Raw genomic sequence first — 134,857 nt, 5'->3', positions numbered from 1 at the left:
TGGTGATGGCGTCGGTAAAATTTACGAAGGGATGATTTCAACTTCACCATTTGGGACTCTTGTTTTAAAAGCTTCCATGTGATCAGCAATTCTCTATCAAGTAAATCATGATAGGAAACACAAGCCCGGTGATATCGTATTTATTGGGAGATATATACTCCGTATAGAGACGCTGCTGGAATGTTGCTGCATAGAAATGGAAAGTTTACAATTGGGAAGATGAAATCGTCTCTTTCGTTGTAAAGTTTTGTTTTCAACCGACCCTCATTGTCAATTTCTAGATGTAAGTCAAAATATGAGGCAGACTTAACTGTAGTATCCTTTATCTCTGGTTCGATGGAATAGATTCGTCCAACATTGTCACCAAATTTTGTATTATTTAGTGAATGAACATCATCTATATAGCGGTACGTAGAAATAAAGAACATTGCTAACTTGTTATCATTTTTCCTGTATAAAGTTAGCCTCATAATAATAAAGAAACAAGTCGGCAACAATTGGTTCCCATTGGAATTTCGACAGTCTGGCCTCCAAACGTAACAAATATGTTGTCAATCCAGAAACCAATCATCTTGAGTATGTCAGTTTCAGAGAATTTTTTGTTTGCATCAGAGTGATTCTTTACAAATTAGGATTTATCATTCCCCAAGACAAGATAGTCTCATTTTTCCTCATTAAATATTTCCTTTACAAAAGGCTTGCTCTAATTTTTTACTCCTTCAAAATACACAGCCGCTGTGACTAAAAATATGACATAATGGTCACACATTATTATTTTTTTTATAATAACTCGAAAACCATTACATTTATCCCGAATCTGTCGAGATTTCATCATGACAAAATGGACATATGTGCCGAAAATTAAAGAAATATCAGTTTGACCCATATTTGAGTTGTGTCCTCTTAAACATTTCTTTTTATAGCTACATGTAATGTCACCCCTTGGCGTCCGTCGATTATGACTGGCAACCAACAACATTGACACTGTTACTAAATAAATGCAACAATGTATATTGGTGGTCAAAGGTCATTAATCGATTGAGAGAAAAACAAATCTGGGTTACAAACTAAAACTGAGGGAAACACATCATGAAGTGAACAAAAATAAACCCTTAACATGCATAGAACGAACTATTTGATAACAACTGTTAAGACAAAATAGTGGGTTGAACCTTGTTAAATGGCTAGCCGGCCAAATATCCCGCTTTATGACAATGTTAAAAAAATATTACTGAAATGACAGCACTTCGTGACAGTTATACAGCATAAACAAATGCAAGAACATTCATCACACAGAAACGCACAAACAAATAATATAATAGACGACCCAACATGTAAACTGCAGAACAACAACGAACATATTTCACCAACGACAAACACCACATGATATAAAATGACAGTAACGCTCTTACAAAACTATTATGTAATCTCAAACTTTGTTTAATTATTTTCACAATACTAGTACTCTACAAATAGGCCACATGGGCGAATTGGCAGATTGTTGTCTCGCCTGCGACGAAAGTCATAAATAGCGAAACACTGGAATTTATTTTTTCGGCGACGGCACCTAAACTCTTAACAACTTTTTGTGATTTTTGTAATCTTTAATAAAAGTTTAACGGTAACTACAATCTACGACGAATGATAAGCGATTACAATAGCATACATAACACTTCAGGTATAAAATACAGCCTCTTGAGGTGATCTACATACATGCCAAATATAAATACAGGCTACAAGGAGCCTGAATCGCTCACCATTTCAACTGGGTCTTATTAAACCTGATAATGAAATAAAGTTCTATCATGTGCAGCCATAGCAAATAACTTTAATATTAATAACTAGTAATCTAGATTAAAGTCAAGTTTTATTATTCTTAAAAAGAAAATGAATAAGTTTACGATAGGGTTTTGATATAAACTTTGCCCTCACTGGCGGCTATTTTAAATTTTGGATCAGCTCAAAAAGTAACAACTCTTTTTGAGGACCTGGTTACGAGGTACATTTATCCTAAGTTTAAACTCAGTCATTTCAGCGCTCTTGCGAAGAAGATTTTTAACATCGAATCTCCAAAGCCCCTAGGCGGTCATGTGGATTAACAAATTGGTAACTAAGTAACAACATTTGCGAAGGACTCTATAGTGCACACATATAGCAAGTTAGATTGGTTCTGAAAATAAAGATTAAATGTTATTTCCCATAGTATTTCAATGCAAAGTTTGACCTTCGCTGACGGCCATTTTGAATGTTCGATCCGTTCAAGAAGCAACGACGCTATAGCAATGTCGTTTTAACGACATAAGGACATAGTGATGTCGTTATTTCAACATAATATGCCGTTATTACGACAAAGCGATGTCGTTATTACGATATAAATATTTTTTTTCGAATAACCCTTATCGGCTTCCGCACTGTGGCACCGTTAAAGTCCACAATTCCTCTAAAGTCCACAACACCGCTAAAGTCCACAACAATTTTCCGCTAAAGTCCACAACGCCGCTAAAGTCCACAAAATTTCCGCTAAAGTCCACAAAATGACCTCCGCTAAAGTCCACAAGAAAACACCGTTAAAGTCCACAACAAGTTCCGCTATAGTCCACAAAAAAGCACCGTTAAAGTCCAAACATTTTTTTTTCATTATCAAAAGCAAATTTTCTGTTTTTTACACCCGATATTATAGATCTAATTAAAAGCACGGACTTTTGTTCTTAGAAAGTATTTCTTGTCAGCATAAATTCTATTTTGATGAATGAAAAAATTATAGTATTTGCTTTATCGATTTTTATGCGATTTTCTATCAATCAAACAGACAACATTTCTGAAAAGTTATCTAACTATTATACTCTTTTTATTCTTTAGTAAATATTTGTTCATCCACAAGAAACTCCAACATAGCGTTCTCTTTATGTATATGCTGGAGACATAATTTGGTGCCTATATTTGATATTTAAATTTCCTTTGCAAATATCTATAAAACATAAGTAAGATTTCCATTCAGTGTCTGTTAGGTTCCACAGCAGTCAAAACGGTCCGTAAATCTCAAAAATAGACTTTTTTGAAATCAAAATAAAGATAAAGAATACCACACATTCATGCATTTTGTGGTGCTCAGCAGATTTCCATCACTCTTTGGTTTGCATATAAAAAAGAAGATATGGTATGATTGCCAATGAGACAACTGTCCACAAGAGACCAAAATGACACAGACATTATAAACAACTGTTTGTTTTGTTTTCAAAAAGAAAAATGAATTTGTTTCAGAATGAAAGATGAATTGAATAAATTATACGCGGATGTGGTTCTGTATTGTGTATTATCCATGATGAGTACAAGTATAAGGTTTTTTTTTCTACAATGCTACATGTATATATATATATATGTTCCAGACAATATGAGTGTATCTGATTTGAACCCTTACGCGTACAATGTGGACCATATACGTATACCTAAACGTATACTCGTACCGTATGAGTATACTCGTATGGTTTAGTGTGAGGTCGACCATACATGTGCATTTGTCAAATTTATCAAGAGTCAGAAAATGAAATAAAAACTTTAACCAAATAAACTAGAGTCTCTAAAGAGCCTGTGTCGCTCACCTGTATTTACTGATCCTTTGGAAATCATGTAAAATAAGGTTAAAATCATAATTTATAGTATAAGATATCATTTATATTTAGATACTATAATAATATCTAAGATAATAGCAAAGAACTCAGGGACAGCAACCCAACAATTGGTTGTCTGAAAATTTCAGGGCAGATATATCTAAATCTAATGAACATTTTTGCCACCGTCAGATTTGCTCTAAATGCTTCAGTTTCAGAGATATAAACCAAAAACTGATTTTACCCTATGTACTATTTTTAGCCATGTCTGCCATCTTCGTTCGCGGGCAGGGTCATCGGACACATTTTTAAAACTATATACTCTTATGATGATTATGGATAAGTTTAGTTACACTGTTTAAGTAATTTCAGAGGAGAAGATTTTTGTAAAAGTTAACGACGACGACGACGACGCCGGACGACGCCGAACGACGCCGAACGCAAAGTGATGAGAAAAGCTCACTTGGCCCTTCGGGCCAGGTGAGCTAAAAAGTGACGCTACAATTTTTAGTATGAAATTAAGTTCAAATGCTCAAATTGCAATTGAAGTTATGGAAGTACATACATGTATATTTTGGAAGATAAGTTTTTAGAACATGTATGAACGTTGTACTTCAAATACCGATAAGCCAGTAAAGTAAAATGGTCAGAAGTATTTGTCACCTATAATTAATTGTTATATATATCATGAAATCTACGGATATTTTTCATAACAAATATTTAGGAACTATTTCATGTAAGATTTTAATCAAAAACTAGTACCAATAGAAGCAGACCTCTCATAGGTTTATTTGTTTATTTGGTAATTTATCTATTTTGAAGCGTTTATTCTCAATTTCTGATGATATAACACAAAGTTTATATCTTATCCAAAAATTTGATAAAACAAAACTAACCGAAGAAAAGTATGACCAAATAAAAAAAAACTTCCCGACGTATTTGTGTGTTGAGAAATCCAGAACTAATAAAAATAAGTGTCTATGAGCATTGGAGGGTGTGAATATAGGATAAAGACAGGATGTGGATATAGAACAAGGGCGATAGGAACGTTCATCTCGCATTGAGCCCGCGAACACCAACAATTGTTGAACTATCCTATAGTCATATTGATTGATAAAATGTACGTCACATCAAAGTTCACGGTATCGCTTTCAGAGTTAATTTCGTTTCTTTATTCTCTTTTAAAGATACTTTTTTTAGTATTTTGAAAAGGCTAAATGGAAGACTAGTATGCAGTTTTAAGCTGAATCTTTTACGAATTCTATAATATCAAAGAATGTTTCTGTTCTTTTCAATACAATTTTATTGGTTTGATACTGTAGAACAGATTGAGCGTTTTGTGAGTTTATAGAAATTAATCTTGTGAGTAATTTTACATGTGATTAAAACACTTTACCAAGATAAACAACTAGTGTATGTATATTTTCTTAAGCCCCATTTATGGGCATTGGTTTTTCCTTTTGAATGGTTTTACACTTGTAATTGTTGGGGACTTTGATAGCTGGCTGTTCCGTGTGAGCCAAGGTTCCGTGTTGAAGGTCGTACCTTGACCTATAATAGTCTTTTATAAATTTTAACTTGGATAGAGAGTTGTCTTATTGGCACTGTGACTCATACCACATCTTCCTATATCGATCAAATTAGGTTTTGTTGTGACATTTTGGTAGAAACCCATTCAACGCATCGGTATCTGATACTAATCGATAAAAATATAACTTAAATCATAGAATATTTTCTTTTTTATTTGGAATTTATCATACTGGCTTCATTTTTCCGTTCTGAAAATCATAACAGAAATTAATAACGTTAAACGTTGGTTAAAAGTTTTGCGACAGGAGACCTTTGGGAATTCATAAACTTAGTATTTTTTTTGTTTAATGATATAATCAAGATTGTTGCATGCCGTTCAAATGTTAAAGATTATGAGGCACATTTGCTTTGTACATTAATTATGTCAAAAAGTGATTATATGCAAAGAATAAGAGAAAACAATTACTTGTTGAATGCAGTAATAATAAATAACGAATTTACAAACTTTTTAGAAATGATGTCCAAATTGGCCATCAAGATCAAAATTGATAAAATAATATCATATACCGATACTGTACTTTTTTCATGTATCAAACTGATAAAAAAAATACTACCGAGAAGAAAGGCCAATGCTTTGTATTGTACTAACGGGATAAAAATAACGAATAATATGTTTTTAACCATAAAAAATTGGTGTGGACTTTAACGGTGCTTTTTTGTGGACTTTAGCGGAACTTGTTATTGTGGACTTTAACGGCGTTTTCTTGTGGACTTTAGCGGAGGTAATTTTGTGGACTTTAGCGGAAAGTTTGTGGACTTTAGCGTCGTTGTGGACTTTAGCGGAAATTTGTTGTGGACTTTAGCGGTGTTGTGGACTTTAGAGGAATTGTGGACTTTAACGGTGCCACACCGCACCTTTCTTTCTAAACATGAGTGACCAAGAATATCGCCCCTCTAACTGAATCTGGCGGCGTTCTAGCGAGTCCTGCATTGGCTGTTAATGCCAATAATGGGTTTGTCGAGCAAAACATGCTGCGGAAAGTAATATTTATAATTAATTTGACACATGACATGTATAGATACAAAAACCTGTGTGCATGGCAAAAACGCCATCAATGAAGAAACGCCCCTAGTATACACATTGAAAAAAAAACATAGCTAGTCCCCCTAAGTCCAGATACATGTAATCATGACGTTCTCTGATTCTATAAAAAAAATTATCCTCAGAGACATTGCAGGAAGGCAAACATAAAAAGAAAAAGCCTTCCAAGACGTTTTAATTATTTGGACTAAGCCAAGCTTTTTTCTAGAAAAAATCACTTAATTACGACAGCAGCAGAACCAGAGACCTACAAGAAAAGACCTGAGCTGTGATACTCCGGAACTAATTTTTTAATAAAGACAATCGAGATAAATTGGAACCAGCTACAAACCCATGTTATAACAATAGTCCTATGACATAGAACCTTTGAAGTTAAAAACGTACATTGCACGTATAAGGCGTGAATTTCATATGTTGGACTATCTTTAATATATATATATGTGATCCCAGGTCTAATGTCTCTAATCATTTTACATTTAGGATTCGTTGCTTAGCTTTTTTTGTTCCCATCTCCGAATCCCTTAAATAGATTTTTTTGCAATCCCCCACAGTAGTTCAATAATTACTATATGTCTTTGCATAAATAAGTATGCAGGGCATATTTCAAAACATATGTTTTCTTCTGGACTTTTAAATTACTCACCTTTCAACAGTGCATTTGGGGGAGCAGTTCTGATGATTGCTTACTTAATTGTTTAATTTTTTTATGCAAGTTTATTTTGTGATACAGTATATAATATAATAAGATGCAACTCTCTAAAGGTTTGTATCCAATAAATTATAGGACTGTACGTTTAGCTATTACCTAGACCCGTATAAAATGTATATAATAAGTATAATAAGATACATTGAACACTGATTGGCGGTTCCAGAACCTACCTCGGTGTCTTTGGCCGGAGGATCATCGATCGTTACTATAATTCTATATCTTTCAGTTTTTACCATTTCACTCTATTAGATCTTTATCCTTTGATCTCTATCATATTTGTCATAAACATGCGTGCAATATTTGCCACTGGACATAACGCAACCAAAAAATTTATCAATGAATTTTTTATATTTCATCATTTCTTTATTATGTTATTTCATATAACCTTATTGGTTTAATCATCAAAATGCTAAAATTATAATAAGTAAATACACAAATTACAATATAAGCCACTGGACGTTGAGTGACAACTTGGCATCTATCTTCCAAACATGTGTACTGTTAAATCGTAATTTTAAATCCATAATGTATATGATGCAGCAATTTGCTTCAAGAGGATTATGTTTTGATTCCCAATTTGACCAAAAAAATATTGTGGTCAAGCAGATTACAAACAAAAAATTCTGAAACCAGATTTTCCCTTTACCTTATAGTGTTAACATTTTGAAAAAAGAATAAATTGATTGATAGCGTCCAAAAACTAAGAAAAGATAAAAGTCCTCTCCTTTTGAAGTTCAATGTTTGCTCCCATAACTTTTTTGTTTTTAATGTTTTTCCCCCATGTTATACTTGTTTAACAGTGTGAACTTTGTAACGTTCACATTAAAGTGAATTTGCAATAAAAGTTATAGTTTCACATTTGTCGCTGCGATCACAAGAGTTACATTTCCTTTTTTTTTAACATTTAACATAGCATTAATAGAAAATAACTTGATCATAAAATCTGTTTATTCTAGATTTATTTTACATTTACTTTTTCAAAACATTGTAGCATCATTGTTTTGCAATTTGCTGATAGTGTACTATGAAAAATAAAAATAAACGTGAATCTTGTTTTAAATTTAGACTAAAGTACTTCAATAATGCCATCAAAATTTTAATCGTGAAACTCGTGCTTAAACAAAACCCGCGGAAATGTGCGTACTCGTGGTTTACGTAAGTAACGTATTGGACGTAAATGTATTTTATTTTTCAGATATTAAAAGCGTTTATTATTTGCGATATGCTTTTTGAAAGATTAATTTGATTTAGGTAAGAATGCTGTTTTACTGGATAAAAAAGACTCTAAATTGTTGTTGTGTAAATGTAATACGTGCCCCTTTACGTTCGTTCGTACCTTTTGTCAAAATGTAAGAAAGCTTTATATATACTATTAGTAAATTTGCAATTACCATGAACAACATGACGGGTGCCAATTAACTATGGCCCGCCTGAACCACTTTTATAGATAAACCAGGATTTTCTCAGATAAACTAGGATTATCTCACTTTTTTTTACATTAAGCTTAGATAAACCGGGATTATCTCGATTTTTTCCAGATAATGCCGGTTTATCTCAGAATTTTCAGATAAACCGGGATTTTCTCCAGATAATGAATTTTCTATATTTTCTCAGATAAACTAGAATTTTCTCGAATTTGAATTAAGCTGAGATAATCCTAGTTTATCTGAGATAAACCGGGATTATCTGAGACAATCCGGGATTATCTGAAAATTCTGAGAAAATTGATTATCTGAAAAAAAGGAGCCAATAGAAAGTCGCCACACATTGGAAGAAAATTCCATGGTCATAAGGGATAAGATATAGAGACCATGGTGCATCTATACAGACAGAATAATGAAAGATAAGGCTCTTACGGGAAACGTTTTAGAACGTTTAATTTTTCTAAATTTTATAAAAAATAACAATTGATTTATTCAGGATGTACATGTATTACAAGTATATAAATATTAATGAAGATCAGAGGGAAGTTGTCTTGAGAGTTTCTTTTAAGAGAATTTGAATGTAATATCCGTATTTTTCCTTATGAAGATAGTGAAATATGTTACATAAATCTGACATCCGCACAATTAACTAGGACAAATAACTTTAATGTTGAAATAAGTTTAGCACAGTTGAAATACACCATTTAGAAGTCCTAAAGAGTTTCCTTTTAGAAAGTTATAATCTTAATTAAAAAAGTTATCACGCTCCATTTTTCTTTCCGTAATTTTCTATTAAAACAGTGAAATATGGTAACATACATTTTATTGCTTAATGTATAATAATTGTTTTATATGTTTCATGTCGTGACCTTTAATTGCTCAATGATTCCTTGTTGAAGGACGTACAGTTCCCTATAGATATAAGAAAATGTGGTTCGAGTGCCAATGAAACAATTCTCCATCCAAGTCACAGTTTATAAAAGAAACCCATCATAGGTAAAAATACGGTCTTAAATACAGAGCCTTGGCTCACACCGAACAGCAAGCTTTAAAGGGCTACATAACAGCTTACATCCACTTTATTTGAACTCTGGTGTATAGTTGTCCGATTAGCAATCTCTACACGTTTCATTGTTTTTAATAAGCTTTTAAATTACATAAAAATTGATATTGCAACCTGTAAACATCGGTAATACATTAAAAGAGAAAAAATAATATATTTTATTTGTCACATATACTATGTTTAGGTTGTAAAAATATTGACCTAGAACTGTCTTTACTACTTTTTTTTTATCTTTATTCTTCTCGGACAATCCAAGTTTCAGTTCTGTTATAAACTTTTTGGTCCCAATTTCCACAGTTTTGTTCATTTTTTTAAGATATATTTTTGTATAATACGGCATGTTTGCAAAAAATGTCTCGGCGTTTGGATCTTTCCATTGGTCCATTAAAACGGACAACGAGTAGAGAAGCTAAAAATTGGACGTCGATTAGACGAGCCAAAAATTGGACCTCAATTAGAGGGTGGTAGAATTTGCCGCCGATTTGAAATCTTATTTTATTGTGACGTCAGCTTTGAACATCGATTTGCGGAACGGACGTCGATTAGAGACCGGTGGTAGATATACAGAGTCGTGATATGTGTACAGAGTGGTGAAAGATATACAAAGTGGTGGTAGACACACAGAGAGGTGGTAGATATACAGAGTGGTGGTTGTTAGACAGAGTGGTGATAAATATACAGTGTGATGATAGATATTCAGGCTGGTGATAGATATACAGATGGGGATAACTATACAGATTGGTTAAGAAATAATTCATGGGGGCTTGAATATATCTAAATTTTACCACGGGTTGGCCCTTTATGACAAATATTTTACCCTGAGCGATAGCGAGGGGTAAAATATCGGCATAAAGGGACAACCCGTGGTAAAATTTAGATATATTCAAGCCCCCATGAATTATTTCGATTCTGATAAGACAAATATAGCAATTGTTTTGGTTCAAAGCACACTAGATGGAGGCAAATATTTGCCGTTCCCATAAATTAACCCACTTTAAGATTGGCGGTAAAGAACGGAGCAAACAGATTTAGTGACATGCTCAAACTATTTACAATAATATATTTAGATAGATTTGGATGAATTTTAATGATAATTTACTTATATATCTTCTATGTATATAAAAAAGGGCTTATACCACATTTTAGTATTGTTTGTTTACGTTTCATTCTGGTGATGATTTTCGGTATCAGAAGCGTGTATTTTCCCGAAAAATGCTTAAACTATTACGTTATCATTCTATGACGTCGTGTACTCCATCCATAAACAATCATATGACGTGGGAGTACAACCAGAACAGCCCAACCAATATATTCATATTTTACCACGGGTGTGTACTCAAAGCGTTTGAAGGACGTCATGTTAGAATGATAGATATATATACAGAGTGGTAATAGATATACAGATTGGTGATAGCTATACAGAGTTGTGATAGATGTACAGGGTTGTGATAGATGTACAGAGGGGTGATAGATATACAAAGGGGTGATAGATATACAGAGGGGTGATAGATATACAGAGTGGTGATAGATGTACAGAGGGGTGATAAATATACAGAGTTGTGATAGATGTACAGAGGGGTGATAGATATACAGAGGGGTGATAGATATACAGAGTGGTGATATATATACAGAGCGGTGATAGATATACAGAGTGATGGTAGATATACAAAGTGGTTGATGATAGACAAAGTTGTGATAGATATACAGAGTAGAGGTATATATAAAGTGGTGATATTAATACAAATTTGTGGTAGATATGCAGAGTGGTGGTAGATTACAGAGTGATGTTTGATAGGCAGAGTGGTGGTTGTTAAACAGATGGTGATTAATATACAGTGTGATGATAGATATTCAGGGTGGTGATAGATATATCGATTGGAATAACTATACAGATTGGTGATATATATAAACAGAGTGGTTATCGATATATAATACAGAGTGGTGATAGATATAAAGAGTTGTGATAGATATATAGAGGGGTGATAGATATACAGAGTGGAGATAGATATACAGAGTGGTGATATATATATACAGAGTGGTGATAGATATACAGAGTGATGATTAATATACTACAAAGTGGTGATAGATATACAGAGTGGTGGTATATATATAGAGTGACGATGATACATATACAGGATTGTGGTAGATATACAGAGTGGGAATAGATATACAAAGTGTTGGTAGACATACAGTGGTGATCGATGTACAGAGTAGTGAAAAATATACAAATTGGTGATAGAAATAAAGTGTAGTTAGATATTCAGATATATGTAGAGTGGTGGAAGATATACAGAGTGGTGATAGATATACAGAGTGGTGATAGACTTACATAGAGGTAATAAATATACAAGTATATGATATATGTGATATATATACATTTAAGGATATATATACAGAGTGAAAATAGATATACAAAGTGGTGAAAGATATCAAGGTAGTGGTAGATATACAGAGCAGTGATAGATTTACAGATTGGAGATAGATATACAGAGTGGTGATAGATGTACAGATTTGTGATAGATAAACAGATTGGTGAAAGATATACAGAGTGGTGAAAGATATACAAATTGGTGATAGAAATAAAGTGTAGTTAGATATTCAGAGTGGTGGTAGAAATACAGGGTGGTTGATGATAAACAAAATTGTGATAGATAAACAGAGTAGAGGTAAATATACAGAGTGGTGGTAGATATACAGAGTGGTGATAGATATACAGTGGTGATATATATATATAGAGAAAGGTGATAAATATACAGAGTGGTGGAAGATATACAAAGTGGTGATATATATACAGAAAGGTGATATATACACATATTGGTGATAGATTTACAGTGGTGAAAGATAAACAGAGTCTACGTAAATATATAGAGTGGTGGATGATAGACAAAGTGGTGATAGATATACAGAGTGGTGAAAGATATACAGAGTGATGATATAGATATAGAGTGGTGATAGATGTATAGATAATGATAGATACAAAGAGTGTTGAAAGATTTACAGAGTGTCGGTAGATTTACAAAATGGTGATATTAATACAAATTGGTGATAAATATACATGGGGGTTAAAGATATACAGAGTGGTGATATAGATACAGAGTGGTTATAGATTTACAGACTGGTGAAAGATATACAGAGTTTTGGTAAATATATAGAGTGCTGATAGATATACAGAGTGGTGATAGATATACAAAGCGATGATAGATAAACAGGTTGGTGATAGATATACAGATGGAGATATATATACAGAATGGTGATAGATATACAAACGGGTGATAGATATACAGATTGATTTAAGTTATATACAGAGTGGTGATAGGTATACAGAGAGGTAATAGATATACAAATATGTGATATATGTACAGATAAGGATAGATATACATAGTGGTGATAGATAAACAGAGTGGAGATAGATATATGTAGAGTGGTGGAAGATATACAGAGTTGTGATAGATATACAGAGTGGTGATAGACTTACATAGAGGTAATAAATATACAAGTATATGATATATGTGATATATATACATTTAAGGATATATATACAGAGTGATGATAGATATACAGATTGGAGATAGATGTGGAGTGCTGATAGATGTATAGAGGAGGATAGATACAGAGTGGTGGTAGGTAACGGAGTGGTGGTTGATATACAGAATGGTGATAGATATACAGAGTGGTGGAAGATATACAGAGTGGTGATAAATATACAGAATGGTGATAGATATACATGAGGGTTATAGATATACAGAGTTGTAATAGATATACATAGTGGTAGTAAATATACATATTGATGACAGATATAAAAACGTAGTGGTAGATATACAAAGTGGTTTTAGATAAACAGTGTGGTGATAGATATACAGATTGGTGTTAGATATACAGATTGGTGTTAGATATACAGATTGGTGTTAGATATACAGATTGGTGATAGATGTACAGATTGGTGATATATATATAGATAGATTGGTGATTTATATACAGAGTGGTGATAGATATACAGTGGAATGATAGATATACAGAGTGGTGATAGATATATAGAATTTGGATATATATAAAGAGGGGTGATAGATATACAGAGAGATGATAGATATACAGATTGTTGGTTGATAAGCATAGTAGTGGTTGTTAGACAGATTGGTGATTATATACAGTGTGATGATAGATATATAAATGGAGATAACTAAACAGATTTGTGATAGAGCCCAGGTGGTCGTGTGGTCTAGCGGGACGGCTGCAGTGCAGGCGATTTGGTGTCGCAAATTTTGGTTTCGCAAATTTTTTGTTCTTCCCTCGCCGGGATTCGAACCCATGCTACTGAGATATCGTGACACCAAATCGCCTGCACTGCAGCCGTCCTGCTAGACCACACGACCACCTGGGCTTCGCCGATATACAGAGTGGTGATAGATATACAAAGTGATAATATATATACAGATTGATGATAGATATACAGAGGGATGATAGATATACAGAATGGTGATAGATATACAGAGTGGTGATAGATATACAGAGTAATGAAAGATATACAAATTGGTAATATATATACAGAGTGGTGATAGATATACAGAGGTGTGATAGATAAAAGAGGGGTGATAGATATACAGAGTGATTATAGATATACAGAGTGGTGATAGATATACAGGAATGATAGATATACAGTGATTATAGATATACAGAGTGGTGGTAGATATACAAAGTGGTGAAACTACCACTCTTTATTTCTATAATATTTTTTGATTCATCACCAAACTGTATATTTTTCATTACCTTGTATATATACTACCAGTTTGTATATCTACCACTACGTTTTATATCTACTATCACTCTGTATATCTAAAACCACTTTTTACATCCACCACAACGATTTTATATCCATCAACAATCTAACCACAACTCTGTATATCTATTACCACTCTGAATATCTTTAAGTATATCTATCATCACACTGTATATCTTTAAGTATATCTATCATCACACTGTATATCTATTACCACTCTGAATATCTTTAAGTATATCTACCATCACTCTGTATATCTATCACCATTCAACACTGTTGAATTTCAAATTGGTATAGTAGGATATTGTTGAATATCCTATATACATATATATATATATATATATATATATATATTTATTACAGGTACGTGTTGAATTTCTATTGTTATACTAAGAACCTGTTGAATGTCTTATTGATAAAGCAGATACGTGCTGAATTTCCTAGTGTTATAGTAGGAACATGTTTATAGTCTTATAGTTATAGCAAGTTCTTTTGGAATGTCCAATATCTTCAGCAGGTACTTGTCCTTTTGGTATAGTAGGTACTTGTTGAATATCCTTTTGGTATAGTAGGTACTTGTTGAATATCCTTTTGGTATAGTAGGTACTTGTTGAATATCCTTTTGGTATAGTAGGTACTTGTTGAATATCCTTTTGGTATAGTGATACTAGTTGAATGATCTATAGTTGTAGCAGGAGTTTGGTGAATGTCCTCTAAATATAGCAGGTTTTTGTTGAATATTTTATAGCGATAGTAGGTAAATGTTGATTATCTCATTGATATAGTAGGTTCCTGTTGAATGTCCTATACCGTATCTATATCAAGTTCGTGGCAAAACCCTGTTATTATAGTAGGAACTTGTTGAATGTCTTATAGTTATAGTAGGAACTTATTGAATTTCTATAGTTATAGCAGGTACGTATTGAATTTCGTATTGCTATAGCAGGTACTTGTTGAATGTCTTGTAGTCATATCAGGTACTTGTTAAATGTCATAGAAATATACAGGTACTTATTGAATGTCCTATAGTCATGGATGGTACTCGATGAATATCATATAGTCATAGCAGGTACTTGTTAAATTCCTGCAGTCATACCAGGTACTTGTTGAATGTCCTAGGATTAAAGTAGGAACTTGATGTATATCCTCTACATATAGCAGGTACTTGTCAATGTCACATAGCTATAGCAGGTACTTGTTGAATATCCTATTGGTATAGTTCGTACTTGTTGGATGTCATATAGATATAACAGGTACGTGTTGAATGTGCTATTGGTACACTAGGAACTTGTTGAATGTCTTATGAATAAAGCAGGTAAGTTTTGAATTTCCTACTATCATAGTAGGAACTTGTTTAATGTCTTATAGTTATAGCAAGTACTTGTTGAATGTCCTATATCTAAAGCAGGTACTTCTTGAATATCCTAGCTATTGGTATAGTAGGTACTTGTTGGATATTCTATATGTATAACAGGTACGTGTTGAAATCCTATTATACTAGGAACTTGTTGAATGTCCTATTGATTTTTCCGTGTGAGCCATGGTTACCGGTAGTAGAGGTATGCATGGTTACCAAAATTACCCATAGCACTAAACCAGTAAAAGTTTTAAAGCATTAGGTAGAAGTGTCTGGTTGTAACAACGACCACCTGAACTATTCATGCTATTACCAGCTGTGGGCCATGTAATAGAGGTAGAGCTGGAGTTAGACATTGACCTCTAAAATTGACCAAATCATTTATACATTTATAAATATTATAATCCAAATTCATGAAAAAATCCCACCCAAAGATTTTTTCTGAGACTTAATTTTCTACATTCCAAACATATGACAACATATCATGTTCTTTTGGTCTCGTAATCACCATAAAGGACCTCCTTTGAGCACAAAAAAAAAGCACAATATAGCAGAAAGGACCATAAAGGAGTTCATAAGAGCACAAAGGGCTTTATAATCACTGTTTTATAAGGAAAACAAAGAATCAACAGAAATGTTCTTTATGAATCGTAATTTGCTATGAGGAACAAAAAGAGCACATGGTGCAACAAAAAAGGACTGCACAGCTGTATTTGGGGTATATGTTTCGTTGGGCTGATTGATGAAACAGAAAATATACCTGTTGTAGTCTAGATAACCTCGATCCGTAGTTGTAATAAAGGTGTAAATGTATGGCCTTGAAGAATGTATTTATGAAAAAATGTCAAAACTTTGTACCTTGTAATAAAAAAATGATAACATGGTGTCAAAAAAACATTGAACGATGTCTTTTTTCGTTGCTTGTGTAAACATTTATTAAATATATATTATTGTATTTGTATTTGATAAAGTTTACTTGTTTTAAAAGACTGGATATTTTTAACACCGAAACTTTGAAGATGTCATTTTCAAATGATAAACGGACAGAGTCACAGGACAAAAAGTCATAGGACATAAACTTGTCACAAATGTGATAGGGCAAAAATCACAGGACAAAGAGTCACAATTAATTTGTTGACAATTATTTGAATATATAAGAGTAAGATCTTGAAATATTTTCTTTTCGTTACATATTTTCATTTCTAAGCTTTGGATATTTGTTCATAATAGATATAGAAGATGTGGTGTGAGTGCCAATGAGACAACTCTCCATAAGCCTTGATAAATGAAAATTTATTAAATTTTGATCATGCAAATGATATATTCCTTGGCACATAACAACTATTTTATCATTATTTATATTTATCCAATACATTTAAATAACAAAGTTGTTCATATAGAATACTTCAAGTAAGACAAAAAAAAATGTTTTTAAAATTAGTTTTTTTCTTATTCCAAGATTTTTTTTCTCAAAAACTGTATTGTGACTTTTTGTCCGCGACTCATGATCTTTCTTATAAGTAGAAATAGTGGAAATGACCATAATTGCTGAAATATAAGCAGATAGTTATGGTTTTTGCTTATTAACAATATTAGTATGTATTATTATAGAAAAAACTTTTAACACATGACACAAAATAAATGAAAATGATAAAAAATTAACGGGTGCCAGGAATTCTAAATAGAAGCTCATTTGAAAGTTTCAAAAAACGAGTTTGACCTTGCTTTATGCTACAATGGGTGTTTTCACGGGTCTTTTTCCGCTTATTGTAGATTAATAATCACATTAACGATCTAATTAAAAAGTAAAATATCAAAAATATCGAACTTCAAGTAAAATCAAAATTTAAAAGTCCTTTATCGAATTGCATTATGAAATTAAAGCTCAAACACATCAACCGAATGGAAAACAACTGTCAGCTACTGAACCTCTCACTTGCATGAAAGTTGCATAAAATTTCAATGTATAAACAACAAATTGTGAACAAAACCGACAGATATAATAGGTAAAAACGTAAAAAGAAAATAGGGATACAGCAGTCAACATTGTGTAACTAGTATAATCTAATCACTAATATATACAAACAAACAAATATGAAAACAAAGAAAAACAAAATGACATTTGTCAAAGCAAACAAGCAAAAATAAAATACAAAAATACAAAAATTTAAGATAGCACAATAACACAATGACAGGATATATAAGTACCGAGCCCCGCCAAAAGGATATTACCAAAAAAATGGAATAAACTGTAAAGGTTGATTATATGAGAGTCGCATAATATCATTGTAATAACAACAATGTGTGAACAAAGAAGACAGACATAATAGGTAAAAACGTCATAAATAGGGGTACATTAGTCAACATTGTGTTAAAATCCTAATCACTATAAAAACAAACAAATATGAAAACAAAGAAAAACAAAAAGGCATAAAGACAAAGCACGTAAGCAAAAATGAAACACAAGAATACATAAAATGAAAAGCACAATAACACAATGACGGGATGTATAAGTATCGAGCCATGCCAAAAGGGTATTTCCAAAAATGGATTAAACAGTTAATAATTTACAAAGACAAATAAAAACACTTATATATCACGTAATTAAGATGATAAACAACGTCAGTACCTAGAATATATACTTCAAGACCATCATGTATTATTAAGAAAGTTGATAACGAACATTTATCAAAAAGGTGTTGTACCTTCCGATGTATTTAAAAAAAAAAAGGACAAGACTTTCTTTTTAATCCCAGATTCTTCTACTTTTTACTAAGACACAGTGACTGGTGACGTTTTATAAAGTCTGAGTAGCAGCTGCACGCTCTTGATTGCCGAATGAGTTAGGAAGTGTATACCCCATATGCATTTTTGTGAAGTTGATGTATTGCTATTAAGATGGGGGAAATTGAAAATTTTTAAATTTAAATCGTCTCTTTTGTCATAGATTTTGGTACTGAGATGACCGTGTATGTCAAATTCCATGTATAAGTCGGAGGAAGCCGTGTTTGTTGTTTCTTTACTTTCTAGTTCTTGAGGATATATTATTGGAACCCGATTACTAAAATTTAGACTCGTAATTCTAATAGTCAGGAGCCTCTGGCCTTTGTAAGTCTTGTATGATTTTTAATTTTAGTTTCTTGTGTGTAATTTGAGTTTAGTATGAAGTCCATTATCACTGAACTAGTATATATATTTATTTAGGGGCCAGCTGAAGGACACCTCCGAGTGCGGGAGTTTGTCGCTGCATTGAAGACCTATTGGTGACCTTCTGCTGTTGTCTGTTCTATGGTCGGGTTGTTTTCTCTTAGCCACATTCCCCATTTCCACTCTCAATTTTAAGGAAAAAAAGCACTTTTAAAATATTTATCCTTTTTCGTCCCCACCAAAACCTATCTTAGTGCTACTTCATTCCATCTTTTGAAATGACCACCTAAGATGATTTGCATTTCTTTTATCAACACTTTAAACTGAATTCATTTCAAGGTTTAAAAAATAGCAATTGGAAAAGATACATTTGTAATATCACTCAAAGGTGTTAATATGTTCTAAAATTTATCAGACAATATTTTTATTGTATTTTATGAACATTGAAATCCATCGAATTTTAAATGTTCAGAAAGTATTGCCTAATCTATATTTTTATCATGATTCTCTAGTGTTTTTACAACGTCGGTATTTCCATGCAAACGGCCTTTACTTGTCGCATTCCATTCCTTTTTGTTTTCATGCCAAATATTAGCACCGTTTTTTATTAACATTTTAACTATATCAATGTGTCCATGTTTACTTGCTTCTATTAAAGCAGTATTACCCATCGCATTGGAATCATTAATGTTCGCTTTGTATTTTACCAACAAATTTACGATATCCAAATTGCCTGTCCTTGAAACTTCAATTAGTGGCGTATTGTTGTGATAACCCGGTTTGTTAACGTCAGCTCCTTCACACAGTAGGGTACATGCAGTTGACAAATGTCCGTATTTTACAGCTTCTATCAAGGGAGTACGGCCAGCATTGTCCAAGGAATTAATATCTATTCTATTTTGAATAAAGGACATTACTAAATCGTTGTGACCCCCGGCACATGCCCACATAAAATGTAATTGTTCTTTGGAATAATCATCTATTTCAACAGCACAATGATGATTCAATATGTCTATTATTATCGAATGTTTGAGACGTTTAGCCCAATTCAAGGCTGTCCATCCATCAGTGTCCATTTGGTTAATATCCGCCTTGTTTTCAATCAACAATTCAACAATACGTGAATGTCCGTAGCAGCATGCTATGATAAACGGCGTTCTGCCCTTACAATCGCCTTTATTTATTTCCACACTTTCCTCAATTAATGTTTCTGCGATACTTCTATTTCCTTTTCTTGTTGCCCACATCAGGTGCGCCCAGGAATTCATATTGTCAGAATTAGTTTTACTAATTAACAGGTCAACAATTTGATTCTCACCTTCTTCACACGCCCAAAGAAGTGGAGATGTGTTGTCATTGGAAGTAAGGTTGGCATCAGCTCCATATTTGAGAAGAAGTTTAATAACAGTACCTCTTTTCCCCCTGCAGGACCACATTAACGGCGACCATTTTAGTCCGTCCCTCGCGTTAATACATGCACCGTTATCAAGGAGAATTTGAACTGCATCCACATTGCCGACAAAAGAAGCAACCATTAAAGGAGTACATCCATTTTCATCAGTTTTTTTTAAATCACAACCCTTTGCTATTAGCATTTGAGTTATATCTGCATTCTTTGCTACACAGGAAAACATTAGGGCATTCCATTTACTATTATCAATGTCTCTAATGTCGAGTTTGTTGTCAATCAAAATCTCAACTGTGTAAACATTTCCAACGATACAAGCATGCATTAATGCGCTTCTTCCACTAAGATCTTTTTGGTTTATAGACGCACCTTTCTCAATTAATGTCGACACCAAACGCTGAGAAATTCTACTTGCTACGATAATTGGGGAATGTCCATACATATTACCCTTGTTTATATCAGCATTATTTTTAATTAACACATCAACTGATTTGAATTGTCCAAAAAAACTTGCAATTATTAATGCAGTGTTTCCCAATAAATCAGCAGAATTAATATCTAATCCTTTGTCTAAGAGAAAAGATATTACTTTATCGTTTCCATATTTAGAAGCACACATCAAAGAACACCACTGTTTTCTAGAACGATGTGAAATATTTTCCCCTTTTTCAATTAGAAACTTGATCATATCGACGTGACTACCCATACAAGCAGCCATCAAGTTGGTATAATTATTTTTCCCTTCTCTCTTGAGTGTGCTTTTATTATGGTTTAGGAAATCAACGACTGGTATATGACCGTTTAAACTAGCTTCCATTGTTGCAGTGAAACCATTGTTGGCAGCATAATTTGCATCAGCATTGTGTTGCAACAATAAATCTACAATTTGTACATGGCCGCGGGCGGCAGCAGACATGAGTGGCGTTGTTCCATCTATGTATGAAGCGTCATTTACTTGTTCATCTGCACCGTTTGATAAAAGGATATTTATTAAGTTAATGGATCCACTAGCGCACGCTAGATTGAGTAAAGTAAATCCATTTAAATCAGTATACTTTGCGTTGGCGCCTTTGCTGATTAAAAAAGAAGCAATGCCACTGAAACCTTTTATGCAGGCGGCTAATAAAGGGTAAACTCTTCCAAAGTCTTCTGTAATATTTGCCCCGTTTGTAACAAGTAATTCAGCTGATAAATAGTGGCCATTAAAACACGCAAAGAAAAGAGCGGTATTTTCGTCTCTATTTCTAGTATTGATTTTGGCGCCACTCTGAAGTAATTGTTTTACGGTTTCTGTATAACCACCATTTGATGCTATCATGAGTGGAGTAGACCCATTTTTCAAACCGGTATTAATAGATGATCCTTTATCGAGAAGTATCTTGACAATCCGAGTTTGTCCTGTTTCACATGCTGCATGTAGACAATTCCTCCCATCTGAATTAGAACACGCAATGTCAAAACCTTCAGCAATAAATGTGTTTACTACTTCTACGTTTCCTGTAGAACATGCAACACTGAGTGGCAAATCTTCTTCAAAACAATTGTTGACATCAGTATGTTGCAGAATAAAACGAATAAAGTCCGTGTATCCAAAATGTGTAGCTATATACAAAGGTAAAAGAGTCACTCTTGATGCTTCCTTTTTGTTTAAAAGCTCTTTTGTTTTACTTTCTCCGAGACTTTTTATACGCTGAATAAGGTTGCATCTGTATTTTTCAAATTTCATTTGAATGTTGCGAAATACGTCTAAAACTTTACCATTTGTTAAGTCATGCAATACCCTAGCAAAATACACGTCTTCATTCTCCTTGTTTACAATAATAGCATACTCCTCATGTTTTTCATTTAACGATTCTAGATGGAATCGTTCACGTATGATCTCGCTATCAGCATATTTAATAACCGTTTTTTGCATCTTCTTTCCAAAGTAAAAACATAGGAATTCAAATATAGTACCATGAATAGTGGCGTACTGTCCACCAATTTTCTTCAGATAAATGTCAACAAAGGCATCCAAATGTTTTTCTAGTAAGCATAACGGTGTACCACGACTAACTCCACAACTTTCGAATACAGCATTAATTGTTTTCTGAGAGTTTTCATGTATTTCTTCTTCAAAAAATGATTTGCAAATGCTGCCATTATAAACAACCAATAGAAATAAAGCACACAGTTTTGTTTTATCCGCCTGTTTATGCAGCTCGTCCAATTCTTGGCAAAATGACTCAAATGGATTCTTAAAAAAATCTATGATGTTTAATTTTGGATGGTACAGATAACATAATAACGGAAAAATATCGACAACTTTAAATAAAATGGCATTTGCTGTCTCGTCGCTAATTTTGGGTATGTATTTTAACAATATCTCATATTTTGTTTCCGGCGATAAACCGTATTTTCCAGCAGATAAATCAATAGTGTTGTTAGTGAAGAGCTTAATATACTGGAACTGATGTTCTCTATACACCTGCAATCGACTTGCAGCAATGATTTTAATGTTTCCATTCGTAAGTAAATTCAAAATTTTCCCTTCGTTTTTTAACCATAGTTCAACGTCATTAGAAACTGATGTTACTTTCCCACAAACATCATCTAAAATAAATACTTGATATTTATTTCTCTTAAAGTGGGAAAATATTTGTATCGGACTCTCGCAAGGTATTATATCGTATTTCTTTTGTAGAAAGGTTAATGCAATGTGGTGCATTGTAATTGATTTACCAACGCCAGATCTACCTGTGATGGTGATGATATTCTTGTCTTTTAGAATGTTCATAATGACATCTGTAGCAGGTGTCTTTACAAACCTCTTATTTTCTTCCTCCCAACTCTCGATTTCCAATTCATGAGAATCTACATAAAAGAATAAATAAATCAATTTAATTACATAAGTTTGTTCTTGAGATACTGAAAAAAAACTTGTATGCAAAACAGGATGTGAGCGTAAGTGAAAATATGGTTTAACATAACTCACACATTATACATCATGTATAGAAAAGGCAAATACAGTAGATAAATATAAGGGCTCGAAGGCAAACCTTTTGTATGTGTTGATTTACTAAAATTTGTGACCATTGGACCTCCGCGAATATATAGGTTGCACTTTGTAAATACAGCTGTTTCTCAAAACACGCCTCTTTTGGGGAGATCTAGGATATTCATAGAAAATTAACTTCGTTTACATACTGGTTCCCAGTTATGCTCTCTGTGTTCCATCTCATAGAGACATAACTGGGGAATGTTACCAGTAAATATGCATTTACATATTGTTTACATTGAAATATGTGGTAATCCTTCATTCGAGGTAGGGGTAGTTAAGAAAATTAGTGTTAGTTTAAACTCTGAAAAGTTCAGGGCATAAACGTTGAAAATATGCCGCACAGCCCTATATTTTAACCTTTGAAAAACATTGTAGTGCATATGAACTTTCAATTCTAGGATAAACAAATTTCAAAACTTCATAGTAAAAGTGGTACAGTTTTAGCCGTAAAAGGAGTTCCTATGGGAAATTGTATTGTCAATATTTATAGAAATGCAACCTTCAGTGGTTGAGAGGAATACACATTTTAAGTTGCTGATTCCTTGCCTGTGTCATAATATACATTCATTCTATATGTCTGATCTTTCTGAAGCAATCGTTTCTGAATATTTAGTCAAAATGACAATCTTTAATATTTTCATATTTCCATAAACAAAATATATAATTGAATCATATAGGTGGTTTGTTAGTAATTCTTACAACAGATTTGTGTACTTTTGCTAGGCGCTTTTCCTAATTTGCCTTCATCTAGAACGATCAAAGCAAAATATTTGAAAGCCAAAGATTCATAAGAACTGAAACAGTGTTTACAATAGCCTTGAATCCCTTGATGTATTATTCTGAGTTGATAAGAAATCTGAATGTGGTTTTTTTTTCTTCATTTGACTAACATACATTTCTCAGTAAAGGTTAGTCACCGGAAAGGCGCCTGATCTCTAAATTTCAATTTATATACCTTTCTATATAATATCCATTTTGCACATATTCATCACTTCAGTAATCTCATAATCGGTCTATTGATATAAATATAAGATGAAGGGTTATGAAGGATAAATAATGATTTTGAAGGCGCTCGACTGTAGAATGAAAAAAGAAAGTAGATGACAGAAGCAAGATACCAAAGGGACATTAAAACTTATAAGTCAAAAATAAATTAATGTTTAACAAAAATATGCCAGTAATCATTAACTGTAAAAAAAACACCGATCAATCAATTAATAATGAAAGGGGTCAAGTTCTTTAAGAAAGTTCGAATAAAAAAACATTTTTTGCCTTAAGTATATTTACAACTGCCCGTCCAGACAAATGAATATAATTTTATACGTAACTGCATAGATGACCACAATTATATTAGATTGCGCTGTACTGGTTCAAGATATATAGAAGACTTCTTTTAATTGATATTTAATGACAGTATCTTGTCTTAATAAAGTATAAAGCAAGCCTTTTTTCATAGGTCATAAACAAATCTTTGTAAAGACTAATTACACATGATCAAATTTAAGAATTTTTTTTATCCAACGTTCTTAATATCGTTATTACAATACCCGGAAAAAGTATGTACCATGAAACAAAGATGGCAAATTCTAGCACATTAATTGGCCGCCGAGAAATTATAAATATGTGCTAATAAATATTTGCCAACATTCACCTGTCATAGAGTCTATCAACTGCGCAATACAAAAAAAATGTGACTGATATGAACTGACCATAACATTCACAACGGTGCAGTCTAAGGTGTAAATGACTGAAGTTTGAAGTTAAATAATCGTCAAAATGTCCTAATTTGTCATCAGTGGCAGTTGAAGTATGCTTCGTTTCAGGTTTTTGGAATTTTTTTCTCACATCTTCGCACATAGATTTGTACTGTGTGCCACCAATGTTTTCTATAGCCTGTGGAGAAAAAAAGATGTGTACCACCGAGTTAAGTCTTTGGACATTATTCCAAGTTAAATTTTAAGTTTTTATCTTGCGTAAGATATTTGCCTAATTTTATCAGGCATTGTTGCAAAGAAAGCACTTATAGTTTCTTATTAAATCCATACTATGGACATGCAATATAATGTGTAAGGTTTCATAATACATTATCATCTTTTTTGTGAACCATTTCAAGATTAACGCGTATTTTAAAATTGTAAGTAAACATATGTTTGGTGTACGAAATATTTCTTTAAATTTCGTGACGGCTGTAAATAAAATATATTGTGTCTTTGTAAAATATGAGTTGTATTCTAAATGGATAAATGATTCGAGCGTCACGGATGAGTCTTTTGTAGACGAAACGCGCGTCTGGCGTATATACAAAAATTAGTCCTGATATCTATGACGAGTTTATTTACAACCACTGGATCGATGCCACTGCTGGTGGAGATTTATTTCCCCGAGGGTATCACAAGCCCAGTAGTCAGCACTTTTTGTGCTGACATGAATTATCATTGATATGGTTATATTTATGAATTAACTGTTTACAAAATTTAGAATTTTTGAAATACTAAATTAAGGCTTTTCTACCTCAGACAATAGATTACCTCAGCTGTATTTGGCAAAACATTTAGGAATTTTGGTCCTCAATGCTCTTCATCTTCGTACTTTATTTGGCCATTTTATTTTTTTGGATTCGAGCGTCACTGATGAGTCTTTTGTAGACGAAACGTGCGTCTGGCGTATATACAAAATTTAGTCCTGGTATCTATGACGAGTTTATCTATATACATCAAATTCTAAATTGTATCATGTGAGACAAGACAATGAATATTGTTTGAAATATTTTTGTTTTGGATCTAAGTTATCAATAACCCGCATACAAAACTTGACAACAATAATGTACTCATATTACAACATACAATGCAAGTTATTCAGATGAACTAGTATTTTGTCTATTTGAATAATAGTTCATTTAATGATAATGTTTAAAGATAAAATAAGTTAAAGTTACTTACCTCTGTTAACGTCTTCCAGGCAACTTTAAAAGCTGCCGTGTTCATTACGTGGTCCTCCGGATGAGCAAACATGTTTCTATAATACTTTATTCGAGCTAAATCGGCTCCATCACCTTTTTCAGCGGGTGGTGGAAGGCGATCAAAACCTGATGTTGGCGGCATAATAGATGTTAAATTTCTAAGAAGGCAAATCATCAAAGTGGTGTCATATTTTTCAGAGTTAGTTACTCCTGTAAAATAAAGTTCAAATACACCCATATGCTTTCTTTATGTTCTGAAGCATTACCATGATTACCTGATTTTAATAACATTGCCTTATTTCAAACGAAATGATGTTTGATCCAGACAACAGCATAGCTAATGGCAACAAATCTTCAGGCTTCCTAAAAAGAAACTTCAAAACATCATGTCAGAACATTAAAAATATTGGAGAAGACGTTGCTTAGTTGTAAAACGTGTGTCTAATCCGTTTGTCATTTTGAACAATAAAATTAAACTAAAAGACACATCGTGTTTGTGAACCCCTAAACCAATGACCCTGATAATTAAGAACACCCAGATGACGACAATCCATCGGTATCATACACTGTGCGACAATTTTTCAATCGTGGTGAAATTTCGTTTGATACAGTGATGGCTTTTTCTTGCTCTACCATCGTCGGAAATGAACGATGGATGTAAAACGAAAAAGAATACAAAGCAAAACTGAAACTGACAAGTCGGAGACTGATGCTATCGAGGTCTATTTTACATACGAGGATATGTAAAAAAAAAAAGGTTAAAATATTATTTTTTTAATTTGAGGAACAACCAGTTTCTTAATTTTCTATAGCTAATGAATAAGTAGATTTATAACAGCGATCGTGCGAAGTTATAACGTTATTACGTTTTGTATTTATCAGTAAATTTTATAATTTACAATCAGACAGAACTTTTACATGCAATATATCGGACGGCACAAGTCATTAACTTCCGGTCAAATCGGAAACCTTAATAAACCGGCCCACTGTCCAAACCGGCCCTTTTTATAGTCCCGTAGCTGGTCGGTTGATACAGGTTTTACTGTACTACAATTAATACCAAAGTTATCTGCCTTGAACAGGGTACAAAATCTCTTATTGATCGTATGAAACAAGTAGAAATGTGTTTGCAGCTGATCAGTGATAACTATGACAAACAAAAGAGTGATCTAACGGAACTTTAAAAAGAGGTCAATAACGTTTCTAAATCATTGAGAAAAAAAGTAAATTCACAAAAATATTGAACTCCGAGGAAAATTCAAAACGGAAAGTCCCTAATCAAATGGCAAAATCAAAAGCTCAAACACATCAAACGAATGGATAACAACTGTCATATTCCTGACTTGGTACAGACGTTTTCTTATGTAGAGAATGGTGGATTGAACCTAGTTTTGTAGCTAGCTAAACCTCTCACTAACAGAAATGAAGTCAAAAATGTTGGCCTTACATTTCGATCTCCGATATGAAAAAGGAAAACGACAAACTAAAATGAAGAATTCTAGACGTCGAAATGAAATCAATGTCGAACAATTTGATATTTCACACTACTAGTATTTCGGAAATTGAAGTTGAAAATTGTCCAGTTGTTATACTTGACTTTTGTAAAGTTACAATGTAGCTCGAAAACTTGGACAAAATTCAGCGGTCAGATGCCCATTTATTGGTAAAGGGGCGAGAAGATGAGACACATATTAGCCAAATTTACTTCATATGCACAACGAGAACTAGTGCGAAAAAACGAAAAAACGCTAAAACATTGAAAGGTTCTTCGTTCGGAATATCAGAGCAGTTACCAACAGATGTTTAAAGTCGCAGGAAAGAACTATTACCACTCATAAAAGAACTTCATGACAGCAATGTGAAAGCCTACTTTGTCAGTGACAAAACTCAAGTTAACGGTCAATAACATAACCCTTAGTGGTCAACCAGAGAACATGCATACTCTTTAAAATATTTATCATAGAACATTAATGGCTCAGAGTCTTGTTATGATGAAAATGATAAATAAATAATTATGATATGTTGTTTTTATGCTAAATATGGTTAAAAAAGACATTGATTAATATTGAAACGCCACGATAACGATTTAATTGGTTTAACCAAAACTGCGCTTCTGCGTGACAAGATGCTCGAATTTTGTACCAACATCATCAAACTGATGCTAATCTTCGGCATAATATTTTTAAGACTCAGATCGACGTCCGGTCTCTAATCGATGTCCAAATCTGATGTCACGTTCTCAAATCAGTGTCCAATATGTTAACCCTTAATCAACGTTCAATGTGACGTTATCATGGTTATGAAACACAAAACGACGTCAGATCGATGAGAATTTTCTCTCCTCTCGATGTCTATTAATTTCATTGAATCATTTCATCTTTTTTTATATTATCTGTATCGTTTTGTCTTTTTGTGAAGTAGCTTTTGGAAGCTATATTGTTTTCTTCAAATTAAAATGACAAATAGACAATCACCGACATCATATAACTATTACATGTAAATGCAAATTAACATTGTGCTGAAAGACGTTCATATTCTGAACCTACATAGTCGTGTTTTTCTTGTTCATATTTACAAATAACATTTGGGTATACATTGTACGACAATGAAACAACAAACACAAAAACAAAGACAAAATCGAAAGACATCTATAGGGCAGTAGATTGTTCAAATGCATATCTGGTGCAGAACATAATTGATATCGTTTATGTTATAACTACCACTTGGTCGATGCCTCTGCTGATTAACTGATAGTCCCAGAAAGTATCACCAGTCAAGTAGTAATACTTCAGTAATGGCATAAAATACGAATATTAGGTTCCTTAAAAAAAAATTAAAATAATTTTGGAAATTATTTTAGATTAAGGAATATATCAACCTCATAAAAAGTTCTGATTTCTTGCCCGGCTTTGGCTATACGTTTGTCCTTTTATGTTTATAGTCTTCGTCTTTGGATTTTCAAATATTTTACCTCGAGCATTAGTGAAGAGACATAGATTGTCGAAGTGCGCATCCGATGCATTGAGTAATGTTGTTTTGTTTATCAGCTCATAGACATAATTTTATCATGTGACCGTGACGTCATCAACGTTTTTTCGCAGTTTACTCCGATTGAAATGGAATTTAGAATTAAATTATAAGAAATAACTGTAATATTTTTTTCTGTCTATTCGAAATCACATAAACAAATGTTGTGCATTATACAAATATATCATGCTTACAAGGGGTTTTTGCCAAAAATACCAGTTGAGAGGTACAAATTTCCAGAGCCGTTAGGCGAGGGAAATTTGATTACCTCGAAACCGGTATTTTTGGCAAATACCCCTTGTAAGCATGATAAAATTGTTTAATTCCACCGAATGTTCACCTCAGAAAGTTTATTATAATCAGGTATCATATGAAATTTCGACTAGAATGTATAATTTTTGTATACACTGCAGCTGTGCTATTTGTGCAGTCGAATTGTATTGACCGTATACTCATGTCTTATCATTTTTTTTATGTACAGTCACTGACTGTATATATATCTCCCTTTTATGATAATAAGCTGGTTCTCGGCTGACTACTACACTTTGTTCATCAGTTTCAATGAAGCGTAATACAAGTGGATTCCAGTTTTATGTGACCGGTTGACAATTCTTTTCCGTTGAGTTTTATTTATGACGTCATTCCCGGAATTTTTACGTCATTCGGTTCAAATTCAATAATGATGCTTTTTATCCAAAATATTTCATCTGGCACCATATATTTACAATGACCATGAATTTGTCATATTAGAATAGAAATAATTCATTAAGTTATTTTTAGACATGGTATTCCCCATCTGCCATGGTATTTGCTATCAAATACCCCGGCACATGGAAGTCCCTAATGGCAAATACCCCAGCAGAGAAATGAAAATCTCAATATATAGAAATTGGTGAAAAATACCATGTTTCTCATCCAATCAAAATACAGCATTATTACATAAGGTGGAATTAACTTTATAATAAACCGCTACACGGGTTATTCAGTATGCACCACATGTTTTTATGTTATTGCTTCAAAGGCAGAAAAAAATATTATAGTCATTCCTTAAACATTTTTTTTAGTTTTAGGTTCAGCCCACACTTTAATACCAATGTAATTTCACTGCGATAAGACAATTAAACGGACGTCGATTTGAGAGGCTAACAATTAGACGTCGATTTGAAAACAACAAAAGAAGACGTCGATTAGAGGGACATGAAATTGGCCGTCGAATCAAATTGTTATTTTATTGGGACGTCAGATTTAGACGTCGATTTGAGGAATGGACGTCGATTAGAGACTGGGTCTTAAATGTTTAAGCACAAAATGGATACAATCGAACAAAACGGTTGGCGGTAACCAAGTATAAACGAGCTAAAGTTCCTGAGGCCAAATCTGACCCTCAAAAATTTTGGTCTGCATTTAAACCAATGAATAAAAATAAATGTCTTGCTGACAGTGACTTACTTATTAATCATTTCGAACAGGTGCATTGTGGAAATCCTCCTGATATATGTGAAGACGTTATAAATCTGATTGAAACTAACTCATTTTTAAATGACAATGTTATAGATTAGTTGGATACTGAAATCTCCGAAGATGAAATTCTTCAGTCTATCTCTAAACTTAAAACTGGAAAAAGTGCGGGAAATGACAGTATTATTCATGAACTGTTTATTGCCGGGCCGAACTGTTTTGCTCCGATTTTCGAAAATGCTTTTTAATTTTATTTCAATGGGGATAGGGGGATAATTACCGTCCTAAACTTTTAGTGAGTGTGATGTCTTAAATTTTACGTCTATTTTGACAAACAGATTGACCAATTGGGCCGATAACGAAGAAAAGCTTATTGACAATCAGTTCGCATAAAACTTTGCTCAGTGCTCGGAGCACAAAAATCATGCTCGAAACATGAAATCCAGCAATTTGATTGGTTGATTCTCGAGTCTGAGTACAAAAATTGTGCTCGAAAGTTTTATGACCGTGAGGCCTGATAGCAAAGTCTTCCGATGCATAGTAAATTTTATTAGATAATTTTCAGTTACAAATCGTATCGCAGATTAAAATACAAATCGTGCGCCTACGATGTTCCTTTACTAATTTTGTGTTCCGTTGTCTACCAAAAACAAACATTGTCACTACTGTTGAAAAATAGTTAAACATGGAATCATGTTCGAAATTCATACAAGTTTTTTCTTCAAATTTTGAACAAAATAATAAAATATTCATATTGAATGAATAACACGATGCTAGATGTTGAGCTATTGCTACTTATCTGAAATCACAAATGTATCACAGTTTTACATAGAGCCCTAAAAGAAGAAAAAAAGTAGCTCAGCAATCATCTAGTGGGGGCAAAATGTAAGCACAAAATACACTGTCAAACATACTAATACTAATAAAACTAGAGGCTCTAAAGAGCCTGTGTCGCTCACCTTGGTATATGTGAATACTAAACAAAGGACACAGATGGATTCAAGACAAAATTGTGGTTTGGTGATGGTGATGTGTTCGTAGATCTTACTTTACTGAACATTCTTGCTGCTTACAATTATCTCTATCTATAATGAACTTGACCCAGTAGTTACAGTGGAAAATGTTAGTAAAATTTTACAAATTTTGTGAAAATTGTTAAAAAAATGACTATATAAAGGGCAATAACTCCTTAGGGGTCAATTGACCATTTTGGTCATGTTGACTTCTTTTTAGGTCTTACTTTGCTGTACATTATTGCTGTTTACAGTTTATCTCTATAATAATATTCAAGATAATAACCAAAAACAGCAAAATTTCCTTAAAATTACCAATTCAGGGGCAGCAACCCAACAACAGGTTGTCTGATTCATTTGAAAATTTCAGGGCAGATAGATGTTGACCCGATAATTTTTTTTACCCATGTCAGATTTGCTCTAAATGCTTTGGTTTTTGAGTTATAAGCCAAAAACTGCATTTTACCCCTATGTTCTATTTTTAGGCGTGGCGGCCATCTTGGTTAGTTGGCCGGGTCACCGGACACATTTTTTAAACTAGATACCCCAATGATGATTGTGGCCAAGTCTGGATTGATTTGGCCCAGTAGTTTCAGAGAAGAAGATTTTTGTAAAAGATTACTAAGATTTACGAAAAATGGTTAAAAATTGACTATAAAGAGCAATAACTCCTAAAGGGGTCAACTGACCATTTCGATCATGTTGACTTATTTGTAAATCTTACTTTGCTGAACATTATTGCTGTTTACAGTTTATCTCTATCTATAATAATATTCAAGATAATAACCAAAAACAGTAAAATTTCCTTAAAATTACCAATTCAGGGGCAGCAACCCAACAACAGGTTGTCCGATTCATCTGAAAATTTCAGGGCAAATAGATTTTGACCTGATGGACAATTTTACCCCCACGTCAGATTTGCTCTAAATGCTTTGGTTTTTGAGTTATAAGCCAAAAACTGCATTTTACCCCTATGTTCTATTTTTAGCCATGGCGACCATCTTGGTTGGTTGACCGGGTCACTGGACACATTTTTTAAACTAGATACCCCAATGATGATTGTGGCCAAGTTTGGGTAAATTTGGCCCAGTAGTTTCAGAGGAGAAGATTTTTCTAAAAGATGACTAAGATTTACGAAAAATGGTTAAAAATTGACTATAAAGGGCAATAACTCCTAAAGAGGTCAATTGACCATTTCGGTCATGTTGACTTATTTGTGAATCTTACTTTGCTGAACATTATTGCTGTTTACAGTTTATCTCTATCTATAATAATATTCAAGATAATAACCAAAAACAGTAAAATTTCCTTAAAATTACCAATTCAGGGGCAGCAACCCAACAACAGGTTGTCCGATTCATCTGAAAATTTCAGGGCAGATAGATCTTGAGCTTATGAACAATTTTAACCCATGTCAGATTTGCTCTAAATGCTTTGGTTTTTGAGTTATAAGCCAAAAACTGCATTTTACCCCTATGTTCTATTTTTAGCCATGGCGGCCATCTTGGTTGGTTGACCGGGTCACCGGACACATTTTTTAAACTAGATACCCCAATGATGATTGTGGCCAAGTTTGGTTAAATTTGGCCCAGTAGTTTCAGAGGAGAAGATTTTTGTAAAAGTTAACGCAGGACGACGACGGACGACGACGACGACGACGGACGACGACGGACGCCGGACGCCAAGTGATGAGAAAAGCTCACTTGGCCTTTCGGCCAGGTGAGCTAAAAATACTTTTCCCTTGATATGTGTCCACACTTGTTTAATATTCTAAAAGTATTTTGTATTACGAAAATTTAATAAAAGTATGGAGAGGCAAATAGAACCTTTCACATATTTTGTTTCATTGATAAAAATATCAAGTGTTGAGTTTGGTCGGGGGAAATGACAGGTCAAGTTAAACATTTCTTGAAACCTCGACCGAACAATAAACAACCAATTTGCTTGCTGGAATTACAAAAACCGAAACGTCTGGAGTCGGTTTCACAAAACACTTACGACTAATTGGTCGTTAGTCATGAGCTATTCAGTATAAGTATACTTACGATCAATCTTAGTCGTAAGTTTTTTTGTGAAACCGACTCCTGTATTGGTACATTGTTTTTTAATCTCTCTTAGCGCATTTTAAGAAACATAATTTCAAATTCAACTTCTTTACTAATCGAAATCCCTCATTAACGGAAAGACAAACCAAAACCAAAAATTAATCTACATTCACCAAACGCAACAACCGTATATGTGTGGTAATTAGATCTTGAATTAGTGCATAATATTCAAAATAATTGAAGAATATGTCCATGGGACACAGATACCCTTGCTTGTAAATATACGCCAAATTCTCCAATTCTTTAATTTACAAAAGGACATAACCCGGCAACAGGGAAAGTGACGCCATCTTGAAATTTGAAATTGATCTGTGTTAGGTAGTAATAATCATTGTGAATAACTTTCATATCATTTGACTATAAATTAATTTTGGATGATAGACGTCTTCTAAGACGTCGATATATGGTTCATCATATCCACCAGTAACTTATTACGTAGATTTGTTAACCAACTAAGTACATTATTGCCAAAAATGACTGGTTATTAAAAATAACATATTTTCTGTAATGGTCCTGTTTTTCTGTAATGGCCCTGTTTTTTTCTTTAATGGCCCTGTTTTTCTGTAATGGCCCTGTTTTTCTGTAATGGCCCTGTTATTTCTGTAATGTCCGGTTTTTCTGTAATGGCCCTGTATTAATGCCCAGTTAGGGTTTTTAATAAAGTTAATAAAATTAAGCTGTAAAGAGTATAATACCTTTTTGTATTTTATTTAATTTAGTAACCGACAACAAACATTAAAGAACCACATAAAAGGATCACTGTTCATCCTGTTTTTCAACACATAACTTCTTTCAACTTAATATCTTGAATTTTTGGTATGTTTAAAGCTTGATCATGGTGAAGTACACATTATCTTTTTTCAAACTAAACTGTCATGCATTTTAAAGAGTAAGAGAGTATATCAAGTTGGCAGCAACACATACACTTTTTTTCAGTTGGTTAATAAATGTATTCAGAAATGGGTGTTTTTATAATGGCCCTGTTATATGTCCTTGGTCAGTAACAATGGCCTCGGATGTGCCATTACAGACTTCCTAGACTATTATTACAGGCCTTGGACATATAACAGGGCCATTATAAAAATACCCGTTCATTAATACTATAGTATTAATCAAACAACAAAAGGTAATCAACATGTGGTTTTCAATAATTAGCAAAACCAATACCGTATTGCCAGTTATAAATCAACTGAACCAATTTTTCTGCACCAAATGCGCATTTTGACAATAAATGTCTTTAGTGATGGTCGAAACCAAGAAAATAAAAAATATCAAAAACTTATTTAAAAAATGAACAGCTTATAAACATAAAAAGATAAACATAAAGCCAAAGAATCCGGGCATAAGGAAGATATAGCCCTCAATTTAAAATAATAACAGAAAATTTTGATATCCATATTTTCCCTCCTCTGCCTGCTTTTAATTCGTGACGTCCTGTTGGCTTTTCAGAAGATCTTTTTTTAACAGTTCACATCGACAGACGCCAAGTGATTGTTGCAATAATTCACATGGACATCTTTTTTGTTCATAATACCGGTATGAATAATTGTAGCTTTTCAATGATTAATCACCATATATTTTCTTTATAAACTTTCAATAACATTACCTGTATTTGGAAATAAAAGATCCCATTGTTTTTCATTCAATCTTTTTTTCTTTCGAAGATCTTCTAACTTTTTCATATTTTGGTTTTGTTTTAGAGTAGCTTCAATGTTCGCAGGAGGGAAATCCCTGTTAAACCGTTGCTGAACTGCTTTTGTCGGTACAGGAGAACATATCAACTGTAACATGCAGATAAAATTGGTCTCTTCGTCTGTTTTTGTTGCCATTATGTGCAAACTTTACCTAAATAAAGCAGTATACATTATTGTAATGATATTTTGAACAAGTTCTATCAAATAACTTTGTTCTTAAAATTAATAAATAATTCATGAAAGCCAAAGATTTGTTGGAAATTTACACGTGGCCTCTCCGTGATATTTGAATTTTATCCTGAGCGTTAGCGAGGGATGAAATTAACGAATATCACGGCCCAGGCCATGTGTAAATTTACACCAAATGTATGATTTCTATGAATTATTTCGATTCTAATAGGAAAAATAAGTCCATTCAAATACTGAAGCGAGGGTGGGTTAGCCGTGTGTGTAGCTTTTTACTCCTTGTTAGATAAAGCTCAAATATTCTCATAAATCATTAGCTTGCATTATTCACGGGTGTCACTCGGTTTAACGAGAGAAATGGTCGTGAAAGAATATCTAACGTCGGTCAAGTATTGATTGAGAGACGATCGTGAAAGTTCTGGTAACAGATCGTGAAAGACATTTAATCGAGAAGACATATGAAAGGTCAATACATATTCTAATTTAATTAATTACACAGACAAATTTACGACAAAATAAAACTGTCTGTCAAAATGGTTCAACATTATGATCAGTATGTGAGAATATCCAGTTTTAAAAGTACATAGGTATTACAAAACAACAAAAGGCAGATTGCTTCTCGACATTTCAATGACATAAAAAATGTAAACTAACATGATTTTTTCACAAATTCGACTAGAAAAACTACTTGATTACGAATACGGCGATTCAATTTGAATTAATCAAATGATTCTCATAGTTATTTTGTATAAACATAATCTGAAACTTGGTATAAAAAAAACAAACTATTTACACAAAAATTGATTTTTCGGATAGTGAAAGATCACGTACCGCATTTTTGAAGATCGTGAAAAGGATCGTGAAAGATCTGATGCTACGAAGACGTTCAAATTGTTCTTCAATTATATCATAATTAATATTTGTTATTGATATTGAGAAAAGCTATTTAGGTCAACATCCTCAATAACTTTAAGCTTTTCAAAGTATTAATATTTTCAGAAAATGATATGTAAAATAGTTGGATGATTGTAGGATGAAGCTTTTTATTGTCGTGTAAAGTACTCACTTATCATGAGTTATATGATACCCACATTTTGTATATTGGATCCTATAAACTACATGTCCGTCAGACAGGATTCACCTGACCCCAAATTTGCCTTATTTCATGGATGAAGATTCATTTTTGTGGTCAAGTCCGTATCGCGGATTCGTTAAGCTTTAGGGTAACTGTCTGTTGTTATGATTGTGAGTTGTACATTTTCGACTTCTGCAAGGTTTCAAATAACATCGAACGCATTATCATGCATCATTCGGCAATGCTCGTTTTATGTTGTCTAGTCTTTTGGATATATACCTGTATGCTATAGCGCCATGGTATTTCGTGTATGGTGTACATGTCTGTCTGCATGTTTCATATATGACCATGATGACGTCAATTGTATTTGATATATTGAATGATAGTTAGATGTCTATGTCTGGCTGTCGGTCAGGGTTCATATACTATTGACCTTATGTTTAGAATTCATTTGCCAAGCATAACTTTTACATTTGTCAGTTTCTAAGGCACTGTAAGGATCGAAGAAGATGTGGTATGATTGCCAAAGAGACAGCTATACACAAGAGACCAAAATGACACAGACATTAACAACTATAGGTCACCGTACGACCTTCAACAATGAGCTTAGTACCGCATAGTCAGCTATAGTCAGCTATAAAAGGCCCCGATATGACAATGTAAAACAATTCAAACGAGAAAACTAACGGCCTTAAAAAAAATGAACGAAAAACAAATATGTAACACATAAACGAAAACCACTGCATTACAGGCTCCTGACATTGGACAGGCACATACATAAATAATGTGGCGGGGTTAGACATGTTAGCGAGATCCCAACCCTTCCCCTAACCTGAGACAGTGGTATAACAGTACAACATAAGAACGAACTATAAAAATCAATTGAAAAGGCTTAACTCATCAGATGGACAAAAATACATTAAGCGCATTTGAAAACTTCTAGTAAAACCCTTGATATTATAGACGTTCCAAAAATTAACTATCATAAGTAAAGCAGACGAGACATTACAGCATTTGCGCTCTGGTATTCTATAGTCTGTAGTATATAGTTAAATCAATCTACATCTGCGTTGTATATACAGAACTTAAGAAAGTACTGTGCAAATTTGGTTATCGTTTAATCTCAAATTACTCATGAAAGATGCTGTTTTGCTGTAATTTTTTGTTTGATGGATATCATTTTGGTTTAAGGTGGTACCTAACACTACAGGGAGATAACTCTGTAAAGTCAGCTAAACGTTTTAATTACGTTGTGATGAAAAAGGAATATTAAGCTTCTCAATGATCAAAATTGGTGGTTGTCAAATTGCTATATAAGCAGTGTAATTTTTCTGAAAAAACGGTTGGTTCAAAATTTTTTCAAATTTTTATATTTTTGTTAAAGGGTTAAAGTAAATACTTTGACAAAATTTTATGAAAATTAAACGAGCCAAATTAATTTTAGTGAAAGTGTTGGGTACCACCTTAAACGTTGCATATCAATATTATTGGCTAAATAGTGTCGGTCTGCCTGAATTGCACTTGACCTATTCTCAGAGCTGAATCTTTCGAACTTATTTAGAGACGTTTTTAGTTGTTGTTTTTTAACTTTCGAGGTAAAGTGTTGAATAAAAAAACAAATAGCTTTAATGTTCATCCTTATCAAAATAGTTACAGGCTTCAACGAGTTGCAGGTTTATCAAATGGTAAAAGAAATACTGATTTCTGATTACTAGTAATAAGTCTGGTCACGCATTATCCTTCACGATCACAATAATGCGGTGCCTGATCTTTCACGATCAAGTTTGATGAATATTCAACAAATTCAAGTTTTTCATATACAAATTAATGCTTTTAAGAGAAGAACATCCCTTCATTTTACTGTACTATCAGATACACCAAAGATTAAATTTCAAATATATCACGATAAACTTAAATATGAACATTATAGGTACAAAAAGCGTGTTATTTGTAATTAAATTTCATAGACATGCATTGCGCCTTTTGTGTTTTTTTCCATAGGTACTGCATATTTTCTCTCTCTTATTTTACAGTTATGTTGAGGAAGTTGAACCATTTTGACAGACATATTTTTTGTTCGAATTTATTCCGCGTTTTGAAAATTAAGCGATTTTTTCAAAGATTCTGACCTAGAATTTTCATTAAATGTCTTTCACGATCCGTTACCAGAGCTTTCACGATCGTCTCTCAATACTTGACCGCCGTTAGATATTCTTTCACGACCATTTCTCTCGTTAAACCGAATGACACCCGTGTTATTCATTTCGTTAATAACTGGTAGAAAAAATATGTTTAATTCTCAAACCCAATATTTGCGATTTTTAATTTACATGTTTTCTCGTAAGCTACCGTCAAATTCAAATCCGTAAGTAAGGAGCTGCCATGTTGACTCGCTAAAATAAAAATAAAAACTACCTCAGAATTCCATTTTAATACAATAATTAAACAAACTTCGATGTTTACAAAACAGATAATATTTGTGTGACATTGACTAAATATTGTTTTTATACTGCAACTTAAATTAGTATATTGATAACTTTTAAAATCGTAACATATATATCAAGCTTATTTTCATCCCTTAATGAATCCATGGTTGTGGCGAACGTGTTCCGTGATGAAATTGAAATTGCAACAAAATATAGCGGTGTTACTATATTTAGGAAATAAAAACAACTAGTATATTAATTCTTTTTTATTATGCATCCAATTGAAATAAGAATAAAAATTCTTTTGCCTTTTTGTTTTATTAACATTTCTAATACAATAAAATCGACAAAGCGTTTGCAAATAGGTTAAAATAAATTTAGATTTACGTGGAGGTATATTGAAACATCCATTGTTATGTATATCTCTGAGTCTGCGCTAAGTATGTGATTATGCTTTAAATCCGTCGACGAAAGCTTATAGTATCTACCCGGTTGTCAAAATGTATAACGGTGCAGTTACCATTAAATCAAGGTCATAGGAAATTCCTGATGTTTGCAAAAATAAGGCAACTATTTTTTTTCACTCGCTGTTGTGTGATTAAATTATTCCAAAACATACAATATTTACAAACATAAAAATATTTGTTTTTGTAAAGACATGGCTTTTGATTGAGTCAAGCCATGTCAATTGATATTTCATATAGTGTGCTTTTATATGTTGGAATGCCGGTTACACTTTTTTCAGGTTAGGATGAAGGTTGGCGCCTATTAAAACGTTTAAACCAGCTGCATTTGTTTGCATCTGTCCTTAGTCAGGAACCTGATGTTCCGTGGTCATCGTTTGTTAATGTCATTCGTAAGTGTTTCTCGTTTTTCGTTTTTTATATAGATTAGACCGCTGGTTTTCCTGTTTGAATGATTTTACACTATAGTCATTTTTGGGCCCTTTATAGTTTGCTGTTTGGTGTGAACCATGGCTCCGTGTTGAAGATCGTACTTTGACCTATAGTGGTTTGTTTTTACAAATTGTGACTTGAATGGAGAATTGTCTCATGTTGTGATGTATATAATGAAGGTAAAATGAGGTAAAATATTTAAAAAAAAAATAATATTTCATATAAAACTAAGTGAATCTTCTTTGTAATTGTAGAAAATATCTAATTCTTGTATTAAGCTTTTTGTATAAAAAGATATAATTAGAAAGTCTATAATGTTATGTAACTTTTGATATAAGTAATAGATGTGAAATTCTTCTTATTTGACACTTAGAGATATAAATAAGGTTTGACAGCTTAAACTCTTAGAAGTATTTCCTTTAGCAAATATATCAAATTCTTTTCTATTGTTCACCTAGAATTCTATCTAACCAAATAATCGGATTTCCCTAATAGTCGTAAAAACAAAGTATTAACTAATTAAAAATAGTAACCCCAATTTATGCAAAAATGCAAAGAGATATAACCAATAGAAACTGTTCTTATTAAAATATGTATTCTTAAAGTTATTTTGATTGGTGAATAAAACAAGTGCAACCAGCACATGTTCTTAGGGTTTAAAATAGGAAACCCTAAGGAACCAAACATTAATTTACTCATATGGTTGAACTCGAAATAAACATATATAGACATCTTTGTTTTATTCACCAGGTTCGTAAACTTATAATTTTTGTTAAATGAAAAATTAAACGTAACCTTATCAAAGTTTTAATGTAACAGTTTATAACAGAAATCTTTCTTTATTAAAGTTACCATAAATATCATGATAACTTATTTTAATTAATTAATAAAGTATTTTGATAAATGTTAATTCAAGAACATTTTAAGAACCAAACTCTTTTATTTCATATTTATGTATTTGATTAATTTACTCGTATGGTTGGATTCGAAATAAACATATATAGACATCTTAATTTTATTCACCAGGAGGCCTCGAAAGAACGCGAACGACAGTCCCCCAATTTGTCGTACTTAAATTACTGAGAAGAAACATGTAAAACATAAACCAACAACACAAACACCCTTCAACGGGAAAGGGGAGGCAACTGTTTTAGTCTGCGCTTCCCTCCCTCTTCCCCATAACATGTATTTAAGGAATGACTATAATATTTTTCGGTTTATGAATAAATAACATAAAAAATGTGGTGCACACTAAATAATCTGCGTTTTGATGTTATTTCGAATTTTAAATTCCATTTTAAACCGGAGTAAATCATACAAAATAACTTTGATAACTTCACGGTCACATGACAAAATTATGTCTAAGAGCTGATAGACGTAACACTGTCAGCCAGTCAGAAGACGCGTTACATGCAAAATTAAATTATTATGTAATGGTTTATTTTGCCACCATCCTCATTGAGGTATAATATTGCATCATTTTCAATTATATTATATATAAATATACTAAATAAATAAATGATTTGGAAAATACGTTGAAGGTATAAAAAGTCAAGAGAATTCTGAATGCAATTAGGTTCTATCCGGGCACTCTGGTTCTAAACCTTGGTTCCATCTGGGTTTTTTGGTTCTGAACCTTGGTTCTTTGGTTCGAAATCATGGTAACTGGTTCAACATCCGGGTTGTTTGGTTATAGCAACCCAACTTCTTGGTTCCATCTTGGTTCTATTCTAGATCATTCTAATGTTCCCGTTGAACTTGGAGAAGATAACCGCAAGTATCCGAAAAAAAAGATAAAGTACCTACGGCCTTCAACAATGAACAAAGTCCATACCGCATAGTTAGCTATAAAAGGCACAGAAATGACGATGTAAAACAATTCAAACGAGAAAAGAAACAGACAAATTTATGAAAAAAAACAACAAATAAGTAACACATAAACAAACGACAATTCATGAATTACAGTCTCCTGACTTGGGACAGGCACATACAAACAGAATGAGGCGGATTAAACATGCTAGCGGGATCCCCACCTTCCAACTAATGTGGCATGAGTGCCAAAGAAGAACTATCCACAAGAGAACAGATGACACAGAAATTAACAACTATATGTCCCCATACGGCCTTCAATAATGAGCAAATAGATAAAGGAAGATGTGGTATGAGTGCCAATGAGACAACTCTCCATCCAAATAACAATTTATAAAAGTAAACTATTATAGGTCAATGTCCGGCCTTCAACACGGAGTCTTGGCTCACACTGAAGCACAAGCTATAAAGGGACCCAAAATTACAAGTGTAAAACCATTCAAACGGGAAAACCAACGGTTTAATTTATATTAGAAACGAGAAACACGAATAAATTACATAAACAAACGACAAGTAATGTACATCAGATTCCTGACTTAGGACAGGTGAAAACATTTGCAGCGGGATGAAACAATAGTATAAAATCACAACAGAAAAACACACGATAAAACAAAATTCAAACGAGAAAAGATACGGACAAATGTGTAGGCTCCTGACTTGCGACAGGCACATGCATACTGAATAAGGTTGGGTTGAACATATTAGCGGGGTCTCCGCCATCTCCCTAACATGGGACAATGCTTATTTCCACATAAAAAAAATAAATTCGAAATTTTGTAGCGTCACTTTTACAGTCTATGAGTTATCATGTTCCTTTAAAAATATAAAAAAGCTGAATTTTTCGTTTTCGTTCTTTTTAATAAGTTTAACTCGCAAATTAATACGTAATGCTTATTACCCCATAACACAGATATATCAAGTTCGATATTGGGTGGTGTTACTGTTCATGAGTTATTAGATATAAGAAGTTGGTACGAGTACTGATGATACAAATATCAACATGTAGCCTTAAGATAGGAAAAATGCTCAATCTGTTGTTTCTGTATCTTTAACTTTGCTTTGCCACAACCAAATGTTTTGAAACTGATACAAAATGCTTATGGTCACAAAACAGTCAAAATTGCGTGAATCCTGCATCTATATGTGGAAGTTTACTTATGGTTTTTTTCACAATCAGGGGCATCTGTGGCCCATAGACATATTGTACATTTATTTCAGTAAACAGTTTATTTGCTTCCTTTGTATTCTACTTCTATTAGAATTAACGTGCATATTTTTGCGATGCAGTTTGATAACAGACAGTGACCAACATAAAAAAGTGTTTCACTAGATTGAGCTCTATGTCTAAGTGTCCTTTAAAGGTTCTTCGCACTGAGTTCAGTTTATTGATATGCGCATACCTTCTGTGTGATTTTTCAAGATGCTTAAACAGACTATCCATATCTACATGTCCATGAAATGAAATCAAAGGTAAAATGATTGAAACATTTTGAATTATCTATCACAACTGGCAGCACATGGTGCTACTGAAGCAGTAAATGAGAGTGAGAAAATCCCTCGTCCGGAGGCGGACTTCATATCAAGAGGCACACCTAATATGCATAGGTCAAGAGTCAAAAAGTCATAGACTGGTCAAGAGTTCCATGACAAAAAAAAAAAACAACACAAAGCAGATTTTGAGGAAAGGGTCATCGTGATACACAAAACTAACAAATATATCTATATATCTAATATAGATATAAGATGTGGTATGAGCGCAATCAGACAATTCTCCATATAATTCAAACAAAATATACAAGTTGTACAATGAGGGCAAAGGTCAAGCTCATATGAAGTTTCTCGTACCACGAGACTCACCATCTTATGACAATACATCTTCATGCTACATACTGTATTCAGAAGCAAGGTCAATTTAGAATTAATCTTTTATGTCAGCGTAATATACAAAGGAATACACTGTATCATGATGACACACCCAAAGTGCATAGGTCAAGAGTCAAAAAGTCATAGTCTGGTCAAGAGTTCCATGTCAAAAATACACAAAGCAGTCCTGCACGAAAGTTCATCACGGTACATGTAACAATGTTTTATGTCATGATGCACTACACATGCCAAATACAGAAAACATGGGTCAGGGACAGAAACAGAAGACATATAACTAAACTCAATGGAACAGTACTTGTACTTCGATCACTATATACAAGTGCCTTCAACATGGAACATAAACTCTCGCAACACTTCAAAGTTAAAACCGTCTTTCACAAAAGTTTGAGCAGGATTCTTTGCAACGATTATCTTACCACTGTTAATTGAAAATCGGGTCGTGCAGTTATGTCAATAAATGTAAAGGGTAAGATAAGACATTAAAACACTTAAAACTAGGGTTTATCATTAATTTCTAACCTTACCATGTGATAGCACTATGGTAAACTGATAGAAACACATGATGCAGTCATGAAATTGAATATTTGCAATAGTACGACCAGAACAATACAAGACAGAGTTAGAAACAAATGAAAATATTATACAAACGAATTTTTAATCACAATGCACAAATAAGGAACCGTAGTAGTCATTCAATTTATTCATTAAAAATGTACGTTCGTGTTAAATAATGGAAATTAACACTGTATATTTATATAAACGATCAATCTTGTAAATGAATAAATAAATTATTGAAACTTAATAGTTGCCAAAAATTCCGTTATTTGCAAATAAGGATTATTTTGTTTTCATTTGTTGATATATCATCGATTACAAATGATTAAAAAGCTAAAATGGGGAAATATAAGAATATCCAATTGAAACTATAACGGAGCTTATACAGCTCACTACAGATTTATGACAAAAATATGCATATATTAAAAAGTTATGTGATTGGCGGATTGAATCTTATTATCTTTGTGATAATTTATAATTACCACATGCATTTGTCTGAAATTTGTTAGGGCTTAAGGAGTGTTTGTTAAGACACATAAACAATGTGTTTGAAAAAAAATTGAAGAAAATTCATATTTTGCCAATAAACAGCGCTCTCGTGTCCATATCAGAAAATCATTTCGATCTTCCATAAGCTTTCTCGGTGTATGCTGTCAAAGGCCTTTTCAAAGTCTATAAAGTTTATGATCAGTTGTCTTAGCCATTCTGTGCACTGTTTTATAATGTTTCGTAGCAAAAATGTGTGATCGCAACAACTCTTTCTTTCGTAAAGTCTGCCTTTTCTTTTCTGAGTTTGTTGTCAATTGCTGTTTTAATTCGGTCTATTAGTATTTTGGTGAAAATCTTACTTGGGATTGGTAAAACGGTGATTCCTCTCCAGTTATTGCAGTTTGTGAGATCGTCTTTCTTAGCCAGTCTAATGATGTTACCTTCTGACCAGTTTTTAGGTATCTTTATATTTTGCCAAATATTTTTGAATGGTGTGTGCAGAATGTTCGCTGTTAAGACTAGATCTGACTTAAATAGATCTGCTGATAGCTTATCATTTCCGAGGGCTTTGTTGGTTTAAAGGCTCTTTACTGTTCCGATAATCTCTGATTTAGATGGAATTTTTATGTTTATTTCAATGTCATGTTCTGCGATGGGTATGTTTGCTGTTGTTTCTGGTTCTGGCCTATTTCATACTTCTTTGAAATGTTCATTCCATCTACCCTCTTGTTCTTTAACTGGTATGTTGGTGTTGTTTTTTTTTTGTGGCCACAAAGTTTTTTAGTAATTTGATAAAGGTCGCCCATTCTTTGCTCTGAAGCAGCTGTTTCAGCCTCTAGAGCCATTTCTTCGATGAAATCTTTTTGATCTTTCTTGTGATTTTCTTAATTTCCTTATTACAGTTGGAGTATTGACCCATTAATCTTTCTTTTAATCTATCAGAGTGTGTATGGCAGATCTTTTTTTAACACTTTCCTGTTGTCAATCAGATTCCATGTCTCTGGTTTGATCCATTCTTTGTGTTTTTTGCGTTTGAAACCCAAGATTTTTTTTTTTTTTAAAACAGATCTTCCACTTCTTACCATTGATCATCTACTGTTTCACTTTCTTCCATGATGTTACATTTACGTTGTTCTAATAGTCTAAAGCGGTTATTCAGTTCTAATTGGAAGTCATGGTTGGTTTTCATGTGCCTGGGTTTTCCTGTGTCAAATCTCTACCCTGCAATGTTCTGATGCTCTCATAAGTTTGAGTTTGATGTGTGCTGTGACAAGACGATGGTCACTTCCTACGTAAGCGCCTCGCCTTACTCTCACATCTTTTAAGGATTTCCTTAATTTACCCTTCATTGCTATGTGGTCTATCGGATTTTTATCTCTGCCTCCTGGTGATACCCAAGTCAGCTTATAGACATCTTGTGTCGGGACAATGTTCCACCTATTACAAGATTGTTCAGTCTACAGAAGTCTACCAGATGTTCTGTGTTTTCGTTCATGTTTCCACAGCCATGTTTCCCCATTTCTCTCTCAAACCCACTTTAGCATTATAATCTCCCATGATGATTGTTAAGTCTTTTTTCTCTACCTCAGCTTGGAGCATATTATAATTCAATCTTTATTACTTTATCAGCTTGACGGAGAATAGACTTGGATGATTGATGTCTTCATAGGTTTTGTATTAAGTCTTACTGTTATTATTTTTTTCATTGACTTGATTATACTAAATGAGTGATTTAGATTTTTATTTGTTGAAGATGAGGCAACTCCTTCGTGGGGTTTGTCATCTTTTCTATCAGAGTTTATGATTGTATCTCCTGTATTTGTCAAGTGCTTTCCAAACCCTGTCCATCTGTATTCACTTATACCTTGTATGTGCAACTTGTTTTTGTTCATTTCTCTCAACACTTGTGCTTGTTTTCCGTCTCGTACATGGTACAGACTTTTCAAAAACAAATTTAACTTTGGTTCTCGCCTTCAAGATACTTTTCGTGTGATCAGCTTACACTTGGCTTTCACTAATCCCATTCATATGCGCAGAATTCTGCTGGTATTCTGATGGTACGAGACGAGGCAATTTTTTTTAATCCTTGTTTCCGTAATCAGATGTTGTTTTATGAGTAGGGTAGATTACCCCCTAGCTCAACTTCCAATCTGGTGGACCAGGGTTATTTGTTTATGGTTTTCCTTCCAATAGATAGATGTCTTCCTAGGCTTACGAGTTTGATCTACCCGTTGATTTTAATTTTAGAGTTTTTTTCTCTTATGAAAATTGATGTAACCTTGCTACGACCCTCTCCTAGCCGACTATTTCCCCCATAGTTGGGTTAGGGTTAATTAGTGTTAGGGCCCTTGCTGTTCCGAGCTCCTTAAAAGATTCGCCTGATTAATGCAATCAGTTTCCGTGTGCTGCCGCGAGGAGGCTACTACTGATAAAGCAGGGTCTATGAACTGGCAGGAAAGACCTACTCACTTGGCCTTGTTTTCGCAACAACAAAAATATTGATAGCAAGCGGCATAAGACATCCATAGGACAGTCTCATACAATATACGCATAAAATTACCCTGTGATGTACTACCATCACCAACACACGACAAGTTACAAACAAAACCGAATAAAAATATTAAATTTGACACTTGCAATATACCTGATGAGTGGATGACAGATGTCGAAATAATTTAAAAAATTAATCAATTTATACCGAAATTAGAATCATCAGGAATTAACCAGACAGTAAATATAACCAATTGGTCACCATTATTCATGGCGTAGTGAACTCCTGGTTTACTAGACGAAAGGAGGTCTCAATATTTAACGTAGGAAAATTTAAAAAAAATGGTGAACGATAATCTCACTGCGATCTTGAATGAAGTATGCGAAGCCGAACGTATGTAACATTGTAATATTTTATCCAAAGTCTTGTAATTTTTCAGTAAAAAATACTGTTTAAACTAAGCCGAACGTAAATGGAATAGAAACTATTACCAGGATAAGAAGAACTTAAAAAAATCAAACGTAAACTTTTTGATAAGATTGTCAACAGACAAAAAGGCAATATTGGTACCGAAGTCAAGATAAATTTTTGGATATACAAACAAGGGATTCCCGGAAGTTTTGCAAAAACATTGGCAAGATTGTCGTTAGTGAAAGACATAAGACCATACCGGGTCTCATCGAAGTTACACTAGAAGATGGTCCAATTGGCTCTGACACTAACATTATATTAAACAAATGGAAAACAGCTTATATAAATCATTTGAATTGTGATGATGAAACGATTTTATATGATAAAAAGTCAAATAATATTTTAAAAATATTATTTGTATTAACTCAGACTATAAATGACACCGCCAGGGATCGATTTGATACCTGAAGAATTGTTAAAAATAATTTGTTTTGAATAACCTGCTTTAATTCTTTGAGGAGAAGAAATAATTTTTTATATTCTTGATTGATATTTATGTTTTAACAGAGCCTGAGCCTACTATTGTGTTATAGTAGTCTCAGACAGAACTGAAATGCTTTATAGACATGATACAGAAAAAAACATTAACATCCGTTATAGGTATAGTGATGTGATCTTTTTCTGTGACATGTGCTTTTGACCATCCACAAGAACTCGAGGTCATCTGATGGTCAGTACTTCAGTACTTTGATTGATTATGTGATTACTTGGCTGCTTTTTGTAGTTATTATTTGATTACCAGACCAAACATTTCATGATTGTTTGATTATTTGATAAGCTAGGTCTGCATTTTTGATTATTTGATTATCTTGTTTAAAAAAAATAAAGATTATGTAATTATACATGCTGCATTGGCAAAAAAAGTTGTGATTATGTGATTACTTGGACGTCCCCATGAGGGGGTCTCTTAAATATATGTATATATATATATATTTGAAAATATCACGTTTGATAATAAGCAGTCACTGTCAATTACATGAAAATTTAATATTTATTTTAGTCAAATAGGCTTATAAATACGGGTATAACCGTATCAAATAAATATCGTCCAGAATATTTATAATGTATTTGCGACTGGACGTTTAGCAAACAAAAATGAACAATCAATCAAATGAATTAATACATACTGTTTTGATTATTTGCGAACTTACATGCATAAGGAATATGGTATTCCAAATGTTGAAGTAACTTTCGTAAATTATCTATAATATGTCGAAAACCATCACCATGATCACATTACCAGACCCTATAGTGTTCGTGTCTCCAAGTCACAATTATGCATGATAAGTACAACTGTGATTATCTTTTCTTTTGATAAACTTGAAGTCCAAAAATTGTTATCTTTTTAGTCGGCCATTTTTCTTTGTAGAAATATGCGTAAATTTAAACTACACCTACATATCCCGATCAATAATTATATTTATAAACAGACGTTTATATAAATCTAAGTTTTGTATTTAATTCATTGGGGCGTTTAACGGTGTTATTTTCAAAATCACAAGATAAACTGTTGATTTGAATATGCGTCTTACATGTTGGTTGTGCCAAGTTATCAGGAGGGTCGCCCTAAATTTGATGGTTAAAGTCTAATTTAACTTCGAAATTTTTTCTTAACTCTACCCAGTAAAACAGTTTGAAGTAAATTTGAGCTAGCACACAACAAGTGGAATCTTGCATAAAATTTAACTGTATCAGTCGCATGACGGCAGACCTGGTGCTACATTTTTTTCAAGTTTTACGTTTGTGCCAATACCTATAAAGTTATCGCCAACACCTATAACGTTTGCACCAACAGCTATAACGTTAGCGCCAACAACTGAAACGTTAGCGATTTTGCTCGTAGTTTATAAAAGTTTACATTACAGGAGCTGTGGTAGTGCTAACACGTATTTTATTGTACGCAGTCATCTGAACTTTCTCTTTACAAATCATTGATTTTTTTGAAATACTAAGGCTTTTCTACCTCAGGCATAGATTACCTTAGCTGTATTTGGCAAAACTTTTAGATATTTTGGTCTAATGCTCTTCAACTTCGTACTTTGTTTGGCCTTTTTAAACTTTTTTGGATTCGAGCGTCACTGATGAGTATTTTGTAGACGAAACGCGCGTCTGGCGTATATACTAAATTTAGTCCTGGTATCTATGATGAGTTTATTTTCAGTATTTTCACGATTGTGCTATTTAGTTCTCTTAAACGAAACTTTACAATCGCGATCAGTTCTTAAATACTTTTACATATTTTCTCGGGACATCTTTAAGACATGTTTGCATTTCTCTACTCTTTTTCTACACGGACAGTATATCCATCGAATATCAGGTTACTGAATTTGAATGTGTACGTTGAAGGGTCAGTATATATGGCAACAATGGCAACAGGGAAAAGGCAATGGAGAACTAGTCCAACGATGTGAGAGCAACTAAAGTCTGAATTGTCTTAGCACACACGAGATTGTCTGGTAGTCTATTCCAATCGGAAATTGTTCTCACGAAGATTGACTGTTTAAACAAATTTATCTACAATGTTTCTTGTTTTATAGCCACTAAATTGTTTGGATTATATCTGTTGTTTTGGTCTCTTCTTGAATTATACTGAGTCTTGCGGGATAGCTGGTATCAACTTTCCGTCCACCTCATAGATAAAAGTGTGATTCTACTGTGTCGACGTCTGCAGGGATTTTCTATATTATATAGAAAGTCCCTGACGTCAGTTTTCAAGTGTCGGAAGTTTTAGTTCATTCTTAAGTTTCCTTATACTACCTTCCTCTCTGCTTGTATAATTCCCACTGATGAAACGCACTGCTCGTCTCTGTACTCGTTCAAGTGCATTAATGTTCTTGATTATGTAAGGGTGCCAAATAATAGATGCATATTCTAACAACGACCGGATACGTCCTATATATGCTTGTTTTCACTGGCAAATGCCAATTTTTCTGGTTATGATCGTTTCTAAGATATTATAAGCAATAGGTCAACTCGATCGATCTATTCGGTGTCTGAAATGCATGATTCATAAATAATAAAGGCATCAAAATTGTGTGCACCCAAAGCGCGTTTCTGGATTAACCTTCATCAGGAACACTCAAACCCAAACATTTGAAATAAGCAGCTATGTTGGAAACAAATATGCAACGAAAAGACAAGAGTGCACTCGCTGAAATGACCCGCCTTCTTTACTTACCATTTATATTATGTTGATAGTCCTAAACATGTAAAGCTTTACTACAACTATCACATCAACTTAACATGATCCAAGAAAATGATGTCAAGGTCATATAAACCAAAAAAGAAATACATGTACACCTTACTATCTTTTAATTCATTAAATATAGTTTACCTATTGCTTATAGTTTCTAAGAAACAGACTTAACCAAGAAAACTAAACATTGACAAATGAACCATGAAAATGAGCTCAAGGTCAGATGAACCATTCCAGACAGACAAGTACAGCTTACAATCCTTCCAAACAACAAATATAGTTGACCTATTGCTTATAGTTTAAGAAAATAGACAAAAACACAAATATTTAACACTATGCAATGAGCCATGAAAAAGAGATCACGGTCAAATCAAACCTACGAGACTGACATGTACATCTTTAAATATTTCCATACACCAAATTTTGTTGACTTAGCTGTTTCATAAAGTATTAGAAAAAACAGAACAACACTCAAAAACTTAACTTTGACCACTAAACCAAATAAATGAGGTTAAGTTCAGATGACACAGTCACTTGCAAGTTGGACATGTATACGTTTTAATCTTTCCATACCCAAATATACTAGACCTATTGCTTATAGTATCTGAAATATGGACTTGACCACAAAAACTTAATCTTGTTCACTAATCCATGAAATGAGGTTTGATATCAAGTGAAAACTGTCTGATGGGGATGAGAACCTTTGCAAAGTACGCACATACGAAATATAGTTGTAACGTGAAACGGGCGATTAATCGATCCGTAGCTGAATAAATCAGAATTTCAAGTGTTCACCTCAATTTTTCACTACAACTAGTTGTTCTATTTTAAGCAATTAACAACCCCTTAAACGAATTCACAATTTCAAATATATACGCCACACAATGTACATAAATCAAAATGGCAGGTGTGGTACCTCACTCACACTTGCAAGAATTCTTCCATATACAAGGAATATATATATATTGTTGGGTTGATGTTTAGACGAGTTGTATATACATTATGTACTCAGCCATGTATCACCATCATTGATGGCGATCCGATGGATACATCTGTTGTAGAGTTGTCACTGACTCAGGCGTACTTATAAATATAATTATTTTCTGTGACTGTATATTACATTAATTTGTAGGATCCTTTATTATAGATAATTTAGCTGATCTGTAACAATAACATCTTCATGCCTTTTATATCATGTACTGTAGTACGCCGCTAGATTAAAACTGACGAGGAAAGGTAACACACGGCCAGCGAAAGCTCTTTTTTGAGAGCCCAGGTGGTCGTGTGGTCTAGCGGGACGGCTGCAGTGCAGGCGATTTGGTGTCACGATATCACAGTAGAATGGGTTCGAATCCCGGCGAGGGAAGAACCAAAAATTTGCGAAAGCAAATTTACAGATCTAACATTGTTGGGTTGATGTTTAGACGAGTTGTATATATATATATATATATATAAACACAGCTAAACTCACGCACTTACTATCCATATGAGTTCTCATACAATGAATATTCTCCAAACTGGTAAGGTTTAACACAATGCACTTTCACTAATTCACTTCCACAATATTACAACTTGCAACACCAGCAATTATACACCTTGCATTCTCACTAGTACACATCTATGAAGTATTCACACTTCCACAACAATACAACATGCAACACCAGCAAGTATACACCTTTTATTCTCAATTTTACAATAACTTATGTAAGTTTCACTTTATATCACAATCATTATCTACATATAAATCCGAACACTATTTATATATATTCTTTGGATTCACTAAATTCACTCTACTTGTTTTATATACTACCATCTGGATCAGTCCATTAAACTTAAAGGGGTTAAATTCAAGACTATACCAACTTTAGGGGTGTTTTATGTAACAGATGATGCTCCAAGTATGGAGAAACTTATATACATATAGAAACACAATTAATAGGAAAAGACATCTGGTAATTTACATTAAAATAAATGAACTATGACCGATTTCCATTACACAGTTATCCTATTACTCATTATAAGAGAAAATTAACATTATAAAAAACCTTTTTATTTTCTCAAGAAGTTACTGAACCATGAAAATAAGGTCAAGGACAACGTGACCGATGGAAACTTCGTAACACAAGGCATCTATATACAAAGTATGAAGCATCCATATCTTCCACTTTCTAAATATTAAGCATTTAAGAAGTTTATAGTTTACGCCAGATCACTACCCCTAAACTAAGGAATGAGAAGCATGAGACTCACATCCAACATTCATGTATTTATTTTTGATGTTTTTGTCTTGGATTCGGATGGATATTGTGTTAAGTCTTATCGTTTGTAATCCACATAATTATAAAATAGCCTTTCAGTACCGTCATTTTCATGATAATTGTTTGGACTGGTATTGTGAAATTAATTGTATAAAATTCAAGATTGCATATTCCTTAAATAAGTGAATCACTGTTTGTGCTGTCTGTCGTTGATGGGAAGATGTTCATTGTTGTTTTGCAGTTTGCATGTTGTGTGGACTTTTATATTATTTGTTTTTCTTGTATTTCTCTATGATGAGTGTTCTGGCATGTGTTTGTGCTGTATTTCTGTCGTCACAGTGTTTTCATTTAAGCGATATTTTTTAACATTGCCATTTGTTGGAGGTTTGGCTAGCCATAAAAACCAGGTTCAACCCACCATTTTTTTCTTAAAATGTCCTGTACCAAGCCTGGAACATAGCTGTTGTTATCAAATAGTTTGTTTCTATGTATGTTGGTGTTTATTTTTGTTGCACTTAAGTGTTCTTGTTGTTCACTTGTTTTCCTCTTATAGTTGGTGTGTTTCCCTCTTATAGTTGGTGTGTTTTCCTCTTATAGTTGGTGTGTTTCCCTCGGTATATACATATCAATAACCTCGCAGCTTTGCACATTTAGAGAGAGTATGTCTTGTCTTTCATGATAACCATCTACAGAATCTATAAGATTTTTTTTGCTATGTTTCTATCTTTTTCATTTAGCCAACACACTTATTAAGTAAATTTTTGTTGACAATGATAAGGTGACCAGATATCAGATTGTCAAAGAATCTTTTTATGAAGTATAATAAGCTTCTTCTGATTCTGACTTATAATCCTCAACATTGATATTCTGCAATACGTTTGTAGTTAATTTTGGTTTCAAATGACATGGTATAAGAGAGAATAGAATAAGATTAGACTGATCAAGTCATATCTGAATTAAGGTTCATTTCTTAATACATATATAAAATTCCTAAAAATTTCATACTGACCTCATATCGACATTGTACCAATCTATTTCAAACGCAACCATATAAAATATTCATGAAACATAAATGGAAAAACAAAACATTTTTTTTTTCACTTTTATTTATTAAAAATTAAATACTGCTTTGCCTTATTTTCTTTTAACTGAATTTCAAATTCTGGCCTATTGCATTTCATGACTTCTACATGCACATACAGGGAACCATGTTTTAACCAAATTCATTCCATATAAATAACTTTATTAGCAGTCAACCATGTTTTCAATTATATAATCTGTTTTAAATTACTAACAATTATTCATTGTACACACTGATTGATAAGTTATTTATCAAAAGGTTTAGTTTATGGCTTTATGCAGGGTGATATTGGATATGTTACAGTGAATTTTTCTCCAACCAATGTGACAGTATGTCATAATTTTTTTTCTCAATTTGCAATAATGAAATACACAATGCTTTTAATTTCCACTATCATATGCATTCCATAACATTCTCTTTATTACTTTCTTTATTCTTCCTCTGTTGAAACACTGTGTTCAAACACAGTTTCAGATGTATCCTGAAGTGAGCAATATTCTAAAATTGATAACCTTAAATGATTTCAATCAAAAATACATTGAATTGTAAGAACACAATATGCCTATCAGTTAACATTATTAACATTATTTCAATCACAAATTTCCATAACCTACCCAGTTATTCATATCTACTAGAAAGATATGTTACAAAATACATGTTAACAAATTTTATTCAGTTCCTAAAAAAATTATTTATGAGACTTCAATAAGAAGACCTAGGTTCTAGGAGATAACTCCTTCTACCAAAATGTATAATGTGAATCTTGAATTCAAATAAAGATTTTTTTGTCTATGTGTGTTTCTTAAACATTCATCAACGATTCATGCGAAAAAAGTCTATGACACGATAGACTTAACACAAACAATCCAGTACTTTTTAAGAGTCCTTTAAATGAGGTTTATCGAACTTTTTGATAATTTCATCCTTACACTAACACTATACAATATCTTACTGATTATTGAAATAAAAATGTATACTTAGATATAGGAAGATGTGGTGTGAGTGCCAATGAGACAACTCTCCATCCAAATAACAATTTAATTAGTACATATATAATAGTGCAGTTTTTCAAAAATGAAGACACCAACAGTAATGTATGCATACAAGAGATAAAGCAGGAGATAAATCACTGGAACAAGATAAATATCTTTTTTACTTCCTAGTTATGAAATTACATTATTTATAATAATGTCAGACAGTTAATATACTAGCTACTTCATCTAAGAAAAGAATTAAGTATTTCCACCAGAGAATAGAAATGTCAATGCAAAGATTTTGACTCTGTTTTAAAGAATAAAACTGTGAATAGCAATGTATTTATCAATAGTAAAAATACAACAGTACCAGATTTGCAATTTCAAAATCTTGCATTCATATTTTTAGCAGGGATTTTTATTCATAACTATTTTTTCAATCACTTTCATAGGATTTCACATTTTTGCCAGAGGTCAAGGATTAACGTGAATAAATGCTTTGATTAATTTCCAAATTTACAGTAATTGAATAAAAATTATTTTGCACATTTTATATATAAGAATTTTGATGTGGCCAAAAATAGTATATTGTACCTTTGTTATCTATCAATTTTTTAATAATACTATAATGAAAACTAACTTAATGATATAATTGAAACTAACTCAAATATACCAATGATAAAAGCTAACTGTTAGTTGTTCTTCAACCGAACTACTAGCAAATTTCTTCACGAGGTAAATTAGACAAAAAGCACCAAAAATAAAACCTAGAACTTGATATGCAAAAATCACTTCTTCCACTACAGAGATTGATAAATGGCTCTTTTCACATAAACATAAAATGCCATTGTGAAAAGAATAAAATGCATTTATTTTTTCCAGAAGACTCTTTTTTTTTTTTAAAGTTTTGACAAAATTTAAAATGTATTTTCTTTATAAATAAGTTCAAAATATTTTAACATAAAAACATATTCTAACCAAAAGCAGCACCAAATACCATCTAATAATACAAAACACATTTATATTAAAAAAGATAGTCTTCTTTATAATGCCACACTAATTCAAAAGATAAAAATGCACCATTTATTTCATAATCATAAATTTCAAAAGTTTTTTTTATAATACACTTACAAAGGTAATCGTCTGGTTCTCAGATAATAGTTTTTTTTAGTTAAATTCAGAAATTTGAGAACTGATGATTATTGTACAAGTTTTTGTAGACAGATGATTTCTATTTCAAATGAACATGCTCAAGAATATAAGATCAGTTATTTCATCAATCATTATATTCATATATGGAATGTAAAAATCCTACCACGATCTCATACATTGAAGTTGTTCAGGAATAATTTGTGACACTTTTCAATAAGAAGATATCTCCTAGTCCTGCTTACACACAAATGTAAATGACCAATATAATTTATAGTTCAAACCAGGTGCTCTGCAGGGCACAGCTTTATACGACCCCAGTGGTCAAACCCTGAATAGTTGGGGCAAATTTGGTCACAATATTCAAGCTTTATACTGTCTGAATTTGGTTTGTGATCACATTTTTGACATAATAAAGGTTTTTGTCACAAAATTAATGTGGTCAAAAATCTAACAAATCCATTGCACAATACTGATTTCTTCTTGAAACTTTTTAATATTCTAAATTTGAAAATTTTGAAAAAAACAAAGGAATCCTCTTAATAAAATGGTAAACAAAAAATCCCCCCCCCACTTTTTGAAACCCCCTTGGAACAATAACCCTTAAACTCAATCCCATGCTTAACTTTGTCGTATTGAACTTAAACACAAGTTATTGTCATGATTGTTTGGAAAATAGAAACATGCTTTTTTTTGGCCCTTTTTTGGCCCCCAATTCCTACAGATTTTGGGCAATTAACCCAAAACTTAATCCCAGCCTCCCCTTTGTTATAAGATGCATTGTGGTACAATTTCATAGAGATCCATACAATTACACAAAAGTTATTGTCTGGAAACTAGAACCAGTTGCTTCGCAGGGCGCAGCATTATACGACCGCAGAGGTTGAACCCTGAACGGTTGGGGCAAGTATGGACACAACATTCAAGCTGGATTCAGCTCTAAATTTGGATTGTGATTAAATAGTTGACACAGCATAGGTTTCTGACACAGAATGAATGTGGTCTAATGAACTGTTTGAAGAAATTTTCTTTTTTATTTATGAAATTTCAAATGAGAAAAATTGAACCCAATTTTTTTAATCACATCCCCCTTTCCCTTATTCCAAAACTAATCTCAATTAAAATTTCTAATGGAGTTTGCAACAATAACTACTCATTTAAATACATCATAAAATATTAAGATGTAAAAAAACTGCTTGTTATCACTGAATGGTAAAGATTATTTTAATTTATCAGTTGGTAGTAAAAAGTGAATATACATTGTATATTGTATATAACAAAGATTTAAGTTGATTCTGGACAAAGAAAGATAACTCCATTTAAAAAAAAATCTTGCTATTGCACAATATTTTGCAATTAGATATTTCTTGCTTACTATTCTGGACAAAGAAAGATAAATCTAATTAAAAAAAAATTTGCTATTTCACAATATTGTGCAATTAGATATTTCTTGCCATTGCACAATACTGTGCAATTGAAAAGACTTGCTATTGCACAATACTTAATATAATAATTTTAACTTGAAAACTGGGCCCATAATAAAAAATCTAAGTACATTTTTGGATTCAGCATATCAAAGAACCCCAAGATTTCAATTTTTGTTAAAATCAGACTAAGTTTAATTTTGGACCCTTTGGACTTTAGTGTAGACCAATTTCAAAACAGGACCAAAAATGAAGAATCTACATACACAGTTAGATTTGGTATATCAAAGAACCCCATTTATTCAATTTTTGATGAAATCAAACAAAGTTTAATTTTGGACCCCGATTTGGACCAACTTGAAAACTGGGCCAATAATCAAGAATCTAAGTACATTTTTAGATTCAGCATATCAAAGAACCTAACTGATTCATTTTTTGTCAAAATCAAACTAAGTTTAATTTTGGACCCTTTGGACCTTAATGTAGACCAATTTGAAAACGGGACCAAAAGTTAAGAATCTACATACACAGTCATGACAGTTAGATTCGGCATATCAAAGAACCCCAATTATTCAATTTTGATGAAATCAAACAAAGTTTAATTTTGGACCCTTTGGGCCCCTTATTATGTTGGGACCAAAACTCCCAAAATCAATACCAATCTTCCTTTTATGGTCATAAACCTTGTGTTTGAATTTCATAGATTTCTATTTACTTATACTAACGTTATGGTGCGAAAACCAAAAAAAAATGCTTATTTGGGTCCCTTTTTGGCCCCTAATTCCTAAACTGTTGGGACCTAAACTCCCAAAATCAATACCAACCTTCCTTTTGTAGTCATTAACATTGTGTTTAAATTTCATTGATTTCTATTTACTTAAACTAAAGTTATTGTGCGAAAACCAAGAATAATGCTTCTTTGGGCCCTTTTTTGGCCCCTAATTCCTAAACTGTTGAAACCAAAACTCCCAAAATCAATCCCAACCGTTCTTTTGTGGTCATAAACCTTGTGTCAAAATTTCATAGATTTCTATTAACTTAAACTAAAGTTATAGTGCGAAAACCAAGAAAATGCTTATTTGGGCCCTTTTTGGCCCCTAATTCCTAAAATGTTGGGACCAAAACTCCCAAAATCAATACCAACCTTCCTTTTGTGGTCATAAACCTTGTGTTAAAAGTTCAAAGATTTCCATTCACTTTTACTAAAGTTAGAGTGCGAAAACTAAAAGTATTCGGACGACGGACGACGACGCCGACGCCAACGTGATAGCAATATACGACGAAATTTTTTTCAAATTTTGCGGTCGTATAAAAATGGTTGTTTTGGCCCTTAATTCCTAAACTTTGGCCCCATAACCCCTAAAATGAATCCAAACCTTCTACTTGTGGTTTTAAACATTGCAGTATAATTTCAGAGCAATTGAAATACTTGTACACAAGTTATTATCCTGAAACTAGAAAAATGCTTGTTTTGGGCCCCTTTTTGGCCCCTAATTCCTAAACGGTTGGGACCATCATCCCCAAAATCGATCCCAACCTTCCTTTTGTGGTATTGAACCTTCTTAAAAGAATTCATAAAGATCTAGTCACTTAAACTTAAGTTATTATCCGGAGACCAATGTGTCTTCGGACGATGCAGACGACATCATACCATTATACGATCCCAAATTTTTTTCTTCACAATCAAAAAACAGAATATTTAAATATTGTGTTTACATGATTATTTCAATAAAATTATAACAAATATGGAGTGGTTTACTGACAATAATTAGCAGATGTGTGTTTTTGTTAGAACTAGATAGTAAATTCTATAATGTCTTAAATAATAAAATAAAGCAAATCATTATTGTTTTTTATAAATATTTCAGTCATATAATTGACTATATATATCTAAGTTTAAAAAAATCAATAAAAATTGATAAAAAATTAAAATATAGGCGTCGCAGATTTCAGTACAAGAATTGTACTATTTTTTTCATTTAATATACATTTAATTTTATTACATTGATACAAACATAAAAACATATTTACAAATATCACAACTGAATACGAAAACTTAACAAAATATATAACAAACAGTTAACGTAATAGCTGCAAAGTATTCCTTCTGATACAAATCCCTAATCTTACACAATATTGGTTGTTAATCACATTCAGATGTACAATTTTGAATATAGAGGTTAATTAGACAAAACAGTTCAATAAATAAACAATTATCACAAACAGAATATAAGCTGAAAACTTGCTTTTATTATAGTGTGTACTGACCTTTTGGTATATGAAAAGTTTTTTTTTTTTTAAATTGGGATCAAAACTCTAATTTGGAATTAAAATTAGAAAGATCATATCATAGGGAACATGTGTACTAAGTTACAAGTTGATTTGACTTCAACTTCATCAAAAACTACCTTGGCCAAAAACTTTTACCAAAACTTTAACCTGAAGTGGGACAGACAGACTAACAAATGGACAGATGAATGAACGGAGGCACAGATCGAAAAACATAATGCCCCTAAGTGGGGCATATAAAAAAACTTTGCAACTATTACATTTCCATCATAACATCAACAAAATAAAATGTGATAAAACATAGAGGTATATTGGCACATTTTAGCTTTATATCAATAAATAACTGCAAGCAAAATTCACAGCACTTTAAGTAACTTTATGAATATCGATTTTTTAATTAGACTTCAGAAATTATACAAGTTACAATTTGGTTGTTATTCCATATCAATATTATAAATTGAAATTTTCATTTTCTATTATCAAACTGCTAAATCATGATTGTGTGCCATTAAAAGTAACAAACCCTGTCAAAATGAAGTAATCTAAAGCTGCTATGCTTAAATGAACAAAAATGAATTTCTTATTTTTCCATACAAAACACAAGCAAAATGTACAAATCTTTTATCCACTCCATTCATACAAACTGTTTTATGAGTATTTTGATATGCTTGTTGCAAATCTGGTCCCACAATGCATCAGAATGTTTTTATGACAATTGTTGTCATGGGACATATCAACATACATGTACCTTAGTCATTGTCATTGGATAAAACATTCCATGCAGTATATAAGATGCATTAAAATTAGTAAACCAATACCTATATACGCACAACCTGATTTTTCTTACAAAACTACAATTTTAGTACTAATTTAAGAATGCCAGATATAGATTCATGGCTTGAAGTAAGATGGCGACTAAAAATAAAATATTGCCTTATTAGTACAAAAGATATACATGTGGTTTATACTTTTATTTACAGGGAAAGCATGTCAACCTCTTTCCCCTTAATTTAACCCTGAATCAACCTTTTTCTTTTTGAAAAAAAATAAAAAGACAAATAGTATATATGCGTGGTACATCTATAATTTTATCAACAATAAGTATTTTCTATTCTATTGACTATTAGTTGTGTATACGTTTGAGCCTTTTATATACATATATGTACTAATTTACTTTTATAGTAAGTCAAAACGCAACAGATGTGTTTTATAAATATTCAGTTGCAGTTAATACAAAAATAACCTAATATAAAAATAAACAACTTTTAATAGAATTAAACTTTGTTCATGAGTGAAAGAGAGACTGATGACATCATAGGGATATTCAAACTCATTGGTCGATGACAAACTGACATCGCTGAAAGTGTATTCCGGTACAAAACTTAGTAGCCATTTTTAATTCAAATTGTTAATATTTCACAACAATAATCATTCTATCTGTCTGTTAAACAAACATTTTAAAACAAAGGCGCCACCAAAATAAATCTTTATTAGAAAAATTATTTTACCACACTGAAATGCACCATATTTGAATAATTCCTTAAAATTGAGTGTGTTATTCTTCAATAACTTAGGAAACCAGAGATTTTACCTTTATACCCTTATCTTTTCTAAGATCATATAGAAAATATTATCTTCATTAAATACCTCAATCCGGTTTATCAATATGTCAACATGACATTTCTACTTTTATCCCCTCTTAATATTTTTTTCTTAAATCCCGACAATATAACTGAAATTTCAGAATAGGAAACTATTCCAGTTAAAAACAAGTATTGGGGGGAAAAATCCACTTTTTAGTATTTTTTTTTATTAAACAATTGGAACCAGCCAACTTATTATTTTATGTCAACGTTTGTTAAAAAAATTATAAAAACAAACAGTTAAAATAAAATCTGCACGGACAGTATCATACTGCCCATACCATAAATAATTATACCATAGAAACTTATGTATGATTTCATTTATATAGTGGTTGACATAAAGGTCAAACATACATAAAAAAATTGAACCGTGTGACTCTTTGATTGAAAAATTGTCTAATGATAATACATTTTGTAAGAAGTATGTACCATATTTACCATTATACAAGCCCTTGCCCTAACACACCACCTTGCAAATTTTGACCAATCAATCTTCAATCATTAAGCAAAGAATAAAATTGAATAACTAACTATTTCTTTAGGAAAAAAAATGTAAATGGTTACTTTCAACTCTACCAAACAGATGTAAGAAATCTCTTTTCATTTGGTTACTAATAGACTTCTTCGTAATTCTTATTTTGGGCCAAACTATGATTATATTAACTAATTTTAATGAAGCTGTGTTTTTTTTTCTTAGACACAAGTAATTTCTTCAGATGGAATTGTATAAATACATTTAACTTTTAGTTTTCATGAGATAATTCAATAATTCACAAGCATGGTTTCACCAACTCTATATTGCACTTTCCCTTTAAAAATTATTCAGTTCCCTAGAGCTTATAAAATGATACCTATGGTAAACTTGAAATTTTATAGAATTATCTCCCCTGACTGAAACAGATGAAGTAGAATTAAAATCAAAGATCATACAAAATATTTTCTTTGGAGAGTATTTTCTGCAGCAATATCACAGTTAAGAGACTATATGTCCCATGACAACGAGATACCATCTTGGAAATGTGCCCAATCAAAGGCAACGTCGACTTCAAAGTCATAAAAGCATTCATCATTTGCATATTCCCGTCAGTGTTGATGGGTTCGTCTACTTTCTTGAACATGTACAGGAGAGGTTGATGGTGATGTTCCAAACAATGATCTGAAACTATAAAATAACAACGCTGTTGTAAAATACGTTTTCTGTTATCAAGGAAAATAGTTTTTGGTCTTCTGCACTAAAAACAAATGGGATAGCTATTTATAGATTTGAGTTAATTTTCTTCTGCAATATTTCCAAAAGTACAATTGAAACATTCTTAACTGAACATGCTTGAGAAAAAGAACAATATCAAATGTTGAAATTGCCTTAGTTTTTTGCTGGTTTCTTTCAAATATTTCACAATTTGGTATTGACACTTGTTTATTATAGAAATTGCTTTTTCTTTATATACAATATGTTTAAGAGTTTTAGTTTAATAAGAAAATTAAACCTTAAATTTAATTTTATTCATGATTTCTATGGATTTTGGTCAAAATTGTCTCATGCAAAATAAATACTATGACATTTTAGTTGCAGTGGTCATTGATTCATAAATATATATATTTTTTGTACTTATTTAATTTTTTAAACAATGTCCAACTAGTTATCAAAGGTACCAGGATTATAATTTAGTACGCCAGACGCGCGTTTTGTCTACATAAGACTCATCAGTGACCCTCAAATCAAAATACTTATAAAGCCAAACAAGTATAAAGTTGAAGAGCATTGATGATCCAAAATTCCAAACACAGTTATATATTAGAAATTAAGGAATTTAAGTTATATAATCATTTGCATGAAATCAACAACATATACATAAAAGCTTACATTTAAAATTATCAACATTTTTTTTCTCTGGACAATGCACATGCAACTCATAAATGGAACTGGTGGAAAATCTATTTATACATTTACATGTTTACTTGTCTCACAACAGCAAATTAAATTTTATTATGGATATTGAAATCAGAAACAACAAATTACTAAGTTCGTTGCATATAAATCTTTAAAAAAAATTCAAGAATGATAATTCATTTCTCAAAACATTAAATATGAATGGAAGGGTATATGGGAAGTATGTCAATGTATGATTTATCTCTAATAACAAAGTTTCCATGCTTATTTTCAACATATTGCTGAAGATCTTACTGCATCTATGAAACAGCTTAATACTGTGTCTTCTCTTTGTTTATATACATAATTTGTTGACATGCTATACCTAGCATTGTTTTATTTCCAATGCATGACTGTTTATGAACCAGATAGTTTATTTTACATTACATTAAAGCATTCAGAATTCAAACCACTACAGTATTTTGATAAAGGTGCATGAAGGCTACATTAAAAATTCTATTATTATCATCCTGTTGTGAGTGGTTTACAACTTTATAAAAAATAGAATAAAACAAGAATGTGTCCCAAGAACACGGATGCCCCACTCGCACTATCATTTTCTATGTTCAGGTGACCGTGAAATTCGAGTCAAAACTTTAATTTGGAATTAAAATTAGAAAGATCATATCATAGGGAACATGTGTACTAAGTTTCAAGTTGATTAGACTTCAACTTCTTCAAAAACTACCTTGACCAAAAACTTTAAACTGAAGCGAACGGACGCACGGACGGACGAACAGACAGACGCACGAATGGAGGCACAGACCAGAAAACATAATGCCCCTCTACTGTCGTAGGTGGGGCATAAAAATAAGCAACCATTCAATATATATATATTAAAAATACAGAATTTTAGTGAACTTACATAAATATAGAGATAATAAGCAAATAAATTACATCATACATGTATATGCAAAAATAAATAGAGATCATAATTTAAAAAAGTGGGAGAATTTTCTACACATATGACAAGAAACAACACTAATCTTTCTACCTAGAATTCCAAGTCAGGGAGATTTAATTTTTCCACCAGTCCAGTGAAGCTACAAGCAACATAAATGATTACTGTTTGCAACTTGCATTCTAAATAATAAAGCCTCCCTGAAAATCTATTCTATAGAGGCCTTGTCAGGGTTTTATAATTTGTCAAGCTTCATTTTGAATTTACATCACTGCATATTTTTGGTTGGGAAATGTCAATGGTTTCATAGCTACTTCACACTATGATTGTTTTGTATAATGATAGAGCTTTTGAACAAATGTATAACATAATTGGTTGAAGTGGATTCAATATTTCAGATAAAAATGCTTTAATCACTTATTTCTAGAACACTACAACTATTCAAAGTTGTTTACATTTTTATAACCCCTCTGAATATTTAAATCACAACATGTTTTTTTCATTTTCAAATAACAGTACATTTTCATTTAATGGCGCCAGAAAACAATTTTCGATTATTTTTTTAGCTTCAAGAAATGGTGTGCAGACATAATTTTCAGAAAAGAAATCATTATGAGGACTTAAATTTTTGTAATAACAAAATAGTTCCTGTTAAAGAGTTATTGAAATAAAATGCTGAAGGGAGACAGCTTATGTTTTAGATATTATCATTAAAGTTCAATGGATTGGAATATGATTTTTTTTTTAGACATGTAAGTGGTAACTATGGTAAGATGAAAATATCGAACTTGACTAAGATATTCTTCCTTTCCCAAATTCCTAAACATTTACATGTATTTGTATGGGGTTTTATTTCTAGTGAGACTAAGCTTAACAACATTTGATGTTTGATGTACAACCAAAGACCATGTTTAATCTGTTTACTTTCAATTGACAAAAGCATCTGTACAAAGTCAGGAAAGCAACTCTTTATCATCTATTCATTTTCTTTGATACATTTATAGCATTTTCATGTTCTAGCGATCGAAAAGTACTTTTAAAAACTTTTAAATTAACCATGTGATAATTCAATTTACATTTGTTTTATAGCTCTTATGGCACCTATCTTTCAACCCTAAGATAGGTTAAGATAGGTAAATATCAGTAAATATTTTTCTATTGGAATACTTACAATTTTCTAATGCCGGATTCTCTTCGTCTTCCAGGATAAAGTTTTTCGTAAGGTTCTTTGTTGATTGGCCCATATACAGGAAGTTCCTCACCAGTATATGAATCACTAAAATAGGAAGAAAAATCACTTGTGAAATAGGAAGCGACTTCAAAATCCTTAAAAAATCTTTTTGATACCATCACATATCTTAAGTACTTCAAATTCCTTTAAAACTATTTTTGGTACTACATATATCAACAACATCTAATTTGTTTAAGTAGTACTTAATTTTATATTCCATTGATCAAATCATTTTCATTTAATCTTATTTCATTACCTTTGCCTATATAACAGAAAATGTTCTTTCTATACAAATTTGGACTAAACAATTAACTTTTTATAATGTTTGTCTGTATTTTCTCTTCAATCTTCTTTGCTCTGATTTTAAGATTTCAGAAAAGCCATGTTTTGTTTAAATAGGTGCCAAGGTCACCACAGTCAAAATACAAGCATAAGTCATGCAAAGTCTTCAATTGTTATTTTGTGGTTGCACTGAGCATTGATTGAAAGATTAAAGATAGACAAGACCTGAGTCAAGATAATGTCTTCCAGTGACATGACCTCTTGTTATGGTACCTTTTGAACTAAGACCCTAAGAGGTCAAGCCCAATATGTTGTCTAGTAAAAAGCTAGCCTCACTTTCATATCACATACATGTATATAGATGTTCTCTGCAAGATTACACAATGAATGTGAGCCATCTGTTCAACTATCATCATCAGATATCCATAGATATGTGAAGAAATCCGGTTTCATGCATTTTACATGCAATTATCGAGGTCTGACCAGTTGGATAAATTTTTAATGCATTGAATAATTTTGTGTGTGCAAAATAGTTAATTTTATTCATTCTAATTTGTACTCAAGAGTTGTCATTAAATAAAGAGAGAAATTAATTCTACCACACCATCCCATTAATTTTTATACAAATACTTCTTTATCCTTGATGCCACAGTTGATATTTTTTGAATTAAGCGTTTGAAAATTTCAATTTCTCACATGCAAAAACTACTCAATCATGGAGTACGGAGGTATACACAAGTAAAGCCACTTTCTTATTCTTATCTACATGGAGTACCTGTGCATGATATCACAATTGAAATTGAAATATTGTCACAATTGAAATTGAGACGTCAGTTGAAGTTTGAAATCTTTAGATATCTAAGTTGGACATTTCTGCAGGAGTTGGTAATCACCGTAACCATGACGTAAAATAAAATTCTTTATAAAGTTCATGTAAGTCTACGTGTATTTATACATTTGAAGTATTGAAACCCTTGGTAAGTCTACTTGTATTTGTTCATTTCAAATCTTTAAACCCTTGGTTATCTAAGAACTTTTTTGTTTCATCAAATCAGAATGACTGCCTTTTATAGTGTCTGATAAGTTTGATTTAAACAAAAGAGTTGAGATATTCCAAACAGAATCAAATAATCTTTTCATGTCGTGCTCTATGCTTATTTAAACTAGAATATTCAGTACTTTTGTCAATATTGTACAATAATTTCAATGTTTTGTTCAAAGATATCTACAAATATGAATCAGATGATTCCTTTTCATATTGGAATGAGAATAGATCATGACATGAAAGAATTAACTTGTGAATCAATACATTTTGCAGCTACATGATGAAACCCTTATTTCAATCCTCTTTGAAGGTATTTCAACTGTGGTCATTATTTACCTAGTTATCAGTTTTAAACTGAAATTATTTGCCACAATCTTTTCACTTCTGATAGCTGAATACATTTTTTGAAACTTACTTTGACTTTGTGTCATCAGCACTATCCCCTTCTGATGCAAAACTGGTCATTAACTGGTTAGCAGGTCTAATAGAGAGAAAATACAAGCAAAGACTGGTTAGCAAAATCTAATAGAAAGAAGATACAAGCACAACTTTGTACAGAATCTAATGCATGTTTAAGGACACTACAATACTGGACTTTCTTGTAAAAGTAGCATGCTTGATTTTAAAAGCAGAAAAGCATTCTGGGTAAAACTGTCATGCTTTATATCTAAGATTAACATTCATATAATTGTCAGTTCTTACACTTGACATACCCTTTTTTCTTAACTCTTTGTCTCCTGGATGTTCAATTGTAACAATGGCATTTTAAAAAGTTTAGAAGTTTAAAAAAAAAACTTACTTAAATCTTATACAGCATTAAATATATAAATGGTAAATGTATCTGGAATGTTAAAATTCATCCTGATCTTTAGTTTCATAATACATGTATTGAAAATCACTGATTATTTAGTCATAAGCTAAAAATGGTTGTACATGTAAGAAATATAGCAATAGAGATTGGAAAATTATATAAGCTTTCAGCAGATCAAATTTATTCGTTCATTGTTTAATCATACGTTTTTTGATTGAGTTAAGTCTGCCAATTGATATTTTATCGTATGTTTTTCTTTGTTGTGATGTTATGCTATTGTTTCAGAAAAAGGGAGAAGGTTTGGATCCATTAAAACGTTTAATCCCGCTGCAAATGTTTGCACCTGTCCTAAGTCAGGAATCTGATGTACAGTAGTTGTCGTTTGTTTATGTAATATATACGTGTTTCTCGTTTCTCGTTTTGTTTATATAGATTAGACCGTTGGTTTTCCCGTTTGAATGGTTTTACACTAGTAATTTTGGGGCCCTTTATAGCTTGTTGTTCGGTGTGAGCTAAGGCTCCGTGTTGAAGGCCGTACTTTAACCTATAATGGTTTACTTTTTAAATTGTTATTTGTATGGAGAGTTGTCTCATTGGCACTCACACCACATCTTCCTATATCTATTTCCATAGATTTTCATGTGTAGTTCTTATTTCTTCAATGGTTTTAATTTAATATGATACAATATTCACATACTTTATTATATAATTGATCACAATACAATATTGCTACCATAATTGGATAATATTTAGTCATTTCAAGCAAAACAATAATATCTAGCCTAGTCAAGCTAAGTAAACACAACATAAATATATCTTTATGCACACATTTGAATACAAAGTTCTCACAAAGGCAATATTATCAAATCAAAATCTGTCTTAAACTCATCATTTTCAAAACTTGTGAGTCCAAAGATGCATCAAGATTGTAAAATATTGTGGATCAACTGAGCACAAATTATATCATTTTGTGACAAAAGCTTTAAACAGTCAAAAACATTGTCATTGCCTTGCTTTATTTTTTGATAGGGACTGAAATAATAAAGGATATAGCAATAAAATTTCACCTTCTAACTTTTGGACACACCAAAGCCAAAAATGATGAGTCCCAGGCCTGGACTCACCTTCAAAATTCCTAAATGAGAACCCTGTGGAATAGATCTATTTCTATGTAGCTGACCATCATGACCATCATACATGAACATCACAATTTAAGCATATCTGAATCTTCCAAAAGTATTAACAACTAAAGGCTAATCACTTACTTTGGTTTATAATCAGCTAATTCTTCCTCTACGGCTATAAGTTTTGTTTTAAGTTCATTTCTCTCCAATAAAACAGTTCGTAATTCATTTAATGTAAATCGTGGACGGTTTGGATCTTTTAAGTCAATCACCATTTTGCCAACCATACTAAGTTTTTGTTGTAATTTTTCAAAACTTTCGTCAGTAGGTTCATCATTTGGAATGAAATTGTCTACGGAATGTTCAATAATATCTTCATGTAAGTTCTTTTGATGTGGCTCTTCATCTACTTCCTACAGAAATAGTATGAAAAAATACTTTTGAAAAATGCAGAAAATTCTACCTAAATTAAACCCCTTTGAGACATAATACTGCTCTAATTTAGCTCACAAGTATGGAGCCTCTGAACTTTGTTATTCTTGAATATTGATTTTAATTCATTTATATGTTTTGTAGTTTAGTGTGACTGACATACATATTCACTGAATTATAACACATTTTTGTTTGGACGCCAGCTGGAGCCTTCCTCTGGGTGTCAGATTTTCTTCCAGTGGCGTAGCTTGCATGTATGCTCAGATGCTCAAGCATCCACATCAATTTGACAAAAACAATTTCTTTAATAATTATATAATGACAGTTGACAGCATATACACATGATGGTATCCGAATGTATATGAGAATATGAGAATAGCTTCCAATCATTTCCAAAGCCGTATGTGTGGTTTTTCCTTTATGTAATAAGATGGATAAAAAAATCTGAAACATCATATTCTAATATCGTTTTCCCCATTTGATTGAGGACTTTCCTTTTTGAATTTTCCTTGGAGTTCAATATTTTTGTGATATTACTTTTTTCTTTGGCACGAAAGACGACGACTCTATTTGTAATGAAGTGTTTTTATTCCAGGACTCACGAATACCCTTTTCCATCTAGGTACAAATATTAATGTTGTTTTCAATAACAGATTAGAGATCCAATGTGCCCCGCATCCAAGATACATTTTTATTTACAAGAGGGCAAAAACTAAACAAAGCACTTTTTCTTTTTTAAATTTATATCTCGAGAGAAAAATCCTCCAAACAAATACAATGAGATTTGCATTTATAATTTATATTTCCAAGGGGTATATATTGGTTAAAAATATTTGATCAGGATTTTATACTCGCGTGTGAAAGACATTGCTGCATGATGATATAAGTTTCACAAAAATCTGGTAAGAATTGTACAAATGACACCGCTAACAGAACGGATGGACGCCCGGTATTTTCATATCCTCTCGCAGCAATGAGTTAGAACAAATAATCAAAAACCCCATTGGGAGGCTAAAATTCCAGGAAAGCAGAGAGTGTTACTTCGGTTCCTATATTCCGAAGTTCCATATACAGAAGTGCCGCTGTATTAAATAGGTGTGTTTTTAAGATGTCAAATATAAGATTTGGTGTAAAACTTTTACATTAAATATTTCTGAATTTAATGATGGTAGTATTGTTCATAAAATTCTGTTGGAAATGTAATGTATACTGGTGGGTATTTTGAAATTAAACGAAAATCTGACCAGTGTCGAATTCTAGGGGAATACACTGACATGCTTACAGGAAACATTAAATTTTCTGCATAAAAAAGTCCCAAAATTTTTTCGCCTCGTTCCGCTCGGTGACAGTTCGCATCCACATCGTTCCAACCCTGGCTACGCCACTGTCTTCGCTGTGTTGAAGACCGATTGGTGGCCTTTGGCTGTTTTCTGTCCTTTGGCCAGGTTGTTGTCTCTTTGACACATTCCCCATTTCCATTCTCGATTTTATTTTGACAAGTTCAATAATTACAGAGAATTTTCAGATTGTTTTGGAATGTCCATGTATTTCAATGAATTCCTTTAACATATCAAGATTACTGAAGGTTAAAAAAGAACTTTGATTGCTTTTCCTTAAACTGATCTAATAATACACTTTTAACAGATTGGTGATACTGTTGATCCAAAGAAACAACATACCTAATTAAGTAAACACCCTTGTGAAGATGTTCTACATGTATATACTCACGACTTCTCTCAGTGGGTTGGGCTTTTCCTGAGTGGGCGTGTCTACTCGATCTTCTTCCTGAGACTCTTGATCTCTCATTATTTCCTGTATCTGATTAATTTGTTGTTCTTTATCTACAAGCTGAGCCTCTAACTCACTCTTTTCTTCTAACAAAGTTCTAGATTGTTTTTTATGTGTTGTGTTTTTCTTACGAAGTTCTGTGTTTACTTTCACAACTTGTTCTAATTGTGTCTGTAGCTAAAATGTAAAATAATATGTTGGTGAAGTAAACATGCGTCTGATCTTGCTTAAGTGCCAGTCTGCCTAAGAATCAGGCAGTGGTGAAAACATGACCCAAAAAAACCCACCCTATTTGACATTGATTTCAGTTCATAATATGTAGTTATGCACAAAAATGACATTCATTTCCATTTTCTGTTCTGGTAATAGAAGATACAATTTGGTTGAAATGCACTAGAAATTAACGAATAAGGGGAGATAACTCTGTAATTTGCTATCATTCTAACCAATTTTCTAACCAAGCTATTTGATATTACCAGACACACACGTACAAAAGACTAACACTTTTTAACTCAGGATGATGGTTAGTATTAAATAGCATGATTAGCTCGGTGGGTTTTTTCTAATCATGTTTTAATTTTTACCTAAATTGCCTGATTCTTACAAAGACTGGCACTTAATTATTTCACTCTTCATATAAATACAATATTGTATTTTTAGATTCACAGTTAGTGAGTTATGATAATTATCAGTTTTTGATTGAATGGTCACAAAAATCCCTTTACTTGCAACTAATGCAATGCAAGCACTCAATTTGTGACTATCAAATTGACAATTTATGTCTTAGAATCTTAGATACAATTACCCTTTTTTAAAGACTTATATTTTATAAAAAAAGATTTTATTATTGTGTTGTGACTGTGACTTTGTCTACAGTTCTCCGATTAAGCAATATATTGTAAATATTGTTCCCCATATTTTGACGTTGTTAGAAAGGGACGTGAGAGGAGAGAGATGTTGACGAATAAACAGAATAGCTGGAATGGTTAGAACTGTCATAGTGTATGCAGTGTGTTTTGTATTTTAAGTAAACTTTGTGACATCTGTATGATACTTGTAGTGAAATATTAATAAATCGTGTTACTTTCTACAAAGATTGTGTTCATTGATGAATGCTCAGAATTCTACATAATATTTACAACAATATAATCTATCATATTAAGACATCAAGATAAATTGTTACATTTATTTACCATACTCTAGCTATTGACAACAAGAATTTCACAAAAGGAATACAATTTCAAATTATTGAGAGATATTCTTACTGCTTCACAATCTATACTTTTCTGACTTAGGTCTCTTTTCTGTTTCCTTAGATCATCTCTCTGCTTGTCAACAGTGTCTTTTAATTTCATCAGAACTTCAATTTCTTTTTCCTCAGTTTCTGAAAGTACAGCCAGCATTTTTTATTTTTTTCATCATATTTATTCAATATTTTCATGATATCGAATTAAATTTTAATTAACTCTTAATGATCTTTATCTTATTTGTCTGGCTATCTGCAAATTAATAGCAAATAAAAAGTAAACAACATTTCAAACGTCTTCCCAACCTTGTTATTTGATAATTACATTTTAAAGAATAATTGCCTAAATTGACACTTTTTTCCTTTTTAATTTAATAAAATATTTTATAAACAAGAATGTGTCCCCAGTACACGAATGCCCCACTCGCACTATCATTTTCTATGTTCAGTGGACCGTGAAATTGGGGTAAACCCTCTAATTTGGCATTAAAATTTAAAAAATCATATCATAGGGAACATGTATACTAAGTTTGAAGTCGATTGGACTTCAACTTCATCAAAAACTACCTTGACCAAAAACTTTAACCTGAAGCGGGACAGACGGACGAACGAACGAAAGGACGGACGAACAAACGAACAGACGGACGGACGAACAGACGCACAGACCAGAAAACATAATGCCCCTCTACTATCGTAGGTGGGGCATAAAAACCTGCTCGATTTATATGTTGACATTGAACATGTTAAGCCTGTTGTCCAATTTCAAAAAAAAACACCTGATGATTTTTTCCAACATGCATTAAGTAATGATAGAGAAAAATGCTTACAAGAATTGCAAAGATTATACTTGTTACTGTAATGTTTATTCAATATTCTTTTGAAATATATATACTATTTCCCATCTTGAGAACTTTGTAGAAATGATTTAATATTTCTCATGTAGGTTTGGTCATTTCTGAAGGAGAATAATAGGGAAAAATTTTGTCAATGCATTCGTCCTACAAATTCTGTCCCTGGTCGGGCCAAAATAAAAAACATGTTTGTTTCCCCTCGCCCCGACCGGGTCAAAAATTAGCCCCCGAGTCAAAAAATTATTTGTCCCAAAAAAATCGGATTTTTTTTTATTCCCGAAAATAATTCGTTTCCATTCCGACATTGGTTCCGATATTACCGGAAGTCTTCCCGGAATTCTCTGGAGTTATCTATCAATTTAGCGGTATGTATCGAGGGTAAACTGTCTGCTTGAAAGATGGGCGACAAGATCGCATTGTCGTCTTCTGTACGAATTAAGTACAAAGACGCGTCAAAGGTGTTTCCCATCGTGGTAAATAGATTATACAGCTTTTCAAAAAGGTGCACATGGAACGACGTGTTGAACGATTTAACTACAGATGATGGTCACAACATAGATAAATTAGATGAAGTGACAGTTTCTGTGTTAGTCCGAGATTACTCTGACGTCCAACTGCTGTTTTGCCAGACAAGCTGGGGCCGTGGTCCCACGGCCCCAGCTTGTCTGGCTAAACAGCCGTTTGACGTCAGAGTAACCTCAGACTATTTCTGTGTCTGATAAGATGGCTAACGGTGTGACTTTTGAGCCTGATTTTGCTGAAGAAATAAGAGTTGTTCATGATTTTGACAAGAGACTCAAATACGTCCAATTTGACATTAACCACCTTCAAATGACAAAAACAATAATCAGACTAATACATGTAGTAATGCACAAAATGCATTTGACGTCCTAATGAGAAAAGCTAATACTCAGGCAAACTCGAAAGTGCCTTCCAAACATGATGAAACAGCACCAAGATTTACTGGTAAGTATGTTAAAATTATTTAAGGTAAGAATTTTCTTTATTTTCTTGAAGGCTTGAGATGGTGTATGGTTTATGTCATTATAAATTAACCTGCCCCACACCAACTCAATTTCTATCTACATCCCAAACTTTTGGCCTGGAAAATGGTGTGGGAGGGGCTAAAATGGTAACTTCCTAGGCGAAATGCTGCCGAAATTTTTTACAGGTGTGGACTTTGTCATTTTTTATACCTCGCCACACGTAGTGGCGAGGTATTATGTGATACCCTCCGAAAAATTTGTAGGTGTAAAGGGGAAATATTATATACCAAACATGATAGTGATTAATTTATTCACTATATGTCCGTCGTCGTAAACTTTTCAAAGGTAAGTTTACGACGACGACGGACATATAAGTGAATAGCAATAGCCCACATAGATGAGCTAAAAAATTTATGACTATCATGTTTGGTATATAATATTTTCCCTTTACACCTACAAATTTTTCAGAGGGTATCACACGTAGTGGCGAGGTATTAAAAATGACAAAGTCCACACCTGTAAAAAAATTTCGGCAGCATTTCGCCTAGGAAGTTACCATTTTAGCCCCTCCCACACCATTTTCCAGGCCAAAAGTTTGGGATGTAGATAGAAATTGAGTTGGTGTGGGGCAGGTTAATTCATAATGACATGAACCATATACACCATCTCAAGCCTTCAAGAAAATAAAGAAAATTCTTACCTTAAATAATTTTAACATACTTACCAGTAAATCTTGGTGCTGTTTCATCAAGTTTGGAAGGCACTTTCAAGTTTGCCTGAGTATTAGCTTTTCTCATTAGGACGTCAAATGCATTTTATGCATTACTATTACCAAAAGGATTGATAATCTAAATAAATACACTCAAATTGAGCACTAACAACTGATAAGTGGCCTCCAGTGGACAAGTCAAACCATCCATGACATCCAGTTGGAAAAAAAAAAAATTACCTGCCTGCCTGGTCTGTTTACAAAGAGTAGACACGGGGGAGGGGAAACAGACATTCTTTTAAATGTGGCCTCACCATGGTTACATATCAAACATTTACTAACGTTTAGTTACAGCAGCTACTTCCTCCTTTACAGCTACAGTCTGGTTTTGTAGATGTTCTTTTAACCTTCTGTTGTCAATTTCTAATCTATTAATAGAATTATATAGGTCTTTTGTCTCTCTGTGCCAGTTTTCTTCTATCTGTTCAAGCTCCTAATAATAGCAATATCCATGATATTAATAATACAAGTTTTGAGGTAATCATCAGAAAGTCAATAACCGACAATATTATCAAACAACACAGCTGAAGGTCTATAAAATGGTGTCATATTAGGTCATAACACATTACATTTTGAGTCAAGTTAATCACTTAATAATCTTTCTTTTTCAAATTAAGACATGTTTAAAACACTTACATTTGTAGATACAATTTTTAACTAAAAGTGCTTAATTTTTTCACATTTCCATCAAAAGTTCTATTATTCTAATATTACAAAGTACATGTACATACATGTACACATGTATTTTTGTACTGGTGTTTACAACTTTTAGTTAAATTCAGCTTAAAATCTGAAATTAAATATGATGTATTCATGGAACCACACATATGATAGCAGCATTCGTACATTTGACATGATTATGATAGATCAATATCAACGAGAAAGCATCATGGTTCAGGATTATCATTTCTGTGTAAATCTGTTTTTTTTCTAATTTAGTGTCATTTTCCACACATTTATTAAATCTGAATTCTATACTTTTTACCCATTATTCTCTTTTCTGGAGACCAACAGGAATATAATAAAAATCCTATCTTTAACTTATTATAATAAATCTGCTTTATGGCTCTTAATCTTTTACTGTGAATTTTAATTTGTATCTTCCTCAATTGTTTTGGTTTGATTATCATGATTATAATTTTTATGCTTTTGTGACATTTAAAATTAAATAATGTGGTTTTATTTTGATGGTCATGTCCTGAATATAAGCTCTTATTTTTACTTGCTATAATTTTCAATAGCCTCCATGATGATTAGAAGTCTGTTGAAGAAACTTAAGACTTATAACATGTAAAAGCTTCATATTATATATATGTAGCTCATGCTGTTTCGTTAATGTTATTTTATTGTGCTGACATGTACAGATCATTTTTTCACGTTTTTTAGTATTTACACAAAATTAATTAAATTCATCAATAGAATTGCTCTGTTTGCTTTAAAGTTTTGAATTAATCACTGTAAAGATATTGATCAATACACTGCATATTATAATTATTGATTTCTACAATAAACATGATAAATACTGGCATTAGAATTGTACTAAACAGTCTCAAATAAGTGCAATTAACAAAGAACATACTTTCATCTTACTGTCCTAATTTTTTGATTAACAAATAATATGAAAAATAAGAAATATGCAAAAGAAAAGACATAAAACATTGTCATTGTACAAGTTTTAAGAACAAACATTAACCTCTTCATATTTCATTCTTTCTTGTGCCTTTTCGTTTTTTTCAGATTCCAATTTTTGAATTGTTGTCCTGAGTTCCGTTATCTCTGTATTCTCACGTTCATATCTAGCTGCTAATGATTCTAAATTTTCTAATGCTTTGATCACTTTTGGCATCAAATCTGTTACTGCTTCGACACCGAATGTTTCTATCATTCTTTCGAATTCTTTGCCAATTGACGCGGCTTGGTCGTATACGTCAACGACTGAAATGGCATCATCAGCCTCTTCTGCCATTACTTCTCTATCAGATATAAATGTATCCATGGTAGATATTTGATTTTAGTCATGTTTTCCCAAATATACTTTGACCATCTTCCTTATCGAGCACCTGACCCATCCCATTAGCGAGTGTTTTATGACGTTGTTGATTAATTCATTTATTAAAACGCCTTCGTGACCTTACATATTGATAAATAAACATTGATGCGGGATAGAAAAATAAATAAAAATGATACCTTATATTTTTTTATTTATGAATCACTTCGTCTTCCATTGTAAGATTAATAAGTATGCTTATTATTTTTTCAACGAAACAAGGTTTATATATTATTTTCATTGTTAATTTACTGCAGAAAAATATAACTTATAACCAAAATTCTACTATTTAATAACGGATCACAACCCCCTAAAAACCTAAATCGGAAAAGTAGTACACCAACCAAGACTGAGAACATGAATTTACATTGATAACAAAAGTTGAGATGTTAATTTTTCTGACAATAAATCGATAAAAATAGACTGGAAATCAGAAATAAGTTTTTTTTCTTCATTTTATGAGTGTATTTATTACGGCATACACATGATCAAATGCCAAACAAACTGAGTCTCAGTCGAATACGTGACATGCCATGCACTACAAAAGATGTTCATTAAAACAGGATAATCATATCAGTAAACCAAACAAATCATTACTCTTTTTTTTCCCTTGGTATCTTCGACCTCTTTTCTGTTTGTTCAATAAAAACGCTCACGGTAAAGATTTTTTCACAATCTACTATACAACTTGGAGATTACGTCCAAATTCAGACATGGGAAATTATCTATATTCATTTATGAGGATAAAAAAGAAAGCCCTCGCGAAATTTTGCTGTAAGTGTTTATACTGAGATATTCAACAAAATTTCCTGTTAACATAACTTGAACACGACATCATCATGAAGACATTTGTACAGACTTAAAGCTAGGTTCTCTTTTTCCAAGGGAATACTGAGTTATAAATACAAGTTACAAACTACATTTATAAATTAAGGAACCTTTGTGAGCACGCTCACATACCCCACTCTCACATTGTCACTGGACAAACAAAATTCTACCAGATTCTTAAGTTCAAAGACTCATAACTCTACAAAAGTCAACTGATAAGAATTTTCTTGTGGATATGTACATTAACATATTATGTCCTCTATGTATTGGTCAAAATCTTTTTGTGCATACTTAAATGACATACTGATTTAATTTTGTAATTTTGTAAATATTACATGTATTTTACAGTTGATAACTTAATAATAACTTATTCCTAAAGTGGTACAATAAACAATTTTAAACAGGGTAAAAAGTAAAAGATTAAATCCATAATCTCCAATTTATATGTTTTTTTTATTACTCAAGCAGGAATTTGACAGGTCAGTAAAGCTTACCTATCAAGGACCAAACTAATAAACTATACAAAGTTTATATAATTCTGTTGTTGTGGTTTCAGAAGAGTTGCTATGACAAACTATTGAAGTAGTATATTTAAGGCAAATTCAACGTTCAAACGGGCATAACTCCTAGAAAAAAATTAATAGTACTCACGGTCCTGTCGATATACACTTCTAGTATGTCCTTATTATATACATAGTTTCATGAAATTCTGGTGTGTGGTGCAGTAGTCATGATAATTATTCTAAATTTATAAGTTCAAAGGAGCGTATATATCTACTAGAAAAAAAATCCACCTTAATTTCCTGTCAATATGGACATCTACATAGTATGTCCTTATCAACTTCAACGTTTCACGACATTCTGTTGTGTGGTTTCAGAGGAGTTGCGATGACAAATTGTTGTAGCAGTATATTTTAGCCAAATATCTATAAAGTTCATATGGTATAACTCCTAGAAAAAAAAAATAATTGAATCCTAATTTCCTGCCGATATGCACATCTACATAGTATATCCTTGATTATCTACAAAGTTGCATGCATGAAATTTTGTTGTGCGGTTTCAGAGGAGTTGCGATGACAAGAAAAAGGTCTGACGGAATGACGGACGGACGGAGTATAATTATGATGTTTATCTTATTTTTCAGGCTTTCTTTTTTAAATTTTGATATAAAGGAAATTCATATCCTCTTTTATGCTGTCCTATTTAGCTTTTCTATACAGTTTGATTCGCTTATTGTTTGGTTATCATTGAATTGGCGTTCATTTCTGCATACACAATATCATGGTCTGAAATTCTGGGAATGACATCAAGTCTCTTAATTTTACTAGGATAGTTGGTGATAAGTAAGTCCAAAGTGTTTTTATTTCTAGTTGGTTCTTGTGCTATAATTGAATTAATCCATTGTCATCAAGAATATCAGGCTGTAAGCAGGTAATGTTGTTCTTCATGCTGAGTTCCTAAAATTGGCCAGGACTGTTTTGTTTGTCCAATTTCATCCTGGTAGATTAAAGTCACCCCGATCATTTAGCATGCATTGTTCTGTGAAACTTTAGTTAAAAGCTGTTTCAAATTGTTAGAGGCACTCTTTGTTAGCCTGTTTTTAGATTACAATATGAGCATATGAAAACACGGTATAGGTCTTTTGTGCGTTTTTAGTGATATGTTTAGCAGATTCAATCCACCATTTTCTACATAAGAAAATGTCTGTACCACGTCAGGAATATGCCAGTTGTTATCCATTCGGTTGATCTGAGCGAAGTTTTGATTTTTCCATTCAGTGATAAGGGACTTTCCGTTTTGAAATTTCCTCGGAGTTCAGTATTTATCTGATTTTACTTTTTTTTGTATTCGTGCCCATATTATTTCACAGTTATACTTAGTGTTTAGTTCTGTGTATGGCGATAAGGACTGCACCCAAATCTATGTACTTTACGAGAAAAAGTAATTATTGATGTCACATCACTATACATGAATGATGCACCTCTAGAATATGTCTCAGAACATAAACATCTTGGTATAACCTTATCATCTAATGCCAAATATTCTAGTCACATACAGGATATTTATTCAAAAGCTTGTAAACGCCTTAATATTATGAGATATTTAAAACATGATAAGATTGATAGACAGTCTTTGGAAAGACTTTATATTACATTTATAAGGCCTATTTTAGAATATGGGAACATAATTTTGGATAACTGCACACAAGAAGAATCAGATCTAATTGAGTCTGTACAACAAGCTGCTGCCAGAATTGTAACTGGGCTTCGAAATGGAACTCCTAGATGGAAATTATATAAGAAATTAGGTTGGGATTCCCTCCAGAATAGACGTCAGAAAAACACTGAAATTATTGTTTCTTCATAAAACTATTTCTGGAGATATTCCTTATTATATTGCTGCTGATATCTTGTCGTATACAAACACTAATGACCAGTATGGTCTGAGAAAAAAAAGGGAATTTAAAACTCCTCAGTGTCGAACTACAGCCTATAAGAACAGTTTTATTCCACAAACTCTTGAAAAGTGGAATTCACTTGATGGAGAAGTTAAAAATATTTTAAGCTTTACAGGGGTTAAAAGAAAACTGAATGAGAACATAAGTCCTCGTCCTGTTATCTTTTCCACTGGTTCACACAAAGATAATATAATCCACTGCCAATTAAGAAATGAGGCTAGTGATCTAAACGATCATCTCTTCTGTGATCATTTGTCGGACAGCTCTATATGTGCCTGTGGAGATCCAGTAGAAGATAATTTTCATTTCTTTTATGTTTGTCCAATTTACATTTATCAGAGATATGAGCTCTTTCGAAAAATAAGTAACTTTGATAATGTCAATCTTGATGTCCTACTACAGGGTTGCTCAGACTTAAATATTGATGAAAACACAGAGATATTTACATATGTACAACCAGAGACATATAATACATGTATTATATGTCTCTGGTACAACAATATATTCATGAAACTGGAAGATTTTTATAATATTTCATGTGATACTATACTGTTTAGAAATCAGCTTATAACCACAGTGTACCATTAAAGACAACCAAAAAAAACCAACCAATTGTGTTTAGCATCTTTTTGCAAATAAATTTATATATATTTTATCTTATTTTTTGTATTAGTAATTATATTTTCAAAAATCAAGAAATTAATAGTCTTGTAATAAGATGGTACACTAAATTACCGTTATGTATTGCAAAAAAGGGCCAATCAATTCTTGTTATTCATATAAATAGAACAACTTTGTTGCAGTGAGTTTTTGAATTTGAGTAAAAAAATCACAATAATGATCTATTTGATTCCGAACCAACACTTATTAATGTGGTATAAACTTGATTCGACACCACCCTCAGTAGGGTTGCTCTGACTCTGTTAACATAGTTATTTATATATATATATATACACAATAAAATACTTCAAGAAGTGGGGGAATTGCATCCCCTGACTCACTGCAACAACGTATGAACTATTAACATATAAGAAAATTATATACTATCATGCATGTTATTCAATCCATCTTGTATGGGAAAGGATTTGTATAGGCACTGCCTTTTGTCCAATCCCTTTGTTTAAATGTACATTTGATATTTGAACAATAAAATATTTTGAATTGAATTGAAAGGACTCCACTCACAGTTTTATTTTCATTTCTGTCCTTGTGTAGTGGAGACATTTGTTTGTTAGTAATTGGTGAGTCCAATCAAGTTTCTGTCATTAACATTACGTCTGGCTTTGTACTATCATTACGATTTTGGACTTGCTGTTGTTTGTTTCTGATGGACTGACAATTCTTATTTAGAATACTTTATGGTATAAATGATTTATTCCTAGTTTCTTGATTTTCTCTCTTTGGGGTTGATGTGTATTTTGGTTTTACACATTCTTGTTGGATTCTTGTTGGCCCGGGATGCTAATGCAGTATACTCAAGTAATAAGTTAGTACTTTAGTTTGTTGAGCTAGCTGCTGTACCATAACATAAGGAATTTTAGTTTGCATCATTGCAAATGATACAATCCCAAATCACAGAAATATTTTTATCACTCCACAAGCAGCGGAAAGTGATGGTAGCTATGGGTTTTACTGTGAATTTCTTGGCAGTTGATATGAAACCATTGGTCACATGTATCGCATCTTATGGCTCTGTCGTCCCATGCGTCAAAGGCTAATCACATGTTCCACATAGGTATATGGTGCTGTCGTTACTTACTTATAAACTTTAAAAAGTTGTTGTATATCATTTAACAAAATAATTCGCTGGTGTTCAGATAAAGCATTTGAAAAATCTAGTCATGCGCACTACAAAATTTAACGTGGCATCCGGAAAGACTATCGTTGCATATTGAGCTACGTGTTGTTACCGGCACAAACAGATTTATCCATAATGATTGAAATTTTAAAGACAGTTTTGATATTTGTAGTTGCAACGATATTCTTCGAATCAGCTCATTGTTTATTTGTTAACATAGATGCAAATGCTGAGGAATGTTTCTTCGACAAAGTGACATCAGGAACGAAAATGAGCCTGATGTTCGAAGTTGCAGAAGGTGGCTTTCTTGATATTGACATAAAGGTACCAGAGTCTCATCAATTATATAAGGAATTTACTCTCCATTATAAACCCTAGTGTCACTGATTTCGAATATATTTCATTATATAACATGTATGACATATATGAGGCATGTGTTATCTGTCTGTGACAGACAGGTTGGATAATATCCCCATAGCATACTGTGGCATACATGGTACAATCAATGTCAATGTAGTCCGAAGATTGCTATGACTTCCAATGGCTGTTTTACCAGACAAACAATGGGACATTGGCAAGCGAGAGCTCGTCCAATATCAAATAGTGAAATATACAAAAATGTATTATATGAGGCAGGCGTTACCTTAGTCCAAATAATTATGACGTTTGGCAAGGCTATTTTAATTTTTTTCTGGGACGCCTTCCTACAACGTCATAACGCGGAAGCCATTTTTACGTCGAGTTTGAGAGCAAATTTTGGGGGGAACTTTGACACCTAATTTTAACAAGAAATTTTTATTGCCGGTTAGAAATTTTTACGTAGTTACAAAGTCCTACCTTTTTTGTGCCTATTGATGTAAAATATTCCAGAAATATCCAAAAGAAAGGATAAAACAAGATACGATTCCATTTGAAGTGGGGGAATATTTATTTTGTTTGGAAATGATTTCCCTCAATTACCAACGACACGTGACTTCCGGTGAATATAAAATTTAAAATCCGTTAAAATTTGACAGACCCGAATTTCCGGATAATGTAAATCGAACGTTCCGGAAATTCGGATCCATTAAAATTTACCGGATTTTAAATTTTATATTCACCAGAAGTCACGTGTCGTTGGTAATTGTGGGAAATCATTTCCAAACAAAATAAATATTCCCCCACTTCAAATGGAATCGTATCTTGTTTTATCCTTTCTTTTGGATATTTCTGGAAATATTTTACATCAATAAGCACAAAAAAGGTAGGACTTTGTAACTACGTAAAAATTTCTAACCGGCAATAAAAATTTCTTGTTAAAATTAGGTGTCAAAGTTCCCCCCAAAATTTGCTCTCAAACTCCAGACGTAAAAAATGACTTCGGCGTTATGATGTCGTAGGAAGGCGTCCCAGAAAAAAATTAAAATAGCCTTGCCAGACGTCATAATTATTTGGACTAGCGTTACCTGCGAGAGGGGACAAAGTCTGTATACAATTATGTATCATTTCAAGCATATTTGAACCTCACAAGAATCTGTTAAAAAGAAAAAGAAACACAGAAATGTTACCAAAGTTGGTCTTGTTGTCCGACTAGTCATTTAAGTTGCAACTTCATTTTCAATGTAAATAAAGAAACACTGCCATCAGCTAACAGTTGTCATATATCAAAGAATTATCAAAAATTTTAAAAATTGATATCAATATTTGCACACAGACATGACTGATAACCACATGCAATGGAATTACAATATTTGACCAAATAATGTTGAATTAGTTATTATATATATTGGTCATTGAAAGGCCTTCAACAATGAGAAAAACCCATACTGTTAAGCTTAAACAAGCCATGAGATGACAATTGTAAAACTAACAACAAAATATAGGCCTGATTTGTTCAGGAAACAAGAAATGAAAAACAAATATGATCTAAACAGCTGTAGGAAACAACTGCCACTTAATTACATGCTCTTGGTTTGGGACATGCACATCATGTTATTATACTATGATTTAGAAACAATTTTTGAATTTTTTTCCACCATCAAATACCTGAAAATAACATACATGTACTTTTATCACGACCTAAGTGAAATGATATTCTTTCATCTTCATTACATGTAATTATAAGTGAAGTTCTTTCTTTGACTTTTCCAAGCAATTACAGATGCATGACGAAAGGTTTATTTAAAATGTTGAAGAGCAATATTTAGTAACCATGAAAACTACGTGTAGGCCTACGTAATGGAAGTAAGTAATAAAAAACATAGCCAGATTTCAGGTGATTGCAGAAATTTAATAATTTATTTTTGCAGATTTATGGTCCAGATGGCAAAGTCCTTCATCAAGGAGAGCGAGAATCTAATGGCAAATACACCTTCGCAGCCCATATGGATGGAATGTACAAATATTGTTTTAGTAACAAGATGTCCACTATGACACCTAAAACTGTCATGTTTTCCATGGATTTAGGAGATAAACCTAAAGGAGGAGAAAATATGGAATCCGATGGTAAGTACTTAGTCAGATTGTCATCTCTGTTTTAACTAATTCACATTTTTTTATGACATTTTTCATATGTTGTACACTGTATGTGTATATATTGCAACTGTTTTTAAATGTCTTATAAAAGTTGTAATACAATGCAATGTACCACCAAATCATAGCACATGTACATCACAGTTGGTTGCTAACTTGCATACAAAAATAGGTCAAATTATTTATCTATTGAACCGATTATGACAAAACTTGATAATAATGCTTGAAATAACCATTATTTCAAAGGAAAAAAATCATTTTCAGTTTATTCAACAAAACTGTCTTCTTTTATAGTTCATCATGCTATTTTCAGTTTAAAAAAAAAAAAATAATTCTTATTATAATTAAAAACTAGATACATGTATCAAGAATTCAATATAGCAACTTCTGCCATGAAGATAATTTATTATGAGCTGTAAAGTGAACTGTTTTTCTTACAGAATAAAAGCTAATAGAAACGAACAACAGAAAACATATTGCATTAGAATTTGAATTTATAGCATTCAGCCAAAAACTGCTTTAACATCATCCAAACTTATATCTTTTATGTTTATGTTTTAGCTCATCAGAATAAATTAGCAGAAATGATCAATGAATTATCAACAGCTCTGACAGGAGTTAAACATGAACAAGAATATATGGAAGTTCGAGAAAGAATTCATAGATCAAGTAAGTTATTATGAAATTAACATGTCAGGTGAAAGTATAATAAATGCTTTCTCTGGTTATCCACAGCCCGTCACTGGACTATCAATGACCAAATAAAATTTGCATCTCACTTCCAATTACAAATGGTTCTAGTATTTTGTTTTTTTCAATTTCCTGTGTAAATTTCTGTATCTGTAATGCCTGTAACAGTTTGATAAGAAAAAATTTAGTATTTCTTCCATGAAAATTACTTGATATACATTTGTATATATAACATGGCCAGTCACCAGTATACAGAATATAAAATATTACTAAAATATTAATATTAACGTGTTAAACAATAACGAATTCAGAAATAGGATATCAAATTGGTTTTTTTTCTTTTCTTTCATATTAGCACAAATTTTGTTTAAAAAAGAAGTACTTTATAAAGCACATCTTAGTGATCCACACTTTGCAAACAGAGAATACACATGTTCAATATTAAAATAGATCTTTATTAAACTGATCTAAATACACCATGTATGCCTATTGAAACTATGACAAAACCCATTCGTCATAAGAAACTATAAAAGGACTCAATATAAAAAGGTGTAAAAACAATTCAAACGAGAAAGCTAACTTTTTAACAGTTGAGAAGTTTTTAGTATAAATTTTAAAATAACAGATGTTTTAACGATTGCTTATTTTCTTTTTCAGTAAATGACAACACCAATTCACGAGTAGTACTATGGTCATTCTTCGAAGCTTTAGTACTAGTAGCAATGACATTAGGACAAGTATATTACCTGAAAAGATTCTTTGAAGTACGACGGGTTGTGTAGGCTGATAAATAATTTAGGAGATACAATTTACAAATTCTCACACTGTGCAGCTAAAATATAACACCCAATCATTTTCAGTGGTTTTAGTGCTAACATAATTGCATTCTAGAAAGACATACAAATGTATTTATTATTAAATTTACATTTATTGTCACAGTATTTATATTTATTTGTTATTAGGTTTGTAGGGAGAATGAAATTATTTTTACAAGTAAGTATCAGAATAGTGCATTGTTAGAAAGATAATTTCTAATTTAGTATTTTACGGAAAACTGTGCTGCTTTCTATGAATTATAGTCACCGGAAGTGAGGTTAAAACCAGATGTGTATTTCAATTAGCTGATAACAAAAAAGATGGCTTGGTAAAATTTTAATTGATAGGAGCACAAAACCAAAAAAAAATGACCCAAGTTTGAATATGCAAGGATGGTGTTTTTTACAGTAAAATTGTCTAAAACATCATTACATTTTTTATTCCTACATGAAAATGATTAGGTTAGATGTTTTAGCTTCTTATTAATTCATCCATCATTCCATTTTGATACTAGTACATTGTACTAACATAACAATTTATTTAATTAATTAAAAGTAGTTGGCCCAGAGGCAAATGTGAGGGGATTTAAATTATTGTTATTTATCTGACAATGCACAGTTGGCTTGCCTTTTACAAAGATTTAATATTCTAATGTAGAATTTTGAATTGTTTAAAATAATAATAGAACAAAAACATCTGCAAAAAAATTGTATAACAATTAAGACTAAAAATTAAATATGTCATTGAGTTCCTCCATAACATAATTTATTGAGCATGTTGAGCAGACAGACTTCTTGGTGTTGTCTAGAATATACAGAACCTTCATATGATTTGAATTGAATACCACAAAATTTGATAATGTTGTTTAAAAAATTGTATTGTATAAACATCAAACCTTAAATTTTACAAAATAACATGAAGTAATTGAAATTGTTCATCATGTTCATGTTCTTTCACAATTGCTAGAAACAGAAGTTCTATCCTTATATTAAGATATGGTACATGGTTCATTTTTTGTTTAATTTTATATTTTTTTTTAGTTCAAATAATTGTTTAAATATATTTCAAAATATTTGTACATTGCTAAGTGACATTTAAAATATAGACAGAAAGTTTTGAGAGAGACTGATACAAAAAAAAATTATTGTTGTATCATAAATTATGCAACCAGGATTTTGAATACCTATCTCTACGATACAGCTGTTACTATATGCTATCAAGTTGAAATCAATATTAATTCATTTATATAAAAGATATTCAAGCTACAATATTATTCTGCAAAGCTTATTCTCACTGAAATTTTTCCTTTAGTACATATATTTTTACTTTAATCATTTTCTTCATGCTAAGCTTATTGTGTTCTTTTATTATGTAATAAGTATTAATGTGAAATAGGGGTAGTTAAGATTTCATTGGACTGTACATGATTTACCATGAATAGGATACAAAGTACTGACCCAGCTTGTTGATAAAAAAAATATAGCTGAAATGTGCTCTCTTAAACTGGAATATTGTGAAATTTAAAGCAAAGGCAAAATTAAACATGATCTTGAAATGAAACATGAGATAAATTTCCCCTTTGTGTGCTCACTTCCCCTTCTGCTTGTTAGAGGGACATTAATACAAGATTAAATGTAAAATGATAAAATATTTGCATGTTATAGGGTTTCGATGAAAAGGAGTCATTAAGATATATGGGGCAGTTGAAAATCTCTAAACCAAGTGGTAAAATTTAAAGTGCCTTACACCTTTCAGTTAGTAAAACTTTGGCAAAAAATTTATAAAAAATTATGTGGCCATTGATAAAGATAAGATATAAAGACTTTTAAAATATATCAATATAATTGACTTTTCCTAGTCAGATAATCAACCAATAATAATTTGAAATACCAAATAGTGTATGGAAGATTGCATTTATCTTATGAAGACTATCACTTTGTCAGTAATGCCTTAATGTTGTTTTTTATGTATAAAATAATATTGAACTGAGACATGGTGTATAAATTGTATTATAAGTTAAATATATATGTATTACTAGATTTATTTCATGTGACTGGGTGGGGTTTAAGAAGTTCACTTATTTAAGACCAGTTCATCTATAACCAGGAGTTTTGAGATAAACTCATTAAAGAAGTGTCCAGTTAATCATCCCATATCATACACTATTTATTTTGTATATGCGTTTGGTGACACTGAAAGGAGATTAGAATTCAATAATAATTATTACGGCAATCATTCTTATCACACACATCTTCAAATAGACTGTACTTATGCAAATTAAACCCCGCCTGATCAGTTGAAATAACATTAGTAATACAATAGAAGATTTTAGAAATAGATCATAGCTCATCTAATGGCTGTTATGTAAAATAAACCAATTGTATATTTTAATAATTGCTGAATGGGTATTGCATCTGAATGTATGTCAGTTTTCTGTTTTATGTGCAAAATTATTTTTATCAGAGAGAACATAACAGTGATATGTTTTAAAATTAAAGCCAAAGATCACAAATAATAATGATTGTAAAGCATAACTTTGTAAAAAATATCATAATAGTAATTTGTCTGCTATTAAATGGAATATTTATAACTAATAAATGTTTAATGAAAATTGTAAAAGAAGAGGTATGCATTGTATTTATGTTAATTTGTTATAATAATAAAAAATGTCATTTTCTGTTTTTTGCAAAATTATACTTGAAATACAATAAAATATACTATGTACTTTACAGTTAATTAAAAGAACATAGACTAGTTTTGAACATATTACCACAAGGTATGATGGCATGTTTGCATCCTGTAAACTTAAAAAACTAAAATTTGAATTTAGAGATTTTTTCTCTCTAGTAATAATACTTTTAAAGAATACATATTTCAAACTAATTATCTTTTTCCATGTTTTTGTTAACTATTTAATTCACATGTTTTGTTGAGAATTTTCATATTTATGGAAAGTTATTTTATTTTCACTTTTTTTTTCATGTGTGATTGCTAAGTAAATGACTTAAGTTTGAATGTGTCACTGATGAAAGAATGTTTGGTGTTTGTCTTTTAAATGAAAGAAAAGAATAAAAGACCTGAAAAAAGTATTTGTATTTTTTTCTTTGATCTCCAGTTATACCTTCTGAAACAGTTCTGAAACATATTTTCTCATCTTTTCTACCCGTTATTGGCATTACGATGCATGTACTGCCATTTTCTATCTATGTTCATGCAATTCCTCTGTTTAAACTATGAACGAGATGTCATCCATATTCTTACCCACCATTCATAGAGGAATTGAGGGAAGCATTAATTAAAAAAATTAAATTACTGTCTGATCTTCACAACAACAAAAAAACTTTAAAAAAAAACTTCTATAAAATACAATGCCACTCCTCCCAAAAAACTACAACATTTGAAGGGTTAAGTTTGATTTCATCTTGCAATATATGTAAAATTTTCTAATAAAATGTAAAATTGCAAACACAGAACTTGGAGAAAAATTGTAACAGAAAGTCCCAAATCAAATGGAAAAGTCAAAAACTCCACATTAAACAAATGGATAACAACTGTTACATTCCTGCAGCTGACTTGGTACAGGCATTTTCTAATGTAGAAAATGGTGGATTAAACCTGGTTTAAAAGTTTTGAGTTGGAGTTATCTTACTTTGTTCATGATTGTACATTTTAAGTTGAACCTATTTTTACAACAGATTTATACACTATGCATCAATTGTTATTTTTTACTGGATTTCTAAAAATCCTTTGTTTTATGAATGTACAGCTGTGGGCATTCAGGTGGGTGTCCCCATTTTCAAAGTAAAGTAAAACAAAAAGGTGTGGCAGAACCAAAAAAAATGCTTTCACATTAAAATACATGAATGTCAAGCTGGTGTCATACTAAATGTGAAGTAATTTGGTTCAGTTATATGAAAAAACAGGGGGTTGGTGTCTGACTGATCTGATAATTGTACCAATAAACAAAAAAGTGCCTAGAGTAGCTAAAATGTCTTGCCTTCTTTACTTACTATTGATTTTATATTTATAGATCAGAACATAATGCTTTACTTCAAACTTTTACATAAACTTAAGAAAATTCCAACAAAATGAGTTCAACTCCAAAAACATTTTCACTTTGAATATAGTTGACCTACTGCACATTGAAGATTCAAAACTAACCAGAAAAAACTAACATTGATTAGTAAACCATGAAAATTAGGTCAAGATCAAATGAACCCTGCAAGAGTCAGACCAGACAGAGATGTACACCTTACAATCATTGCATACTATTGCATACAGTATCTTAGAAACAAACTTTAGATTGATCAATGAATCATGAACATGAGACCAATATCAGTCTGATAATTGCTAGACAGACTTACACCTTACAATATTTCAAACACACAAATATAATTTAATTTTGGATGTAACGCGTCTTCTGATTGGCTGACGTTATTTTGTTATGATCCCATAGACATAATTTAGTCATGTGACTGTGATGTCATCAACGTTTTTTTTTCATGGTTTTCTACGGTTTAAAATTGAATTCAGAATTAAATTATAAGAAATGACTGTAATATTTTTTCTGTCTATTCGAAATAACATAAAAAATGTGGTGCACACTGTTAAAAATAACCTGCTACGCGTGTTATTCAATGTGCACCAAATTTTTTACGTTATTTCTTCATATACAGAAAAAATATTACAGTCATTCCTTAAATAGATGAACTATTGTTTATAGTATTACAAAAACAGACCAATACACAAAACCTTAACGTTGAGAAATGAACTGTGAAAGTAAGGTCAAAGTCAAATAAATCATTCCAGACTTACATGTACATCGTAAAATATCTTCACACACCAAATATAGTTGACCTAATCTATACAGAATGAGAAAAAAGACAAAACACAAAAACTCAACTTTAACCACTGAACCATGAAAATGAGGTCAACATTAGATGACACCTGCCTGTTGGACATGTACAACTTTCAGTCATTCCATACTCTTAATAAAGTAGACCCATTACTTATAGTATCTGAGAAATGGACTTGACCACCAAAAATTAACCTTGTTCACTGATCTATGAAATGATTTATGGAATCAAGGTAAAGTGAAAACTGTATGACATGTATGATGAACTTGAAAGGTTAGCACATACCAAATATAGTTATCTTTTTACTCAGAAAAAAAGAGAGTAATACAGAATACAAAAAATATTAACTTTTTTTTCAATCAGTAAATGAGGTCAAGGAAAATGGACACATGACAGATGGAAACTTCATAACACAAGGCATCTATATATGAAGGATCCAGGTCTTCTACCTTTTAAAATATTAATCTTTTAAGTAGTTTTTCTACCACTGCCACATCACTAACCCTACACACAATGTATATCAAGCTTTCTGCAACAGAAGTCGCAGGTTCAAAGTCGCACATCAATGTCTTTTATCACTATATAGCTATTACTAATTAATTTTGGTGGTGCTGGTATAATTTGGTTAACTACTCTAAATGGCAAACAATCTTACAAAGTATGAGAGACTCAGAGGAGGTGCTTATAATAAATACTTGAGCATTGTTTTTATTATGCTCCATTTATGGGCATTATGTTTTCTGGTCTGTCTGTCGGTTCATCTGTCCGTCCGCCATATGTCCCGTTTTTGGTCAAGTTAGTTTTTGATGAAGTTGAAGTCTGATCAACTTCAAACTTAGTAAACATGTTCCTAATGATATGATCTTTCTAATTTTAATGCCAAATTAGAGATTTTATCCCATTTTTACGGTCCACTGAACATAGAAAATGATAGTGCGGATTGGTTATTCTTGTTATGCCTGATTAAGTGTTGTTCTTGTTTGCCATCTATGTGTACGTACATGTATCAAAAGTGGTTTTCCATTCTCCAACTTAAATTTGCTCCAACCAAATGTTATGAAATTTCACACAATGCTTATTTCAACAAAATTAAAATCATTTCTAATTTGGGTGGTGTCTTTTTAATGTTCTTGAGTTATGCTCTTTATAACATTATAAGCAAATCAGGACATCATCTGTGTCCCAAGGACACATTCTTCATTTATTTCATCTTCTTTTTGTACTTATGCTGTTGATTGTTGTACAAGATTTGTCTAGTTGCACCCAAATTGACAATATTAAATCTGTTGTATAATGCATATATTTATCTCTCCTGTGAATGACATCATAAGTAAACATCCTATTTAAATTTGTTTGTTGATGGTTGCATATGTTAAGAGGAAATTATTCCATGCATACTGTAATTTCAAGACTATTGGATGCATTTGTTATTGTGATTTTGTCAATTTAGACTTAAATGAGATTCTAATTTTTACAATTTTGAGAAAAATCCTGTTTAATTCATACATTTAAAAATAATTCAAAATGTGACTTAAATTTATTGCGTTACAACTTTGTTGCATTTTTCGCAATACTAAAAAACATCGCAATAATTTCTGAATTGACAGGATTCAGGATGATAACATGATTAATTCTGTAATCTGAATAAACCTTCTTAAAACTAAGACTGTATACACATTTTTTCCTTTAAAGAATATAGTACAATTTTTAGAATCCAAAAGAAGTAAATATCCTTTCACACAAGAGAAAAGAAAAGCAATACAAATGATGAAATGCATATTGAGGATGAGAACATGATAATGTGATATGAATACCTACCTGCTTTATACTAGATCAAAACACTGAAGCAGTTCTCAATGATAGAGCTCCTGACACATTATTCAGACTCTTGTCAACAAGTCTTTGTTTTTACTCCTAAATGTCATATAAAATTGTGAACGGAAAAGGGGAATGTGTCAGAGACAACAACCTGACCAAAGAGCAGACAACAACTGAAAGCCACCAATGGGTCTGCTTAGGGAAGGAGCAGATTTTTCAAGTCTTTGATTTGAACATGCAGAAGTTAAAATGCAAGACCCTTTTAAATATCACAGCACAACCAGGGTGGTGAATTTTAACAAAGGAAAGGAAATTCCCCAAAACAGGCGACACTTTAAGATGAACAGAACAGAGTATTCTACGCTACATTTGAGCAACAGGTAGGTTTGAAAAATTATTATCTTTACCATTTTTTTTATAAGGAAATTGTAGATTATCTCCCTTATTTTTGTTTTTTTTTAATGTTTTAAACATTGAAAATCAAGCATGTCTAAGGTACAATAAACTTTAATATGACATTTCATTCTCCACACCATCATAGTTCCTGTCTTTTAAGGTATACTGCTTATGAATTTCATACAATAAAATGCTGGCAGTTACAGATGAGTTTAGCGAGTTTATTCCTGTTGCCATTGGTAACATTACACACTGTCCGTCATTGTCATGTGTTATTTTACGAGCGTGTACACCAAACCCACCCATTTCTCCTCCTACAAATAACACTGTATGATCCCCTAATGTGAAATCAATTTCTGTGTATAGGGAAACATTTAGAGGAAGTCTTTTGTACATTTCAAATTCTTGTCTTTTAGACATATGAGTATCGCCAAGTTCCTCTTCAGAAGATACTAATGAGTTGCTATTGTCTTGAGATTCTTCATCCATATCATCACAGTCTGGTTTTGTGATGTCATCTAATGACCAATCTGTAGGTCGCCTTGTGTCAGCGATAAAAACTGTGGATTTGTTTGGGATATAATTGATGACATTGTCCCAGGACAAATTGTTTATAATTGGTACTCTGAAATGTCCTCCAGCACCTGAGCGTAGAACTTTGGAATTCCATATATCTACACATCCTAAAAAATATACAGAGATGATCATTGCATAAATAGAGATAGCTTAAAGTCCACTTGCTTGTATTTGAATAGAAAATACAGTAATTTTGCTTATGAGTTTTGTGCCTATACAAACATGATACATGAACTATAAACCATCTGTAAATAGATAATTATCTGAATATGATTTACAATTCTGAACAATAGACATCATACAATTTTTATACTATAATGACAGTGAACATTTGTATGTGCAATGTCTCCATGGATTATCTCCCTTGCTTACATACTAGTATGTCCTACTACTGTTAATTAAAAAATTTAGGTATAAAGATATAGGAAGATGTTGTATGAGTGCCAATGAGACAACTCTCCATCCAATTCACAATTTATAACAGTAAACCATTATCAGTCTTCAACACGGAGCCTAGGCTCACACCAAACAGCAAGCTATAATGGGCCCCAAAAATTACTAGTTAAAAACCATTCAAACAGGAAAACCAGCTTTCTAATCCATTTAAAAAAATATATGTATGCATTTATCATCTTGAATCCTTGTCCTCTGACAAATATGGGGAATCTAATTAATATAACTGGAAAAATTTTATAAATAAAATAATCACTACTGAAATTTTGAATGCAAGTTTTATTATTCATTGTAATTGCATACTTGAATCTATCACATTTTTCAAATGAATAAAAACATCAGAATTATTTCATGATATAAGACATGTTGTAGAATGTCATGAATGTAGATCCCAGATCTTTAATTTGATAAATTTACAATGAATAAGATGGTTGAAAGTTTTGAATTATGTTAGGCTTGAGCTAAGTATTACTCTTTAGGCTTTCAATACTTTTGGCCATGGGTGTTACTGAGGTCAGCTTATTCCAGAAAAATGTGATGTAAACACAGTATTGGTGTCATGTTTTAAATATTAGGGAAGTTTACTTGTTGAAGACAACTTTATTCTTAACTCAATTCAGATAAACTTTCCTATGTAAAAATTACTGTGGATTCATTTATTTTCGTGGGTATCAATTTTTCATGGATTGCTGAAAACTTGCATATTTGTGGATATTTGATTTCGAGGTTTTGCCAATCTCTGTATACAAAGCCTATTGAAAATATGATATTTGTTGAAAATTTAAATTCGAGATTAACCTATAGCCATTAAACCCACGAAAATTGGTATCCAATGAATAAAAATTTGTAAGGGTTCCGAGGAACCCAGTGTCTCGCCTACTTTTGCTGTAAATTGCAAGCTCAACAAAAATGAGGAAAAAAATCAATAAAAATTTTCCTTTTGATACTATCTTATGATTGTAAGAAGCTTCTCTCCAAGTTTGGTAAAAATCTAGGATAGTTAATGAATCTAATAAATGTTTTGAAAACTTTAACTGCAGACTGTATGTTATGTTAACTGGAAGAAAATCTAAGTCCATTTAAAGGTAAAATACAGAAAAAATGGAGTAATCTTTTTACAAAATTTACTTCTGGATACTATCTTATGATCATAAATAAGCTTCTGTCCAAGTTTGGTACAAACCCAGGATAGTTTAAGAAAGTTGTTAAAATTTAAAAAACTTTAACCACAGAGTGAATGTTATGTTTCCCCGCAGAAAAACTAAGTCCATTTAAAAGTAAAATACAGAAAAAATGGATTTTTTTTTTTATAAAATTTACTTCTGGATACTATCTTATGATCATAAACAAGCTTCTGTCCAAGTTTGGTACAAAACCAGGATAGTTTATGAAAGTTATTAAAATTCTAAAAACTTTAACCACAGAGTGAATGTTATGTTTCCCTGCAGAAAAAACTAAGTCCATTTATAAGTAAAATACGGAAAAAATGGAATTTTATTTTTACAAAATTTACTTCTGGATACTAGCTAATGATCATAACCAAGCTTCTGTCCATGTTTGGTAGAAATCCAGTATAGTTTAAGAAAGTTATTGAAATTTCAAAAACTTTAACCACAGAGTGAATATTTGTGGACGCCGCCGTCTCCGTTGACGGAATGTAGTCTCGCTTAGTCTCGCTTTTTCGACTAAAGTTGAAGGCTCGACAATAATGAATAAATCCACAGTAGATCATTTTATTTTGACATGCCTGAAATATTTTCTTCTGCATTAGCGATACTTAACGAAGTATCAATAGTGACAATTGCATTAAAAGAATATTAGTTCTTGTATCTCTAATTTGAATTTTCTTCATATCTTAATGTTGGCCATCCTTTTTTCTAACATTTTAATGACTTTTTAGATTTAGATTTTTTGTATTTCAGCAGCAAACATCCCTTTAGACTAATAGAGCGTTTGTCTTAAATTCTCACCAGGTAAAGTGATAAACTTAGAACAGCCCACAGCAGCAGCAGTTCTAACTAATGTTCCCATGTTTCCAGGGTCTCTCAAATTATCACATATCACAGTTAATGGTAACTCTGTAGCTCTTGGAAAAATTGTCTCCCCTTCATTTGGAATTTCAAATATTCCTAAAAATTAAATATTTATATACATTAGACATAAAATCATGAAATTTTCATTATTGCCTTAGTCTGTTTAAACAAAATGGACTGGACAGAATAGGGTAAATCTTAGGGCATAATTGATTAGGGATTTCAAATTGATTACAGTTGAAAATAAGAGAAGAATTGGTTGGTTTTTTTTTAAGAGTATGACATATATTTGCAACATGGGCAATCACTGACAAATACTTAAAATCTAAATATAGAACTTTAAGATCCAGTATAGTAACCATGGAAACTAGCATGTATACAAACTACTAGTGTGGATTAATCCCTTGTGTGTTTGAATTATGTGGGTAGGAAGAAACACAAAATTTTTAAACTCCAGAAAATACCAAGTTTCAGTTAACCTGGTACTACTCTTAAAATATAAATCTCAAATTATAAAAATCGATACAGATACTAACAAGACTCATTTACATTCTTTCATCACAGTTTTCCCCTTCCACTTTTAGTGCAGTGGCCAAAGAGGTTTCATTGCTAAGGTCACTGCATATGACAAAATATCTGGGAAGTCAATAATTCAATATATTGTACATTTATAAAAGTTTTTATAATATATTTGGATTTATTTTAAAATAAAGTTTACTTTCACTCTTTTTAGTGTTAAATTTAGCCATCCAACTATGATCCAAGTGTACATAAAACATTTCGGAGCCTTTTAAAGCTGACTATGCTCATTGTTGAAGTGGTTGGTCTCATTGGGGGGGTTCCGATCCCTGATCCCGCTTACACTATGTACGAAAGCAATTCTCATTTTTCTGTCATTTCCCGGGTCCCGCTAGACCTCATTTCCCGTTTTCAAGACACAATAATTTGACTTTCACGTGTCACGCTTACAAAAAATCAGCAATCCTGTGTCACGCTTAGACAGCAATGAGACCCACTGAAGGGTGTACAGTGACCTATAGTTGTTTATTTCTGTGTCATGTTGGTCTCCTGTGGAGAGTTGTCTCATATGCAATCGTACCACATCTTCTTTTTATTTTTATATATATATGACATATTCAACATTTTTCTTCAAATTTTAAGTTTCATATGACTTAAATAAAGAGTACACCAGAACTTGCAGAATCAATTCATTCAATTTCAGAGCAACAATGCTTTCACCTGAAATATATCATTTCATATGTGTATATGTTTGCACTGTTGTTTGCAAATCATTTTTAAATACCTAAAATTCCTTGTGGTGTATCTGTCTCACACCATATCTTAAGATTTTTATGTGGAACTTTGTAAACAGGACACGCAATCCTGTGTCACGCTTAGACAGCAATGAGACCCACTGAAGGGTGTACAGTGACCTATAGTTGTTTATTTCTGTGTCATGTTGGTCTCCTGTGGAGAGTTGTCTCATATGCAATCGTACCACATCTTCTTTTTATTTTTATATATATATGACATATTCAACATTTTTCTTCAAATTTTAAGTTTCATATGACTTAAATAAAGAGTACACCAGAACTTGCAGAATCAATTCATTCAATTTCAGAGCAACAATGCTTTCACCTGAAATATATCATTTCATATGTGTATATGTTTGCACTGTTGTTTGCAAATCATTTTTAAATACCTAAAATTCCTTGTGGTGTATCTGTCTCACACCATATCTTAAGATTTTTATGTGGAACTTTGTAAACAGGACACTCAATCATTTCTGCAGGAAAATTGTCCAGAACATCCAGTTTGCTGAAATATAGTGCTTTCATAGTGGCTTTGGCTTTTAATGCATCAATGATCAATCGTCTGCCCTCCAGTAAAACTTCAGATCTTCTTCCTTTTTGTTTTTTAGAGTTTGCATTCATTACTATCTGACTACAAAAAATAAATGATTAATTTTATTATTACATGCACTTTAATACCATACACATGATACATGTATCAATGTTCAACCTTATTAACTGTGCCATCCTTAACAACCCTCTGTTGATTACCGTTTTTTTTTGTATGCATAACGTGCACATTTATACCCTGGGTCATGTTTCTCGTAAGAGGGGTGCCTGTTATACATGCCCAGGTCCAAACTCTGACAAAGAAATTTCCAGGTGAAGTGAAGAGTACGGAATATTTTGCTAAAACCTTGATTGTTTTTATGTTTCATATGTTATATTTGTATCAATTTTTGTATCTTATTGTTCTTGATTTGTCATGTTTTATTAAAATAAAATACATTTTCTATCTCTGTCATTCTGTAGTTACGTTTATCGTGTAAATTTGTAATTTTTAATGAATATTGAATCTGGGTTTATTTTGTTTCAGAGAACTCAGGCAAAGATCAAGTAAGAAGTAGATAATTACAATACTACAATCATTGACAATGTACTTCACATTTAATACAATACTTAAAACAACCACATATAAAATTCAAGATTTAGCAACTCAAACACAATTAGAAAACAGGATGCTTTAAAAATGCTCTACTTTTTTTGCACTTTGGTCAGGTTGTTGTCTCTTCCATATTTTCTTTCTCAATTTTGGCTACTTACTAAGATTGTTAAATCTGTGTACTAAACATGCTAAATATTGATTGAATAATACTAGTATTTCAGAATTCAGACTAGTTAATAAAAACATCTACATGTATCAAAATGTGATATCTTTGAACATGTTGAAGGCTATCTTTTTTATGATGATATAGAATGCATTTATTGCAAACCAAAACTAAGATTCTAATCCATTACCATGTCCCATTCACACTTTATTGCTATTTTACAAATGTTTTAACATGTTTAAGTGTACTACATTGTATTAGAATACAGATAAGAAATCATTATGCCCAGTTATTTTCATAGGACATACAAATGTACACACTGCCTTTAATTATAACAATATATATCTTATCAGACAACTAGATTCTTAAAAAAGAAATCCTCAAAATACACCATTGTCAGTAAAAAAAATTATGTGGGTGAATTTTATCATGAAGGGTCGCACGCAAGACGCGGGCGAGCTACCGCGGGTCTCTCTGATTGTCATGATTGTTGTACACAGATCTAAAGCCAGTAAAGGCAGTGATCTACTGACTGTGCCAAAAAAGATATTCGCGAATGGAACTCAAACAGTTTAATAAATTACCTTCTTATCTGCAGATTATACAACACTTTCCCCCTTTACATGTACCTTTTACATTGCCCGGCCTACATGTTGTATTATCCATCCAAGTACCCCCTGAGTCTTATACTCATAAACCATCCAGCTACATGTACATGTAGTTGCATGTCACCTGTCTCCTGACATCATAACTTAAATAACGTCACAACTAAAATCTCTAACAACAGAACCAAAATCGGAAACATTACCATGATTACGGTATTTCTGTTTTGAATTTAAAATATGTTTGAATTAAAAAAATAATTCATACAGACTTCATCCCCTTTCGCAGGTAACGCCTGCATCATATTAACATGTTAGGTGAATGACTAGCATGACTATATATATATAGATGAAAGTAAAACTAACTTTAATTTCTTTGATGTATCAGTTTCTTCAATTCTTGAGTACTCAATTCCTATTCCATTTGTGTGGTAAATCTTTGTATTTTGTGGATGGAAATTCACATCATCTTTATTATTTGTACTATCTTGCTTGAATTTTCTAGAGATCATTAAGTTCTTTTGCACAGGGTCGTTTGGTAAAAATTTGACGTTAGCATTTTTTCTCGGATCTTTGATTTTTACGCCCATTTGATTTAGTTTTTCTCGTTCTTGTTCTGGAGTTATGACATTTACAGGTGCACGACGAAATCCTCCTCCATAACTTCGACTGACAACCTTTAAAATTCTTCTGTGATACAAAAAACTTTTATAAACCGTGTCTCTCATGGGCGCAGCCATTTTTTTCTAATCAAGGTCTTTCAGGAGCTTGCTATATTAATTTTGATTACTTACAAACGTTGTGAAGATTCTAAATGTTTGAGTGCATTGAAACTAATTATAAACAGATTGAACTGGTGACAGTGGTGTAGACACATTTTTGACTTTTGAGAAGTGACAACTGTAAAAATAAAACCAAACCATGGCAACACGAAGAGCTTTACATTTTGTATTTAAAGTTGGAAACAGGACAAAAACTGCAGAGTTTTATAGGGATATTCTGGGCATGAAAGTAGGTACAGATCTGATCTGTAACTTAATTAAGTCTTTGCAAGGATTTGTGTAAAGTCTTTCAACTTTGCAAAAAAAATTTGCTTTCAACTTATTAGATAGTGTAATAGTTAATAGTAATAGTTTCGAAAGGCCATAAAATCACTAAGGTATGGAACTTTCAAAATAATGTGAGGCAGGCGTAACCTGTGAATGGGGACGAAGTCTGTTTGCATTATTTTTTTAATTCAAACATTGATTAAGGTAGCACTCCACAGTTATGTTGCCATGGATACACATCAAAGGAATTAATTTTCACTCTTTTAACTTTTGAAAATCAAATCTATGGAATATACTGATTACATGCATATGCACATGTACAACACAAACAGTTAGGTTTATGTTTTAGAAATCCAGAAATAGGAGATGATAAAACATTTTGTGGCTCATTTTTAATTTTATTTTCTAACTGTGGAGTGCTACCTAAAGAAACGGAAATACCGTAACGTTCCCGATTTTGGTTCTGTTGTTAGGGATTTAGCTGTGACGTTCTTTAAGTTATGACGTCATATTCAATGTAAACAAAAGAAACGCTTTCATCAGGTAACGTTTTTTTCATATCAAACAATTATTAAAAATGAATTTGTATTGAGTTCCAATCTTATATTTTACTAGACTGATAAATATATATTTTATTCAAAGTCTCATGCAAACAAGACCGGTACAGGAAGTAGATCTGGGAAAAAAAGTTAACGATTTTGAGTTCATTAGCAGAATGATTTTTTTTTTTAATTGATTTTTGTACCGTAATTGGGGACTTCGTCCCCATATAACATTCCCCCGAAGGATATAATCTAGCTGCGGAATCGTAGCTCTTAGGTCCTTATGTCATTTTTTGACTATTTGCGTCTATAGATAGTCCGCAAAATAAAAAAGAAATAAAAAAGAAACATAAAAGAGGGACGAAAGATACCAAAGGGACAGTCAAACTCATAAATCGAAAGGACAACGCCATGGCTAAAAATAAAAAAGACAAACAGACAAACAATAGTACACATTCATGAAACAACATAGAAAACTAAAGAATAAACAACACGAACCCCGTCAAAAACAAGGGGTGATCTCAGGTGTCCCGAAAGGGTAAGCAGATCCTGCTCCACATGTGGCACCTGTCATGTTGCTTATGTGATAACAAATCTGGTAAATAGTCTAATTCGGTAGGTCACATTCATGAAAGGGAAGGGGATTGTAGTAACGACGTACGGAACATATCCGATATCATTTGTGAAACGGTTATTCCATACAGTCAACCAACTCGTGATAGCGTCCCTAAAATTACGAAGGGATGATTTCAACTTCACCATTTGGAACTCTTGGTTTAATAGCTTCCTTGTGAGCAGCAACCCTCTATCAAGAAAATCATGATAGGAAATGCAAGCACAGGAACATTGTATCAATTGGGAGATATATACCCTGTATGCAGGTGCTGCTGGAATGTTGCTACTTAGAAATGGAAAGTTCACAATTGGAAAGCTAAAATCATCTCTTTTGTTGTAAAGTTTTGTTTTCAACCGACCCTCATTGTCAATTTCTAGATGTTAGTCAAGATATATATGAGGCCTACTTAACTTTATCTGTAGTATCCTTTATCTCTAATTTGAAGAGATAGATGCATTCCACATAGTCACCAAATTTTGAATTATTTAGTGAAAGAACATCATCTTTATACATGATATAGCGGAAAGTAGAGTTAAAGGATATCGCTTACTTCTTATCTTTCTTCCTAAGAAGTTCCTGCATGAAGTCAGCCTCATAATAATAAACAAACAAGTCCGCAAGAAGAGGGGCACAATTTGTTCCCATTGGAATGCAGACAGTCTGTTGAAAAACATGTCTTACGAACGTAACAAATATGTTGTCAATCAAGAAATCAAGCATCTGGATAATATATATCAGTTTCAGAGAATTTTTTGTTTGAATCAGCATGATCAGAGTTCCTTTACAAAGTAGGATTTATCCCTCCCTAAGACAAGATACTTGTATCTACGTTGGCCATTCTTTTTTATGAAGCAAAGCAATACCAACTCTTTCAATTTGTCTTTTAGTTTGGAATGTGGAATACTTGTGTAAAGAGTAGAAAAGTCAAATGTTTTAATACTGTTACAAGATGAAAAAGAGAGTTAGATTGTATGTACTCTAAAAAATCTTTGGAATTTTTAAGTATCCACATCTGATTCACGCCACCTCTAGAATAGGCAGTTTCACAATAACTTTGAAGCCTGTCTTTGATTGCTGATAAAATAGATATGAATAATTTAGAAAGAGGTTTCGTGGAGCACTTGGAAGACCCAGCAATATACCGCTGTTTGTAAGGACAAATATGTAGTTTAGGTATCCAATACAGTGATGGAAGATCCAGTTCTTCATCTTTGGTTGAAATTCCAAAGGAACATAGAACAGACCTATGATTATCCAGGATTTTCTCTTTGGTAAGTGTTGTGAGGGTATATGTTGAGTTTCCAAGTGAATTGTCAATTATACCTAATTCGTTTATCAAGCAGTTAATGTAACGAGTTTTACACACAAAAATGATGTTGTTTGGGGCTTTATCTGCGGGAACAACAACATATTTGTCATGGAGGTAGGATAAGTGTTTTGCAACATTTGGGTCTTTAAAGATTGATGTAGCATGGGTATTGATAGACCCATTCAGTTTCTTAATTCTGATTTGTATCAACGACCTCACTGCCTTAATCCATTCGGAAAGAGTGTCTACGTCTTCCTTCTCGTGCTTAGCCCATTGCCTGGCATAATCCATGTAATCCTCAACTGAATCCATCAAAATTTTAAAGTTGTATTTCCAATTGATGGATTAAGGCTCACGATATTTCGGAACTTTTGATAACACATTTCGTAGAGAAGTATTCTATACATGTTGAGGTCACCGGTAATAACGTGACCAGCCGGATTAGATGTGAATTGGGAACTAGCACAAGTGCAATCAGGAGGTTTTAACTTGAAGTCGTCAATATCGAGATCCTGCAAAACGTGTTTGTAATTGAAAATTTTAGTTGCAAAAGGTTTGGTATAGGTATAAGAAATGATTGGTACAGACTGGTCTTTGAAATAAGGAGGTATTTTCGATTGATCTAATTTATGATGAAGGATATTGCCCAAGTTGATGCCATCGAGACCTTTATTGGAAAGGAAAGATTAAGGAAAGATCTTTTCTCTTTTTCATCTTTTCCAATGCGGACTGGCTTGAAAAGTCTGTGACTTGCAATATCCGAATTTTTAGCTTCAAGTTCATGAAGTTTGTATTGGTTTAAATGAGGGTTAGTAACAGTGGATTCCAAACATAAATTGAACAGAGAATGAAGTTTCGAAAGGGGTAATGAATAATAACATCAATTTTGTCATTGCAACCATAAGGTGTTGCAGTTCCCAATTGTCTAATCCAATAGTCCTCTTTGTCTACGGAGAGTCGTTAAAAGATTAGGACTGTTAGAGCTATGGTATATCTTTTTGATAATGCAAACTGTCATAGAAACGATGGAATGATCAGGCTGATTGAAATGCTGGTATAGAATGTCGTCAGCATTGAGGTTAATGTCTGATCTATGACTGCACATACGTTTGTTTAGTCTTCATTTCTCTGTATTATGATCCATTATTATTTTTGGGATACTAAATTTCAAGGATTTCATGGGCATATAAATTATAAGTTATAACCATAGATTTAATTGTTTAATAAAGTACACGTTTTACATAGGGGTGAACATGAAATAAAGTAGCACACAATTTTTTCTCATTCCTCGATTATGTTGCTATCCACAAAAACATGAAAAATCAATGAATTCACTCGTCATGCTAGTACTTATAGTTTTGTTAGAAATGTATTTAGTCAATTATTTCAGTGATGATTATAATAGTCATACTTATTTGTTTTCTCATTATTATATATTATATAATAGACTAGACCCTATTTAAAATGTAATGTGTTTCTTTCAGTTTCTACGACATGAAGAATTTGAAAAGGGATGTGAAGCTGCATGCAATGGGTATATTAATCATATCTAACTAAGAGTTCTTTTTTTGTAACAATTTCATATTTTTGGGGGAAATATTAAAGGAACAAAAAGAGAGTGAGTCTTTTCTAAGTGAATTAGTAAAAAAACTTCATTTTACATCTACAGGGTTATAAGTAAAAATGTTAAGATATGCTTTTAAATGTTTAAAAAAATAACTGAAACAAAAGAGCTTTTCCTTTTCTTTTGGTTTGTTTCATATGTGTGCAATGATTTTGATACACCATTTCATTTCTCTTCTTTTATTTAGCATGTACATTTATTTCTAATGAAAAATATGTATCAGAATTGTTTCATAAATGTAAATCAGCAGAGTTTGAGTACAAGCTGTTGCTTATGTAATGAAATGTTTAAACATATGCATGACATGGTTTTTTACAAAGTATTCAAATTTTTCTTACATTTTATAGAGGAGACAGGTGTAAATGATTGTTAAGAATTTCATGTTATATACTGAAGTTGTACAATCAATTTGATTTGACTCCAATAAAAAAAAATTGGGGGGATTTTTATTAAATTTTCATTATTTGATGCCTTTTACTTTACTATTAAAGATTGCCATGTATTTCACAAATATGTAGGAAGAATTTGCACCACATAGAAAATACTGTAACATTTGAAGAATGTAATTCTAGAAAGATTTCTCATTTTCACATCTCACTCGCCTAAGGATATGCTTTGAAGTGAAATCTGTTACATGATTAGTTACATTTTTTTTTATCAGGCAAGTCAACATTATATAGTTAATATTTTTCATCAGTACACTGTTTGAATTTCATAGATTTAAATGAAAAGTGACAGTATCATTTTTATATCTACAGTCAGTAACTATGGTGAGACAAATATTTATCAGTTAAAATAATAACAGCCAGTTTATTAATCTTCAGTGTGAAAACAGAAGAACAGCATTAATCAAACATAGCTTTATTTGATACTGATTAATTTTTTGTTATGCATACAGCCTTCTTGACTTATTAGTAAAAGGTAGCACTATTTTCTTAAATTTTGCCTTGATCTTTTTTTATATAATTTTCCACCTGAATTTTAAAAGAAGATTGATAATGGTTTTCCTTTGTCAAGTAAAGTGAGAATACAATCACACGATAAGAAAACGCCATTGATCATGTTGATATTGTTTAGGAAAATAGCAATAAACAGATTATCCAAATTCAAGCTACGGTCTTTCTCCTTGGTCAAGTTTCTCGACTACATCTCATCTCAAGGTTTTCACATTTCAATGCTATTATTGTTGTAAACATCAGCAAAATTAACCCTAGAATTCCTTGAAATGGCAGCCACTTCCAAGTGTCAGATATATATATATAGAAAATACATCTCTTTTTGGTATTGTATAAGATGGTTATGATGATATGATACTAAACCCCTAACGGGAAGTATTGTGCCTGATGTTCATATGATGAAATCATAATCTTTCAGTCAGTTTAATTAAAGTCTGGAGCTGGCATGTCAGTTAACTGCTAGTAGTCTGTTGTTATTTATGTATTATTGTCATTTTGTTTATTTTCTTTGGTTACATCTTCTGACATCAGACTCGGACTTCTCTTGAACTGAATTTTAATTGCGTATTGTTATACGTTTACTTTTCTACATTGGTTAGAGGTATAGGGGGAGGGTTGAGATCTCACAAACATGTTTAACCCCGCCGCATTTTTGCGCCTGTCCCAAGTCAGGAGCCTCTGGCCTTTGTTAGTCTTGTATTATTTTAATTTTAGTTTCTTGTGTACAATTTGGAAATTAGTATGGCGTTCATTATCACTGGACTAGTATATATTTGTTTAGGGGCCAGCTGAAGGACACCTCCGGGTGCGGGAATTTCTCGCTACATTGAAGACCTGTTCGTGACCCTCTGCTGTTGTTTTTTATTTGGTCGGGTTGTTGTCTCTTTGACACATTCCCCATTTCCATTCTCAATTTTATTGTATAAGGTCGAACATAATAAACAATGTTCAGAATATTTTGACTTGAACTGAATACTTAAAAACTAACTTTATGAAATTCTTTGTGCTTTTTGAGGTATTTAAAATGTTCCACAGTGAAACATATTTGCATAACATAAGCTTGCTTTATAATATCTTTATGCAAAGTTGTGATACTAATTTTAGTGTTATTTTACACCTTTACTGTATTTTAGGTTGTTGGCACATTTGCTATTTTACATACAGTGTTTCGGCACATTAGGAAATTTGTGTTGTTAGGCACTTCTGGTTTGTTTTCCTAAAATGAAGGAAAACACATTTGGGTAACTGTCTGACTGGCAGATTCACCATATCTTTTTTACATAGATTAATAAAGATCATAATATTTCATGTTGAAGACATAATGCTGCTATTATCACTTGCTAATATTTTCTCTCTGATAATTTCAGTCCTTATGATGGTAAATGGAGTAAGTCTATGGTAGGATATGGACCAGAGGATTCACATTTTGTTGTAGAGTTAACATATAACTATGGCATTGGTGCTTACAAATTGGGAAATGATTTTAGGGTTTGTATAGCATGTATAGTATATAGTTAGATTATATTATTTGTATTGAATCTATGTATTGTACCCAAGAATTCAAGATAATTGCTGTTCTTTATCCCAGAGGGAAATAGTAATGGTTTGTATACATCTCCTTCCCAGTTTGCAACTTCTTAGGAAGTCTTTTGACAGAATGATCTTGTTCCCTTAAGTTATGACACGCTGTCCTATTTTTGTATACAGTTATTTGAATGAACACATGCTTCGTCAGAGGACAAGGACTTGAAAAAGTGTATAAACAGGAATTTCCAATATCAAGCAAGTCCTAAAAGAGTCTTCTTGAACTGAAAAAGTTACATATATTGTCTAAATATGAAAATCAAAGTTTACTTTGAAAATGCAAAGGTATACCAACTTTCAATTTCAAATATCTCACACTGAATACCATTGCTGAAGGTACAGGTTTGATATTTAGGAGTGCTATCATGGATATTGAATAGAAGTGCATTAATTCAAAATTAGTTTTGCATTAACCATCACACCATTCAGTGTTTTACCATTCAGTGTTTTTAAAGTCACATTCAGTGTTTTAAAAGTCACATTCAGTGTTTTTAAATTCACATTCAATGGCACCTGGCTAAACCCTTATAAATTGATAATGTTAGATTTGCATATTGGATATCTGTGACCTGTCTTAGAGTTAAAATGCCTCAATGGAGATGATAATTTGTGACTGTAAGGTTCAACTCTCTTATAATAGTGACTGTTGACCCTGTCACATGTTTGAGTAATTCTTACTCTTAACCATACTTGAGTAGTTTTTATACCCCACGCAACGGGTTGCATACTATGTAGTTGTGCATGTCGACGGGAAATTGCGATTCAATTTTTTTTCTAGGAGTTACGCCCCTTTGAACTTATTTACTTTAATGTACTACTGCAACAGTTTGTCATCGCACCTTCTCTCAAACCACACAACAGAATTTCACGAAACCTTTTCAGATAATAAGGACATACTATGTAGTTGTGCATATCGATGGGAAATTGCGATTCAATTTTTTTTCTAGGAGTTACGCCCCTTTGAACTTATTTACTTTAATGTACTACTGCAACAGTTTGTCATCGCAACTCCTCTCAAACCACACAACAGAATTTCACGAAACCTTTTCAGATAATAAGGACATACTATGTAGTTGTGCATATCGATGGGAAATTGCGATTCAATTTTTTTTTTTTGAGTTACGCCCCTTTGAACTTATTTACTTTAATGTACTACTGCAACAGTTTGTCATCGCAACTCCTCTCAAACCACACAACAGAATTTCACGAAACCTTTTCAGATAATGAGGACATACTATGTAGTTGTGCATATCGACGGGAAATTGCGATTCAATTTTTTTTCTAGGAGTTACGCCCCTTTGAACTTATTTACTTTAATGTACTACTGCAACAGTTTGTCATCGCAACTCCTCTCAAACCACACAACAGAATTTCACGAAACCTTTTCAGATAATAAGGACATACTATGTAGTTGTGCATATCGACGGGAAATTGCGATTCAATTTTTTTTCTAGGAGTTACGCCCCTTTGAACTTATTTGCCTCACTATATACTGTTGACTCCCGCTTGGAATTTATGTACTACTGCAACAGTTTGTCATCGCAACTCCTCTCAAACCACACAACAGAATTTCACGAAACCTTTTCAGATAATAAAGACATACTATGTAGTTGTGCATATCGACGGGAAATTGCGATTCAATTTTTTTTCTAGCAAAGTGAGATTTTGTTTCTCCAGTGACAATATGAAGACGTGGGGTATGTGAGCGTGCTCACAAAGGTTCTTTAATTGAGTTGAGTAGGCCTCTAGATCTGCTAGTCCAATTACCTAAATAAAAACAAGCTCTAGCGTAACATATCAACTGACAGCTTTCAGGCTTTTGAATCAATCTTTTTTATGACATTTCCTTTGTGATAAATTGTCTACCAGCACTCATTTTAAGTACTCAGTACTTTTCATTTGTTATGTTCTATTTCAGGGTATAACCATTCATTCCAAAGACATTATTAGAAATGCCAACAAATTAAATTATCCAGTGGTAACAGATGGAGAGTCACAAATTCTGACCTCTCCTGATGGCTATAAATTTATTGTCATGGAGAAAGAAACAGAAGGAGGTATGTCAAATACTCTTAATATACAGAAAAAAAGGAGTTATTTGAATTTGGAATAATTTGGAATTCTAGAAAATTGATTAAAAATGTATGATAAAAACTACCCAACTAAATAGGATTAGAATGATGCATGCATGGCTTAGGTTGATTTTATTTTCACTATCATTTCAGTATGAACTAACTAACCCCCTTAGCCATGCTCTTATGGCTAACCCTATTTAGTTGGGCTAGTTTTCATCATAAATTTTTCATAAATTTTCCAGATTTCAAAATGATTTTAGATTCAAATAATTCCTTGTTAGAACAGTACAGGTACACCAGTTCCAAATCTGGCCATCCATTCAATATATTCCTTCCTGTGATTAGATGCATATTTAAAAAGCTTTTTTTAATTTGTCTCTAAGGTATAAATCATAGATAAGAAACTTTAAAATTAAAAGCATATCAAAGGGTGAATTGATGTACAACTCTACAAGAAGAGCTACAAAAAGTGAGCAAATAAATTAACTTCATAAAGTATCAACTTGAATTCTAAAAATGTATGGGACTTTCAAGAGTTCTATATTGTCTGTTTCCTATGCTAAGTCTTAAACTGATTCCGTTCAAGCAAATAAATAAATTCAAAACATGGCAAATTATTTCAATAAGGAAGAGGAGAAAACAACACATATATGCTTGGTACGATGTTTGATTGGCGATGAGACAGCTATCCATAAATCTTCATAAAAAAGTTTAAAAAAACCCACTTTTAAACAACATCAACACTTATGAACCACATCAAAGTTTGTAAACATAAGGGCAAACACCACAAGATAAATTTCTTACATATAAGGGTGTAAACTACTTAATAAATAACATGGACTTGTGGGTACCTGCTACTATTGTTCAGAAATGTAGATGTGAAAACTGATTATATAAATGTATACCAATATTTTGTGTTTTCTCCTTGAGTATTATTAAGTGTGTCATGGAATGGTTCTAAATGCAATAGTATGAATGTATGAATGGAACAGATAATTAATCAACACCTCTGATCAAATAAGTTTATTTTCTCTTATTTTTAAAACACTACACAAAAAATAGAAATCAGACTAAGTTTTAAGTATGGAATAACAATCAGTTTTACATAAGTCATGAAAGAAGTTTAAAAATAACATGAATAAAGAAATTTCATGGCAGGATGAATTAATTATTGGACCTGTATTCAATACATCTTCTTTGCCATTTCTAATTTTATAGTTAAAATAATAAAATCATGACATTTCAATTTAGAGTTATTTCCCTTTAGTCTGAATCTAGGCTAAATTTATAACACAATTCTTGATGTACCCAACAAAATATTATTATCATATAAAGTTATTGATAAAGTAAAATGTCTCAATAGTACTCAGTTATTTGCAAAGATGATTCTTTAGATGATATTTGACTATAATTTGTTATTGTTACTAAAACAAATCGTGTTTACAAATTAAAACACTACAAACTGTACATTTTTATAATTTTATCTGTATGACAGATTAAATTTCTAAAACATGTTATAGGTAGATTATCAATAGTATTGTAACAACAGATTCTCTAATAATAAAATACAAATACACATTAACATACATCATAAGCAAATATATAAATTAAAACACTAAAAACATGATACTAAACGAACAATAGGAATTGTTAAATTAAAAAGTTAATTGAAATAATTATTAATTTATGACTTCTTTTACATTTCTTTTTTTTTTTACCAACAAATAAATATTCTTTATTCTTCATTTCTTAATATATCTTCTTTAGATAAATATTGTTTTTAAAAAATATACATAAATAAAATATCTCTTACCGATTATAATCTCTTTATAGAATACTGATGTGTCTCCGAATGATAAATAACTTGCAATGAATAAAAACGTTCTCACCTCATATGGAATTTACTGACCCGATATATATTGTATTAGGTCACTAACACACCATGTAAATAATAATATATCAATGGAAAATACAGCACTAACAATATGATATGCATGTACAGAACCTCAAAGAATGTTCATAAATTTTCTTATGATTACAAAAAAAACCCCAGCAATCATTTGCAAAACAAGTTTTTTTTCAGTAGACATTTCAAGGAGCTTTAGTTCCTTGAACACTCAACATATATAACAATTGGCAGCAAAATCCCATAATATAAGTTAACAACAAACTTGGTAAACTTAATGTTATTAATTAGATAAAGACAAATGTTATGAGCATGCAATGTTAATTGAGACAATATTATGACAGATTTAATGATAGTTGGAAATGAGAGGATGTGATGAATAAATTGGTATAATACATTTTAATTTATTTTAAAACCAAGATGATCTTTATTAGACTCAAATGACTTATGTTTAATGACTTTTTAAAATTTTAAAGATTTTATTAACCATCGTGAATGCAGTGAAAGAAACATATTTAAGTTTACACAAGTCTTTCTACTTGAATATGAACTCATCATAGATACCAGGACTACATTTTGCATATACAACAAACGCGCGTTTCGTCTACAAAAGACTCATCAGTAATGCTCCAATCCAAAAAAGTTAAAAAAAAAAGTCAAATAAAGTACAAAGTTGAAGAGCATTGAGATCCAAAATTCCTAAAAGTGTTTCCAAATACAGATAAGGTAATCTATGCCTGAGGTAGAAAAGCCTAATTATTTCAAAAAATTTTAAATTTTGTAAACAGTGATTTATTTGTTTTATTGAAAGAAAAAAAAAGTTACTAAAATAAAAAGAAATTCATGACACAAAAAATTCTTACAACTAAACAAAATAATGTCATAGACCTTTTTTGATGAATGTTAAAGCATTCACAATAAGTTGAATATATTCTAATTTTTTCCCATGTTAGTGACATTACTGCATATTTTCATTTGGAAATGTAACATTTATTTTGTGCAAGTCAAAAGTGGGAACCATTCAATAATTATATGAATGAAGTTTGATAATGAAAAGCCACTCTAAAAAGCCAAGAGTACCCCATGACCTCTAAATTAGTAATGCTTTGTTTTGATTAATATATATATTAATAATCATGTGTATTTTTGCTTGAAATTATAAATAATAAATGTTAAATATTTTACATGTTCTTCTTTTCTATTTACAGACCCAGTTAAAAAGGTGACCCTGTCTTCTTCAGACTTAGACAAATCTGTTGGTAAGTCGATAGATAGCATTTACTCAACATTCAAACATTAAATCAAAATTTCTACTAATGATCAAACTTCTCCAGTCAGTCATTTTCAAAAGAATTCAAATATTATTTCTGCTGATTTTTCTGTAAAAATTCACGATTTACACTATAGAAAATCAATAAATTCTATGATTGATTTTTTTTTATCAGTTACACTTTTGCTCATTAATGCTTATATTTTTCAGTCGAATAAATTGATTTTAATCATGTGAAATTTGTCTTACTAAATGTTTGACAAGTCCTTTCATAAATTTGTTGAAGACTTATATAAATTAACCATGTTAACACTTTTTTATGGAAACTCATTTAAGATATTGCTTATAAGTTGTTGAGGAATCAATTTCATCTTCATTTCATCATGTGGCAAAGTTACTGTCAAATTGACATAAAGCATATCATATTTATGCAACATTACTCATAGCATATTTACTTTTAAGACACTGTTTTTAGCTCACCTGGCCCAAGTGAGCTTTCCTCATCACTTGGCATCAATCATCATCATCATTAACTTTTATAAAAAATGTATCTGATGATCCTGCCCTGCAACCGACATTGTCCTCATCGGTAAAAATAGAACATAGGGGTTTCCTATAGAATCCTATGAGAAAAATGTAAAAAAAAACAATTTCAAATAGTCACAACTTGTAAACTGATTTGAATAATGATAAATATTCTTCAGTAATTATTGTAAAGACAACAATGGGATTACTTGAATTTTTTCCAGGGGGTGCATTTTTAACAGGGTGGTCGATAATTTCACCTTGATATGTTCCATTTTCAGAATTATACAGTGTTACTTTTCTATAAACCATTATTATATCTTTCTTTCAGAATGTTTAAAATGGTAGAATGCCCCCCAGACCCCACTGGTTAGTAGTGGTCAGGGGAACCCTTGTACGTAAAAGACACCCTTGTAGATTTAGAAAAAGAGCAGGCTAATTCCGCTACCAGGCAGCACTCGCACCCGCAAAGTGGAAAGGGATTAATATAAGTTGCAAAACTTGTTTCCTAATCCACTATAAATAAATATGTTTAAACTAACCCCTGCCCAGGGTTTTCCATAAAACATTAAAAGGCATTTTCTGCATTATACAGTCCCCGGGTGAAATAAATATTTGGAGTGGAGGATTTTTTTTTTTTTTGTGTATTATCTAGAATATCAAGAACATATATATGGCAATTCATATCATATTGGAGTTATTGTCCTTGATAATTATTTTCTGCAATTTATTGGTAAATTTGGTTGATCTATTCAAAAATCTTCTACTTTTAACTGAACTTCTCGGCCAAATTATACTAAACTTGGCCTCAATCATTACTAGTGTATCTATCATGAATTAAACCATACTTTACATGATTTCCAAAACCACGGTATATACAAGTGAGCAGCACAGGTTGTTCAGAGCCTCTTGTTTATATCCACTAACATGAAATGAAATTAGATATCTTCTCTCATCCAAGAGAAATATTTGTCTTTATAAGTTTTTTACCTGATAATAATATATACGTTTGCTTTTGGGGGAAAAACTCACTAGGCACCTGTGATTTTTAAACTAAACGCCAAATCAAAGATTTATCCAAAATTAAGCATATCTTTTGTAAAATAACAGTTGTCACTTATACATACACAGTACATACTAGTATATAGTAAAAGATAATTAAATTGTTCCTTTTTAGCACTTCTCTGGGTTTACCTTAAATCTTTTTACATATGAAAGCTAGGGATGTAGAAATAGATAAAAATGCTGTAAGTTTTTTTGGTCTGCTTAGTAATAGCATCTTTTCTTATATGTGTCAGAATTTTCTTACAAGTCTGATATTATGGTAAATAAGGACTTAATTGTTTTTATGAAGAAAACAGAGTACATGCTGTGAACTAATTTTTTTCTAGTACTCATAGAAGTAAACTTTATAAAGTTTAGCTTTTCCTGAGCGACCATCATTATTGTGGCATCCAATATAGAGTTGTCCATCTGTAGAGAAAGCCAGAGACATTGGATATTGTATGCCTATATCTTCAGTATTGTAATGTTTAATGTGGTTTCCATCACTATCAAGGACATGTAAGAGATGATTATTTGGTTCTGAAACTATTATATTGTCTCTTGGGGTTTTGGCTACTCCAAAACACTGGAATTTATACTCTGTATTTCTTTCTTTCCTTCCTTCATAACTATTTATCACTTTCCCTTCAGTTCCTAGAACTATAAGTTTTGAATTGTTTTCAACATCAAGACCAAGATCAGCAACAAAGATGTTGCCATTTTCAGTAGTAGTGATACACCATGTACAATTAAAGAGAGGTTTGTTATTACTGTCATGTTCATAGATAGCTTGCTGCTTTCCCTTTATATCCATAACAATGATAACTCTTCTGTCTTCTTTGCCTCCCCCTACTATAATTTTCTCTTTGGTGCAATTTATAGAAATAATTTTAAAAGGTGAAAAATTATATATGGAGTCAACTACTTGATCAGTTCCATTGTTTATCTGTTTGATTCTTGAATCCTTAGGACAAAAAAGAAGATCATTGGATTCATTAACAAAAAGCCCACAAGTCTTAATATTAAAGCTGTACAATACTACCAGATTATTTCCTTCCTGTTTGACTTTCTGTAACAAAGAAGAATTATGGTCACTTAACCATAAAGAATTATTGTTATCTACTGCTACATAACTGATATCTCTTAACTCAGTTTGGAATTCCTTTGAAGTTTCAAGTATTATTTCACACTTTGAAATTTTCTTTATTTTCTGTAATGACCCAAAATTAGACTGAATGATCTCCCCTGAGGCAAATTCCATCACTATGTCATCTGGGAATTCTATTGATCTCAAATCCTTTTTATCTAATGTTAAGTTTTCAATTTCTTTGAAGAAAGTTGCTGCCTCTGTAGTACTTGAAATATCTTCTAGTTCAGTAGATTGCTTGTTGAGATCTAATTTAAACTTTTGTATGTTCTCTTTTCCTTCATCAAATGCTTTTATTGAACTCTGATGATCTTGATTAAGATCAGAAAGAAGCTTGTCCACATATGTACCAACTACTTCAGTAAGAGCTTTCTTTCGGTCTAGAATATCCTTTTTTGCCTTATCATAACTTTCTGATTTAGATTTGTTTATTTTTGCCAATGTCAGTTCATTCTCTTTTAACCTTCTTTCGTTGATTTTGACTTCTGTTTGTCTCTTTCTAATATCAATCATTTTATTCTCATAAAATTCCTTTATTTCTCCCATGGTATGTCCATTATGTATTGTTGAAACACAAGTTGCACAAACTAAGATATTACAAGCTTTACAGAATAAACAACAATCTTGACCTTTGTGTTTTTGGCATGGAATGTTGGAGAAGTCCATGTTTATCTCCCCTTCTTCAGCAGGCAGACCAATCTTTTTAATATCACAGATTTGATGTTTATTAGCATTTTTGAACTTAGAATGTATTTTGTTTTTACATGTCTGACACATCAGGAGATTGCAGTCTTTACATTTCCACTGGATCTTTGGGTTACTTTCACAGAGTTCACAATTTACTGGGAACTGACCCTTTGATATAGATTTAGAAAATGCCATCATCTGTAATATTTCGCTTCTTTTTTCACTCACCTGAAAAAAGAGTTGTAATTAAAAGAATTTTATTGGTATAAAATACTTATTTATATAAGACATTTAGAATAAGCATACTTTGTCTTAAGATATTAATTTTATTTGGCTTAGAAACGGTTTCGAAAGCAATGCTGTGCTGAACTTTTCTGTCCTGTTTTGAGACAAGTACAAATGAAATTTATGTTTTCAGATATTGTGCATGGTTATTCTTTTTATACTGCAACTACAACTCTTTCAACTGTTCCAAATGGAATATTTAGGGAAAAACCATAATTTTTTTTACGACCACAAAAATTTATAAATTTTTGGTCATATATTGCTATCATGTTGTCGTTGTCGTCATCAGCTTTGTCTGGAGACAGATGGTTTTCGGATAATAACTTTAGTATAAGTAAATAGAAATCAATAAAATTTTAACACAAGGTTTATAACCACTAAAGGAAAATTGGGATTGATTTTGGGGGTTATGGTTCCAACTGTTTAGAAATTACTGGCCAAAAAAAAAGAGTTTCCAGACAATATCTGTATGAAAAACTGTATGAACCTCTCTGAAATTATACCACAAATTTCCATACTACAAAGGGATGGTTAGGAATGAATTATGAATTTGGGGGGCGGGGGGGGGGGGGTATGGCTCAAAACCAGGGTTTTCGGGTTAAAGGACAATTGATACAATTTAATTCAGTGTAATCCAAATCAAGTTACAGTGAGTTGACTATGGGTGTTACTGTTTACCTGTAGCTATTGTTCAACCAGATTTAAACATTGACAATACAATAGGGACATTTAAATTGACCAGTTGGTTTTGTAAGATTTAAATCTACCTTGTTGCTACCTGTAAAAAAATTTATTCACCTAACCCAAAATTTCAGCATGCTTTTTTTCTGAAATTTATCTTGACCTAGGATTATTCTATCAAAAAATTGAAAGGGTAGAAATATTTTTAGGTTTTCATTGTTTTAAATCCCCAGTATTGATAATATTTCTAAAATTTACCATAAAATCTTAATCAGTAAAATATTCTGTTAACTGCATATTAATATGTATGAAAATTAAAACTGTTTTTAAATAATAAATGATTCTTTAAATGTGTAACCCTCATACATAGTATTGTCCATTTGTCAGTGACACATGAAAGAGCTATCCATGTGATTTCAGTTTCAATTTTCAGATGGATTATATGTTGTGTATTTCTTTAATGTCCCTTCAAGATTTTCATTTTGGAATATGATATTTGCGGTGTTTTTCTTTGAAATTTATTATTATAAGAGGATTTTTTAGGAAAAAATACTGTGTTTACTGAAGGAAATTCAATTTGCATAATATGGAATAAGTTATCTAAAAAGTTATAAAAAATCAAACTTGAATGCAAGAAGGAGAAATAATTGTAACACATTCATTATAAATTTTGGGATATATTATAAAAGTGATTAAATGGAATATATATATATCATTGGAAGTATCATGGAAATGAAACAAAATCTTGTTAAATTCATAAAGTGGATATAATCTAATGTAGCGATAAAGTGAAATGAAAAAGTAAAATATTCCAAAACATTCCTAATGTTGGGATAATATGAATGTGAAATTGGAAATATTATAAAGTTCTGGATCTAATATTGTTTAACTGGAATATATACATGTAAATGAAATAAAAACTCAATACTGTGGATATAATAAAATCAAGTGATATTGTGAAAATATATGAATAAACTTATCCAAAATATTTGTAAAGTGAAAATACTCATTTTAAATGTGATAATGGAAATAATCAAATATTGGAAAGTCTGTACCTGTTTTTAGGGATATATACATGATATATATCATGGGAAATTTAACAAAATTTTGATATAGAGAGAAAATCTAGTTATATAGTCAAAAGCATGAACAAAGATTCAAAAACTTTTGTCATGTTCATAAAATTAGAATAATGTTATAAATTATTTCAGATAAAGAAAATGGAATACTGGATGAGATGTAAAATATGTAGGGTAAATAAAATAGTTCATTCAAATATGATTTTGATATTTCAATATGTACAAGGAACATGTCAAAAACAAATTATTTTGAGTTATTTCCCATTAAAAAGCTAAAGAAATATTAAAAAGGTTTTTTTCAACAATATACAAGAAAACTTAGCACTCATAGTATTTGGCTATGAAAACATTAAAGAGGAAATGTAGTGAATTATATGACATGCAATTAAATTCCCTTATAAAAACATATAGTCTTGATCTGGCTTGCCTTCTTCTAAAATTTTTAAAAATCTCTTTTTCCGTCTCAATGTTGTGTTTTTTGGCATTTGATGATTAATTATCTCAGGGAAAACATCCATTTCCATAACAAAAAGACTAATAACAAAGTTAATTTCTTTACCTGTTTTAGGATTCTCTAATAAAAAACATGAGAAAAGGATTTTTTTTATCAAATTTACAGTGTTTAGTTTATGTAAGAACATGAAATAAGTTTGTGTCTGTTATCAAATATAAGTGGTCATATTCTAGCATTATTCATACCATATAATTTAGACTGAATGCATATTATGTTATTCAACAAAGATAAAAAAAAATTGAAGCCTTGATGCCATATAAAAAAAATTAAAAGTAAAAACAAAACTATCTCAGTTATACTACAACAGTAACAATTAAACAGGTGAAGTGATAGGACAAGAAATACTTCTGGAAAAAAGCATGCTGAAAGTTTTGGTTAGGTGAATTAAAAACTGTACAGGTAGCATCAAGGTAGATTTAAATCTACCAAACCAACTGGTCAATTTAAATGTCCCTATTGTATTGTCAATGTTTCAATCTGGTTGAACAATAGCTACAGGTAAACGGTAACACCCATAGTCAACTCACTGTAAAGAAAATTTTTTGATTACCTCCCTTACACTGCCTTTAAATTATGTATAAAGACATGTTAATTGTCTTGAGGTGATTAGCTTTCAATTTATTTTTAGCAGTTACTATTAATTAATAATAATTTTAGCCATGACTATGTATGTCATTTTATATTTTAAAACTTTTATGATGGATTTAAATGGGTAATTATGGTTGCAAACTCCATTAGAAATTTGAATTGAGGTACTGACTATATCTTGAGGGAAAGATTTTTTTGGGGAATAAGGGCAAGGGTGAGGTAAAAATTGTGGGGAAGACAGTTTTTTTCTTATTTCAGATTTTCAAGATTTGAAAAAAAATTTCTTCAAATATTTTTTTTTTGCAAAAAAAGGGGGATACTTTTTTTTTTAAAAAGGGGGGGGGGGGGTCACTACGCAACAGCATATTGCATTTTGTTAGAGGGGGGGGGGGGGGGTATTGCACAAAAATAAAAAATTGAGTATAAATAAATTCAAATCATATAACCAATTCTAAGTTATTTGACTACAGATATTCTGTGTCAGAAACCTATTATGTGTCAAATAGTTGGTTTTCTTGTTTGATGGTTTTAATCTTGTCATTTTTGGAGCCCTTTATAGGTTGGTGTTCAGTGTAAGCCAAGGCTCTGTGTTGAAAATCGTACTTTGACCTATAATAGTTTACTTTTGCAAATTGTGGCTTGGATGGAGAGTTGTATCCTTGGCACTCATACCACATCTTCTTATATATATTCAATCCATCAAAATCCTGTAAAATAATAATGCTTAGGAGTTTTAGCTTTCTGTATGGTATTATGTTATAAAGAAAAGAGAGTAGATAAAATCAAAAATACTGTTGATCTTGCATACTTCCTTGCTGTCTATATAAGGCCATTGTGAGCTATTTGTTACATGCTTTATAGTATAGTCACATTTTATTTGTTTACAGCTAATCTAGTTTCTTGATGTCACTGTCTCAAAGACAAATACATTATATTTATACTGACCTTTACATTTGATTATGTCTACCCTCTTTACCTCGTGCTATTAAATGCACAAATTATAAATGTTGACTTCTGATAAAAGTTATTTATACTTCCCATCATATGACTTTATCTGACTTTTATTGATTACAACTGGTTAAACATTATGAAATAAATTTAAAGTGTATGGCTTTTTGTACAAAGGTTGCCTTACCTTAGGTATGTCATATGTTTTGTGAAGATACTTAATCATTGAATATACAGTTATAGATTGTAACAAACTATTAGTTTCCCAATAGGTGACAATGATAGCCATTTTCGAGATACAGACTTGGCCTTTGATAGCTGACTAGGGGGTATGGGCTTTGCTCATTGTTGAAGGCCGTATGGTGACCTATAGTTGTTAATGTCTGTGTCATTTTGGTCTCTTGTGGACAGTTGTCTCATTGGCAATAATACCACATCTTCTTTTTTATATTTAGACAGTTGATTTTTGTCGAGCCTGTGACATAGCTCGACATAGGGATAGTGATCCGGAAGCGGCTACAGCCGTTGCGTTGGTTAACTTCCTAAAAGCTTTATATTTTAGAAGGTGGAAGAACTGGATGCTTCATACTTAGTATATAGATGCCTCATGTTACGAGGTTTCCGTCAGTCACATGGCTAATGTCTTTGACCTCATTTTCTTGGTTCAGTGACTACTTGATAAAAAGTTAAGATTTTTTGTAATGTTAAAATCTCTCTTATTATAAGTAATAGGTTAACTATATTTGGTATGTGCGTACCTTGCAAGGTCTTCATGCCCGTCAGACAGTTTTCACTTGACCTTGACCTCATTTCATTGATCAGTGAACAAGGTTAAGTTTTGGTGGTCAAGCCCATATCTCAGATACTATAAGCTATAGGTCTAGCATATTCGGTGTATGGAAGGACTGTAAGGTGTACATGTCCAACTGGCAGGTGTCATCTTACCTTGACCTCATTTTCATGGTTCAGTGGTCAAAGGTCTAATTGTAACCGATATGTACACAGTTAATGACAAGAATTTGATCTTGACATATATACCAGTGGAGTTTTCTTTCTTTGATAAGACACAATTATTGATCCATCTTATTTGTAAGTGACGTTTTAAGACAATTAATATTGTAGATTATTGGAAAAGATTATGTGGTATGAAGGTTTATTCACAAGACAACAAGACAGCTGTGTTAGGATATGATGATAACCAGGTTTGTACACTGCCACAATTTAATATAATGATTGATCTGAAAAAAATAGAAGAGTTCTTGCAGAAACTAAGGTTAATTTCCAAGTAACTGATTTTTTAGTCAATTTATGTAAGTACTACATCCTAATCCTTAATGTCTGCTTTTCAGTGAAAGTTTTAATGGACAAAGCATATAAATCTTCTCTACACTTTTTAACTTAATTAGAATCAACATGATATATTACTGAACTAACTGCAATAATGAATATAATAATAGTTATCACTATACAATTATCTCATATTTATTTTGGTTTGTATGTTACAGTTAGATTATCTACCTACCTAAATGATAGCATTTGTTAGTTTTCTTTGCCAGATATAAAGTAGAAATTGTTGATACAACCCTGCAGCTCTGTTCTTCAATGGACAACTGTGATCAACCAATAGTAATACATTCGTTCTTGCTGGTGCTTGGGGCCTCCTTATCTTGTAAGGATTAGAAAGTGTTGCTCCATGTTGAAGACCTCCCACTGACATTTTAATGAAGAACAGCAATACAAGTGGTTTTTTATACGACCGCAACCATTTTTTTGCTTCGTATAATGCTATCATGTCATCTGCGTCGTCGTCCGCTGACGCATTTAGTTTCCGGACATTTAATTTAGTTTTAGTAAATGGATCTAAAATAAGCATTTTTGTAGTTTTCAAACAATAACTTGTGTTTAAGTGTATGAATCTCTCTGAAATTATACCACAAGTTTCCATACCATGAAGGGATAGTTATTAGTGACTTTGGGGGATGATGGCTCAAAATGATTTGGAATTAGGGGCAAAAAAAGATTTTCTGGTCAATGTACAATTAAGACAATTTCAAAGCAGTGTAAGGGAGGTAATTCACAAACATTTAACATACAAGGTTGGATATGTTTGGATTTACCTCTCATACACTTCTTGTTAATTATGTATAAAGAAATGTCAGGTTTTGGACTAATTGCAAAAAAAGGGGGGTGGGTGGGGGGTGGTAGTAGTTTTCAATATTTCTCAAATTTCAAATTTTCATCCAAATTTCGCAAATTTCAAATTTTTTATAAGTTTGAAGAATAAATCTTTAATTGCACAATATTGTGCAATAGATTTGTAAGATCTTAACATTTGTTTTGTGTGAGAAACCCATATTATATCAAAAATTTGATCACAATCCAAATTCAGAGCTGTATCAAGCTTGAATGTTGTGTCCATATTTGCCCCAACTGTTCAGGGTTTGACCTCTGTGGTCGTATAAAGCTGCGCCCTGCGTAGCACCTGGTTTTTTTAGCGTTTGTTTTGTTACTGGTAGTGCTTTCATTTCCATATTTAGAGGCTGATGTAGAGGGGGCCGCCCTTTTGTTAAAACAATTGTTGATTATATATAAGGAATTACTGAAGCCCTTAAGGAAATTCCTAGATCTGAAGCCGACATCCTTTGTTTTTCATTATAATTAAAGGAATCTACATAGCATTACCATCTTCTGGAATGTCAAGCAGATCTGTGATGAGCAAGTTCTGAATAGGTTACTCAGGTTCATCAATATTTAGACTGTGAATATTTATCAATTAAAGTAATTTGAGGACATTTCCAGTATACTATTTTCTTGTCATTGTAGTGCAAGTTAGAATTGTATGAAATAGGAACAGATGTGGACCATGCCTCAGCTTTTGGAAGAATTGCGTTTGCTTGTCCAGGAATAGAGGTAAAGTAAACACTGTATCTTGCTTATAATCATGGCTTTCTCAAGTCAAATTAATACTAGGATAAAGAAGACTGGAAAAATATTTTTCAAAGGTCAATATTCAAGAAAAGTCTCAAAATTGTGATTCTTTTTCTGTTACTTGATTGCTTTATTCTATCACTTTAGACTTTGATTTTCTATAGCTATTGGTTAACATTTCTGATCAGTTGAAGTTTTAATTCATGAAACTAATTGTAAGTTGGTCAAAATTTTGAATGAACTGTAATGGAAGAAACCCTTCCTATCAAGTTATTGTAAATAAAAATCTTCAATAAAATCTGCTTGAAAATATTATGATATATCTGAGCATTCAAACAACACTCAAAGATAAAACCATACTTAAGTTTAACATATAAATAAAGTGTATATGTCTAGGAAACAGCAGTACAATAACACAATTAAAGCAGAAAATACATCTAAAGGTCTTCAAAAATAGACTAATATAAAAAAGAAGATGTGGTATGATTGCCAATGAGACAACTATCCACAAAAGACCAAAAAGACACAGACATTAACAACTATAGGTCACCGTACGGCCTTCAACAATGAGCAAAGCCCATACCGCATAGTCAGCTATAATAGGCCCCGATAAGACAATGTAAAACAATTCAAACGAGAAAACTAACAGCCTTATTTATGTAAAAAATTGAACAAAAAACAAAGATGTAATAAATAATGTCTATACTATATGACAACCTTCAATTCAACCATGTCTAAGAGATGTTTCACAAAAGTAAATTAACCAATAAAATATGTGTTAAAGCATTAATTTCTTTAAAGATAAAAAAAACCAACCAAGATATAAAACAAGAACTGACAGGGTTCAAACTTAAGACGGACAAGGACCTTAGTTATTTTTAGCTCACCAGGCCCAAAGGGCCAAGTGAGCTTTTCCCATCACTTTGCGTCCGTCGTCGTCCGTCGTCATTAACTTTTACAAAAATCTTCTCCTCTAAAACTACTGGGCCAAATTAAACCAAACTTGGCCACAATCATCATTGGGGTATTTAGTTTAAAAAATGTATCTAGTGACCTGGCCAACTAACCAAGATGGCCGCCATGGCTAAAAATAGAACATAGGGGTAAAATGCAGTTTTTGGCTTATAACTCAAAAACTAAAGCATTTAGAGCAAATCTGACGTGAGTAAAATTGTTTATCAGGTTAAGATCTATCTGCCCTGAAATTTTCAGATGAATAGGACAACCCGTTGTTTGGTTGTCGCCCCTAAATTGGTAATTTAAAGGAAATTTTACTGTTTTTGGTAATTATCTTGAATATTATTATAGATAGAGATAAACTGTGAACAGCAATAATGTTCAGCAAAGTAAGATTTACAAATAAGTCAACATGACCGAAATGGCCAGTTGACCCCTTTAGGAGTTATTGCCCTTTATAGTCAATTTTTAACTATTTTTCGTAAATCTTAGTAATCTTTTACAAAAATCTTCTCCTCTGAAACTACTGGGCCAAATTAATCCAAACTTGGCCACAATCATCTTTGGGGTATCAAGTTTAAAAAATGTGTCCGTTGACCAGGCCATCAAACCAAGATGGCCGCCATGGCTAAAATAGAACATAGGGGTCAAATGCAGTTTTTGGCTTATAACTCAAAAACCAAAGCATTTAGAGCAAATCTGAATGGTAAAATTGTTAATCAGGTCAAGATCTATCTGCCCTGAAATTTTCAGATTAATTGGACAACCCGTTGTTGGGTTGCTGCCCCTAAATTGGTAATTTTAAGGAAATTTTACTGTCTTTGGTTTTTATCTTGAATATTATTATAGATAGAGATAAACTGTGAACAGCAATAATGTTCAGCAAAGTAAGATTTACAAATAAGTTGACCCTTTTAGGAGTTATTGCCCTTTATAGTCAATTTTTAACCATTTTTCGTAAATCTTAGTAATCTTTTACAAAAATCTTCTCCTCTGAAACTACTGGGCCAAATTATTCCAAATTTGTCCACAATCATCTTTGGGGTATCAAGTTTAAAAAATGTGTCCGTCGACCCGGCCATCCAACCAAGATATCCGCCATGGCTAAAAATAGAACATAGGGGTAAAATGCAGTTTTTGGCTTATAACTCAAAAACCAAAGCATTTAGAGCAAATCTGAATTGGGTAAAATTGTTTATCAGGTCAAGATCTATCTGCCCTGAAATTTTCAGATGAATCGGACAACCCTTTGTTGGGTTGCTGCCCCTAAATTGGTAATTTTAAGGGAATTTTACTGTTTTTTTACGACCGCAAAAATTTTAATTTTTCGTCGTATATTGCTATCACGTTGGCGTCGTCGTAATGCGTCGTCATCGTCGTCCGAATACTTTTAGTTTTCGCACTCTAACTTTAGTAAAAGTGAATAGAAATCTATGAAATTTTAACACAAGGTTTATAACCACAAAAGAAAGGTTGGGATTGATTTTGGGAGTTTTGGTCCCAAAATTTTAGGAATTAGGGGCCAAAAAGGGCCCAAATAAGCATTTTCTTGGTTTTCGCACTATAACTTTAGTTTAAGTAAATAGAAATCTATGAAATTTTGACACAAGGTTTATGACCACAAAAGGAAGGTTGGGATTGATTTTGGGAGTTTTAGTTAAAACAGTTTAGGAATTAGGGGCCAAAAAAGGGCCCAAATAAGCATTATTCTTGGTTTTCGCACAATAACTTTAGTATAAGTAAATAGAAATCAATGAAATTTAAACACAAGGTTTATGACCACAAAAGGAAGGTTGGGATTGATTTTGGGAGTTGAGGTCTGAACAGTTTAGGAATTAGGGGCCAAAAAGGGGCCCAAGTAAGCATTATTCTTGGTTTTCGCACCATAACTTTAGTATAAGTAAATAGAAATCTTTGAAATTTAAACACGAGGTTTATGACCATAAAAGGAAGGTTGGGTTTGATTTTCGGAGTTTTGGTCCAACAGGTTTTTAGGAATAAGGGGCCCAAAGGGTCCAAAATTGAACTTTGTTTGATTTCATCAAAAATTGAATAATTGGGGTTCTTTGATATGCCTGATCTAACTGTGTATGTAGATTCTTAATTTTTGGTCCCGTTTTCCAATTGGTCTACATTAAGGTCCAAAGGGTCCAAAATTAAACTTAGTTTGATTTTAACAAAAATTGAATCCTTGGGGTTCTTTGATATGCTGAATCTAAAAATGTACTTAGATTTTTGATTATTGGCCCAGTTTTCAAGTTGGTCCAAATCGGGGCCCCTAAACTTTGTTTGATTTCATCAAAAATTGAATAATTGGGGTACTTTGATATGCCAAATCTAACAGTGTATGTAGATTCTTAATTTTTGGTCCCGTTTTCAAATTGGTCTACATTAAGGTCCAAAGGGTCCAAAATTAAACTTAGTTTGATTTTAACAAAAATTGAATCCTTCGGGGTTCTTTGATATGCTGAATCTAAAAATATACCTAGATTTTTGATTATTGGCCCACTTTTCAAGTTGGTCCAAATCGGGGTCCAAAATTAAACTTTGTTTGATATCATCAAAAATTGAATAATTATGCCAAATCTAACTGTGTATGTAGATTCTTAATTTTTGGTCCCATTTTCAAATTGGTCTACATTAAAGTCCAAAGGGTCCAAAATTAAACTAAGTTTGATTTTAACAAAAATTGAATTTTTTGGCTTTTTTGATATGCTGAATCTAAACATGTACTTAGATTTTTGATTATGGGCCCAGTTTTCAAGTTGGTTCAAATCAGGATCCAAAATTATTATATTAAGTATTGTGCAATAGCAAAAAATTTTCAATTGCACAGTATTCAGCAATAGCAAGAAATCTTCAATTGCACAGTATTGTGCAATAGCAAGAAATTTTCAATTGCACAGTATTGCCCAATAGCAAGAAATCTTCAATTGCACAGTATTGTGCAATAGCAAATATTTTCAATTGCACAGTATTGCGCAATAGCAAGAAATATCTAATTGCACAATATTGTGCAATAGCAAGAAATTTTCAATTGATTGGAGTTATCTTTCTTTGTCCAGAATAGTAGTTGAATCAACTTAAATCATTATTTTATACAATGCACAATGTATATTCACTTTTACTACCAACTGATAAATTAAAACACTCTTTACCATTCAGTGATAACAAGCACTTTTTGTTACATTTTAATATTTTATGATGTATTTAAATGAGTAGTTATTATTGCAAACTCCATTAGAAATTTGAATTCAGATCAGTTTTGAAAAAAAGGGAAAGGGGGATGTGAAAAAAAATGGTGGGGGGGGGGGGGTTTAATTTTTCTCATTTCAGATTTTATAAATAAAAAGAAAATTTCTTCAAACATTTTTTTGAGAGGATTAATATTCAACAGCATAGTGATTGCTCAAAGACAAAAAAATTATTTTAAGTTCATTAGACCACATTCATTCTGTGTCCAAAACCTATGCTGTGTCAACTATTTAATCACAATCCAAATTTATAGCTGAATCCAGCTTGAATGTTGTGTCCATACTTGCCCCAACCGTTCAGGGTTCAACATATGCAGTCGTATAAAGCTGCGCCCTGCGGAGCATCTGGTTAGTTATTATCTTGAATATTATTATAGATAGAGATAAACTGTAGACAGCAATAATGTTCAGCAAAGTAAGATTTACAAATAAGTCAACATGACCGAAATGGTCAGTTGACCCCTTTAGGAGTTATTGCCCTTTATAGTCAATTTTTAACCATTTTTCGTAAATCTTAGTTATCTTTTACAAAAATCTTCTCCTCTGTAACTACTGGGCCAAATTAATCCAAACTTGGCCACAATCATCTTTGGGGTATTTAGTTTTAAAAATGTGTCTGGTGACTCGGCCATCAAACCAAGATGGCCGCCATGGCTAAAAATAGAACATAGGGGTAAAATACAGTTTTTGGCTTATAACTCAAAAACCAAAGCATTTAGAGCAAATCTGACATGGGTAAATTTGTTTATCAGGTCAAGATCTATCTGCCCTGAAATTGTCAGATGAATCGGACAACCCGTTGTTTGGTTGTCGCCCCTAAATTGGTAATTTTAAGGAAATTTTACTGTTTTGGGTTATTATCTTGAATATTATTATAGATAGAGATAAACTGTGAACAGCAATAATGTACAGCAAAGTAAGATTTACAAATAAGTCAAAATGACTGAAATGGTCAATTGACCCCCTAAGGAGTTATTGTCCTTTATAGTCAATTTTTAACAATTTTCATAAAATAAATCCACTGAAACTACTGGGCCAAGTTCATTATAGATAGAAATAACTGTAAGCAGCAAGAATGTTCAGTAAAGTAAGAGGTACAAACACATCACCATCTCCAAAACACAATGTTGTCATGAATCCATCTGCTTCCTTTGTTTAATATTCACATAGACCAAGGTGAGCGACACAGGCTCTTTAGAGCCTCTAGTTAAAATATGCAATGCATTTATATTCAGAACTGTCCTGATTTAAATTGTTTTTGTGAATTGATAATTCATACTTATTTTCCTTTTCTTCAGTTGCCAGATATCCAGAGTAAAATGAAGGAAGAAAACCAGACCATTCTAACAGATCTAATCAGTTTAGACACTCCAGGGAAGGCCACAGTACAAGTTGTCATTGTAGCTGATCCTGTAGGCATTACTTAAAGTGCAATTCTATTCAAAATACAAAAACAATACATGCACTATTTTTGTAACCCTTTATAAGTGAAGTATACTTAACTGGTACTATAGACAACAGTATTCGATACAGTTTAATACTAAATCTTTATTAAAAATCACCTAGCATAACTTACAACAGATAGATTTTACTTAGTAATGCATGTAACACAATTAATCTTGAGGTTTATGTATGAAATTGAAAATGAATATTTCACTACTCCCTTTTTAGCTCATCTGACCTAAAATGATACAGGAGCTTTTATCATCACTTTCTCTCCCTTGCCATTTCTCTTTTACATGAATGGATTTATTGTCCCTGAAATGTTAATTTTTAGTAAATTTAAAAGTTTAAGGCTTTAACATAAGATTACAGCAAACAGATTAGTAATATCTATAAGAAAGTCAACATGTTTGAATTGTCAATTGACCACTTATATGAGTTATTGCCTTAGAAAACCTAGTTTTACTAATTTTAGCGCTTCACTTGGCGTCCATCGTCGTCTGTCGTCATCGTCCGTCTGGTGTAAACTATTTCAAACATCTTCTCCTCTGAAATTACTTAACCAATTCCAACCAAACTAAAGCTGAACGATCCTTAGGGTATATAGAATAAATTTGTGTTTTATTTTCTGTTTCGTCAAAAAACATGGCCACCATGGCTAAAAAAAGAACATAGGGGTAAAATGCAGTTTTTTGGCTTATATTTCAAAAACCAAAGCAGTAAAATCAAATCTGACATGGGGGTTAAAGTGTTCATAAGGCAAAGTTCTATCAACCCTGAAATTTTCAGATGAATCTAATAACCCATTGTTGGGTTGCTGCCACTAAATTGGTAATTTTAAGGAAATTTTGCAGTGTTTGGTTATTATCTTGAATAGTTTTAATGATAAAGATAAGCTGTAACAAGCAAATATGTTCAGTAAAGTAAGATCTACAGATAAGTTTATATGACCAAGGTTGTCTATTGATCCCTTTAAGAGTTATTGCTCTTTAAAGGACAATTTTACAAAATTTGTTTAAAAAACAAACTAATCTGAAATTAGACACTTAAACTCTTAAATGATAGATATTTGCCAAAAAATCAAGGTGAGCTATTCCGGCTCTTGAGAGCCTCTTGTTTATAGTATATATATTAGATAAAGAGAAATTGTTAAAGCAAAATGTTAAGCACAATGAGAATACTAATAAGTCAACATCGATATTTACTTATCGTCAATTAACCTTTTTCAAAAGTTATTACCCTTGAGTGATATTCAAGCATGACTGATTGCAATATTAAAGGTGGAAAATGAGAGATGATTTAACAAATAAGCAAGCATGACTGATTTTAATATTAAAAGGGGAAAAAATAATATCAATACTTTTTTTACCAGGTGAGAGATTCAAACTCTTGGGATACAGATACCAATACAGATATATATATATATATATATATGGAAATTGTTCAGTGGCGGATCCAGAACTTTTCATGAGGGAGGGAGGGGGAGCGTTTACTTACCTAAGGGAGGCCTGCTCCAGTCATGCTTCAGTGATTCCCTATGTAATCAACACATTTTTTTCCCTTGAAAGGGGGGCCTGTGCCCCTATGGCCCCCCTGGATTCGCCTATGATGTCTGTATAATCTATATCTTAACTACTCAATGGTCCTATGAAATTTAATACAATGGTAAGAAGATGTGGTATGATTGCTGAAGAGACAACTAAGTTCATAAACTTTTATCCTCACAGTTCAGTGCTAATCTTCTATTTACAGGATGGACATGAGATCTGTTTTGTTGGAGATGAAGGATTTAGAGATTTATCACAAGTAGATCCGAACGCTGATGAACTTTTAAATAAGGTTGGTTTATATGGTTGTCTTAACACAACTGTGTATGTCTATTATGTTTTCTTTAGCAAACTTCTATTGAGGGACTATTAGTCCATTAGTTTATCATTAGGTCAATAATTGGTGCTATCATTCTTGATATAAATGCTGATTGTAAAGTTTATAAAAGAAACAGCTTTACATGTAAAAATACATTTGAGTAACTTGATGTTGATGTTTAAGTAAGAGAACAGATTCGTGTTTAATTTTTTCTTGTTTATTTTTAAACAATGAAGTTAAATAATAAACTGCATCAATCTAAATTAAACAGAAATTTTAACAGGAAACAATTATTCAGCTCTATTGCAATATGGACAAATGTATCTTTATATTTAAGTCAGTAGTCTTTGACAAGCGTTATTTTAATCCGCTTATAGTTAGACTGAATCATTTCCCCCTTAAAACTCAATGGTAGCTATTTGAGCTCCATGCTCTTTAAATAGAAAACTTGCAGAGATAAATCAGGAATGTGTTGGAAAAATTAATGAAGAAATACACTTGAAATATTTTTTGGTAAAGTTTTTATACCAAATATCCTCATGTTTGAATGTCGATGTCATGACAATAAAACTATGTCAAATTTTAAAACTGTTTTTTTCATAGTGTGAATTTGAATATTGGGTGATACCCTGTCAACTCACTCTTTCTCACTCCATTTTGAGTTCATACTGTTCCCTCTATATGTTTTGGTTACCTTTATTTGTCTTTTCCTTATCAATTTATGGGATTTGATCAACAGTAAACAGATGTGGTCCTAATTTTTCCAAAAAAACATTTTCCATTGACAATTCAGGCCATTATTTCATACTTCCCAGTATTGGCAAGAACTACCAAGTGACAGGGCTCATAAAACCTTATATTTCCCTTATGTAAGAAGAAAAGTGTTGATCTAAAGATATGAATAGAAATGCAATGGAACACCTAAAAAATATAAATATCTTTAGTTTTTGCAATCTTGTTATAAAATAAGACATTGGCCAAGTTGTTAGAATTGATTTCATATATCAAAAGAATGTAATGATATGACATGTTTGTAGAATAACCATCAAGTATGTTTGTAACTAAAACTACATTTGAAAGAGAACATCATACAACATATGATAGTAGACTGTATTTTTCATTAAATCTGTGCTAAAGATGATCTTACGTTTTTACAGGCAATGACAGAAGACAAGAGTGATGAATGGTTTGAGAAAAAAGGGAAAACAAAAGCAACAGCATAATAAATCATGGAAGGTGCAATTTATTTAGAATTATTATAGTAAAATATTTGTAACAATTTTTAAATCACATGCTATATGTAATGCTGCCTTGACTGAAGTCAGTTGTTTGTTTTGAAATTTATAAATGATTATTAGAACTTTTAGAAACTGCTTGGATTACAAATCTAGCCAAAAGAATACATAAATTAACTATATTACACTTTGTTATATTCAGAGGTAGTTTGTGTTTACATTTATATTTTTATATTTGAAAGAAAATATAATTGGTAGATTTAGACAACTTTGAAACTTTGTAGTTTTTAAATCAAGAACAAAAAAGGGTTTGTTAAACCTTATTCTTTATGAAATAGATTAGATTTATTATTGTGATGATTGAAAATGCTATTTTGACATTATCATGTTTTGGGTAAACCTGATGGTTATAAAAAAAATATAAAGAGGGCGTAGTAAAATTTTATTAATATTTTGATAAAAGTTCAAATTTCTGTGATAATTATTTTAAATGTATATTTATGCTTGAAGGTGCTAATGAATTTTGTGTCACAGTGGGAGCTGACTTAATGTGCATACAATACATAGTCTCAAAATTTATTTTACTATATGTGTAAGTGCAATATGGTTTATTTCACATATAAAGGTCCTTGTTGTCGTGTTTCATGATTTTTTGTCACTTATTCGATTTTAATGACAAAACAGGAAGGGTACATTCCAGATTTTATTAAATTCACCAAATTAGAAAATATTTCCCTAACATTTTATTTTTACATTATTTGAGATTTTTCATACATGACTTGTTCAGCAGCAGAATTTCTAGATTGTCGACACTTGAATTTAAATTTCAGTTGCATACTTAGACAGTATACTGATTCTAAACTTTGATAATGAAGGCTAAGTGATTTATACTAATAAAAATGAACACTTGTGTAGTAAGGTGCAAGAGTTTTTACTGTTATTCGCCGTGAAGGAACCCCTATTACAACCCTACATCATACGATAAGACGTCTAGTTGATCTTTTGTATGCAATCATTTTTCCATAGTGGTTGTATCGGACACAAATGTGTGGCCTTCCAATTTCATTGAACATTTTGTTTTTGTCAATCGGACAAATGTATAAAGGCCAGATACTGAATGAAAATAATTTTTGTCCAGTAAAGTATCTTTTCAGTTATATAGTATGAATCATTGGTTGAACAAATAGCTTGATTGAAAGCAAATTTTATGTTCAGAATACTGAGAATTTAGAAGTATAAATATAATACCAATATGTATGAGTTTCAAAGTTAACAAAGCAAAGAGGATATTTATTTTTTGCAAATGTTTAAATGTTATGTGTTTGTGTAGTGTACAGTTTTAAACCATTTTGTTAAAGGCTGTGAAGCCAAATTCTCTGCAACTAGCAAATATTTATATGTATTGATAATAGTGAATGATTTGTCAATGTAGCCTTTTTTGTCCACATTTTATTCTGCCAAACAAAGAGAGGGCATTTTGTTATATTAAAAGACACTGTTATTTGATTTATATTAATATTCATATTTGATTTTTTATATATTGTCAAATATACATTGGATTATGGGTAAATAAAAATGACGAACGAAGAATGATATTTTATTTACATCACCAACTGGATTCAATCAGTATATCATGAAGATATTGTATGATTTAGCATTAGAAGCTGAACCTTCATCAATCCATATAAGTAGTGTGTACTTACTTCAATTGCATGTTATAAAATTTATGTGATTCAAACTTTTAAAGTCAACTAATTTAAATAATGTTACTATCAACAAAGAAGGGTTGAAACAAAACTGCCAAATTTTCATATAAACAAGAAGACTAACAGTCTGATTCATGTGCAAACAAATTTTTTAAAATCTAATTAAGGAATGACTAATATTTTTTCTGTCTATGAAGAAATAACAATAAAAATTTGGTGCACACTGAATAACGCTCGTAGCAGCTTATTTAACAGTGTGCACCTCATTTTTATACGACCGCAAAATTTGAAAAATTTTTCGTCGTATATTGCTATCACGTTGGCGTCGTCGTCTGCGTTGTCGTCGTCGTCGTCCGAATACTTTTAGTTTTCGCACTCTAACTTTAGTAAAAGTGAATGGAAATCTACGAAATTTTAACACAAGGTTTATGACCACAAAAGGAAGGTTGGTATTGATATTGGGAGTTTTGGTCCCAACATTTTAGGAATTAGGGGCCAAAAAGGGCCCAAATAAGCATTTTCTTGGTTTTCGCACTATAACTTTAGTTTAAGTTAATAGAAATCTATGAAATTTTGACACAAGGTTTATGACCACAAAAGAACGGTTGGGATTGATTTTGGGAGTTTTGGTTTCAACAGTTTAGGAATTAGGGGCCAAAAAAGGGTCCAAATAAGCATTATTCTTGGTTTTCGCACAATAACTTTAGTTTAAGTAAATAAAAATCAATGAAATTTAAAGACAATGTTAATGACTACAAAAGGAAGGTTGGTATTGATTTTGGGAGTTTAGGTCCCAACAGTTTAGGAATTAGGGGCCAAAAAGGGACCCAAATAAGCATTTTTCTTGGTTTTCGCACCATAACGTTAGTATATGTAAATAGAAATCTATGAAATTTAAACACAAGGTTTATGACCATAAAAGGAAGGTTGGTATTGATTTTGGGAGTTTTGGTCCCAACAGAATAAGGGGCCCAAAGGGTCCAAAATTAAACTTTGTTTGATTTCATCAAAATTGAATAATTGGGGTTCTTTGATATGCCGAATCTAACTGTCATGACTGTGTATGTAGATTCTTAACTTTTGGTCCCGTTTTCAAATTGGTCTACATTAAGGTCCAAAGGGTCCAAAATTAAACTTAGTTTGATTTTGACAAAAAATGAATCAGTTAGGTTCTTTGATATGCTGAATCTAAAAATGTACTTAGATTCTTGATTATTGACCCAGTTTTCAAGTTGGTCCAAATCGGGGTCCAAAATTAAACTTTGTTTGATTTCATCAAAAATTGAATAAATGGGGTTCTTTGATATACCAAATCTAACTGTGTATGTAGATTCTTCATTTTTGGTCCTGTTTTCAAATTGGTCTAC

General features: G+C 32.0%; 5 protein-coding genes across 6 annotated transcripts; 2 read left to right on the top strand and 3 right to left on the bottom strand.

Moving 5' to 3' along the window:
- Nucleotides 1-17,747: 17,747 nt before the first annotated feature.
- LOC143076215 (uncharacterized) lies at nt 17,748-49,137 on the bottom strand. The gene is made up of 5 exons (XM_076251927.1): nt 48,912-49,137; nt 35,331-35,569; nt 26,102-26,331; nt 24,872-25,055; nt 17,748-22,975 (listed from the first exon to the last, which is right to left on the bottom strand). Exons 2-5 carry the CDS (start codon nt 35,551-35,553, stop codon nt 19,197-19,199), a joined length of 4,416 nt encoding a protein of 1,471 aa, XP_076108042.1. The 5' UTR covers nt 35,554-35,569; nt 48,912-49,137; the 3' UTR covers nt 17,748-19,196.
- A 13,586-nt stretch (nt 49,138-62,723) lies between these two features.
- Nucleotides 62,724-77,251, bottom strand: LOC143076214 (RILP-like protein 1). 2 transcript variants are annotated; one of them, XM_076251924.1, is made up of 8 exons: nt 76,864-77,251; nt 75,453-75,603; nt 72,584-72,702; nt 71,259-71,495; nt 69,240-69,511; nt 67,579-67,644; nt 65,777-65,881; nt 62,724-62,936 (listed from the first exon to the last, which is right to left on the bottom strand). In XM_076251924.1, the coding sequence occupies exons 1-8, from the start codon at nt 77,164-77,166 to the stop codon at nt 62,858-62,860; spliced, it is 1,332 nt and encodes a 443-aa protein (XP_076108039.1). In that variant the 5' UTR covers nt 77,167-77,251; the 3' UTR covers nt 62,724-62,857. The 2 variants fall into 2 exon arrangements, with proteins under 2 accessions (XP_076108039.1, XP_076108041.1); XM_076251926.1 differs by lacking the exon at nt 67,579-67,644.
- A 5,097-nt stretch (nt 77,252-82,348) lies between these two features.
- LOC143076213 (transmembrane emp24 domain-containing protein 2-like) lies at nt 82,349-86,443 on the top strand. Its single transcript, XM_076251923.1, has 4 exons — nt 82,349-82,625; nt 84,590-84,785; nt 85,374-85,481; nt 86,160-86,443. The coding sequence occupies exons 1-4, from the start codon at nt 82,437-82,439 to the stop codon at nt 86,282-86,284; spliced, it is 618 nt and encodes a 205-aa protein (XP_076108038.1). The 5' UTR covers nt 82,349-82,436; the 3' UTR covers nt 86,285-86,443.
- Nucleotides 86,444-93,483: 7,040 nt separating this feature from the next.
- On the bottom strand, nt 93,484-100,429 carry LOC143076219 (rRNA methyltransferase 3, mitochondrial-like). The gene is made up of 4 exons (XM_076251929.1): nt 100,039-100,429; nt 98,153-98,394; nt 96,388-96,546; nt 93,484-94,071 (listed from the first exon to the last, which is right to left on the bottom strand). Exons 1-4 carry the CDS (start codon nt 100,410-100,412, stop codon nt 93,500-93,502), a joined length of 1,347 nt encoding a protein of 448 aa, XP_076108044.1. The 5' UTR covers nt 100,413-100,429; the 3' UTR covers nt 93,484-93,499.
- A 49-nt stretch (nt 100,430-100,478) lies between these two features.
- On the top strand, nt 100,479-133,374 carry LOC143076220 (glyoxalase domain-containing protein 4-like). Its single transcript, XM_076251930.1, has 10 exons — nt 100,479-100,683; nt 104,673-104,722; nt 107,136-107,256; nt 109,271-109,409; nt 112,542-112,592; nt 121,224-121,303; nt 122,925-123,011; nt 128,539-128,652; nt 130,436-130,522; nt 131,707-133,374. Exons 1-10 carry the CDS (start codon nt 100,594-100,596, stop codon nt 131,770-131,772), a joined length of 885 nt encoding a protein of 294 aa, XP_076108045.1. The 5' UTR covers nt 100,479-100,593; the 3' UTR covers nt 131,773-133,374.
- The last annotated feature ends 1,483 nt before the right edge of the window (nt 133,375-134,857 follow it).

Source organism: Mytilus galloprovincialis, chromosome 5 (genome assembly GCF_965363235.1).
Source record: "Mytilus galloprovincialis chromosome 5, xbMytGall1.hap1.1, whole genome shotgun sequence".
NCBI lineage: Eukaryota > Metazoa > Mollusca > Bivalvia > Mytilida > Mytilidae > Mytilus > Mytilus galloprovincialis.
Note: the sequence above shows the minus strand (reverse complement) of the source record. Positions and strands in the feature narration are given on the sequence as shown.

Coding starts and splice junctions, on each gene's coding strand:
- LOC143076215 (XM_076251927.1), bottom strand. CDS start 35,553: ATGGCAACAAAAACAGACGAAGAGACCAATTTTATCTGCATGTTACAG. Junction 25,056..26,101: donor CCTGGAAGACGTTAACAGAG/GTAAGTAACTTT, acceptor TTTTCTCCACAG/GCTATAGAAAACATTGGTGG. Junction 22,976..24,871: donor GCACCGTTGTGAATGTTATG/GTCAGTTCATAT, acceptor TCTTTTATGTAG/ATTCTCATGAATTGGAAATC.
- LOC143076214 (XM_076251924.1), bottom strand. CDS start 77,166: ATGGATACATTTATATCTGATAGAGAAGTAATGGCAGAAGAGGCTGAT. Junction 71,496..72,583: donor AAAGTATAGATTGTGAAGCA/GTAAGAATATCT, acceptor TTTACATTTTAG/CTACAGACACAATTAGAACA. Junction 62,937..65,776: donor GAATCCGGCATTAGAAAATT/GTAAGTATTCCA, acceptor GTTATTTTATAG/TTTCAGATCATTGTTTGGAA.
- LOC143076213 (XM_076251923.1), top strand. CDS start 82,437: ATGATTGAAATTTTAAAGACAGTTTTGATATTTGTAGTTGCAACGATA. Junction 82,626..84,589: donor TTCTTGATATTGACATAAAG/GTACCAGAGTCT, acceptor TTATTTTTGCAG/ATTTATGGTCCAGATGGCAA. Junction 85,482..86,159: donor AGAAAGAATTCATAGATCAA/GTAAGTTATTAT, acceptor TTTCTTTTTCAG/TAAATGACAACACCAATTCA.
- LOC143076219 (XM_076251929.1), bottom strand. CDS start 100,412: ATGGCTGCGCCCATGAGAGACACGGTTTATAAAAGTTTTTTGTATCAC. Junction 96,547..98,152: donor TACACCACAAGGAATTTTAG/GTATTTAAAAAT, acceptor TTTAATTTTTAG/GAATATTTGAAATTCCAAAT. Junction 94,072..96,387: donor TAAGTTTATCACTTTACCTG/GTGAGAATTTAA, acceptor TATATTTTTTAG/GATGTGTAGATATATGGAAT.
- LOC143076220 (XM_076251930.1), top strand. CDS start 100,594: ATGGCAACACGAAGAGCTTTACATTTTGTATTTAAAGTTGGAAACAGG. Junction 100,684..104,672: donor GGGATATTCTGGGCATGAAA/GTAGGTACAGAT, acceptor TGTTTCTTTCAG/TTTCTACGACATGAAGAATT. Junction 109,410..112,541: donor GGAGAAAGAAACAGAAGGAG/GTATGTCAAATA, acceptor TTCTATTTACAG/ACCCAGTTAAAAAGGTGACC.